This window comes from Schistocerca serialis, chromosome 3 (genome assembly GCF_023864345.2).
Source record: "Schistocerca serialis cubense isolate TAMUIC-IGC-003099 chromosome 3, iqSchSeri2.2, whole genome shotgun sequence".
Lineage (NCBI taxonomy): Eukaryota > Metazoa > Arthropoda > Insecta > Orthoptera > Acrididae > Schistocerca > Schistocerca serialis.
This window is the reverse complement of record NC_064640.1, coordinates 818872884-819017062: the sequence shown is the minus strand read 5'-3', so window position 1 is coordinate 819017062 and position 144179 is coordinate 818872884.

Here is a 144179-nt window from a genome sequence, read left to right as displayed (position 1 = left end):
AAAGAAAAACTGGAATTACTTTTTAGAAACTATATATTTTCAAATTGGGTACAAAATAACCTGATCTCCTATAAAATACTTTCCATTATAACTAATACTTTTCTCCCACTGTCGCTTCCAATGTTTGAAACATTTTTTGTAGTCATCTTTAGAAATGGCTGACAGCTCCTACCCCCTTCTTTGACTTCTTTAATGTTGTCAGATTGGTGTCTTTCATGCGCCTTTTCATGTGTGGAAATAAGAAAAAGTTGAAGAGAACCAAGTCAGGTGAGTAAGGTGCATGCTGTTTTTACCCAAAAACTGTCTAACAGAGATGGCTGTGTGTGCAGGTGCATTGTCGTGTTGGAAGAACCATTTCCTGTCTTCCACAAATCAAGTCTTTTTTGACAAACACTGTTGTGTTTAAAACTTAGAAGTAAAGGTTTAATTGATGGTCTGACCCGATGGCATAAACTATCATTGATTTGGGCAGTTGACTGATGTCCAGAAAAAGGTTTAACATCAATTGACATGTAACCAGTTTTAAATTGAGCAAACTACTTGTACGCATGAGTTTTTCCCATAGCTTCATCTTGGTAAACTGTTTTCAACATTAAAACACTTTCAGCAACATATTTACCAAGTAGAAAATAAAATTTCACATTTATATATTTAGTCCTTCAAATCCTATATGTATAGAATATATACAAGGATATTGGACATGGTTAGGTATTTACAAGATAAAATACAGTTTGTATTGTAATCCTATGGACTAGATATTGAAGAAATGTAGCACAGATTCATAAATACAACAAACATTACAGGCAACATACAAAGTAGAATATTAATAATGCATCTTTATTTTTGTTGTTTGGCATTTATATATTCTTTCAGACTGTAAAAGCAATGATCAATTAAATATGCCTTTACTTCAGCCTTAAAACTACAGAGTTTACCTATTGATTTAATATGTTTAGGTAGATTATTGAAAATCTTTATCTCAGTATGTAGTGTGCCTTTTTGGCACAATGATGTTCTCACCTGTATCACATGAAGGTCAGATTTTTGCCTTGTATTGTGTGCATGTATATCTTAATTTTTTAATTAGATATCTGGGTGTATATCGATATATTGTTTGATGAAAACTGATGTTTCGTAGATAAAAATGCGAGGAAGAGGAAGAACTGATAGTTTTTATAATATGGGACTGCACAATTTCGTATTGTTTACCCCTTCAATAATTCTTAGTATTCTCTTTTTCATCCTGAAAAGTTTAATATTTGTTGTAGTATTGCCCCAGAAGATTATGCCATATTTAATTACAGAATGCACATAGGAGTAGTATACATTTAACAGGCTGGCTTTGCTGCAACAAGTTTCTAAGATCTGTATCATGTAACAGGTTTTTCTTAGTTTTCTTTGCAAATATTCAATATGTACCTCCCATTTTGTGTTGTTCTGGAGCCAGAGTCCCAGAAATTTAGTGCTGTCAACAGTTTCAAGAACTCTGTCCATAAGTTCTATTTCTATGTTTGGGTGGTGTCTACATTTTACATTATAGAAGTTCAGTGCTACTGTCTTTTCTTTGTTTATAATTAGCTTGTTGTAGCTGAACCACTGTTCTACACTGTTCATTGTTTGGATAGCAGAGTCTTTTAGTTTTTCTTCTGTTTTACCACTAATAAGGAATCTTGTATCGTCTGCAAACTGGAGGGTAGTTTGGCAATACTTGTTGTACATAAGATCATTGACATAGATGAGAAACAGAATGGGTCCTAATATTGAACCTTGAGGGATACCATATTTCACATTTTCATATCCCGTATAGTAGTAGCTGATTTTGTTATGGTCAGTATATTGCACTTCAACCACCTGTTTGCGACCACATAGGTATGTCTTGAGCCACTCATTGGATATACCTCTAATTCCTAAATGGTCAAGCTTCTGCAGTAGGGCAGTATGGTCATTGACGTCAAAAGCTTTAGATAAATCAAGACATATGCCTGTCACATACTCACTTGCATCCAGTTTCGTATAGATTTCATTAAGAAGTTCAAATATTGCACTTTCAGTTGAATAGCCTTTCCTGTAGCCATGCTGTGAAGGAGAGAGAATTTTATTTTTATTTAGGAAATCAGACAATCTCTTATAAAAAACTTTTTCTAAAATTTTAGAAAATACAGGCAGTAGGGCTATTGGTCTATAATTTGAAAGACATTCTGGATTTCCTTCTTTGAACAGTGGTTTCAGCTTTGCTGTTTTTAAGCACGAAGGGAAGGTTCCTGATGCCAGTGAGCTGTTGCACAAATGTGTCAAGGGTTCAGCTAAGGCAAGACAGCATTTTTTAATAATTGCATCTGGTATTCCATCAATTCCACATGAGTACCCTGTTTTCAAGGTTTTTATAACTGATAAAATTTCTTCAGAATTTGTGGGTGAAAGGAACAAAGATGTAGACACATTTCTCACACTATTGCATGGTGGAGGTGATATTTTGTTGTGTTCTTCCAGTCCACTTACCAACTGTTCACTTACGTTTGCAAAATATTTGTTGAAGGTCCCTGCAATTTCTGTTGGGCAAGAAATCATTTGTCCTTCATAACATAAGTTCATATTTTTATATTCTTTAGTTTCACTTGTTGTTTGATTTTTTATAACTTCACATATAGCTTTAGATTTGTTTTTTGAATTTTCAATGTATTTGTCATTTGCCATTGTTTTAACTTTCCTTACAACATTTTTGAGGATCCTCTTGTAATTCTTCAGGTACAAATGAAATTCATGAGGCATGTTCTGTGTCTTTGCTATATCGTGTAATCTTCTTTTCTCTGCACAAGATATTCTAATACCTGTTGTAATCCATTTGTTCTTTTTGAAGTTAGGTTGACATTTTTGCTTTTTTAATGGAAATGTAGCTTCAAAGTATGACATGAAGATTTCCATGAATTTTTCAAACTTTTTGATAGTATTTTCACAAGTATACACTTCATACCAAGTTTCTTCACTTAGTCTCTGTACAAAAAGGTTTATTTGTTTGTTAGTGAATTTCCTTGCTTCTTTTACAAGTTCCTCTTTCTCAGTTGTTTCACTTGGGGTGTGCAAAGCAATAAACTGTGCATAGTGATCACTGAAGCCAGTATTAAGATTTCTAGCACAGAAATTGTGATTTACATTTGTGTTTATTAATATCTGATCAATTGTTTATTTATTTATTTATTTATTCATCCGTGGAACAATAAATATTGTATGGATGTCGTCAGATTACAACACATGAGCACACATTTACATTTACAATTAAACAGGTTTCTCATATTTTGTGTAGTTTTTATAACTAGTCATACACATCTTTATAATTACATAATATTTTGGTGATAATGTCATATGTTGCTAATAATCTACATCTATGTTAAATAGTCTTTTACAGTATAAAAACTTTTACTTACTAAAAAGGTTTTAAGCTTTTGTCTGAAAGTGAGGGGCTCATTTATTTCTTTAATTTCTTGTGGTAATTTGTTGTACAGTTTTATCCCATTGTAAAATATACTTTTTTGCGTCTTTGCCTTGTTCTTTCTATCTAGATGGATGTGGTGACAAGCTCTTGTTTCATGGTCATGTATTAGGCTGTTTGTGTTGTACATGTTAAGATTTTTCTTAATGAATATTATGTTCTGAAAGATATACTCACAAGAAACAGTTAGAATTCCTAGGTTTCTAAATAATTCTAGACAGTGGGCCCTGTTGTTGCTATTTGTTATTATCCTTATGGCTCTTTTTTGTACTTTGAACACAGTTTGTATGTTACTGGCACTTGTTCCACAAAACATGATCCCATAGCTGAGGACTGAGTGTAGATATCCGTAATATGTTATTTTAAGACAGGTATTATTGCATACCGGTGCAAGGATTCTAAGAGCATAGCATGCTGTGGATAATTTCTTTGCCAAAATGTTGACATGGTTTGTCCATTACAGTTGGCTGTCTACATTCATCCCTAAGAATTTGGTACTTGTTACACATTCTAATTCATTATTATTAACTTTTATTCTAGTGGCATTGTGTTTTTTGTTCAATTGGAACTTAATATAGTTAGTTTTCTTTACATTTAGGGTTACTTTATTTTTTTAATGACCAGGTGTTGCGCTAGTTGTTGGTGTAACTCTTGTAGGAGAGTCTATGGTGGCTTTTATGTTATATGTCATCAAGCTTTGCTGGTCTTTTGAGATTTCTTGAAAATCAATATTAAAATCTCCACATATGATCACTGGTTTGTTGAAGTTTTTTATAGTATTTAAAGCTGCTTCTAGTTGGTGACAGAAATCATTTAAGTTCCCATCAGGGCTCCAATATACACAGATGATTATTAATTTTAATGCAGAGAGTTCAACTGGGGATACTTCAAAAATTTTCTCTTCAGCTAACAGTTCAATGGGTTTTATGTTACAATAATCAATGCCACTTTTAACAAACATACATGACCCTCCATGACTGAATGTAATTCTAGAAAATGATGAAGAAAGATTGAAGTCTGCAAGTTTTGTGACTGACATTGCATCTTTAGGCAGCCAGTGTTCAGTTATACACACTACAGAAACGTTTTTAGCTCATCAGCACATAAAATTTCAACTTCACTTAATTTGTTTAGCAATGATTGGACATTTTGATGAATCAGCATGAAATTAAAGGGTTTGTTAGGCTTTGGCATATTGTTAGACTCTGGCATATTTAATTGATCACTTACCTTTACCTTGTCAATAAAAAATCATTCAGGTGTGCTGGAAGTACTGCTTTTCTTTTCCCGACTGCACCTATTCTTCTATTATCATCTGCAGCAGAATTTTCTTCTGTGTCTGGCTCCCCTGGTAGTTGTTCAGCTGCTGCTCCTAATGTTGATAATATTGCTGCTGGTGTTAGAGCTGGGTCTGCAATTGGTAGAGCTGTTACTGCATTCATTGTGCCTAAATATTGGAGGCACCTAGTTCCTTCTTTTGTTGTTGATATTGGTGAGTGAGGTCTTTCTGGCATTGTTTCCTTCGAATATTTGGGGGGCCAATCCAGGATGATTTTGCTTTTTAGTGTTTGATGCCTCTTGGTGATAATTTCTTCAATTTTTCCGACGAGCAGTTTTTTCCCCATGTTGTTAACGTGCAATCCATGTAATGTGTGGAATCTATGCCCAATATTATTAAAATTTACGAGTTCTACATTTCTGAAATGATTGCAAAGTGTTGTTCACTTAAACTTGTCATCATAAAAGTAAAACAAGAACAAAACAGTACCAGCAAAAACAATCACTGCAGATGAACACAACAAGCCAAATGACAACACAGGTAGTACTGAACTGGCAATAAGCTCCACTATACATGCCTATTGGCAGAAATACATACTACACAAGGTCCACCCACAGCAACGTTATTCTGATATTTAAGGGATCCCCTCGTATACCCATGAGTGTGAGCACTCATTTGCATGACATGATGTAAAACTCCAACTGTGCAAGAATGATAGCTGTAGTACTGTAACACAGAATTTTCTCTATCCCAATTCTTGCTAAAATTTATAAAGGAAAGCTACTTGATCACTTTTTCTCGTTGAACTCTCTTAAAATTTCACAAATTAATAGAAATATAGATTTTTTGTTGTGTAGCCCGTAATGTCTGATACCAGAAATGCCCATATCCTAACTCTCTTAATTGTTGTCATCCACCCGAATAGAATGGGATACTTACAAAATCACAGTTGGGATCTCATAAGAATCACTCTACTGATAAAGTTGATAATATATTCACTTAAAATTTTTAAACGGTAAAGCATCATCATTTGAAAATGTCTCTGAGTTATTAAAGACATTTTATTGTTCAATCACAATGTACCGTAAGAGAAATTAAGTTTTTATGGGATAGCTTGTTCAGCACATGCCAGATTTAGTTCCTATTTATGAATCAGGATGAAAAATTTTACACTAGGCTTGTGGGTAATACAAAGAGGGACATAAGTTTCCAGCATGCTAGGTTCTTGAAGGGCCAGCAACTTGTGATACCATTTCCATATGACAAACAGCTAAAGTTGTAAAATGCTCTTTTTATTACTTGATGATTACCAGTTTTAGGTTTTTATTCATAACTCATTCTCAGATCATCCATCCAAGCAGAACGAATACCACTCCACACAGCAACGAATCATGACAATTATTAGCAAAATGAAGTACAGTGCCAATGATCATGAAACATGTATCCAGTTTTCATTGTACTCCTGTGCAAACTGACTGTAATGAGTTTTTGGTGTCTTGAGTAACATTTATTCTGATTGGATGCATGATTTGAGGATGGGTTATGCATAAAAACCCAAAACTAGCCATGATCAAGTAATAGAGATATTTTGCAATTTTGGTTATTTGTTGTATTGAAATTGCAAAGAGGGACAGCATATCACCTTCATGGGGAGAAATTACACTGATTAATCCAAAGACTTCTATTATGGGCCCATTGCTCTTCATGTTCAATGTTAGTGATTAATCAGTTTGTCCCAGGATAACTCTCCACTTAGGCAAAAAGTATTCTCTACACAAAAGGAAGTAATTAGAATTAAATGTGAGGACAACACATTCAAATTTTTGAGGAATCTGTTAAGTAATAGGGAATTTTAAACACATCCTTCCAGCACATTTATTCACTCATTATATTTGTTCTCAACTCACTGTAGTTTGGAAGTAACAGAGATATTCGCCAATACAATCCTAGAATAAAAAGTGAGCTGCACTTCCCTTTGGTGAATCTAACTGTGTCACAGGAAGGAATGCAATTCTCAGCCATAAAACTCTTTGATATTCTATCCAAACATATAAAATGTCTGGCAGATAGCATAAGTGTTCTTAGATATATATTACAGTTGTTTATCCATAAAAACCCATTGTATACCACATTGATTTTCTTCTAAATGTGTAGGACTTTTTTTGTACATCATATGACATCCTGGCACCAGACATGTTCTGATTAGGAATGGCTCCAGTGACATAACATGAGGGCTCATTCAGAGTATCTTTTAGATGGGAATTGAAGAAGTATTTTGTAGTTATTTGCATGTTCTGGGAGTATATTGGTGACCATTTCCAATTATGTAGAAAGAGAAGTAGGTTTGTATAGTCGAAATATTGCTATATGCTCATCATTTACATAAGTCAATATTTACTTCAGGCTCAGTTATATGTGGTATAGGAGAAGATTCCAAGTGAAAAATGAGTTTAATGTCTATTTCAGTCATTCATTAGCTGCCAGCACATTTCATTCAAAAAGGACTCTCTGATATATTTTTAGGGCTGTGCATTTCCCTCCTTCTGTCCTAGAGTAGGCAAATTTGCTTATAATAGGTGTTGCTGGTACTTTTGATCCTACATTTATATTTAAGAATGTTGCCAATTTTTTTCCCAAAAGTGTTACTGGTTCCTCATACCAAACTTCATATGAGAGAGTAAATGTGTTGAGAGGCTGCTGTTAGTCTGCCCTATCTTCTTAAATGGTTTTATATACAAGTGAAAGTATGGAAACTGGCTAAAAATCATAGCCAGAATAGCCCATAAACCGCATCATTAATATATGAGGCGGATTTGACATTTAGCTGATGTGCCTTTATGTGTCCTGGAAGTGAGTGCTTTAACATGCTCATTTATCTGGACAGGTTACAGTGCTCTGAAATGTATTTTAAATGAGCTGTTGGAAGTTATGAAAACACTTTCTTATGTCTCACAACATAGTTTACCACTATCACTATCTGAAATCAAATTACTAACAAAATTTTAAGATTTCATTTAATTTATAGAATACTGACAATGCTTCAGACATTGTCTATTAATTCAGGATCCTTAACTATTTACAATAATGCAGTAGTTGTGCCAAATTTGTTGTCAGTAATAATTGCCACTTTAAGATTAATATCATGATAATATGTTAAAATAAAAGAAAACTGTTTTTTTCTGGTTTTCTGATACAGAATAATAAACTGCATGTGGCAAGTATATTTTATCGTCTTCATGATAAAATTCTACAGCATTGTGACACTACTGTTTGCATTTTTTTCAGATGCAGTTTTCTTCTATTTTGTGTAAAGTTTCTTCTGTTTACTGATTAATGGACAGTCTAAGTATGAACCACTATGCAACAGAGGCCAGGCAAAACAAATTATTAAATGTAATGAGAAGAAAATTTTTAATTGAGTTCAGCTGCGTAGTGTATAAATTGTCACAACTTGCTATGTGAACATTGTATATTTTTCCAACTGTAAGGGCTTCACATTGCTCACATGTTCCCACTGAACAAATCACTACTCTACTCTTTAAGTGCTGAGACTGAGGATCCATTAGTGCTTTACATGGAGTAATACGTAAAATGTCAGAGTCTCTTATTGTTAGCACTACAGCACCACAAACTATACAGCTGCTAGATCTGTTGAGCAACGAAGCCATTGGGAAAGGAAACATTGATAAAAAAAAGTATGTACATAGAGGAGTCACTAAGTGACACACAAGCACAACGGGAAAGACTGCTAAAATATTAAGCTTTCAGACTGAGTCCATCTTCTGAAATAAAAACCAGGCACACTACCACAAGATTAGCGGAAGGCACAGACTGGGGAGGATGAGGGATTGCAAGGAAAGGTTGGGGAAAGACACTTTGCTACCTGTAGGAGAGTGCAGGGATGTGGTGGGGACAGGATAGGGCTGCTAGCGTTTTGTGGCTGTGCTTTGTCAGGGGTGGGGGAGAGTGAGAGGGAAGAGTATGGCGAGAAATAGGGAAGGGGAAAAGACTGGAAGCTGCATTGGTGGATTAGGAAGCATGTGCAGTATTGGATTGGAAGCGGAGAAGTTAATTGCTAGGTTTAGGACAGGGACTACTGGAGACGGAGGCCAAGGAGTTTACGTGGAAAAGGGATATGTTTTAGGGGGAGGTTATGCTGCACAGTTCCAAAAAGCTGGAGTACGTGGAAATAATTCAAATGGTGCCAGCTGTGAAGTAGTCATTAAAGAAAAGAACATCATACTGAGTAGAACACTCAGCAGCTAAGTGATCCAGCTGCAGCTTAGCCACAGATTGGCAGGGCCATTCATGCAGACAACTTAGTAGTTTCACGCCCATGCAGATAGCCGCAGAGTGGTTGCAGCATAGTTTGTAGATGACATGGGTGCTTTTACAAGTAGTCCTTACTTTTATGATGCAGAAGATGCCTGTGACCTGATTGGAGTAGGTTGTAGTAGGAGGATTTATGGGATAGGTTTTGCATTTAGGTCTATTGCAGGGATATGATCCTTGATGCAAGTGTTTGTGACAAGGGACGGAGTAGGGATGGGCAGAAGTACTGCGTGGGGTTGGCGGGCAGCAGGGTACCACTGTGGAAGGGGTGGTGAGTACAGTAGGTAGGCCATTTCTACTTTCCAGTCATGGCTAGAGGTATTCAGAGCACTGGCAGAGAATGTGATTGACTTGCTCCAGCCCTTAGTGGTATTGAGCCTCGAGGATAGCTCTCCATTATGGCCAGACAGTGGATATTTTTTTCTTCATAATTACAGTATATTACCTGAAAAACTCAAACAAGGCACACAAATCACATTTACTTCAATAGCAATATATTTATTACCTATGTATTTCTAGTATTTAATTCTTTTAGTACCACAACTAAATCTGCTAATAAAAAAACTGCAAAAAAATCTCTTAATGAATTACCCAAAAACTAATACTACTTTAAACCCTACTACATCTACATCTACATCTATACTCCGCGAGCCACCTTACGGTGTGTGGCGGAGGGTACTTATTGTACCACTATCTGATCCCCCCTTCCCTGTTCCATTCACGAATTGTGCGTGGGAAGAACGACTGCTTGTAAGTCTCCGTATTTGCTCTAATTTCTCGGATTTTTTCCTTGTGATCATTACGCGAGATATATGTGGGCGGTAGTAATATGTTGCCCGTCTCTTCCCGGAATGTGCTCTCTCGTAATTTCGATAATAAACCTCTCCGTATTGCGTAACGCCTTTCTTGAAGTGTCCGCCACTGGAGCTTGTTCAGCATCTCCGTAACGCTCTCGCGCTGACTAAATGTCCCCATGACGAATCGCGCTGCTTTTCACTGGATCATGTCTATCTCTTCTATTAATCCAACCTGGTAAGGGTCCCATACTGATGAGCAATACTCAAGAATCGGACGAACAAGCGTTTTGTAAGCTACTTCTTTCGTCGATGAGTCACATTTTCTTAGAATTCTTCCTTTGAATCTCAACCTGGCGCCTGCTTTTCCCACTATTTGTTTTATGTGATCATTCCACTTCAGATCGCTCCGGATAGTAACTCCTAAGTATTTTACGGTCGTTATTGCTTCCAATGATTTACCACCTATGGCATAATCGTACTGGAATGGATTTCTGCCCCTATGTATGCGCATTATATTACATTTATCTACGTTTAGGGAAAGCTGCCAGCTGTCGCACCATGCATTAATCCTCTGCAGGTCCTCTTGGAGTACGTACGAGTCTTCTGATGTTGCTACTTTCTTGTAGACAACCGTGTCATCTGCAAATAGCCTCACGGAGCTACCGATGTTGTCAACTAAGTCATTTATGTATATTGTAAACAATAAAGGTCCTATCACGCTTCCCTGCGGTACTCCCGAAATTACCTCTACATCTGCAGATTTTGAACCGTTAAGAATGACATGTTGTGTTCTTTCTTCTAGGAAATCCTGAATCCAATCACAAACCTGGTCCGATATTCCGTAAGCTCGTATTTTTTTCACTAAACGTAAGTGCGGAACCGTATCAAATGCCTTCCTGAAGTCCAGGAATACGGCATCAATCTGCTCGCCAGTGTCTACAGCACTGTGAATTTCTTGGGCAAATAAGGCGAGCTGAGTTTCACATGATCTCTGTTTGCGGAATCCATGTTGGTTATGATGAAGGAGATTTGTATTATCTAAGAACGTCATAATACGAGAACACAAAACATGTTCCATTATTCTGCAACAGATTGACGTAAGCGAAATAGGCCTATAATTATTCGCATCTGATTTATGACCCTTCTTGAAAATGGGAACGACCTGCGCTTTCTTCCAGTCGCTAGGTACTTTACATTCTTCCAGCGATCTACGATAAATTGCTGATAGAAAGGGGGCAAGTTCTTTAGCATAATCACTGTAGAATCTTAAGGGTATCTCGTCTGGTCCGGATGCTTTTCCGCTACTAAGTGATAGCAGTTGTTTTTCAATTCCGATATTGTTTTTTTCAATATTTTCCATTTTGGCGTCCGTGCGATGGCTGAAGTCAGGGACTGTGTTACGATTTTCCGCAGTGAAACAGTTTTGGAACACTGAATTCAGTATTTCTGCCTTTCTTCGGTCGTCCTCTGTTTCGGTGCCATCGTGGTCAACGAGTGACTGAATAGGGGATTTAGATCCTCTTACCGATTTTACATATGACCAAAACTTTTTAGGGTTCTTGTTTAGATTGTTTGCCAATGTTTTATGTTCGAATTCGTTGAATGCTTCTCTCATTGCTCTCTTTACGCTCTTTTTCGCTTCGTTCAGCTTTTCCTTATCAGCTATGATTTGACTACTCTTAAACCTATGATGAAGCTTTCTTTGTTTCGGTAGTACCTTTCGTACATGATTGTTATACCACGGTGGATCTTTCCCCTCGCTTTGGACCTTAGTCGGTACGAACTTATCTAAGGCGTACTGAATCTGTTGTCTGTTAATTAATTTATTTTGATGTGCTTAAGTTCTAGATGGTTATTTCCCACTATGGGATCCATCCTCTTATACAGTAGATATGTGTGAGATGTTATGTAAGTGGAGAGACGACATATGGGAGATCTGTTTCTGGGCGAGGTTGAGAGATTAATTTCAGTCTGTGAAGACCTCAGTGAGATTCTTGGCATATTTGGAGAGGGACTGTATGACACAAAAATTGTGATGACCATTGGTACTGAAGCTGTATGGAAGGGACTTCTTGGTATGAAATGGATGTCAGCTGTCAGAATGGAGGTATTGTTTATCTGATGGAGACAGAAGTACTGATGTATCCTTGAGGTGAAGGTCAACATCAAGGAAGTTGGCATGTTGCATTGAGGAGGACCAGGTGAATGGACTGTACACTATACATAGTTGAATTTCTTTATACAATCCTTGGAATAATCAGACTTATCAGTCATGAAAGCTCAACAAAAATGTTCCATTCTTTAATGGAGATTTACCTGTCTTATCAAAAGACCCTCGTACTTAGTAGTTATCCGTCATATATATGACCAGAATGAAAAGGAACAGTTTACAGTGTTACTGAATCTGGTTTACGTAACACCTACTGTGATGGTGTTAGGGATGGTGACTATCATGTAGTAAGCTTTTTTCTGAAATTAGTTATTTAATTTAAATTGCTAGTTACTTTTCAGATCTATGTTTGATGTCTCCTCAGGCAATGACAGGCTGTTAATTTTGTTATTTATTTCAATCACAAATGCTCCTTCAGTTTTTAGTCTCTTGTATAAGGCAAGACTCTGAGAAATGAGAAATATGTTCTTAACTCTTGTACCTCCTACTTTCTCTTCTACTGCATGTTACAATTAATTTTAATGCTATCAAGAAGGAAATTTCATAAAGTGCTTCAAGTGTGCATTTCAGTAAGCTGTACAATCATTTGATCCAATACTCAGCTGAGTTGATAATGTCAGAAATTTCCAGAAAACCTAAGATAATCTTAGGCCAGTTTCAAAATCTGAAACTTATAACAAGGCCTTATTCAGCAATATTTGGTTCATTGTATCTCCATTTCAGCCTCGTCACTTAGTAAAAATTTATATGTCTGTATGGCATGTTTAAGTGAACAACAGCAAGGTATTGCAACACCATATTCATGTTTCTCTTGTCTTCTATGGTGGTTCTAGTTTGTAAATAGGTATTCATTTCTAGAATAGAAGGAGAAGAAACAATTTAAGTTTATATTGACACTTGATATACCTGTTGTTATGGAGTAATTGGTGAAATAGTTTTATGGCAGCATATTTCAAACGTTTCTGAGCTGTTGAAAGCTTTAACTGTCAGTAATAAAGTTATACAGTTTCTTGCAGTGATAAAGATGTCAGTTTTAATATTCATTTCAAACAGTGATGGATTACTTAAGACAGATGACATTAGTGAATATATGTTAGAAGAGATACCAACAAAATGGCAGTTTGTGATCATGTCATATTATATTCACCATTTGCATTAGAGTAATAAACACTTTTATTCTTAGGATATCACTCTGTGTGACATGAGTGCAAAAAATTAAAGATTGTTTATTAAAACACATGGCCCATGCACTTTGTTAATTTGGAAACATTTTACAATACCTGACAAAAAGTGTAAAGCACCCAGAATGGGAGAAAGAAACAAAATGAAACTTCATGGATTGATACAGTATGTGACGTTATTTCAGATATTACAATATGAGTTCAAATTGATATTGAACTTGGCAGCATCAGCTCACTAATCAATATGATCTTATATCTCTTCTGGCCTGCATGTATGACTATGTTGAGAATAGTGCATAAAACCTGTTATATCCTCTCCTGGGGAGGGCTGGAAAACAGTTGTAACTAGCCTTTGGTATCATTGATACTGGAATTGGTGTGGGGCTGATGTCCAAGCTGATCCCACACTTGTTCGTTGGGGGAGATCTGGAATCTTGCTGGCCAAAAGAGTAGCCTACCTCAACATCATGCAGACAGTTCATAGAGACATGCTCCATGTGTGAGTGATGAGTGTCCTGTGGAAAATTGGCACCACAATAATGTTGCCTGAGAAGTAACATATGAAGAGGCACTAAGTTCTTGATGAAATATTGTGACATCAGAAGTCCCTCACTGACTACCAGCTGTAACCAGAAGTCATACCTGGTGGCTCTCCAGACTGTGATGGCAGGAATAACACTGAAGTGGCTCTATAAAACATCGAAAGAATGTGACCTCTCTCCAGGTTGCCACCATACTCAGTAACAGTGATCGTTTAGGTTAGTGCAGAACCACAATTCATTGTTGAACACAATGCAATGCCATTCATCAGTACTCCAGTCTTCCTGTGCACAGCATCATTCAAAATGTAGCTGTTTGTGTTGTGATGTTTAGTGATAGCCTAAAAAGGGACAGCAATTGCCTAATCCAACTGCTACTAGTCTCTGATCAATGGTGCAGGATAACACAGGATGTTGTAGGTAGGCCCTTGTTTGTTCTTAAATGGCAGGTGCAAATGTGACAGGGTTATGAAGTGCTTCATGTACAATATGGTGATACTCCCTTGTGGTGGTTACATGTGGTTGACAGGAACCCTGATGCTGAGTATGCTTTCCCTTACACTCCCATGCAGTGCAACAATGGCCTATTGCCACATCCAAATGCCCCACAAATCTGGATACTGCTCAGCTCACTGAGCTGGCTGGATGAGAACCCACAATGAGATTACTTTCTAGCTCTATCAGGTGCTGACAATTCTGTCTCATGTAAGTGGCATCTCCAAGTCCTTCACAGGAATAACTAAACATCTGATACAGTTCACTCCCCTTATATACCCTACCAGTCCTGGTAACAACACTAAACGTGACAAAAAGTAATGCACTCTAATGGCCTTTCTGCCTGTTACAGAAAACTGCAACTCTAATCACTTATGTACCTGCCAATGGTGTCTGCGCATATGAAATTACATTTACATTTGACCATACCCTCTGAGTGCTTCACTTTTGTTTTGTCAGATTGAGTATTTGGTCCACTGCCAATTTATTCATTTCAAGCTGAATTGAGATATGTGTCACTGTGGTCACATCACTGGATTCATATTTAGTAGAAGTGCAGTTCATATGCCAGTCGTTCCAACCTAGTTTAGGTTTATCTAATTTACTTTCAGGAATTGTCAAGACGTTCCTTTCAGTGAGGCAATTGCTGATTCCTCCTTTCTTTTTGTCCTGCCTAGCATGGATATCCAGTGACTTTTATGTTGTTAGACATTAACCTATAGTGATCTTTTTTTAGTTGTTGCTGTTTATTGTTGTATTATTAGAACCCGCAAAATAAATCATCTTGCTTCGAACTGCAATGTTAGCATTCAAAACCCAGTTTATAAATTTAATTTCTGGAAACAATGTTATTGTTGTCTTACAATAAAATATTCATAATGCAATTCAAAAGCAATTCTCCGGCAAATTATTTCTACATAGTTTGTCAGGGAAGAAGTGACAGTAAACTAAACATCATTCAAATAGTTGTCTGACTGGTAATATTCACTATGATTCACAGTAAAATCAAGAAGAAAGAATATTTAAAAATGTAATGGGCCTCAAATATTGTCTATCATAATTATTTCTCTGTTTATCAGCCTCCTGGTTTGTGAAATAGACCTCGAAACCTAATGCATATTTCTATAAACTATGCTCCTTTGGCTTGAATTTGCCAAATTGATTCTTAAGGTATGCTAGTTTGAGTAAACTAGGACACCTTAATAAGTGAAAAATTTTCAAGAGTGGGTTCAAAATATTGTGAATCCCCATTCCTACTTTTGCTCACCAGGCAATAGGACCTCCTGTTTGAAAATGGAAGAGCACATATTGGATTAGCTTTTGTAACTGGATTTAAATTAAAAGGAAGTTAAAAGTTTAGAATTTGTTGGAAAATTGTTACACGTTTCCATATTTAGATGAGCTTATTTGTCAGAATTATGTAAAACGAATTTAAGAGCTAGTTATTCAGACAGAAAGAACTTCTTATGGCAAAATGTACAGATAGCAACCACCGAATAGTAATCAAGATCCAGATTGATATCACCTTTGGTGTCTACTTGTCAAGGTTCGTGAGCAAAATCATTGTTAGAACTTGAGCTTTTATACTTTCTTTTAACTTTCCTCTTAGTGTTGGCTGAATTACTCTTTCATGTTGCTCCACGTCTTGAAGCCTCATTTGAAGTGTTTGTGCCTTTAGAAGCGTAAAAGGTTTTCAGGTTTTTCTTACAAGAAGTACTAGTCAACACCATTTTCTCAGGACTCCTCAGTTTTGAGACACTGGTTGAAATTTTGGCACATCTTTTACATCCATGGGCAAGTTTATAGGATATAGTGATGGCATCAGATGTAGAATGTGACATGATTTGAGGTTGATCTTCGTCAATAGACTGAACCTGGCTGTCAGTGCAATGTGATACAAGCCTAAGTGCTAGATCAGCTGTGACTATATTTGCAAGCAGTTAAGGCCCACAATGATCTTCAGAAATAGGCTTTGGTTGGTTATCATTCAGTTCATGAATACAGTCAACTTCAGTAAATTCTGAGTCATTATAAGGACAGTTACCAGTGCCATGAGAACCATTCAGTGCATTTCTCACGATTGCTGCTCCATCGTATGCTTTGTCCATGAGTTCAGCTACTTCACACTGTGTCCCAACTCTACCCTAGTTACTGTAAATCCACGTCTCAATTTCTTGAATATAAAGTTTTAAATGGCTTCATGAAAGCAATATCTAGAGGGTGCATCCTATGCATGCTATGAGTTGTAATACAGACATGGACAAAATCTTGGAATAGCTCCAGGAGGAACTCCCGTCATTAGCTTCAAGTCCTGCTTTTTTCTGGGGTAAGCTATATTGGAGTGACATACTAGCTGGCACCTGACATGGTGTTCAGATATCCCCTCTCGGCCAATGACACTGTAAATTGCCAATTTTCCTTACACACAAATAAGTTTCACATTTTTGCTTTGGACAGTTGTGATTCCAGTTTTGTGTATGTTAAATGTTCTGGTAGGGTTGAACTTGATTTTAGCTGATCTGCTTTTAAAATACAGAAAAATGACTTCACATTGTCTTGAATAAAGCCTAAGTTTCCAGCTCTTGTCAATGATTGTGGTGTTCCTGTTGTTAACTGGGAACCATTTCTTTTCAAAAATAAGTTAATCCAATTATAATGTGCCATATTTACTGGTATATAAGAGGGGTGAGGCAGATTGTTCAAGGCAAGCTCAAACACTATCTGCTTTAACTCCTTACGCGTCAAACCAAAAATAATCTTTTCCCCTTCTGTATAGTACTAGATCACTTCTTTCTCTACTTCACATGTCATCATGTGTTTCCTTCCAAGTGTCCACCCCCGTTAGCTGAGTGGTCAGTGTGGTGGAATGCCATACCAAGGGGCCCGGATTTGATTCCCGGCTGGGGTAGGAGATTTTTCTCTACTCAGGGTCTGGGTGTTGTGTTGGCTTCATCATCATTTCATTCCCATCTCTGACGCACAAGTTGCCCAGTGCGGCATCAAATGCAATAAGTACTTACCCTCTTTGCCGAACTTCCCCAAGTGACGGACTCCTGGCCCACAATGCTGTATGCTCATTTCCATATTTCCTACCAAGTTTCTGTCTTACAACTGAGTTTCCTTTTCAGTTTGTCCTTTTGCATGTCTTACAATGTATTCTCAAATTGTTGATCTGGGTACTTCATACATCTTCAATGCTCTCATCATTCCCATTTCTTTTTTTCTGGACAGCCAGACAGAAGTAACTATGTCAATTATTGGTTACAAATTAAAACAATTGATCCTAATATCGCCTGGTGGTAATATCAGTATCCATTTGATGGATGATATTGGGAATGCAATTCATTCAACTCCAATATACACATGACAGATTTTCAAACACCTTTCCTGATTTTTAATAATATGACTGGAATCCTTATTTACTATAATTTCCAATGGTTTAAATGAAATGTAAACATGTACCTAGTAGTTTCCTTGATTTATTGCACTCAGTAAAAGTGCTGGACACAGCCTCAAACACTATAGATGCCATACTGTTTCCTCCATCACTCTTATAAAGCTTGCAACTAACATTGGCTATTGCAAAATTGCAGAAATTCAAGGTTATCACAAAACTCACAGATGACATGAGTAGCAGCTTCAAAATACAAGTAGGTGATAGTGGTGTAGGGGCAATACCATTTATCACCAGACTGTTACTGGTATCTTATTCATAATATTAATTAAACACTATTGTCAGTATTTCATGAAATGATAATATAAATTGTATGAGATAATTATTTATCCATGATATGTATGTGTTGCAGTCTGATTAAGTACTTCTAAACAGTTACAGGCTACACATTGTACAGTACTTCATCCTATACTTGAAACTTCATACTCACCCATAACACATAACATAACTTCTAATTCGACAAACATAGAAATAAAACTGCAAGAAATTTACAAAATGGCTGCAGTATATTCACATATCACTGTTCCTTATAGCACTATGTATCATTGACTGTTACATAAAAATTTGTGGAAATTACATCATCGTAAAGGATGGAAGGGCTGAAATGGACATTATGCTATAGATTATGTAAACCACCATAAATCAGCAGTTCTGGTTACATGATTATACATTCTGTTTCACTTATAGAATTCATACACTGTGAAGCCTTCACTTATTGCAGTCAAGACCTTTAAATATTGTAGTACAAATGAAAGAGGACTTTGAAATAGTCCTACTGTAGAGAATCTCCCTCCAGAGTTTGGCACATAATTGTATTCAAAACAATATCCATTCTAAGATAATAGCAAATGTTTCACTTTATTTACATAGCTTAATAATTCTATGAGTAACATAGCTTCTTGATATTATGAAAAACATTCCCCACAACACAGCTGATGTGCAAATTTTTATTTTCTTTTAAAATATATGTGGAACTGTTGATACAAATAATTGTTGATCTTTAAACAGTGGAATGTCCAGGATGGAATGTAACAATATTAGGAAAAGGATAGTCAGTACTCACCTTATAGTTGAGATGCTGAATCGCAGATAGGCACAGCAAAGAGACTGTCTGAAAGTGAGCTTTCAGCTGATTAGGCCTTCAATGGAAACAGACAGCATGCACACACAGACCCTAACCTCTGCCAGCGTCTGGCTTCAGTAGCCAGAGACTGTGGTCATGTGTGTGTGTGTGAGTTGCAATTTCATAAGTGTGTGTGTGTGTATGTTTTCTATTTCCAACAAAGGGCTAGTTGTCCGAAAGCTCACTTCCTGACAGTCTTCTTCTTGTGCCTATCTGCGACTCGGCATCTCAGCTGAATGGGGTGCAAAAAATAACCTTTTCAGTTATTAATCTTTCTTACACAGTCAGTAAAAATGAAGAGTTTACAGAAATGCATTGCCTTGATTAGGGGCAGTTATTATGTGTAGTAAGAGAAGTAACAGTTTTGATCTAATGAAACTATGTGGTTCCAGAGACCATTTCAATTCTCAAACATCTATCAAACAATGAAACTCCAGGTTGGAATATCAACAATTGTAGGAAAAGTACTGATTGCTACTTGCTGTTAAGATGACCCATTGAGTTGCAGACAGGCACAACAACACATTACAGCTTTTGGCCACAGCCTTCTTCATCAAAGTAAACACACACAACCACACTCCCACAAGCAAGCACACCATATACACACATGACCACTACCACCACCAGCACCTCACACCAGAATCACATCTATGATATTCATATACATACCGAAGTGACAAATGAAAACTTCTCCTGAGGAAAGGGTTCGAACCTGGATCTCCTCCTCACTATGCAGATGTACTAAACACTATGCCACACTAGTACAGTGGCTTTGCACAATTACTCACCCAACCCTGGCATGCCTCCCTCCTCAATCCCAGTTCTCTTTCATGCCTCAGCCCACTTAGTATTCCCCCTAAACTAGGAATGCCAAGTTAGCTGAGGAGTGAACAGGAATTTGGATCGAGGAGGGAGGCTTGCAGGTTTGTCCATGCAGTTGGGTAATCTCACTGTGCCAAGATGGTGAAGTGGTAGCATGTCTGCCTAGTGAGCAGTTGATCTGGGTTCGAATCTGCACCTTGGTAAAAATGAATTAATAAATTTTTAGAGTAAGAAAGAAAATTATAATTAGGTGACTTATTTTTCAAATGAACCAGTATGTGCAGTGTGGCCCTTAATTGTCATTTTCTTCTGTGCAGTCTGCTTACCTTGAGACAGCAGCTTTCTAGGAGGAGAGGGGGTGGGGGAAGGAAAGAGAAAGAGAGATAAGAAATGCAAAAGCATAGTATCCTATAACAACAAATTCAATGAGTAACAACTGAGATCACTCACATATATGAGGGAATGCAGACTGTATACAGAGAAGGACAGCATGTATTGGGACAGGTATTTTTGACTTACAAGAGGAAATCATAAAAAGTTCTTAAAATTAAAGTTAAAACAGTTTTGATCCCAATAGAACATTGATTAAAAGACTGCAACTGATTTCAGCCAAAAAATGACCATCTTCAGACCATATACACTGATAGGTAAGTACAATTCCAATATGGAAGGAAATATACCTTGTACTTATCTTATTGTATCTGAAGGTGATTGCTATTTGTCTGAAACTGGTTGAAATTTGTTAGAAAATGTTCAGTTATGACCAAACTGTTTTAATTTTAATTTTAAAGTGCTCCATGAAGATTACTGTTCTATTCTCCTTATAATGCTTTCTAAAATTACATAATGAAATGCTGTAAAACCTGACCTGACAGATGCCTGAAGGTAGACATCAACTATCCTATAAAAGCCCACTTCTCATGGTTCAGGCAACAGTATTAAATGAAAAATGTAGAGATATAGTTCAGGGCCTGTGTATTGTTCCTGTGGGGCTCTATAGCCCAAATGAGACTTATTACAGAGCAGACAGACACATATGTGAAAGGAATGGTAGGAGAACCTAATATGGGGCATAATGGGAGTACCCTCTAGTATGTACTTCACAGTATTTTGGTGAGTGAGATTATAGATGTAGAAATAGATCTCTTTATTTTAAAAACAATTGTTCGCCTTTAGTCTCATGCTTTCAGCTGCATAGTGTTTCAAAAAGATATTCCTGAGCCCATACCGTGAGAAGCTAACTACACTAAGGTGACAAAAGTCATGGGATACCTCCTAATATTGTGTTGGACCTCCATTTTCCCTGTTTAGTGCAGCAACTCAACACAACATTGAACTCAACAACTCGTAGGAAGTCCCCTGCAGAAATATTGAGCCTTGCTGCCTCTATAGCCATCCATATTATGATAATGTTGCCAGTGGAGGGCCTTATGCATGGTCTGCCCTCTTGATGATGTCCCATAAATATTTGATGGGATTAATGTTGAGGCATTGGAGTGGCAAAACCATTTGCTCAAATTGTCCAGAATGTTCTTCCAACCAGTTGTGAGCAACTGTGGCCCAATTACATCGTGCATTATTACCCATAAAAATTCGGCCACAAATGGCAGAAAATGGCCTCCAAATAGCCAAACATAACCATTTACAGTGAATGATCAGTTCAGCTGTCCCAGAGGACACTGTCCATTCCATGTAAACACAGCACACATAATTGTGGAGTCGCCTCCAGCTTGCACAGTGCTTCATTGAGAACTTGGATCCATGGCTTCCATGGGATCTGTGCCACACTCAAACCCTACCATCAGCTCTTACCAACTTAAACCAGGACTCATCTGACCAGGTCATAGTTTTTATATTATCAGATGTGGTCACGAGCCAAGGAGAGGCACTGCAAGGGATGTCATGCTGTTAGCAAAGGCACTCGCTTTGGTCGTCTGTTGCCATAATCCATTAGTGCCAAAATTCACTGCACTGTCCTAACAGATAAGTTTGTTGTACATGCCACAAACATTTCTGCAGTTATTTCACAGAGTGTTGCCTGTATGTTAGCACTGACAACTGTAAGCAAACACTGCTGTTCTTGATTATTAAGTGAAGGCCGTGTTACCTTCAAGAAGAGCTTTCAGTTGCTGAATTTTGTATAGTTTCATGTGTAAACATCAACACAACACACGCTAGATGGACATTGGGGGCTGAAACTATGGGGGATGTGTTCGACATCTGTCTCAAACAATTGTGGATGGCCCAGCGATTTACCTTTACACAAACAACCTGTTCCTTGGAATTGTTCATGCCATCATCTAATGCTGTGTACAGTAGGAGGATTCACACCATCCCAGTACAAAAGTCATGCTGAACCATTATTATTGAACTGCACTGCATAAAACATAGAACAGGAAACCCTTTCTGTTGTTCTGACACCATTTCTGCAAGAACTAGACAGGGTGCACCCTGCTGGTACCTAGCAGGAATCATGTAAAACTCGAGAATTTGCTCCTTTCAACAGTACATTGTTCATGCATACATCTCAAATAACATAAATCGGATGATTCTTTTTGACACATCCTGCATAATTTAAAACATCGGTAGACCATAGAATGTCTGCTTGTAGATCTGAAAAGGAAAGTTGCATTACATTGCTTCCTGGAGAAGATATATGTCTTTCAAATGACAGCAGCAAAGCACTGTGAATTATGGTACAATATGCTTATGATATTACATTTCACATCAACAGAGTCATGATAGTCAAGTATTTTATGTTAGAGGATGGTGCTTTAATTATTGAAACTAGTCATTTGTACCTTTTTAATTAATGTCAATATTGCAGTCACTACATGCCAGTGATGATACTATTTCAAAATCTCACACCTTTGACAGTGTGACAGCTTATGTTATATGGAACTATAGCCTGCACCCATCATTAACATTATTTCACTTTTTACCTTGACTTTGAACAAAACTCTGGAGACAATAGCTATACAGGCATGTAAATAATTGGAATGCTGCTCCTTTCATTTGTTACCGGTGTGTTCTCTCTCTCTCTCTCTCTCTCTCTCTCTCTCTCTCTCTCTCTCTTTCTCTCCCCCCCCCCCCCCCCCCCCACGCCCTCCCTCTCATCTATCACTCAGAGGAGCACCTTTCCCTTTCTGTCTTGCCTTCCTTACTTTCCTCCACAGTTTGCTCGCTCTGCTTGTGTGCTAACAAACCATGTCAGGTTTGATGTTGGCACCATTTACAGTCACTTAGTGAATGGGCCTCTTTATCCAGCTGGACCTCGCCCCATGAACCATAGACCTTGCCACTGGTGGGGAGCCTTGCGTGCCCCAGCGATACAGATAGCCGTACCGTAGGTGCAACCACAACGGAGGGGTATCTGTTGAGATGCTAGACAAACATATGGTTCCTGAAGAGGGGCAGCAGCCTTTTCAGTAGTTGCAGGGGCAACAGTCTGGATGACTGACTGATCTGGCCTTGTGACACTAACCAAAACGGTCTTGCTGTGCTGGTACTGCGAACGGCTGAAAGCAAGGGGAAACTACGGTCATAATTTTTTCTCGAGGACATGCAGCTTTACTGTATGGATAAATGATGATGGCATCCTCTTGGGTAAAATATTCTGGAGGTAAAATAGTCCCCCATTCGGATCTCCAGGCGGGGACTACTCAGGAGGACATCGTTATCAGGAGAAAGAAAACTGGCATTCTATGGATCGGAACGTGGAATGTCAGATCCCTTAATCGGCAGGTAGGTTAGAAAATTTAAAAAGGGAAATGGATAGATTAAAGTTGGATATAGTGGAAATTAATGAAGTTTGGTGGCAGGAGGAACAAGACTTTTGGTCAGGTGAATACAGGGTTATAAATACAAAATCAAATAGGGGTAATGCAGGAGTAGGTTTAATATTGAATAAAGGAATAGGAATGCGGGTAAGCTACTACAAACAGCACAGCGAACACATTGTTGTGGCCAAGATAGACATAAAGCCCACGCCTACGACAGTAGTACAAATCTATATGCCTACTAGCCCTGCAGATGCTGAAGAAATTGAAGAAATGTATGATGAGACAAAAGAAATTATTCAGATAGTGAAGGGAGACGAAAATTTAATAGTCATGGGTGACTGGAATTCGAGAGTAGGAAAAGGATGAGAAGGAAACGGAGTAGGTGAATATGGATTGGGGTTAAGAAATGAAAGAGGAAGCCGCCTGGTGGAATTTCGCACAGAGCACAACTTAATCATAGCTAACACTTGGTTCAAGAATCATAAAAGAAGGTTGTATACATGGAAGAAGCCTGGAGATACTGACAGGTTTCTGATAGATTATGTAATGGTAAGACAGAGATTTAGGAACCAGGTTTTAAATTGTGAGGTATTTCCAGGGGCAGATGTGGACTCTGACCACAATCTATTGGTTATAAACTGTAGATTAAAACTGAAGAAACTGCAAAAAGGTGGGAATCTAAGGAGATGGGACCTGGATAAACTGACTAAATCAGGGGTTGTACAGAGTTTCAGGGAGAGCATAAGGGAACAATTGACAAGAATGGGGGAAAGAAATACAGTAGAAGAAGAATGGGTAGCTTTGAAGGATGAAGTAGTGAAGGCAGCAGAGGATCAAGTAGGTAAAAAGACGAGGGCTAGTAGAAATCCTTGGGTGACAGAAGAAATATTGAATTTAATTGATGAAAGGAGAAAATAAAAAATGCAGTAAATCAAACAGACAAAAAGGAATACAAACGTCTCAAAAATGAGATCGACAGGAAGTGCAAAATGGCTTAGCAGGGATGGCTAGAGGACAAATGTAAGGATGTAGAAGCTTATCTCACTAGGGGTAAGATAGGTACTGCCTACAGGAAAATTAAAGAGACCTTTGGAGAAAAGAGAATCATTTGTATGAATATCAAGAGCTCAGATGGAAACCCAGTTCTAAGCAAAGAAGGGAAAGCAGAAAGGTGGAAGGAGTATATAGAGGGTCTATACAAGGGCGATGTACTTGAGGGCAATGTTATAGAAATGGAAGAGGATGTAGATGAGGATGAAATGGGAGATATCACACTGCGTGAAGAATTTGATAGAGCACTGAAAGACCTAAGTCGAAACAAGGCCCCAGGAGTAGACATCATTCCATTAGAATTACTGACAGCCTTAGGAGAGCCGGTCCTGACAAAACTCTACGATCTGGTGAGCAAAATGTATGAGACAGGCGAAATACCCTCGGACTTCAAGAAGAATATAATAATTCCAATCCCAAAGCAAGCAGGCGTTGACAGATGTGAAAATTACCGAACTATCAGTTTAATAAGTCACAGCTGCAAAATACTAATGCAAATTCTTTACAGACGAATGAAAAAACTAGTAGAAGCCAACCTAGGGGAAGATCAGTTTGGATTCCGTAGAAATATGGGAACACGTGAGGCAATACTGACCCTACGACTTATCTTAGAAGCTAGATTAAGGAAGGGCAAACCTACGTTCCTAGCATTTGTAGACTTAGAGAAAGCTTTTGACAATGTTGACTGGAATACTCTCTTTCAAATCCTGAAGGTGGCAGGTGTAAAATACAGGGAGCGAAAGGCCATTTACAATTTGTACAGAAACCAGATGGCAGTTATAAGAGTCGAGGGACATGAAAGGGAAGCAATGGTTGGAAAGGGAGTGAGACAGGGTTGTAGCCTCTCCCCGATGTTGTTCAATCTGTATATTGAGCAAGCAGTAAAAGAAACATAAGAAAAATTCGGAGTAGGTATTAAAATCGATGGAGAAGAAATAAAAACTTTGAGGTTCACTGATGACATTGTAATTCTGTCAGAGATAGCAAAGGAGTTGGAAGAGCAGTTGAACGGAATGGACAGTGTCTTGAAAGGAGGATATAAGATGAACATCAACAAAAGCAAAACAAGGATAATGGAATGTAGTCAAATTAAGTTGGGTGATGCTGAGGGAATTAGATTGGGAAATGAGACACTTAAAGTAGTAAAGAAGCTTTGCTATTTGGAAAGCAAAATAACTGATAATGGTCAAAGTAGAGGGGATATAAAATGTAGACTGGCAATGGCAAGGAAAGCGTTTTGAAGAAGAGAAATTTGTTAACATCGAGTGTAGATTTAAGTGTCAGGAAGTCGTTTCTGAAAGTATTTGTATGGAGTGTAGCCATGTATGGAAGTGAAACATGGACGATAAATAGTTTAGACAAGAAGAGAATAGAAGCTTTCGAAATATAGTGCTACAGAGGAATGCTGAAGATTAGATGGATAGATCACATAACTAATGAGGAGGTATTGAATCGAATTGGGGAGAAGAGGAGTTTGTGGCACAACTTGACTAGAAAAAGGGATCGGTTGGTAGAACATGTTCTGAGGCATCAAAGGATCACCAATTTAATATTGGAGGGCAGCGTGGAGGGTAAAAATCGTAGAGGGAGACCAAGAGATGAGTACACTAAGCAGATTCAGAAGGATGTAGGTTGCAGTATGTACTGGGAGATGAAGAAGCTTGCACAGGATAGAGTAGCATGGAGAGCTGCTTCAAACCAGTCTCAGGACTGAAGACCACACAACAACATCCAGCTGGAATGTTTTCTGCATCTGGTCAGACACCCATCCCATCTCTATAGGCTAGCAACAAAAGAGCAGCCTGTGTTAAATGTAGCTTGTTATTCGGTAGGCTTATTTGTCATTTTCATGGTGCTTGGTTGTCATTCTACTGTCTTCCCTGAAATTCACTGAGAAATTTAGAAATTAGTGTATTTAAAAATATAAATGCTTTTACCAAACTATTTGTTGTTGAGGGGGGGGTGGGGGATTTCATGATCTTATGATATTGTCTCACTTGGATCTGCAGCTACTAGACAATAGGAGAATGTTTGCCAAAGGTGTGCTACACAGACTACAAATCCATTGTTTATATACTCTTGATTACAGAGAAGGAAAATTTCTAAAGGTACAAAGCAGCAAATTTTCAAAACTCATTCTTGTGGATAGATAAAATCCGCATGGTACAGTAACACTAGATACCGATAGTAGTTTAAATTTAATGTGTGGATTGGAATTTTAAGTGCCTCTTGGATACATCCAAATTTCTAACTGGCACGTATTACAGATACTGTGTATACAATGTGTTTTTAAAAATAAAATATAGAACCACTGCTTTGTGTATGAGAAAGCTCCAATATTGTTTCAGGTACACAGGAACCTATCTGCAATTACTGGTGGACCAGTACAGACAAATCAGTTCCGTGGAAAAGAGATTCCCCTTGACATCATTTCTTTTCAATATGTGTTGAAAGCCAGTTTAAACCTATGTAACAAAAATGTATTAATTAAATAAATGAGTTTTTCATAACGACAATGTCAATTCATTGAATAATGATTATTGTATCACTGGGTGGAGTAGTAGTGTTTGCTATAATCAGAACACTCAACATTTCAAATTGTAACTCCTAAATATAATTATGTGATATATAGTTGTTCAACATGTGCTTCTGAAATTTCTCTATGGCTTCTTTGTCAGGAAGCTGATTAAGGTTTACATTGCAATCAAAATAACATTCCTTCAGCTACTCATATCTTCTTCACTTGTTGTTACCCATCATTCCCTTGTAAAATTTAAAAGAGAACTGTGTATAATATACATTTTCTTCACAGGCTCTGATAAGGAATGGTAAAAGCAAGGTGAGTTCATCATACTGTTAAGATTGCTAATTCTTTTCTATGAGAGGATATCATAATATACAATGAACAGCCCACCCTCCCCTGACACACACACACCAGGGTGCAATTTATGCTTTTACCAGAGGGGGGGAGGGGGTGTTAGTAGAATTATATTTGTTACTAGCTTGGACTATGGCATTACGCATGGTTCAACAGCTATTTATAAACAGATGTTAATGCCGAAACTCACTATTCACGCGTATGCACTATCAGAAAAGCCATCCCTTGTTATTTCTTTAAAAGTACATTATAGATAAAGCTTATTTACAAAATCATCTACATACAGGTATACAAGGGGAATTCAAAAAGTAGAGGCAAATTTGTGAAATGCTGTACTTATTCTGATGATAGAAAACTGAAACATATTAATAGTAATTATAGTAAGACTTATTAAAAACTTTCAGTGTTCGGCTCCACAAATTTAAATTATATGTAAAGTTTTACTACAGTGCGTGGGAAACAAACATCCCAGGTTGGGATGCATAAACTAAAACCAGAGGAGGGGATGGTCTGATGCAGAGGGGGGGAAATCCCCCCCAACCCCTCCCCCCTGCAAATCACAGACTGACACACACACACACACACACACACACACACACACACACACACACACACACACACACACACATACAATCAGTAATGTGTAAGAAATGCTACACCGAATTTACCAACATTAGTGAATCCTTGTAAAGCTACAAGGAACAACTGGTAACTCTGTGTATAATTAACACACATAAGTGCAGAAGAGAATTGTAATGATACTGTGTACCATATCCCACATTCCATACTGTACCCTGCAGAGTGCTGAGTGGAAAACCATGTTACCATGAACTGTGAAGGCTGGTCTTAGAATTTGCCCCTCTGCTGAATATGAGTTCAGTATTGTGTTATACTCAATGAATAATATATTAGCTCTTTTCAAATGACCATTTTTTTCAGAAATAGTGATGAATGCAGCTTTGATTACTAGAAATTCTGATGCTGTGAGACTTTCCTCATCATGCTTTGCTGTGGGTAGCTGAGGGCTCCGCAAAGTTACTTTAGTTTATAGTCTTTCAGACATTAGTAATCCTGCAAAGTGATTAATAAGATAATACAGAGCAATTTTGAGCATCTCTCTTAGTGATTGTTAATTTGATCATTATGCAAGTAATTAGTTATATTATGTCAATGTGTCTGTGTCACTATACGCTTTCCCAGTCAAAGAGAAGCCACAGTTTGTATGTGTGCTATAATGTCTTGTATATTTCTGTGGAGTAGGAGGAACTGTTTACAATTCCATACTACTCAATTAGTCACAGCATTGTCACCAGTAACGTATCCAGCTCTGTTGTGCATCTCACTGCATAATTGGTACAATTCATTATCTGCATGGCACTGTGATTCACTGTTATAACTGTGATTCACTGTTATATGTGCACTAGATGAGATGAAAATAAGCCATTCTACATTTAAAGAAGATGATCATTGTTATGAGATAAAGACAGTGATAGCATGCCAGTCGGAAACGACAGAGAAGAGAAGGCTGTGAGGAGAGGTCAGCCAATCGCATGCTGACTGACCTCCATCCAGGATGACAATGTGACAGCAGCGGCCCCTAGGTGAAGACAACATAAGCGCTGCACCCGACTGATGGCAACTACATTGACAGCAGCTTCAACATTAGCCACTTTGTTAGCCATCGCATTGTAGCCTCTTCATCAGCAAACCCTGTGTAGCTCAGTTAGAGATCAGCAGTCACTACAAGAATTCTCAGATCAAAGTTAAGTATTTGTACTTGTCTTGTTGTAAATAACACTCATTGATATGAGTTGTTTGATTGTTTGTCTACCGAACCGAGTATGCAGGATTTCTAGACACAACACTCGTAACATGTAACCCTGTCACTGTGCATGCCAGAGTAAGATTTAAATGAAGTACTCTTGCTGCTTGTCTTACAAAAGGAACACCTGGGTGAACTATACTTCTGCCCAAACTCTACTTAATCAAATTTTGTTCCCTCTGTATAATTCTCTCTGAACATATGGCCGCAGTACGAGAAGAACAGTAGGTTCCTTCGGGTTTCCAACTCAATATAGTGAATGGAAACTTACAGTATGTTCTGTTATATGCCTTTGTTGTTACTCTCAGAACATTTAAGAAGACAGTAATGTGATAACTGATACTTTTTTCCAACTATTCAGATTACAGATTAGTCATTTGGAATAAGTATGATTTCATCTAAATGCTTGAAATATTAATTCTTTTTAATGCAGAATTTTATGTGAATAGTTTGATGTGGTTATGTTCTATTGGGCATTTCTTGGAATTCTTGTAATGAATAGAGTGGAGTTCCTAACGAGAAACTGCGCAGCATTTTCTTTAACACTTGTTTTGTCATACTTTGTATTAAGAAAATGTGTTTTAGGCACTATTTCAGTTGTCATATGAACCGTGCTGTTGTTAGGTCTTGCTAATATTTTCTATGGTGTGAGTAGAGATGTACATGATCTGCCACTGTACTCTTGTATTTGAATTACTAAAATTATGTTAGGTAATTCAGGACATATGTAGTTAACACTGCCAAAATGTATAGATTGATTTCATATTAATGAACAAAATCATTCACTTTATAATATTATCAGCCCTTGTTGTTACTCTGACTCTCTTATTCTGAATTAGTAAACTATCAAATACTTTTTTGCTGGATGCCAAGAGCATGATAAAAAACAGCTCATCATCCAAGCCCTGGGAGCCAATGGAAATTGACCAGCTTCTGTAACAGTCTCTGTAATGCAGTGTCATGTGGATGCAGTACAGACAATCATGCATTCAGCAGAACTGCTCTCCCTGCTGGTTTTCTGACTTTCCAGACCTTATAGTCCTAAATTCCCATTGAGGAATTGGCATCACAAGGCAGAGTATACCCCATACCAGTTCCCCTACTGAGGAGAAATTCTTGCTAGTACAAGGAATTGAACCCGTGTCCACAACATGGCAGATATTTATACACATTGATGTGGCTAAGCCTTCATACTTGTTGAGCAGTGCTGGAAAAGGAGCTTCCTGAAATCATAACTGCCATGGTGTATCCTGCCACCAGGTGCACAGCAGTTCTGTGCTGTGAGATGACACCCCCCCCCCCCATCCCCTCCGTGCCACAAAGAAGACAGTATTAGTACAGAGAAAAGGATTAATGAAATCTGGGGGAAAGATGCTGTAGTAGAAAGCTATGTTTATAAGGAAAATGACTTCCAATACATTTAGTAAACACTTGTGAACGTTTATCAGTAGATACGTTTGGGGTTTCTGGTCTATTTTGGCTCTTTCATCACAAATTTTGAAAACCTCACCAAATTTCAGGTAAATTTCACGAAAAAGATCTAAAAATTCATTAAAAAAAAACGAATTTGACTAATGTCAGATTTTGGTAACAAAAAACGTGAAATCGGCATGAACGAATAACAATCGCCATTGTTTTAGTGCATTTTAACCATTTTTCTGAATATATTTACTCTTTTATAGTGCATTTTCATCTCTTTTTCAAGTATTTATTGTTTGTGTATGAGAAAAAAACAATTCTACATATTTTTATAAGAATAATTTAAAACGAAATTAAAGTGATGAACATTCAAAGATATATTTGAAAATATTACTGTTTGTTGAAATGCAATGAAAATGATGAAAACAAACTCGATGTAAAATGTATTAATTGTAAAATAATTAAAGATTGAAGTTGTTTTTATCAAAATGTCATCCAAAGATAAAAATTGAGGCAAATGTAAAAAATGTACAGAATAATTTGTCGGAAACAAAAATTCTGTCGATAAAAAAATCTTCTTAAACCTGACTAAAAATCTATCTTTATCTTGAACTCAGTTCATTTTCTTAACTTTAAATAAACTGCAACTATCTTCAACACAGTTAAATTTATCTTCAATTTGAACTCTCTAAATTTATCATACATTCATTTAAGTTTTAATAATTTCTTGATTCTTTTTTTGTATTTTTTTAATTTTTCTAACTTTGCCCTAATTTATACATTTTAACTTAATTTTCTGTCATAATTAATTTTCATGTACTTTATTAAACTTATTTTTCTTATAAACGGAGACAAAATTGTGACGGATGAGTATAATTAATGTTCATGATTATTGTAAAATTGTTAATTTACTAGGTACAGTAATTTCAGCAAAAAAATTTCAATTGCATTTATTATTAATTATGTTAATATGAAGTTAATTATGTCAAAACATTTGCCTGAGTTTGAACTTGAAATGATGATAATTTGTTAAGAATGATGAAAATAAACATTTGAAAGAAATATTTCCATTTTCTGCTAATTTATTAGAGAAACAAAAAATAAAGAAACAGTTAATTAACATCTAGTTAATAAAGCATTTGGAAACAGGTTATATATTATAAATTTAGAGAACAATCCAAACATGCTTGGTCCAAATTTTTTTAATGTATCAAAATGAGAAATTATGGAAACAGTGATGGAAAATTTAAAATTACATAATGGTTCGAAAGTCAATTTTGTAATTTTTGTGATTATATGATGAAATAATCAGATTCTGAAGAGACAATGGATATTAAATTGCTACACATAATTATAGAACAATGAATGAAAGAGATTTGATTAAATGTTATGAAATTGGAAAAAAGAATTTACATGATGAATGTCTGAATTTCAAATTCAAGGATCTGGTTGGAGTCTGGATCATGTTATTGAATTACAGTTAGCGATTAATAAATATATTGAATTAAGAGGTTCAACTTACATTGAATTACCAGAAAAATATAAAAAGGCTTCTGTTTATGTTCAAAATTATGATCAAAAATATTTTTTGTTGCCAATAAAACCAGTATTATATCCTGTAGATAAAAATGTAGAGGCAGTTACAAAATATAAAAATGTTGAACTCATTATTGATCATATCTCAAAACATAAATAAATGAAATTTATTTGTGATATGTGTTCTTTACATTTTAACAATAAACAAAATTTAGATATTCATATTTCAAACTGTTTAGTAAATATACCTCTAAAAGTGGAATTACCAGAGAAAAAGTCATATATAAGTTTTAAAAATTATCAATATACAATGAAAGTTTCTGATTTTGGAAGTTTACTTTTTAAAAATGGATAACTGTGAGCCTGATCTAGAAAAGTCATATACGGTCAAATATCAAAAACGTGAACCAACAAATTTCTGTTATTACATTAAACATATGAATTGATATAATATGAGTACATAGAGAGGGCCAAACTGTCATAAAAATTTATCAAATGTAAGTAAAAAGAAGTTGAATAAATTGGAAGTTCATATTCTGAAATTGAAGAAATGAAATCGTTAGCATTTCAAGAACAATCAAGACATAAAAAATTTAAAAAATATGTTCATTATGTAGAAGTCACTATTCACAATAAAGCAAAAAGTACATCCTCATCATCATTTAATTGGAAAGTACATAAAGCTGGTATCTAATAACTGTAATTAACAACAGAAACATCCATGTTTTGCACCAGCTTATTTACATAACCTCTTGGGATATGATACTGACTTGTCCATAAAGGAACTCAGTTGTGAGGAAAAAGAAGTAGATTTGATACATAACAATGAAGATAGATACATTAGTTTTGATAAAAAAAAAGAGCAAATTTGAAAATGAGGTTGTTCATATATTCAAATTTAAGGCTACTTCAACTGATATATTATCATCAAATTTAAGAAAGGATCAGGTGAAAGAAGTTACAAAACCTTTACAAAAGATCTACTAAATTTTGTAATTAAAATGGTGTTTATACTCATGACTGTATGGATAGTTCAAAAACTTTAAAGAAAGACTTCTTCCATGAAAACAAACATTCCATTATAAGTTAAATGAATGTGTTATTACTGATGAAGATTACGAATTTGCAGAATTAATTTGGGAAAAATTTAATACAAAAAATCTTGCTGAATATCATAACATATATACTAAAACTATTGTATTGTTTTTGTCTATAGTGTTTTGAAAATTTTATGGAACTTTTTATAAAACTTATGATTTAAACCCATCTTGATGTTTTACAGCGTTAGGTTTAGGTTGGAATTCGAGTTTAAAATGACAAAAGTTATATACAATTGTTAGCTGATTATGACATGATACTAATGGTTTGAAAAAGGTATCAGAGATGGTATACCTCAATACAGAAATGAGAAATAAAGCAACAAATGATACTAAAAAGATAACAATTTTTTCGTCTTCATGAATAAGTCAATATCTGGAAAATCATTGAAAATATTAGAAACAGGATGGATATAAAATTAATTACTGATGCAAAAGCGTGAAGAACTTTTAAGAAAACTGAATTTCACAGGGAGAACAATATTTTGTCATGTAACGAGAGGGAGTAAGACCGACACTCACTGCGCAAGACAGAGTAACTTACCTCATTTGGCGATTCCGGTTACTTTCAATCAGGTACTGGAAGGTTTCTTGGGGAATGGCAGCCCATTCTTCATAGAGTGCTGCACTAAGGAGAGGTGCTGATGTCGGTCAGTGAGACCTGGAAAGAAGTTGGTGCCAAAACATCCAAAAGGTGTTCTATTGGATTCAGGTGAGGCCTCTGTTTAGGCCAGGCCTCTACAGGGTTATTATTGTCATGTAACCACTCCACAGGCTGTGCATTATAAACAAATGCTCGATCATGCTGAAAGATGCAATCACCATCCTCGAATTGCTCCTCAACAGTGGGGAGCAAGAAGGTGCTTAAAACATCATTGTAGGCCTGTGCTGCAATAGTGCCATGCAAAACAAAGGCTGCAATCCCCCTCTATGAAGAACACGACCACACCATAACAGCACCACCTCCTAACTTTACTGTTGGAACTAGACACTCTGGCAGATGATGTTTGCTGGGCATTCGCCATACCCATACCCTGCCATTGGATCGCCACATTGTGTACCATGATTCATCATTCCACACAATGTTTTCCCACCGTTAAATTGTCCAATGTTTTCACTCCGTACACCAAGCTAGGTGTCGTTTGATATCTACCAGCGTGATGTGTGGCTTATGAGCAGCCACTCAACCATGAAATCCAAGTTTTCTCACCTCTGGCCTAACTGTCATAGTACTTGCAGTGGATCCGGATGCAGTTTGGAATTCCTATGTGATGGTCTGGATAGATATCTGCCTATTATACATTACAATCCTCTTCAACTATCAGCAGTCTCTGTCAGTCAAAAGACAAGGTCGGGCTGTACACTTTTGTGTTGTACATGTCCCTTCATGTTTCCACTTCGCTATCACATCAGAAACAGTGGATCTAGGAATGTTTAGGAGTGTGGAAATCTCGCGTACAGATGTATGACATAAGTGACAACTAATCACCTGACCACGTTCAAAGTCCATGAGTTCTGTGGAGCACCCCATTTTGCTGTCTCACAACATCTAATGACTACTGAGGTTGCTGATATGGAGTACCTGGCAGTAGGTGGCAGCATAATGCACCTAATATGAAAAATGGTTGTTTCTGGGGTGTCCGGATACTTTTGATCACATAGTGTACCTTGTTTCCTTGTACATCTATCACCACTGTGTTCATCAGTCACTGAAACATAGATGGAGCCGTCTTCAAGCCCATCACCATCATGTTCATAATGGTCTGATGGTGTACTGAACACAGTCTTCTCCCGGTCTTTATTGTCTATCAGTACTTGATAGTATCCTTTGGCAAGGTCTGACATGGAGAAGTACTTCACCTTTCCTATGCTGCTGAGTATCTAATCTATTCTGGGTAATGGATATACCATAAATCTTGATATATCATTTAGTGTCCTGTGACCTGCCACTACCCACAATTCTGTTTGCTGCCCACATGTGGTTTTTTTGGTAAAACGATGAGAGCAAAATTCCAAGCAATGATGCTCACCGATATTATGGCCTTGGCTAATATCCCCTCTATTATGGTTCCTTCCGCTTCTGGGATTAGTGGGATCTTGTGTGTTACCAGTGTGATGTGCATGAGCATGTCTCCTGGTAAGTGGAATACATCGTTGTAAGCGACACGTAACTCTTTTGTTGCCCCTGATTCTTCGCCATTCAAATGCATGGTGCACACATTTTCTTTTAGCAAATTCTGCTATGATTTTACTTCCTCTTTCCGTGTGGGCACGGTGTGTCAGACTTTATAACCACTCAGAGATGGAACCTTCTCTGCAAACACTTCAGGTGTGGGAAACCATACATCCTGTTCTCTGGTGTTCACTATACTTGTGATACACATCCTGTCCTTGACTGTTGCTGGTGCTTCCGGTATGTAGACCACTGGTCTAATTTCTTGTCATGGAATTTTTACCAATGAGCCTAGACGGTGTGTCACCCGGACTATAGAATATTTTCTTCCCATGCTTTGTTGACTACTAATATTTCGGGTTGATTCCGGTTACTCCAGGACCATTAGTGCTCGGTTCCTGTTTGGATAATTTCTCGTTGCTTCTGGAACACATAGTTCATTGGCAGCTCCCTGTTCTCAGCTCACACAAGACGGCAAGTGATAGTAACTTCTGTGTTTGTTCAGTTACGGGACTCACTTGCTTGCTCTTAACTAAGACTCGTGGCGCGGTGTTACCTGTTGCCAGCTGCATTGCTACTGCTTCGGGTTCTGTGTGTCTCCTGTGACTTGCCTTTCCTTTGAAAGACATTGCCATACTTTCATTACAACTCGTTTTCGTTACCGCTGAACAGTTTGGTTGTTTGGCCCCCTGGTTCTTGTTAGTTTGCACTGTAATTTGACCTATATTCACATCTTCCCTGGCTTCCCTTAATGCGATTCGTTCTCCATGTATCCACATTTTGCAGTGTGCATAATTTAGTATGATCTTGTTCTTTTTCCAGAAATTCTCGCCCCAACAGTCCGTCAAACAGTAAATCGATCTGAGCGCCTACTACTTGCAATTGAGAGATCCATTTGGCCCCTGTCTTTGTCTGGAGCCGTATAGATACTTGCCCTTCTGTTTGGATTTGTTCGTTCGGAATACTTTTTATAACTGCCATTCTGGTGTCCCATTGTACATGCTCTTCCAAGACCTTCGCCTTTATGAGATTCACATGAGCACGGCTATCAATTAATACCGTTGTTTCTGTTCCATTTACATCCCTACTTTGCAAACACACATAATCACTCTTTCCGGTGCAGTCAGTGGTTCATACTATCCCTGACACAGCATAATGAGACTGCTGCATTATGCCTGTTTTGCGTTTCTGGCTTGTTCCTTCTATGTATATTTGCCCACTTACTCTCTTCTCATTCCCAGGCAAAATGTCTGAACTGGTGACACATGAAGGATTCCACAGGCTTTGCCTTGAGGTACAGTGCAGAGTGCCCCATTACATTACACTGTGAACGTCGTGCCAGTGCAGGACAATGGGATCATGACTCATTTCACTTGAATTCTTAAACATCTATCTCTTTAACTGGCAGCCTACTGTGGTCAGGTCTTTGTGGAGCTTCTTTTACTGTATCTGCCTTATGAACAGTATGCTTCTGTCTACAGTCTCACGCTATATGTCCAGTCCTGCTGCAGTTGAGACATTTAGCAGCTACTTTTCATTCTAGCCAGGGCATGCCTACCACCTGGTGCTTCTTCTTGTCAGACAGAATAGTGCATTCTTCCAATGCCACCAAATCAGTGGCCTCCGATACAGTCAACTTCTTCCCTTGAGCCTTATTACTGTCTTTTTCTTGTCATCATAAAATCCTGGAACAAAGACTGCCTTGCCTAGTTTCCCAATTACATTGTTACTGCCTACCATTCCTCGTCCTTCAATACTCGTTGTGCTGTCTTCCTGAAATGGAATTACATTGTGTCCACGTGAGAACCCCACTGAACCACACCTTCTTCTTTCTGTTGCCGACTGTTAAACATTTGACATGCAAAGAAATCGATAGTATGTTTATTCTCATAATTCTCTAATAACACAGCCCTCACTTTGGACCAAGTGTCTGTGTGATCTCTTACTAAGAGTTTACTGCAGGCAGACCCAGTTATCTGTCCAATGATATGTTTTGAGAATACTGTCCTACCATTAGGTTCTTTTAAAATATAGGCATTATCGCAGTTGTCTATAAATTCAGATAATTGGTCCCTATCTCCATCAAATTTTCTCAGAACTAATTTAGCTGCTTCACTGTACCTTAGGTACTCCTGACCCCTCTCAGTTGCTGAAGCACTATCAAGATAATTTTCATCTGTCACTTCCCTGCCAGTTGTGCTACTGGGATAAGCAATGTCTTCCACTGTCACTAACCTTGTCGATTGCGGTTGGTGGGATGGACTCAGTGATCACGTTGCTGGCGCAATGTGTGTCCTCTGCTGTGGCTAGCCGCCTGCTCAGTCATGTGATCGTGCCGGCGTGAAGCGATACCCCGGCAGCAGCGCAGTTCAGTGCCCTCTCACAGCTGCGCTGGCATGCTGCGACACCCCTGTGGTTCAGGGATGCTCGGCGACATCGCTATCGATTCTGTGATGGAGTCTTGCGGCACTCCTGTTATACCTATTCCTCCATTCTGAATTGCCTCTATTATTGATCAATTAACTAGTCTCCACACATCTGACACCAAAATTTTTGCATCTCATCTTGTCCTGAGAGGGAGTAAGAGCAACACTCGCTGCAAAAGACAGGGGATCTTACGTCAGTTGGTGATTCCGATGAGGCACTGCTTGTGGGCCGCCATTTTTAGGCCCTACCTCAGCTGAAAAGTAGACTATTGACTAGTGCAGAGTGTGGGACTCCGTAGTAATCTGATCATTTAGCAGATGCAAGTCATTTACTCATAGACAAGTAGCTACTTTTCTTGGAAGTACCCCCTTGGCACATTCCATAACTATATAACATTACTATGTTCCAGTATCATAAGTATGTGACGTTAACATCCTGACTGCTGCGGAGAGGTGAGTGGAGTTTTACTAAGTACTTTCTTCTATGGATTATGACAACTGCTACTCCTGATACTGACCAACACAGAGGTAGTGTCCCTGATGTCTACCCAAATGCACTCCTCCTCCAGTTGGTGGGTCACCTGTTTATAAGGGGTGGTTGCACTTGACACCACTCTTCTGGAATTTTCCATGAGAGCTGTTTCATTCGTGAGCGTAATGAAGCTAACACATCATGTCTTGCTGCTAGCATGTGATATTGCCCAATGTCTTCTGTAAGTGTTCCCCTTGTGCTAGTGCCTGTGCCGTCCAAGGATCTGGCGGTTGTGCTTTCTACAAATCTCATGGTGCTCCAGGGTAAACTCCTTGTTAGCAGAACAAGCTTTGCATAGCAGCTTCAAGCATATCAGACAAATATTTCACAGGCCTCTCGTTCAGCAGCAGTTTCTAAACTGTCTCTCTGATAAAATCTGAATACTTTCCACTTATCCATTTTGCTATTCTTAGGAGTGAATATTTTACTATATACAACAATTTAATGATAATCATTTTGCAATTAACACGAATAAAACTAAAATCAAGATACTGACTATTACATTTATAATATACAAATGCAAGATTTTTATGAAGATATGAATAAAATGTTTGATAAATTTGAAACAAGTGCTTATCCAAAAGATAATATTTACATTCCTCAACTAAATAAAATGCATTAGGCAAATTGAAAGATGAATGTAATGGAAAAATAATGGAGGAATTTTGTGGCTTCAGAAAAAATGCATGCTTATAATATTGGTGCTACTGGGGAGAAAAAAATCTAGAGGAATTAAGCCTTTAGTCTAGAGATTAGAAACTAAGGTGCTATTTTGTGCTTAAGAGATTCCCATTTCGATCAATCAAAAGAAAAAGTAACAAGATTCAGGCAACCTCTTTATTATTTTTTATCTTTCTCTTTGCAAGTGAACATTTTACCCCTACTATAATAACTAAAATGTCCCCAAGCAGCCCCCTCTGAAAGAGACTGTCAGAGTTTTGCCCGCCCACCCTGTTCTGCAATGCTGGCCTCGCTTAATTAATTCTTAGGTCTAACCAGTGTTTTATTGATTTTACTTTGATTATGTTATTTATGTGTTATGACATGCCTAGTGGTTGGACAGCAGCTCTACTCTCAGTACTAGTACAGTTAATTCCAAATAAGGGCATTATTTTATTGAGTAACTCTCTCATTTGAACATTGCTACTACAAAATTGTGAACTAGTGCACTCTGCCTGTCAAAATCAGCTGGTGCTGTCAACCAGGGAGCTGCACACATGGCGGACATTGTGTAGAAGGGCGGAGACACATATCTGACACTGCAGTACCTCCGCGCCCCTCCACCGACGCACAGCGACTCACTAGCCACGCACAGCTGTCGCCGCCCGAGGCCCCCCTTTCCCCTCCTGACCGTCTATCTGTTCACCATCTGCTGATCTTTCTTCCGCCGTTAGATTACGATACACAAACTAGAACCATCTTCGCTATCAATGCGTAGCACAGAAAGGCACCACCTTTTTTTAAGCAATACCTATTTTAAACGTAACTTCTTCCATCCTTCCACCTCACTGCCTGAGTAACTTCAACCCATAAATTTATTTGCATTCCTAAGCCTCTAACATATCTCCTAATCAGGCTATACCTCCAAGGGAAGTTTAGAAACAAACGACCTCCAGCTGATGGATCGTGAAGCGGAAACACACCACAATAATGAATCACGCCGTTAAAGGGGTGCCTTCCAGTACATCAACATTTGGTTTGGTGGCGCTTTGTGGTTACAAACCTCCCCTGAAGAATAGTATCACCCTCCCACCCTCCATTTAGTCTCACATACCTTGATAACCGACTACCTACTCTTTTTCCAAATTCATAGATGGCTTCACTATTATGTGCTCCTCACAGACTATTCAACCCTTCTTTATCATTTCATTGGTCAATACTATTCCCAGCAATCACTAAATCTGCTATAATCTTACTAATTTTTATGGACTACATTTTGCAACTGGTTAGTTACAATGCAACACTCCTGGCTAGGCCAGTGTTACGCGTGCTTCACAGCTGTTCCTCTATCTAAGCACTACACGTACGCAATGCTGCAGTCTCAGCACTAACTTGAAACCTGCTTCTGTGTCCTCTGTCTGTTTCTGCCTCCAGCCAGTTTCATAATGCTACCTGTTTTCCCCAGTACAGAGTCTGATAAATTGCTTCACCACTCTGTATTCTATGCCTTTTGTATGCTTAACAGTGTTGAGTGAATTCCGACCCAATACACATTGTCAGTTGATAGCTAGTTAATAATTGGTACCAATAACTTATATTTCTCTTTTATTTTTATTCCCTTATGGTTTTATGTTGGGTTTAAACATTACATCATCATTTTACTGCGCAGGAATGGCCTTGATGTCCCATATGTTTTTACTTGCATGTATTTTTATAGTTTATGTGTTGTATAATATGTACTTGTACCTTACACCGCCAACCCCAGTATGTAAAGACCCACCACAGCCTGGATTTTATATATATTGCACTACAACAATACTCCCATAATGTAAGACTGCCCCTAAAGTCATGATACATGACTTTTTTGAGTTACGGGTTCTGAAATCCTATTATGTGTCATGTTTGTGACCAGAGCCGGACTGGTATGTTTAGAAGTGAGTAAAGCACCTGAGTTATATCAAATACCCAATAGAGATGAGTTGAATGCGCCCTTGAAGTTGAAAAGAAGTACACAACCCTCTCACTGTAGAGCGGTAAGCAAGATAGAATTTGTGGTAGGAGAGATGTGAATAAGTTTCACTCAAGTAAATGAAGAATATCAGTTAGCATCCCTCATGTGTGTTGTACATTTAAGAGTTCAGCCAGATGAATTAAGGTTTCGTTATTATTCACCCTACTTCTTACGAAGTAATTGATCGAGGAAGTGAAGTTGTTACAAGTGAGCATGAAAATCGACACTACCACCTTTTGGGTACAGTGCCCCACCATGCACTTAGGAAGTGAGAGACACCCGTTTGTTTATTCAAACACGCCCATGATGTTCCAAGATGGAAGCCCCCATTGAAATAAGTACTTGTTTGTTAATGATTAGTGCCAATGACATGATGTCATCACCCAAGAGCGGTAACATGCTATCTAGTTGAAAATAAATTGTACACTATAGTAGATTATTGACCACTATTGCAGTACTTCACACCCCTCTTTTCATAACTCACCCTGTTACTTCAGGGAACTTATGTATTTTGTAGTAATTAACCCTCTCCCCCCCCCCCCCCCCCCCCCCCCCGAGATGTAATCACCCTATGTCTTCCTTGCCCATGTTTTGCACCGGGTTCCTACCTTTGCTTTGAGTTGCTCTTTCCCACCTCGACCATTACTTTCTACCTCCCTCCTCCAGGCCCGTGTGGCTTACACATTGCAGTTAGTGCCCACAGAGTTCCCAACTGATCAGTTTATTCTTTCAGTTTTCGGTTTTGCAAACCAATCGTCTACCTATCTCTTTCACCTGTTAGTCATTGTCTCCCCCCAGAGGAAGGAGAAAGGAAGCCTTTTACATTCCAATACAAGTACTACAGTTAGAATTTTGCTGTTGTTTCCGCGTTCAGCCTCCTGCTCCTCTAGCAGCATTCGTCCTGCACCCTACCTACTTTTAGGCTATTCACCACTGAATCAATTTTATTCTGAAACCCATTACCTGAACCTGTTCCCGATTAAACTCAATTCCTTACTCTTTAATGTGAACACCTTCCCGGTTTGCTATGGGTTGGCCTCTCGGCCTAACTGGCAGTATGTCTTGTGACCTGGCATTGCAATCGCGGACGGCTGTACACGAATATATCCAGAACAAACTCTGCATTAATGCAACACACTTTTTCCCATTGGTCAAATCTCTTTTTTTCCCCAACATCCAGTACTAAAGCTTCTGATTCAGCGAATCATTTATGAAACCCCTACATACAGTGAATTCCACCTACAGATTGATTGCAGCCATTTATTAATGCAACCCCTCATTGTTGCACCCTTTCCGAGCTAGATGACAAGTAAGCACGACCATACTCCCTTCAGCACCTTATTACCCCATTGCTACTAATGTCTATCCCTATAGTTCTTTGGAATCTTCCCCAACCATTTATTCTTTTTCTGTCCATGCTTTCTGCTTTTTTGTAAGTGGTAGTTCCTTGATTGGTTAACTCAATGCACGACACTATCAGATGACTTCTGGTTGTTGACCCCCAGAGGGCAGTGAAGTTTTGTTGGTGATGGAAAAGAATTGATTTGTTTTACTCCTGTAAGTTGATTTGTGTACAGGCAATAGTTCCTGTGTGTGTGTTGTTGTAGGTGATAAATGGTCTGTTTTATGCTGCCACCCTGAGGTCAGAGCAAAACCATTAACCATGATTCACTTTACCATGCAGCAAGTTTCCAGTTGATACAAAGCTTTGGAGGCATTTAAATTGCATGTTATGCTACCAGTGAACGTTTACTCTAAGCAGAGCATGATGCAAACATGCGGACTGGCACAGCTATCAATGTGCGTTAAGCCAGTCACGTCCCCGAACTCTACCACCTCCTCCTTATTCTTCGTCTTGTCTGCTATAATTAATTCTAACTTTCATATGATTTATTCCTCATTCATTATATAAGTTTTGAGTGACAATGTACGGAGAGTGTTATATAGAGTACAACTCTGTTACGAATACTTTTGAGCAACCCAGCCCTACCGTGTGGTACTTAATGGTAGCAGTTCACTATTTAATAGCTCTCTCTGTAATATCACTTCCCTTCCTGAGGAGGTGTTTGCACACTTGTCCTAGTTCTGTATATACCCCTTTATAAATTATCTTTATTAGTTTATCACTATGAGTATCATTTAGAAAAGGACTTTTTGCGTGACTTCGGTCACCCCCTTCTGTTGTCCCTGAAGAGCAATCTCCTGGGGAATACCATGTTAAGTTGTGTAATGGGAGCAAGAGTTTTCCTTGCTGCCCCCATACCGTAGTAGTCAGTAAAAGGTAGTGGTGAGTAGAAAGGAATAGTAAATAAGTAAAATCTACCCAAAAGGAAAGGCATGGGCCTCCTTTACATATGAGTAATGAAATATGTGTGTGAAGTGCTCCACCAGTGTTAACCACTTTCAGCCTCCCACTCTTGATCTGTGCATTGACCCTTCTGCAACCCACCGCTTATACACTCCGGTGGAAGTTGCGTGCTGCTGCCTGCCGCAGTCAGTGGCCTCTGCCACTGCCACCGCCAACAGCCGATTGCTGCAAACAGCACACTACTCGCAGCTTCCCACACCACTGCTGCACAGTCCACCGTCGTCCAAATTTTGTGGGGCAAGTATTCATCACCTAATTATTGTCATTTTTTAATACAAATCTAACACAAAAACACAAATAATCAAGATGTATTGTTAAAAGTATGTAAGGCCTTCCTTTGCAGGAGCCCCTTAGTAACCGTCAATTTACCATCCCCCCATGCTTCACTCCTGTGGAGGGAAAAAGAGTGTACAGTGGGGGTCGTTACTGAATGTGTTTACTAGTATAAAAATTTGATTTTTATTTTTCACTTGATGTTTGTCTGTGCCTTCTCCCTGGCGGTAAGTTGCAGCGTCTCATTTACGTTCCCCAAAACTGGATAGTACCACCCTGAAACTCACGTGTTGAACCATCAGCAGCTAAACTCACATGTTGCTGGTGAGGTAACACTACAGAACAAGTGGGTGTGGAACCACGGCCAGCTGCCGGGAGTAGACACACCATTCACTCTCTTCTGCTGGCAGCTTCCAAACCAACCAGATGCCCTCCTCTCCTGCCCTGCAGTCTCAGTGGTTTCTCGAGGCCTGCCTGTCACAGCATTAAACTTTCATGCATGTAAAAATATTTTTTCTTTATGGGTGCCTACAGCTTTCCCCTCCTGGCCAATCCTGACGCATTAACAGTTCTTATTTTATTACTGAAGGAAGTTATTTTTTTGTTGATGATAAATTCATTGTGATGCACTGATGACTTTACATAAAATTTTACTGCACAAGTTTAATGTTATTAAACCCTGTCAACATTTGTGACACCACTGGTTAATTTCTTAGAAAAGAAGTTTTTAAAGTAGCCTATGATTATGTTACAGAACACATCATATTTTTCCTGAATGGCAAGCAGCACATATTTCCAGTCTACATTACACAAGTTTTCCTTAAATTCCTCAATTCCTTTTTCATGTATCATGGCTGACAGATAAGTGAATCACCCAGAAGGGGATGAGAAAAAGGAACCAAACTTCATGGGCTGAGAAAGTTCATGATTTTATTGCAGTGATTCCAAGAAAAATTTTTTTTTGCAGAACAAATCTGCCAGAAAGTTTCATACCAGCACACACTCCACTGCAGGGTGAAAATCTCATTCTACAAACATCCCCCAGGCTGTGGCTAAGCCATGTCTCCACAATATCCTTTCTTTCAGGAGTGCTAGTTCTGCAAGGTTCGCAGGAGACCTTCTGTAAAGTTTGGAAGGTAGGAGATAAGGTACTGGCAGAAGTAAAGCTGTGAGGGCAGGGCGTGAGTTGTGCTTGGGTAGCTCAGTCGGTAGAGCACTCGCCCGCGAAAGGCAATGGTCCCAATTTCGAGTCTCGGTCTGGCACACAGTTTTAATCTGCCACGAAGTTTTATTCCATGATGTCTTAACAGATGTTCCATCATCTTGTCCATTCTTCTTGTCAGTGTTTTCCATATATTCCTCTCCTCACTAATTTTTTGGATAACCTCCTCATTCCTTATCTTACCAGTCCACCTAATTTATAATGTTCTTCTATAACAAAACATTTCAACTGCTTTGATGCTTTTCTGTTCCAGTTTTCCCACAGTCCATGTTTCACTACCATACAACACTGTGCTCCAATTGATACTAGTAGATTTCTCTTAGCCAGGAATGTCCTTCATATAAGTGCCAGTCTGCTTTTTATGTCCTCATTGCTCAACCCATCACGGGTTATTAAATATGTTTCTGTTCTTATATAACTTACACTGTTCTTCTGCAGATAACATTGGTTCTTGTCACACTCTGAGTGTAAAACCATCTGAATCTGACACTTTGTCTACTACGATGGTCACTCCAAAAGAAAAGTGCCTGTACAACAAATGCACAGAGGAATAAGATTCAAAGAGCTAATGGTAGCATAAATAATTGTGGCCATATTTCACTAACAATATGTAGGGAGAAAATCTGCAGTGAGTGTAGTTTCTGATATCTAATGTGAGTTGTCACAAAGAAATTAAACCTACAGTGGCACAAGGGATATTAAAACAAACTATTGTAACTGACCAGGAATTATAATTATTATTAACTGCTGTGTGATTCTTCACTTTTCATGAAAAGCAACTTGTATTTATACATTATGGTTTGCATTGGGCTTAGTCGTTGTATTAAAGACTTTAAAAGGTTGATTATGAAATAGGTTCTGCTGGCTGGCACTTAATCAAACTCCATCAATTACACAATTACTCTTAGAGTCTAAATTATGAACAAGAATTATGCGAACATTTCAAGTAAGAAAGTCGATCCTACAATATATGGTTCTTGTCTAACAAATTTGTCTTTCACCCAGATAACATTATCTTAATGTGCTGCTCCAACTCTGTTTATAAGCAGACATTATGAAGTAGCTATGCTCAGCTTTGAAGGACAGAAAGAGTACTGATTATTTACTCAATCAATGGTGGTGGAGTTAAATGTTCCGCTGCATGAGATGTATAGATCCATTCTAACAAAAGTCATTACTGTACAACATAGCAAAAGTGGTATTGACACACTCGTATATGATCACTATTAATCAATAAGCACATTAATACCTGAGGGATGAAAAATAAGTGTTTGCTAGAGTAAAATTTTTATCTTATCATGGTACTGAGAGAAATCCTTAGCATAGGTCCAAGCTGTTTAGAAATTTATAGAAGTTCATTGACTGAACACTAATTTATGACATTCAGTCCTCCAGAATTAACTTCCCAACTTATTTATGTAAATAGCATTTAACTATTTAAGTATAGTATTGCAGTTTTAAGTGATGAATCTCAGAAAAGGGTGCAAATTCTGTGTAGGTACTATTTCTTCATTTTGCACTGCCATTCTGTATGTCATGTTTTCTCAAGAAGTAATGGTTTTAATTAGCTACAAGTGACCATATTAGTGAAAGATATTCTGATATGAATAATCACAATCTCCCAGATGTCTCACCAGCTGTGCATGAATATTTGCAAGTGACTTCACACAACTACTACTTACCATAGATTACATTTAATTAATTAATACTGCATTATAAGGTTAAGTTATCCTGTTTATCTTGGAAACCTATCAGAAACTGTAATTCATTAGCAACAATTCAATTATAAGTCAATCTTTACTACAGCTACAGTTATCTAATAAGGACAGTGCATATATGTCTTATTCATTCCAGCCACCTTCCTTGTCTACAGAATTGTGTAATTCTAGAGGGGCTTCAACCTTGTTTTGCAGTACTTTTTTATGCTGCATTTAAATTTCAGATCAAAGCTGTATTATACATCTATGTTGACATAGCTGGTCCATTGGAAAGATTTTCTTTAAATGTAGAAGGAAAAGCTGGAGTGTTGAATGGTTACAATAGAGCACCAGTTATCCAACTAAAACCCCCTAAAGTATTTTAGCAAAAATTTCACTTTGGTATCTTAGAACAACCTGCTGTTCTTCACATACTACTTCCATGGCATTAAAGAGAATAAATTAGAGAGGGTAAAATTTGTTTAAGTAAAATTTCAAAATTTGAGTTAGGACCTTATGGGATCAAAATGCTGAGGTCATCAGTCTCTATGTTTAAGTAAAGTTTAGGCAGGAGCGTATATGCATCTTCCACCCATAAATGAAGTGCAAAGAACATATCATGTCAACCTAATTCAGGCATGCATATTTAAGTGATTCACAGATGTGATGTAGGCAGGGTCGCCCCTTGCATAGTTTGACCACCACACTTCTGTCTATGTTTAGGGGGTCAGGTGTGGCTCCTGCCTCACCTACGAGGTTGTTAGTAAATGGAAGAGGAAAGGCACTGTATACAGTCCAGCTGCCACTAACTGCCACAGCATCCAGGGTCACCAGTTTCACCACTATATGACATGTCAGTTGTAACAGACAGTGCTGCAATCAGTGGTCACTATCTTACATCTGCATGTTCATATTCTCATGTGATACCATGCTGTATCCTTCCCCAGGTAGCTACATAGGTCTGTGCTCCACCCAGAGGAAGCCAGACGTGTCCTTGACTTTGACAGATTAAGGACTGCCTCATGTCGCCGCAACAGATCCTGTCTGCCATGAATGCTCCCTCTCTACCTGCGCATTTTGATCCACATCCACTGCTGCATTTCCATCATCCACTTACGAGACATTGCTTCACCTTGAAGGACCATGCAGAATTCCCTACACTGCTCCTTGGGATATTGTCCAGGATAGACAGTTTTCCGTCATCAAGATGAGAAGATATTCTCTCTCAGATTTTTTAGTTAGTGTGGCAAACAGTTGTATTGTAAAAGTTTGTTTCATAACTCCTCAGCAGAGCATAGGATTACTAAGTTCCAAGAATCCTCACTAAATATAGAATGACTACTTTTCTCTCATGCAGTGTCCACACAACAAAGAATCAGTCCCATGAGGAAAACTGATTGAGAATGCAGTAATATCTTCCTGCAGATGAGATACACAACAGTCAGATGCATGAATAATGAGAGTTATGTAGCTAATTGAGTAGTATAGGATTAACTCCACAAAAATATATGGAATTTTGCAGCATACAAACATACCTTTAAAGCTTACAGTCCCAATGACACAACCACATTGATAATAAAACCAATTAATAGTATGAAGACAGCCAAATTCACAACCACTAACAGAGATATTGAAAAGCGTCCAGTATTATGTGTTTTACCAATTTGCAGAATTACTAATGCCTGAAAGGAAGTAAGTAAGAATGGATCACAGTGAGACTTTCAGCTAACTGCAGCTGCAGCATCAAAACTGCTAGTAATAATCTCAGAAAACTGTCATTTGAAAACAAACTCAAAGTTACCTGTTGGATCACAGTGAATGTAAAAGTAATGTGAAAGCTATGAAACTGCCTTCTGACATAATGTCCCACACACCTCCCTTGTAAATGCTGTTTGAATGTATTAAGTTACAAAATCATGTTCTACATCTATCTCCTTGGCACACTTCTAATGCACATTCAGCCACTGCCAGTGGGAGAGGTGGTGCAATAACCAGGTTACGGGACTCATGTTTAGGAACTGGATCATAGTGCTTTATGTTTATATGGCTTTCAGTTCTATACCCTGCAAGATATTGTTTAGAGTATGGGATGTTGTGCATGATACCAACATAATTCTCTTTTATCTCTCCTGTGTATTAATTATATACACAGAATTAGTGACTATTCGTACTAACTTTACATAGATTCACTATTGTTTATGATTTCAGTGTAGCTTGCCTAATGCATAATGGACTTTTGTGTGTGCGTGTGTATTTTGGGAGGAAGGGGGGGTGTTCTTACAGTCTCAAGAATATCTCTTACCATATTCAATGGAGAATATGTACACTAAATGCAGTCCACCTTGGAAACATAAGGGGGGGGGGAGGCAACAACAGGTGAAGCTGCTAAGAATAATCCAAGGAATTATGTTTATCATACAATGTACATCTCTGTTCAGCTTACAATGTACCCTTCAGCCAGCCTCCTGTGAAGAAAGTCATAGTGAAGTTCCATAATTACCATACATGATGAATAACAACATGCTGCTTACAGCTCTCACTGAGTAACAAGTAAATTATGAGTGACTTTTATCTCTCTTTAATGTCTCTCATAACACTCATTGCTATGCTATATCTGGTAAAAAATTTCAATTTATATTTACTAAGCTGGTCATGTCAGTCGTTTCACACACAGTAATTTTAAAGTAGCATAACATTAAACGCTGAAAGTATCAGTTGAAATCATAACCATCAATCATTCCTGCATCCAGTGATATAAGAATCACAATTTGAGGAAATGGGGTTGTTCATATGATAAACTGATTTACATTCTCACCACATAACATTAAAGACTCATTCATACATTGAAAATAAAAAGTTAATAATATCAAAGATATTTATACGGCAGTTTCTTAACAGAAGTTTATTTGTATTTTATTTACTAGTGAAATTTAACTTCATACAAATATATCCCTTGTATATGAACACCTGCATATACAATGAAGCAAATACAGTGGATGGATTCTAAGAAATATGTACTATATGTATTGATTTAATATATTTTGTATATTATGTAGGCTAATTCTGTAATTTATATGAATATTTCCTGTATATATAAGCATGTAAACATGCATTGAATGCAAACACAACAACCATTTTGAAGGATATACGTGCTAGACTGAGGGATGAAAATTAATTGTAGAGTGTTCAAGAGTTAGAAGTGCAAAACATACCTTACGTTTTACTTTATATGAACACTAAATTCGTATAAGGACACATACACAAGTACTGAATGCAGATACAGTATAACAATGTAGAAGAAAAATGCATTAAATACATAATTTATTTGTTCTACATAGAATAGTTAAATGAATATCATAGTATTTCATATGAACATTTCATTTATACATAAACATGTAAATATGCACTGAATGCAAATGCAATGACCATTGTAAAGGAAATATATGCTACATTCAGCAGTGAATCTTTTGTTAACTACATCTCAAGTTTGTTTTATACGAACATTTCTATTATATATGAATATATACATAGCCACTATATTTTGCATTTTATATGAAAGTGGTGTTAGAAGTGCTAATTTGATCTATTTGTAGCATATGCATTAGTAAAAACTGCATTGCTGTACTTCATAATAACATTTTGTATATATGTAAACACATAAATAGAAACTAAATGGAATCACAGTCAACATCTCATAAGAAACATGTGCTTGATTCAGCAGCAAAATTTATTTATAATGCATCCAGCAGTTAAATGTTTAACCCATATGGTATTTAAAGAAACAACTTCCTTTGCTCGTAGTAAACTGTTGTATTCTCTTCATTAGCCTGAAGTCCCTTCTGGCTACATTAATCACCCATACAGACATTTTGTAGGACAGGTTTTCTGAAATAAGGAAGGATGTCACCACATTTTATTTTTAAAGGATATTGCAAAGAACAAAATAATAATTTTTTTTAGAAAATAACACTTACCAGGAAATAAAATTATTGATTAACATATTCAGCTCAAAACAGAAAATGGATCAGAGCATTTATCTTCTCAGTGTAGAAAATTATTTATGATGGCAGTTTGAAGAATCATTTAGTTCATTACATACTGGAATTAATACGGTCCAAACACGTAATCTGAAGAATGAGTATTGCCTCAGAAAAAATGGGAGGAGGATAAAAAATGAAACTTTATGAGTTACGAGAGCATGTGAAATTATTTTAGTGACTATGAAAATGAGTCAAATTTACAAAGAACTTTGCGGTATGAGCCCCCTTATCAGTATGATAGTTCAGCTCCTCTGACCTGGCTGCACGCACTGACTCAGTTGGGAAGGTGTCATAAAACCATTCTACCTCTTCAATGGCAAGCTGGCTCACAACTGTTCTATGTGGTCATTGATATTCTGAATACTGGCATGGGGAAAGATTAATGGCCGAGCTGGTCCCATACAGGGGTTCCTGCTGTCCATGCGAGTACCTCAGCATCACACAGACAGTACCTTGAGGCCTGTGTAATTTGCGGATAAGCATTATTCTGCCAAAGAACTGGTATTGTGATACCGTCACATGAGACGTAACACATGATCTCACAGGATATCCACGACATACCGTACTGACAGAGTTCCCTCGATCACTAACAGCTATGACCTGAAGTCATAACAATGGCTTCCCACATAATGACACCAGGAGTAACACTGTTGTGCCTCTCCAAGGCATGGAAGAATGATATCCCTCCCCACATCATTACAATATTCACCGACAATGGGAATCCAGGATAATGCAGAACCGCAATTCATCACTGAACACAATGTGACACCATTTGTTAGTAGTCTGTGCTCCCTGAACACAGTGACACTTTACACATCAGATTTTTGTGGTATTAACAGCGGCTTATGGCAAAATAATTCCGTAGTGTGGCTAGTAAAAACCTCCACACAATGGTGTGGGATGACAAAGAAAGTCACACACAGTTCATTTCCTGCTGTCAGATGGTAGGTACAGATGTGAAAGGATTATGATGCGCTTGGTGCACTATGCAGCTATCCTCTTCAGTGGTTGTTAGATATGGTCACATGAAACCTCGCTGATGAGTGTGGCTGCCCCCACATTTTCATACAGTCTAACATTGGGCCATTGTCACATTCAAATGCCCCACAAACCTTTGATGATTGCACAATTCAACTAGCTGGCCAAATGGACTTCCACAGTAAGGTCCTTTTCAAACTGTGTGAAGTACTGATAATGCTGTCTCAGATGAGTATGCAGCATCTCTGTATCCTTCACAGTGATCAATCAACTATTTAAAGTGTTCATACCCTAACAGTCATACTAACAACATTAAACATGAGAACATTAATGCACTCCAGAGGACATGAGAGTATTGCTGTGCTAATAATTTACATACCTGGTGATGGCATGAACATGTACAAAGTTACACTGACATCTGACCATGTCTTTTGAGTGCTTTACTTGTTTTGTCACCCATTTTATGGTTATGCAGACAGAGATCAAATTCAGTCATTTGTAATGTGCAGTGCAGGCAACAAGTAAAGTGATTCTGTACCTAAAATGTTATCAGAGACTATATATTACTCTCAAATACGATTTTTTTCATCATGGTCTTCACTTTGAAGACTGGTTTGATGCAGCTTCTATCTAGCACAAGTATTTTCATCTTTGCATAGCTATTGCAACCTACGTCCACTTGAATCAGTTAATTGTAGTCAAGCCTTGGTATTCTTCTATAATTTTTACCTCCTTTACTTCCCTCCATAACGAAATTGACTATTCCTTGATGCCTGATGAAGAGTTTTGTTAGCTGATGCTTTCTTTTAGTCATTACATATTTTCCCTCCTGATTTAATGACGTACACCTTCGATATTTATCTGATGTTTTTATCATCTAGTGAAAGAAACCTTGGACTGAACGCAAAACATACAGCAGATAGGAGTGATAAACTGAGACATCAGCCTCACAGTTTGCTGACCATTTCACAGTACTGTCATCACCCCTCATCCAATACGCATATTGCACGAAGAAAAATAAAACATAATAAAGTGAATAGAACCAAATTCTATTGTATTATTCACAGAAAATGTGTAAAGTGCTCAAGAATGTAACTGTATCAATAAATGTTCCTTTATTATATGCGATGCAGTATAAAATATAGATCCATACAACATTGTCTCATTTCAGGAATGTGTGTCAATTTTTACCTCTCTGCCTACATTATTCAGTGAATTACTGCATTTTCGAGAGGTAACGGACTTTTGGGTCACCCTGTGTATCTATGAACCCAACTGTTCACTGGGAGCTGGCGGCTCATACAAGCGGCTCAGACACTTAAGAACAATACTTCTGTTCATTCATGATGACACAGCAAACGGTAAGATTTAAAAGGCCGAGTAATAATGAAATGGATACACAAAAAACTTAAGAGCAATAATTTTGCGTAATTATTATACAAATCACATCGCGGATGAGGCCTAAGTCACGAGGAAAGCCGAAAAGGTAGCCAACTGAAACGTCGCTCATGTAGCTTTTCTCTTGTAATCACACAAAATGCTTGCAGCTTTCGATCTTGAGTATGAGATGCTATTCCACATAGTACGCTTCATAGCCAGATGCACTCCAGTTTATATAGTAGCTTCTTATACGTACCTCGGAAATAAACAAGCAACGTATTAATTCCTCTTTGCCTCACACAAATACTTAATTCGGAGCACTTTGTATTGAATTTTCCTCGCTATCTTGTAGTTCCTGAATAATACAAAATAGCAGTATATGGTCCCAAAAATAAGCAGCGTAGTGAACAAAGTAGCACAAAATTCTTTCACATTTCTACGAGTTTTTGGACCTCTGTGAGGCCTCCGAACTTTAGTGGTAAACGCGCGGGCGTTTTAGTTTGAATACCGAAACAACTGATAGCGGCAACCAACAGTATCAATCATTGCAATCAGAGATACGAAAATGAAAGATGTATGATCGGCGTTTTTTAATTGAATGATAGTTTGATTACAGTATTGGAACTAAGGTATATTGTATCTATCGATGTAATATGGAGCTAGTTGTTAAATGTGAAATGACGAAAAATTTACGCAGTCGTCTGTAAATGAAGACTATTTTTTGCAATTGTATTGTTGTTTGAAACAATATTGGAGCTCAGATAGCTTATAACATTCTAGTAGATTTGAAATTACTTTCGTTGTCTCCTAATCCTATGTTGCTACTATGGCTTTTTGGTACCCTGTTTTTGTGTAAGCGCTGTTTGCGCGATTAACGTCACAATATAATCAATTACGTAAATGTTACTTCTAAGTAATTTAATAACTTCGTTTTTGAGAACTTTGAAATATTTATTTTTGGTTAGAACTTAATACTGGAGTATTATTAAATCAATTAATTACAGTATAACACTACACGCTAGGCAAAAAAAATCTGCCCTGCGTTCTTTGAATTACAATACCGTTGTTTCTGGAATAGAAGGCGACGGCGAAAAAATTAACGATATAAGTTCGGTTGTACAACAACTACCGATACGTCACTCATGAAACAACGGATATTTCACGGCACTACCCAATGCTAAAGAAAGCCCTAATGTTAAAGCGTCGAATCCTATAGGTATCTTACGTTTTTTCGGATCCTGTTTGCCTCAATATTTGGATGTTCCTTGAATATGATTTCAGGATACACATACAGTACGTACATTCGTAAAGAGACATGATCTCCCACGTTTCTAGTCAATGACATGTCAGTCCAACGGACAAATTAGGGGAGAAATGGAGTCTGCTGTACATCGAGAAAGGATTCATTCTTCTTTAGATGTTAACATTTCTAGCTAAGAGCGATCGTCCTGCAACTTCAGACGTAGCAACTGCTGACAAGAAAATCAGCAGTCCGTAGTAGCCGAAACCGCCTATGATATCCGAAGACTCACTGCACCTTTGCGCTTGCCATATTTGTGGTACGACGATATAGAAGGACTCATAGAGACTGGTAATGCTATGAACCGCAATACGCATTGGTACCAACATCAGCTCTGTAGGATGCCGTGTTCAACAATGGTACGCAGTTTAGAAGAGGTCAGTGTTTCTGCTGCACCCTGTAAAATTGCTCACATACATAGCTGAATAACGAAGTCACGTCGGGCTAGTTTTACTTGCTAACAGTATTTTATTCTGAGGGTATTAATTCGACGTGACTTAAACGAGCTGAGTAACGCTGCAGTAAAGAAAGTTACATTCGTGCTATAAAACAGGGGAACTGAGAGATGTCTGAAAGACGCGTCGCAGACTCCAAATTGTGACAGGTTCCCCACTATGTGAGATACACAAAAGAAACTGAGCCAGTTACAGAATTTAATAAAGTACTTGGTGTCTATGTTGTCATACATTGAACACTGTCATAAGGGAATTCTTTTAAGATTTAATGTAAAAAACACTGGGTTATCGATTCTGCGAATGAAACCAAGCTCAGAAATTCAATAACTATATAACGATTCATGTTGGCGGTACACGGACAGGTACGTTTAAATTGTGTTGCTTCATAGATTCAGTTGTCACAGATTCGGTCTTTCACTATTTGGAATCAAACAACTACGGACGAAATATATTTTATGGTTACGACAGTAGCGACTCGTGTGTGGTACACACTATGGTGTCAACGCATTAGAAAGATTAGAGTAGTTGTGAATTCAATACACAAAGAACCCTATGTGACATCGCCAATGTAGTCGAGCATACGAAATCGGAATTAAAGCAAACAGCAAACGTTTTAGTTCTATTAGGAGGGCAACTATACCCCCTAAACATCAAGTTTTGATACCGATACGTCAAACCTACTTAACAAAATTGGCAGTCCATAGCACCGACGCAGCTATTGAAGTTCGACATTGGTTTGAACTGTTTAGTGTGTATCGGTGGACCATTCTCTGTCATACCAGCCTGAAGCGCGAAAAAAGAAATCTGTCTTTACTTTTCTAAATAAGACCTTAGTGGAGGTGGTTTGCAATTACTTCGTTCCGAACTGTAACAAATCGTGAAATGTGTATGCGTCGTTTGGATAACGATGAAGACTCCTTGGCGCATCTATTCGCTCCTGAAATGTAAAGGAAGCAATCCGCGCCGTGGCTCCAATCGATTGAATGGCTCCTGCTACCCGCTACGCGGCAGACGGCGCTAGAGTGCCGGTTTGGGTCGATCTGGGCCGAAGGTAACCGAAGTTTGTTGGCGCGCGCTAACGCGGGAGCTACGAACGATGCGCAGTAATTGACGCAAAGTGAATCGACACCAAACCGTTTATTTACGGTTCAGAAGAGAACATGTGATATGATTTCTCAGAAAACAACTCACGGCAGTCACTAGCACTCTTCGTGGAGGCGGTGCGAGTGCGTATAAGAATATTATCAACAGATCGACATACAGATTAGGAGATTTTAGTGTCGTCAAATAGCTCTTTGACCTTTAAAGATAACAGCCGAAGTCCGTTCCAACAGAAATGAAGCTTTATAATACGATCCTGACTAATAGTTTTCTCGTTTGCTCCTTACGCTTCTACAGTATCACAACTTAAGTCAGTGACTTTATTACTGCCAGCCAGTGAATTACCGGCAAAATAGATTTTTGGATCTGGACGTTCCATACAGCAATTACTGAAACAGGAATGGACAACGGATGATGAACAACAGAGATAATAGTAGGAGGAAATGGTGGATTTTCGTGTTTATTAGCCCTTTCAACGCTGAGTGCGTCATAACAGTGAGCGCATCCGTGTGCGGTTGGGAAGCTCCCAACGGCAGCGCCCGCTTGGGCACTATACGGCGCTGAGCACTGCTGCGCTTAGTCGTTATCATCGCAGGTTCTTCCGTATTTCTTCTCACCAATAAGTTCTTAAAACAAATTGTGATCTGAATATTCCTTATCGTCGATGTTCCTAATACTGGACAACATTACAACGAAACACATACCAGAAAGATTTTTCGTGTAATATAGGCATATTTCGAAATAGGCGCAAAATAGAGCCCCACGGCAAATTGTTTACAGCAGTAACGCAATTCCTTTCCTTTTTAGTTCTTGCTGCATATAAGGCATCTTACAAGTCAGTGTTGTTTACTGACGGTGCTTGGAAAGTGTCTTTCTCGAAGAAAATGGTTCAAATGGCTCTAAGCACTATGGGACTTAACATCTGAGGTCATCAGTCCCCTAGACTTACAACCACTTAAACCTAACTAACCTAAGGAAAGGCCAGGCCTTTCTCGAAGCCCCAGTAAACTTTCTTCGTCTGATCTACGACCTCCTGATGCTTTCTTTTCTTGTTGGTATGCCTCCAAAATCTCAAGAAAGCGGCCGAGTTGAAATTCGGTGACTGAAGTATGTTTCCGGCATGAATGTTGTAAATAACGCCAAATTTAGCACTCGCAGGAGTGAAAAAAGAGTTTTTCTACTATTTCAGTGTTTTGCGGGCAAATTCCGTTGAGTTAAGTAGTATGTCATATTTGTCCACTACACCCATAGACTAGTTGCAATTCAGCAACAGCACTGCTTAGGCGAGCGTTCTGATATCCTCTCGGAGACATTCGGGACAACCACAGTAAACACGCTTGGGGGAAGCCACGCTTGCTGATTACAAGGTCTGCAGTTTTTCTGGATCCGAACTGCTAAGCCTGGACAGTCCTCTAGGACAACTCAGCTGAGTTAAACAAATAACAGGTAAAATGTATTAGTATACTCGGCGCAGAACTGTTCTCGAGTCCAGCTAGCGGTTTAGACGTACTGCACAAGAGGCACGAGTTCTGCCTGTTAGAGACGAAAGGAGAAGACTAGCTGGATGGAACACGGAACTCATAGTTTAGGAATCTCCGACTGGGTAATGAAGGAAATTAATTTGTTGAAATGACATATACCTTACACATACAACATCTTATTGTAATCTCTGTAGGACAGTTCTTATGATAATTTTTTAATAATGTATATTGTAGTATCAACGAAACAGTTCCTTGTTTATTCCCCGTACTCGCCATAGTAAAGCGAAGTGTTGTTTGAAAGACGACAACAAACATTTTCCTTGCACCAGGCAAAACTAATAAAAGAAAAATTAATGCTTTCAGACACGTCACAGTAATTATTAGTTTTATTTAGAAAGAACCGAGGCAGAGTAAGCAACAGTCCTGGCAGTTGTTCTGCTTATTGTATTGTATACCGAGCATAGTTTTTACTACCGCATACTAATATGCCTTGAGGTCCCTGAAGACAGATATAAACTTGCGGAGAAGTTAATACACTCATACTTATCAGTGTCATTGTCATATATAAATCTGTCGTAGCATTAATCGATTGGACAACAGACACTGTCTTTTTTCACCTCGAAATGATTAAGTGCAATTTGTTCACATTTCTTTCACGGAACGTGACTGTCAGCGTCAGACACAGCAGATATGGCGGTAACGCCAAGCTTCGTCTTCACGTCAGCTACGAATTAATGGCACCTCATCTATACATTTACATGTAGTAAGGTTCAAATGGTTCTGAGCACTATGGGACTTAACATCTGTGGTCATCAGTCCCCTAGAACTTAGAACTACTTAAACCTAACTAACCTAAGGACATCACACACATCCATGCCCGAGGCAGGATTCGAACCTGCGACCGTAGCAGGAGCGCGGTTCCGGACTGAGCGCCTGAACCGCTAGACCACCGCGGCCGGCACATGTAGTAAGGTTCATGGTCTTGTGACTTCTATACTATCATTTTTTGATTCTGCTTAAACAGGTCGGAGAAGACCTGAAATCAGCAATGTTCATCTCAGCAGCGATTCGGAGGGCCCTGTCTCATAGATCTCCTCGGGTGACGAGCAGCTCTACATCGTTAGTATTTCTAGAAAACTCTTCTAAGCAAATGCTGTTCATGTTATTTATTCAACTTTAGGGATTTATATTGTTATGAATGTGTGTGTGTGTGTGGGGGGGGGGGGGGGGTAACGCGGCTTTGTGGACGCACTTAACAGTAAATCTTTCGGATAGGTTTCTTTTCACAGTTTTTCGAATTTCATTTTGGCGCGTATTTATTACTTCGTGTAAGTCTTTCTTCGATCTATACAGTTCACAGTTAAATTTTACGAACCATCAAGGGATTTGCACACTGCTTAACATTAAGAGTTAAACACAAAGAACATTTATTCAGTTTCATCTCCATTGTTAACACTTGTGCTAGCAAAAAAGCAACTGAGAATTATTATGGCCGTCCGTGATGGCTGCGCGCTTCTAGGCGCTACAGTGTGGAACCGCGCGACCGCTACGGTTGCAGGTTCGAATCCTGCCTCGGGCATGGATGTGTGTGATGTCCTTAGGTTAGTTCGGTTTAAGTAGGTCTAAGTTCTAGGGGACTGATGACCTCCGAACTTAAGTCCCATAGTGCTTAGAGCCATTTGAACCAATTATTATGGATATTAAGTGAGTTGTAAATATGAGCGAACAATGACTGAAGACAATTATTTCAGAGAAACTATCAACAAAAACTAAAATTCGCTTTACAAATAACCATCGCGCCGAGTCGTGTTATTTGTTTACGGATACGCTGTCAACCAGCGCCTGCCGTGACGCGGATCGCAGTCCGCTACAGCCCCAGTAGTCGCCTGACGAACTACGAATTTGGCAGTTCCTCAGCATGTGTCCAGATTTCAAACTTTCCGGTTAAGACATGGTACGCAGATGTAATTGGAAGGCTAGGCGAGAGTGGCACAGCTCGGTTCGCGAGACGTGCCGACAAGCGATTGCTCGTAGCCACGGCATTGAAGCAACGTGTAAAGAACGCCGTGCGTGTTCTGACTCTTTCTGCTATGGGACTTACCATATCTGGCACCCAGAACATGGCAACATATTGTATGCAGCACCTTGGCTGTGCAGCTCTTCTAAAATAGATGGAGTATCACAATCCCCAAGCGTTTGGTCTCTCATACCAGTTCTACAGGATAACACCCCAGTTGCCTACCCGTAATTTTTTTTGTGCCCAAAACTGCAGCTAGCGTCACTCTTATTACTGGATATTAGTTTCATTCTAATCAGTATTAATCGTAGTTTAATTAACTGGATGGTGACTATTAAAGATTACGACTCAAATGTCCAAGAAAGTTGAAGCTTAGACATGTCGATTTAATAAATGACGAAGTTCAATGAAAATCATCTTTTAACAAAACAACATGAAAGACAATACTATATATCGCACTAGAAGTACTTCCCTGACTAATACACTATATCAGATTTTAAAGTCAGCATCACTTTTAGAAACGCCAGTGATTTTGATTTTCTACCGCCTCGGTAGCAACTGCAGTCTAACGGCTCGTAATGTTATCGGCGGGTACGGATTTCGCAGGCGTGCTATTATTCTGCAGTGTTATGCCTGCCTAGGCGTACATTATCAGAGAATGAAATAAGCAATAAATAAATGCTACTGTAAGCATGTCTTGCACACAACAGCCTCAAATGCCCTAGTATCTGCAAATCCAGCATTCAAAGTCGACCGGAACCTGTTGCAAACCTGATTACCATTTTGCAGTGCCTTCACGTAAATCAAACGCAATTTGTGAGTCTTTTCAATATAAACAGCCACCGTTTAGTCTTGCCTTTTGTCTGGAATATTGACCAGTCTTCTGTTCCAGACATTCTCATTAGACTTCACACAATGTGTTGCAACACGTCCCTCAATTACGTAAGTAGAGATTTGAGTTGATCTGTGGAATACTTTTGTTTTCTAGCCTTTTTTTAAGCAGTCGTATTGAGTGAGTTTCGTTCAAATGGACGAACTGGAATGCAGAGCATTCAGAATGTCTATCTCTCTTTTTTTCTAGAGACTGCTCCTACTGAACATGAGTTACTAATACTCTCCGAAAATTGTAACCACAAAAGAAAACAATGAGGAAGTGAACGATATATTATTCGATGGCCGGCAATTAAAGATGAATGAAATTGCTGACACTATAGACCTACCAAAAGAAAGAGTGCCATATATTTTACATGAAGAAATACCAACAAGAAAAATTCGTGGAAAGAAATTAGTAGCACATTTGTTCAAATGGTTCATATGGCTCTAAGCGCTATGGGACCTAACATCTGAGGTCATCAGTCCCCTAGATTTAGAATTACTTAAACCTAACTAACCTAAGGACATCACACATATCCATGTCCGAGGCAGGATTCGAACCTGCGACCGCTGCAGCCGCGTGGTTTCGGACTGAATAGCCTAGAACCGCTCGGCCACAGCGGCCGGCAGCACATTTGTTGAATTATGGCTAAAAGTGTTCCGGCGTAACGACAGACGCCTGCACGAAGATGAAGAACGCAAGAGCAGAGAAGGCTGTGAGACGATGTCAGCCAATAGCCCGCTGACAAAGACCGCACCACGACAGGAGCGGCCTCTACAAGAAGAGAATATAAGCGCCGCCACTGCCATCCTCGGCCGGGCAATAGCAGACCCGGAGTAGGAACCGCGAGGTAGAAGACGCACGCTAGTAGAGCTGTCATCCTAACTGTTATTCTGAGACCTGTGCCTTATATTAATAGCTTGTATGGACATTGTATGTAGAGGACACTGACTGTTTGCATGTCGCAAATCGCTTGCGACATGTTCTTGTAAACCAAAGTTAAGTATTCTAAATCTACACTACTAGACATTAAAATTGCTGCACCAAGAAGAAATGCAGGTGATAAACTGGTATTCATTGGAGAAATATATCATACTGGAACTGACATTTGATTACATTTTCACGCAATTTGGGTGCATAGGTCCTGAGAAATCAGTACGCAGAACAACCACCTCTGACCGTAATAACGGCATTGGTACGCCTGGGCATTGAGTCAAACAGAGCTTGGATGGCGTGGACAGGTACAGCTGCCCATGCGGCTTCAACACGGTACCACAGTTCATCAAGAGTAGTGACTGGCGTATTGTGACGAGCCAGTTCCTCGGCCACCTTTGACCAGACGTTTTCAGTTGGTGAGAAATCTGGAGAACGTGCTGGCCAGGGCAGCAGTCGAACATTTTCTGTATCCAGAAAGGACCGTACAGGACCTGCAACATGCGATCGTGCATTATCCCGCTGAAATGTAGGGTTTCGCAGGCATCGAATGAAGAGTAGAGCCAAGGGTCGTAACACACCTGAAAAGTAACGTCCACTGTTCAAAGTGCCGTCAGTGCGAACAAGAGGTGACCGAGACGTGTAACCAATGGCAGCCCATACCATCACGCCGGGTGATACGCCAGTATGGCGATGACGAATACACGCTTCCAATGTGCGTTCACCGCGGTGTCACCAAACACGGATGCGACCATCATGATGCTGTAAACAGAACCTGGATTCATCCGAAAAAATGACGTTCTGCCATTCGTGCACCCAGGATCGTCGTTGGGTACACCATCGCAGGCGCTCCTGTCTGTGATGCAGCGTCAAGGGTAACCGCAGCCATGGTCCCTGAGCTGATAGTCCATTCTGTTGCAAACGTCGTCAAACTGTTCGTGCAGATGGTTGTTGTCTTGCAAACGTCCCCATCTGTTGACTCAAGGATCGAGACGTGGCTGCACGATCCGTTACAGCCATGCGGATAAGAGGCCTGTCATCTCGACTGCCAGTGATACAAGGCTGTTGGGTTCGAACATGGCGTTCCGTATTACCCTCCTGAACTCACCGATTCAATATTCTGCTGACGGTCACTGGATCTCGACCAACGCGAGCAGCAATGTCGCGATACGATAAACCACAATCGCGATAGGCTACAATCCGACCTTTATCAAAGTCGGAAACGTGATGGTACGCATTTCTCCTCCTTAAACGAGGCGTGACAACAACATTTCACCAAGCAACGCCGGTCATCTGCTGTTTGTGTATGAGAAATCGGTTGCAAACTTTCCTCATGTCAGCACGTTGTAGGTGTCGCCACCGGTGCCAACCTTGTGTGAATGCTCTGAAAAGCTAATCATTTGCATATCACAGCATCTTCTTCCTGTTGGTAAAATTTCGCGTCTGTAGCACGCCATCTTCGTGGTGTATCAATTTTAATGGCCAGTGGTGTACTTTATTGTAATAAAAAACATTAATGTAATTTTTTTGAATCGTTGTGTAGCTATCCGAGTAAGTAGCATCCTTTAGGCACCCTATAGGAGACTAGTGGGCAGGATCCCACAAAAAGCAAATATGAAAACTAATTTTCCAGCAATGCCTGAAGCGTTTCAAACAGAGTCCAACTGATTTTGTATACCAGTTTATTGCTATGAGTGAGTTGTAGTTCCACCAGTTCAGAATCGAAACAATAATCACAGCTATGTGTCGAAGCCTGTGATCGGGCATAAAAACGGAATTAGATATCATATGGCAGAAAAATTATGCAGAGTGGTATCTGGGATGTTTCTTGTTGATTACCTTTCAAAAGTGTTGAATAGGAGAATAGTATACTTGGTGCAGCTAGAAAAATTCTAAAGTTGTTCCCCTGAAATACTGGAGGCAGAGCAGCAAGGGTCAATAGCCAGGCGGAATACTAGCAAGAAGGGATCACCGATGGGGCAGCTGCAAAAACGGGAGCTATTTTGACAACCGGACTCTGACCACAATTTATTGGTTATGAATTAAAACTGAAGAAACTACAGACAGGTGGGAATTTAAGGAGATGGGACCTGGATAAACTGAAAGAACCAGAGGTTGTACAGAGTTTCAGGGAGAGCATAAGGGAACAATTGACAGGAATGGGGGAAAGAAATACAGTAGAAGAAGAATGGGAAGCTTTGAGGGATGAAGTAGTGAAGGCAACAGAGGATCTAGTAGGTAAAAAGACGAGGGCTAGTAGAAATCGTTGGGTAACAGAAGAAATATTGAATTTAATTGATGAAAGGAGAAAATATAAAAATGCAGTAAATGAAGCAGGCAAAAAGGAATACAAACGTCTCAAAAATGAGATCGTCAGGAAGTGCAAAATGGCTAAGCAGGGATGGCTAGAGGACAAATGTAAGGATGTAGAGGCTTATCTCACTACGGGTAAGATAGATACTGCAAACAGGAAAATTAAAGAGACCTTTGGAGATAAGAGAACCACTTGTATGAACATCAAGAGTTCAGATGGAAATCCAGTTCTAAGCAAAGAAGGGAAAGCAGAAAGGTGGAAGGAGTATATAGAGGGTCTATACAAGGGCGATGAACTTGAGGACAATATTATGGAAATGGAGGAGGATGTAGATGAAGATGAAATGCGAGATATGATACTGCGTGAAGAGTTCGACAGAGCACTGAAAGACCTGAATCGAAACAAGGCCCCCGGAGTAGACAACTTTCATTAGAACTACTGACAGCCTTGGGAGCGCCAGTCCGGACAAAACTCTACGATCTGGTGAGCAAGATGTATGAAACAGGCGGAATACCCTCAGACTTCAAGAAGAATATAATAATTCCAATCCCAAAGAAAGCAGGTGTTGACAGATGTGAAAATTACGGAACTATCAGTTTAATAAGTCACAGTTGCAAAATACTAACGCGAGTTCTTTGCAGACGAATGGAAAAACTAGTAGAAGCCGACCTTGGGGAAGATCAGTTTGGATTCCGTAGAAATGTTGGAACACGTGAGGCAATACTGACCCTACGACTTATCTTAGAAGCTAGATTAAGGAAGGGCAAACCTATGTTTCTAGTATTTGTAGACTTAGAGAAAGCTTTTGACAATGTTGACTGGAATACTCTCTCTCAAATTCTGAAGGTGGCACGGGTAAAATACAGGGAGCGAAAGGCTATTTACAATTTGTATAGAAACCAGATGGCAGTTATAAGAGTCGAGGGACATGAAAGGGAAGCAGTGGTTGGGAAGGGAGTGAGACAGGGTTGTAGTCTCTCCCCGATGTTATTCAATCTGTATATTGAGCAAGCAGTGAAGGAAACAAAAGAAAAATTCGGTGTAGGTATTAAAATCCATGGAGAAGAAATAAAAACTTTGAGGTTCGCCGATGACATTGTAATTCTGTCATAGACAGCAAAGGACTTGGAAGAGCAGTTGAACGCAGTGGATAGTGTCTTGAAAGGAGGATATAAGATGAACATCAACAAAAGCAAAACGAGGATAGTGGAATGCAGTCGAATTAAGTCGGGTGATGTTGAGGGAATTAGATTAGGAAATGAGACACTTAAAGTAGTAAAGGAGTTTTGCTATTAACTGATGATGGTCGAAGTAGAGAGGATATAAAATGTAGACTGGCAATGGCAAGGAAAGCGTTTCTGAACAAGAGAAATTTGTTAACATCGAGTACAGATTTAAGTGTCAGGAAATCATTCCTGAAAGTATTTGTATGGAGTGTAGCGATGTATGGAAGTGAAACATGGACGATAAATAGTTTGGACAAGAAGAGAATAGAAGCTTTCGAAATGTGATGCTACAGAAGAATGCTGAAGATTGGATGGGTAGATCACATAACTAATGAGGAAGTATTGAGTAGGATTGGGGAGAAGAGAAGTTTGTGGCACAAGTTGACCAGAAGAAGGGATCGGTTGGTAGGACATGTTCTGAGGCATCAAGGGATCACCAATCTAGTATTAAAGGGCAGCGTGGAGGGTAAAAATCGTAGAGGGAGACCAAGAGATGAATACACTAAGCAGATTCAGAAGGATGTAGGTTGCAGTAGGTACTGGGATATGAAGAATAGAATAGCATGGAGAGCTGCATCAAACCAGTCTCAGGACTGAAGACCGTAACAGCAATGAGCAGAGCACCTGATCTAGCAACTTAGCAAAATGACGTCATGTCGACATTTGATATCGTGACTGCATAAAGTGTCGCATGTAAGCTTACGTTGGGTACATGAGTAATTATTCACACTCCTGACACAGCAGAAAGAACATCTAAAAGCTGAAGTTGGGAAATCCTGAAGTGACCAAGAGAGCTGACCAAATAGGAAAACTAGGATGTCATTGTTGCCCCATCATAGCAGCTCATATAAGCCTTTATACAAAGGCAATGCCACTTACGTGTGGTACTTGTAGAATGGTGGGCCATGAAAGAGAGCGACGTATTGAACCTCAGTGGACCATGATAAAACGTAAATATTTTTTTTCTAGTCTCTCTGGATGTATGCTTCTATTAGTAGTACCTCATCATATGTGTCAGATGGAGGCTACACAAATGACAGAAATATATGCGCCAGAAAATGCACGAAGTATTCGAGTATTTGAAGGGACAAGTAGTTGCATTGTCAGAAAGTAATGCCACGCTAGAGAAATACAGGTAGAAACCTTAGGAGCCATTGGTAGTCAAATACAATCCATCCGTGTCATTAGAGGCATAAACCTTGTTGAATGTATCCATCCCTTCTGTAGATGCTGCAGCAGGCAGTCTAGCGATTCTCTTTTCTGGAAAAACAACGGAAGATGTGTCTGTATTTATTAATTATTTGAAGGCAATCGCTAAATTAGGTCACAGGGCAGATGAAACTTGCTCGAATATGGCTCACTTACGGTTGGGTGGTGAGGTAAAAGCATATGTCATTTACTACTAAGGATTAAATAAAGCACAGACTTTTGAACAGCTTGCTAACTACTCCGAGACGTTAACTGAAGTGATGTATACAGCACTCATGGCATGAATGTAAAATACAACACATTTATTGATAAAGTACTTACTGTATTTGAATACTGTTGTCTCCCAAAACTAACCCAGATTAGACCAAAGTCTACAAAGGAGCCACGGATTATTCAAGGAATAAAGGTATCTTGTAAAACAAACAGGAAACTGTATCTGTCAGTCAGTAACAGCTCTGATGTTGATGCTATAGCACATTACAAGACATACTGCAATACATTAAAGAGAGTAACATGGACATCAAAGCAAATACATTACAAGAAAAGGTTATCAAATGAGATAACAAAATAAAGACAAAATGGGGTATAATGAAGGAGGAGCCTGCTAGAACCAGATACGAAGAGGGGCAGACAGCACTAAGAGTAAATGATGCATTGGTAATAGATGTGTGCAGTGTTGTAAAACTTTTTAACAAGTGTTTCGTAACTGTTACTGAAAAGATGGGATTTTCAGGTTCAGTAGATGCTGACGAAACTGACTCTCACTACCCCAGTAGAAGTAATGTCTGTCATAAAACCCTTAAAATAAAATAAAAATTTCTAGGGATTATGACAAAATATCAACGAAGTCGATTGAAGGGTGCGCTCCTGAGTTTAGTAGTATATCAAACTATCTGTGTACCTAATCGTTCACCAGTGAAACATTTCCTGAATGGTTGAAATATGCTGAACTTAAGCTTGTGTTTAATGAAAGAAGGTAATGAAATACCATGAAATTTCTGTCCACTTTCACTTTTGCCAGCATTTTCAAAAATTTTAGAAAAGGATCTATACAATCGACTTCTTAACCATCTGACGACAAATAATGTATTGTCAGATTTACAGTCTGGATTTCTAAAGGATTCTGATACAGAGAAAGCTATTTGTTAAGATTATTTATTTAGAACAGACTACGAAGTGCATATGATTGACAAAAACGTGGTTCCTCATAGATAACCGTTACACACACACACAAAGTTTCAGTTTTGTGACAAAGACGAGCACCCTCCATTCCACTGTCCAAAGATTCAATTGTACACATATAAGAAAGATAGCCGGCCGGTGTGGGCGAGCGGTTCTAGGCGCTTCAGTCTGGAACCACGCGACCGCTACGGTCGCAGGTTCGAATACTACGTCGGGCATGGATGAGTGTGATGTCCTAAGATTTGTTAGGTTTAAGTAGTTCTAAGTTCTAGGGGACTGATGACCTCAGAAGTTAAGTCCCATAGTGCTCAGAGCCATTTGAACCATTTTTGATGCTGAAATGATAAGCACGAATATTATGCCGTACAAGAAACAATAATACATTAACCATTCGAATAAATATCAAGGAAATAAAAGGTGTTTTATACATAAGAATATTTTCTTATTCATTCACAAAAACTCAAATTTATCGAGCAGATTGGCTGAAGAACAGGAACCTGAAGTTTGCTCTTGAATTTATTCAAATTTCCATTTTAAGGTTCGCTCTACTTCCATGATTTCTCTTTGTCTTTCTATTAATAACATTTTTCTATTGTATTCTTCTGGTATTAAACACTTTTTTAAGGAGTGAAGAATGAACCTCGTCTGCTTTATTCACCAACTCTCGGTTCTTCACTGTAACCGCATGTTCTCTCCCTCTTTTGCTGGGCGCGTCTTCTGATAAGCTCCGACAGGAGAATGCAGGCCGAGGTTCATGACTATGGGATAAAATTCCACCATCAGCCATTTCATTGCTACCTCCAAAGCAGTTAGCATCATCGAAGTTGCTTGAAAGTATCACATTATCTTCAGATGTGTCATTGTTAACTCCAGCTATCCCCTCGAAAACTTGTGGGATCATATCAACAACCATTTGGCTTATATCGTCGATCTTCGTCTCACCTACTCTACTGCCGGTTTGAAATTATTCTCGATTACATTTAGCTTTCATTTTCTTTGCTTTCGTTTTCATGACCTACCAAATTACTTTAAGCTGCTCTTGTGATCTTTGTGTAAGAGCTTCTGCGTTGTATGCAACGTGTATTTTTTCCCAGGCATCCTTTTTCTTCCTTGTTCCAACTCTGTCCCTTATGCAAGCAGTTAATGCGTTTGGCATCCATTGACGGAGTTTGTTGCATGTCCTCCTGAGGGACATCGTGCCACGTAAATCAATGTAATTACTTTTCTACTACGGATGTAAAAGTGGTTAACATCAGTTGGAAGTACGAGGATGCGCTGAAAAATAATGCCTCTGAATTTTTTGTGTGAAAGGTCTTAAAGCCTGTTAACTAAAACGAGCGTTATTAACATTCTACTACATTATTCTTCATGTTTAGTTGTTTACTTCCCAACATAGTCACCCAACGGCGAACACATTTCTCCCAATCAGAGGCAGTTTTGTAGATACCGTCACTATAGAACGTTTGACTTTGTTGACGGAGCCACAGCCTCACCTCTGCTTGCACCAATTCATCACTCTCTACATATACATCTACATTTATACTCCGCAAGCCACCCAACGGTGAGTGGCGGAGGGCACTTTACGTGCCACTGTCATTACCTCCCTTTCCTGTTCCAGTCGCGTATGGTTCGCGGGAGGAACGACTGCCGGAAAGCCTTCGTGAGCGCTCGAATCTCTCTAATTTTACATGCGTGATCTCCTCGGGAGGTATAAGTAGGGGGAAGCAATATATTCGATACCTCATCCAGAAACGCACCCTCTCGAAACCTGGACAGCAAGCTACATCGCGATGCAGAGCGGCTCTCTTGCAGAGTCTGCCACTTGAGTTTGCTAAACATCTCTGTAACGGTATCACGCTTACCAAATAACCCTGTAACGAAACGTGCCGCTCTTCTTTGGATCTTGTCTATCTCCTTTGGCAACCCGACCTGGTACGGATCCCATACTGATGAGCAATACCCAAGTATAGGTCGAGCGAGTGTTTTGTAAGCCACCTCCTTTGTTGATGGACTACGTTTTCTAAGGGCTCTCCCAATGAACCTCAACCAGGCACCCGCCTTACCAACAATTAATTTTATGTGATCATTCCACTTCAAATCGTTCGGTACGCATACTACCAGATATTTTACACAAGTAACTGCTACCAGTGTTTGTTCCGCTATCATATAATCATACAATACTGATCCTTCTCTCTATGTATTCGCAATACATTACATTTGTCTATGTTAAGAGTCAGTTGCCACTCCATGCACCAAGTGCCTATCCGCTGCAGATCTTCCTGCTTTTCGCTGCAATTTTCTAATGCTGCAACTTCTCTGTATACCACAGCTTCATCTGCGAAAAGCCGCATGGAACTTCCGACACTATCTACTAGGTCATTTGTGTATATTGTGAAAAGCAATGGTCCCATGACACTCCCCTGTGGCACGCCAGAGGTTACTTTAAAGTCTGTAGACGTCTCTCCATTGAGAACAACATGCTGTGCTCTGTTTGCTGAAAACTCTTCAATCCAGCCACACAGCTGGTCTGATATTACGTAGGCTCTTGCTTTTTTTATCAGGTGACAGTGCGGAACTGAATCCAACGAATTCTGGACGTCAAGGAAAATGGCATCTACCTGGGAGCCTGTATCTAATATTTTCTGGGTCTCATGAACAAATAAAGCGGGTTGGGTCTCACACGATCGCTGTTTCCGGAATCCATGTTGATTCCTACAGAGTAGACTATTGGATTCCAGAAATAGCACGAATCGCGAGCAAAAAACATGTTCTAAAATTCTACAACAGATCGAAGTCAGAGATATAGGCCTATAGTTTTGTGCATCTGCTAGACGACCTTTCTCGAAAACTGGAACTACCTGTACTCTTTTCCAATCAAAGTGAGGTCCTCGAAGGTGTTCTTTAAGTTTTGGGAACAGATTAGAATCGGATGCGGCCAAGTCGGGACTGTGTGGAGGACGATCGAAGACAGTAAACGCAAGGCGTCGTATTGCTGGATATGTCGCAGCGCTCGTTTGTGTTCTAGCATTGCCATGCTGACGGAGAGGGTGCTCTATATATCAGGACGAATTCTTCGAAATCGAAACTCGATTACAGCGTGCTGTTTCTCGCACACCGACATTGTTACGCTGCACACCGCCTGTTACGCGCTATCACTCCTCTAGGGGCAAAGGGCTACAAGATGCAGTCATGAAGTATAGAGATGTAAAACGTTAGTAACGTTTGTTTTATTTAAAAAAAACTCTAAGAGTTTTCACATAAAAAATTCGGAGGCATTACTTTTCAGCACGCTCTCGTAGTATACTGTGTTAGTTGTAGTGTTAGGCAAGGGCAGATTCTTGTGAAAATCCATATATATGGCTTCTTTAACCATGCTGTATCGGCTTTCCTTCGTAGGTTTATTCTTCCTCTTATAAAACGTGGTGGCTTGTAATGTGTGAAAATTGTTTCAAGTTTTCAAATTCTTCTATTCAGACTAAGCACCTTTTTATTTTTTCTAGTTCACTGCACTTTTTAGATATGTCTCTGCGTGGTTTATAAGACGCCTTAATTTTGGGTAAACCTCTTTAAATAAAACGAGCGTTTTGCTTATATCAAGTTCCTGAGGGAGGTGTACTTCAGTTGCATCATTTAACTTATAATGACTACTTCTATTCAGAAAGGAAGCGATATACTGTTTAACCACTTGATATCCAGTGCTTGTTCCCGTTTTTTCCTCTCTTATAAATAGGGGCATTCCCGGTTGTTCGGAGAACAAAAGTGATGTGACTAAATATTGGATCTTATTTTTTAACACGCCGTGCACTGCCATAAAGGTCTTACGACAAACTCTGGCTTCTTTCACTCCCTCCCCTATTTATCCTCAAACTCTGTACTTGGAGGCTGTACTCTTAAATCTTTACTTCACAGTCACCTTTCATAGACAATCTGCGCTGTGTTGGAAGTACAGAAATAAAGCCACATAGATAAGGATGCTGCAAATTTACGGATTCCTGTAAGTTGAATTCTTTTAAAATACTTCGTCTTGTCTCTTCAGATACGTTTTCAAAACTTTGTAACGTACAAAGCAGTTTTCTCGCATCTCATGAGACATCAGTTAATCCTTCTGTTTACCTGACATAAGTGACCATTTTTTTTTCTATTCCTCGTTATGTGATGACCTCCTTCCATACTTTCACTACAGGCGCCAGTCAGTGGCTCACCTTCCATACCAGTTTTTTCACAAAATTCCCGAAACGTTAGTGCGTTAATAAGGACCTGCACACAAAGCTTAGTGTGGCAACTGAGCACAGAATATATACAATGTTTGACCACAACTCTTTGTCAGGGTTGCAACCTATATCAATACTTACTTTAAAGACCGGCACTTAATGTATGAAGCATTTTTTTCCTGTGTTTGATATGAACTGAGCTCTGTCTTTCCTTGTACAGTTTTTTTTCAAAGCTCATTGGCAGTATGACTGACCTTGGTTTTCCCACTTACTATCGTAGAAAATAGTAAAATACTGCGTCTATTCAGTTAAAATGGCCTTAGCTCTTTCATTTTATGGACCCTTCAATAATTGTAAGATGGTTTAGACAAGATACACTATGTGATCAAAAGTATCCGGACACCTGGCTGAAAGTGACTTACAAGTTCGTGGCGCCCTCCGTCGGTAATGCTGGAATTCAATATGGTGTTGGTCCACCCGTAACCTCGATGACAGCATACGTTCAGTCAGGTGCTGGAAGGTTGCTTGAGGAATGACAGCCCATTCTTCACGAAGTGCTGCACTGAGGAGGGGTATCGATGTCGGTCTGTGAGGTCTGGCACGTTGTCGACGTTCCAGAACATCCTTCTATAGGATTCATATCAGGACTCTGTGCAGGCCAGTCCATTACAGGGATGTTATTGTCATGTAACCGCTCCGCCACGGGCCGTGCATTATGAACAGGGGCTCGATCCGTGTTGAAAGATGCAATCGCCATCCCCGAATTGCTCTTCAACAGTGGGAAGCAAGAAGGTGCTTAAAGGCCCGTGCTGTGATAGTGCCAAGCAAAACAAGGAGGGGTGCAAGCCCCCTCCATGAAAAACACGATCACACCGTAACACCACCGCCTCCGTATTTTACTGTTGGCTCTACACACGCTGGCAGATGACGTTCACCAGGCATTCGCGATACCCACACCCTGCCATCGGATCGTCACATTGTGTACCGTGATTCGTCACTCAACACAACGTTTTTCCACTGTCCAGTCGTCCAATGTTTACGCTCCTTAAACCAAGCGGGGCGTCGTTTGGCATTTACTGGCGTGGTGTGTGGCTTATGAGCAGCCGCTCGACCATAAAATCCAAGTTGTCTCACCTCCCGCCTAACTGTTATAGTACTTGCAGTGGATTCTGATGCAGTTTGGAATTCCTGTGTGATGGTCTGGACAGATGTCTGCCTATTACACATTACGACCCTCTTCAACTGTCAGCGGTCTCTGTCAGACAACAGACGAGGTCAAAAAAATGGTTCTGAGCACTATGGGACTTAACATCTTTGGTCATCAGTCCCCTAGAACTTAGAACTACTTACACCTAACTAACCTAAGGACATCACACAACACCCAGCCATCACGAGGCAGAGAAAATCCCTGACCCCACCGGGAATCGAACCCGGGAACCCGGGCGCGGGAAGCCAGACGAGGTCAGCGTGTAGGCTTTTGTACTGTACGTGTCCCTTCACATTGCCACTTCACTATCACATCGGAAACAGTGGACCTAAGGATGTTTAGGAGTGTGGAAATCTTGCGTACAGACGTATGACACAAGTGACACCCAATCACCTGACCACGTTCGAAGTCCATGAGTTTCGCAGAGCGCCCTATTCTGCTCTCTCACGATGTCTAATGACTACTGAGGTCGCTGAAATGGAGTACCTGGCAGCACGATGCATCTAATATGAAAAACGTATGTTTTTGAGGGTGTCCGGATGCTTTTGATCTCATAGTGTATCTGTATGGTTTGAAAAGTGGCAATTGACTCTACATATCGGAAGTGTGAAGCCATCCACGTAAGTACTAAAAGCAATCCGCTAAAATTCTGTTACACGATAAATCACAACACTCTAAAGGCTGTATATTCAACTAAATATAGTAGTTGAGGATTACAATTACGAATGACTTACACTGGGACGATCATATATTTCATGTTGTGGAAAAAGCTAAGCAAACACTGCCACTTACTGGCAGAACACACTACGCCTGTCCAATCTCCTCTGGAGTATTGCTGTGCAGTATGGCATCCGCACCAGATAGAATTGACGAAGCAGCACATGGACAATGTTCAATGAAGGTCAATTCGTTTTGTATTATCGTGAAATAAGGAAGAAAGTTTAGTGAGTATGATACGTCATCTGGGGTGAAAATCACTAAAACAAACGCGTTTTTCGTTGCGGGAGATATTTTCACAAAATTAGTTAGGTGTTGGTTTTTCCCGCACACTGTTCGATAGTGGACAGGTAGAGGAATAGCTGGAAGGTGGTTCGGTGAATCCCATGCCAGGAGCTTAACTGTGAATTGCAGAGTAGTCACGTAGACGTAGATGAAAAACTTTATTTATGTAAAAATTAAACGGTAAAGGAGATAAAATTCCATAAATGTGGAAATTAAATGTCGCAGTACATATTGTGTATGTTATGTTGCAGTAAGTACAAAAATGTGCAAAGTTTTAATTTCAGGTTCTGAGGTTTGCATAGTTAGGTATTAACAATACACAACACCAAGGAAAATAATACATAGTTGTACCACGAGGAAACCTTAGGGAGAAAATCAAACTAACACCATCAAAAACTAGAACTGTTTTTTTTAAGAAAAAAAGAGAAACTAAATGACATCAAAAATAATATACAGCAGAACAGCAGTATCCCATGTGAAAATTATGGGGAGAAATATAGGGCAAATATAAATACCGTTTCTTCCATGTGAAGAAAGTCTAGGAGAGAAAGGAACAACTTTCCCTACATTATATTACTAGAAGACCACGAAATATTAGTGACTGCAGTATGCCCGCATTGGATCTTTCAACACGGATCGAGCCCCTGTTCATAATGCACGGCCCGTGGCGGAGCGGTTACACGACAATAACATCCCTGTAATGGACTGGCCTGCACAGAGTCCTGATATGAATCCTATAGAAGGATGTTCTGGAACGTCGACAACGTGCCAGGCCTCACCGACTTACATCGATACCCCTCCTCAGTGCAGCACTTCGTGAAGAATGGGCTGTCATTCCTCAAGCAACCTTCCAGCACCTGACTGAACGTATGCTGTCATCAAGGTTACGGGTGGACCAACACCATATTGAATTCCAGCATTACCGACGCAGGGCGCCACGAACTTGTAAGTCACTTTCAGCCAGGTGTCCGGATACTTTTGATCACATAGTGTATCTTGTCTAAACCATCTTACAATTATTGAAGGGTCCATAAAATGAAAGAGCTAAGGCCATTTTAACTGAATAGACGCAGTATTTTACTATTTTCTACGATAGTAAGTGGGAAAACCAAGGTCAGTCATACTGCCAATGAGCTTTGAAAAAAAACTGTACAAGGAAAGACAGAGCTCAGTCCATATCAAACACAGGAAAAAAATGTTTCATACATTAAGTGCCGGTCTTTAAAGTAAGTATTGATATAGGTTGCAACCCTGACAAAGAGTTGTGGTCAAACATTGTATATATTCTGTGCACAGTTGCCACACTAAGCTTTGTGTGCAGGTCCTTATTAACGCACTAACGTTTCGGGAATTTTGTGAAAAAACTGGTATGGAAGGTGAGCCACTGACTGGCGCCTGTAGTGAAAGTATGGAAGGAGGTCATCACATAACGAGGAATAGAAAAAAAAATGGTCACTTATGTCAGGTAAACAGAAGGATTAACTGATGTCTCATGAGATGCGAGAAAACTGCTTTGTACGTTACAAAGTTTTGAAAACGTATCTGAAGAAACAAGACGAAGTATTTTAAAAGAATTCAACTTACAGGAATCCGTAAATTTGCAGCATCCTTATCTATGTGGCTTTATTTCTGTACTTCCAACACAGCGCAGATTGTCTATGAAAGGTGACTGTGAAGTAAGGATTTAAGAGTACAGCCTCCAAGTACAGAGTTTGAGGATAAATAGGGGAGGGAGTGAAAGAAGCCAGAGTTTGTCGTAAGACCTTTATGGCAGTGCACGGCGTGTTAAAAAATAAGATCCAATATTTAGTCACATCACTTTTGTTCTCCGAACAACCGGGAATGCCCCTATTTATAAGAGAGGAAAAAACGGGAACAAGCACTGGATATCAAGTGGTTAAACAGTATATCGCTTCCTTTCTGAATAGAAGTAGTCATTATAAGTTAAATGATGCAACTGAAGTACACCTCCCTCAGGAACTTGATATAAGCAAAACGCTCGTTTTATTTAAAGAGGTTTACCCAAAATTAAGGCGTCTTATAAACCACGCAGAGACATATCTAAAAAGTGCAGTGAACTAGAAAAAATAAAAAGGTGCTTAGTCTGAATAGAAGAATTTGAAAACTTGAAACAATTTTCACACATTACAAGCCACCACGTTTTATAAGAGGAAGAATAAACCTACGAAGGAAAGCCGATACAGCATGGTTAAAGAAGCCATATATATGGATTTTCACAAGAATCTGCCCTTGCCTAACACTACAACTAACACAGTATACTACGAGAGCGTGCTGAAAAGTAATGCCTCCGAATTTTTTATGTGAAAACTCTTAGAGTTTTTTTTAAATAAAACAAACGTTACTAACGTTTTACATCTCTATACTTCATGACTGCATCTTGTAGCCCTTTGCCACTAGAGGAGTGATAGCGCGTAACAGGCGGTGTGCAGCGTAACAATGTCGGTGTGCGAGAAACAGCACGCTGTAATCGAGTTTCGATTTCGAAGAATTCGTCCTGATATATAGAGCACCCTCTCCGTCAGCATGGCAATGCTAGAACACAAACGAGCGCTGCGACATATCCAGCAATACGACGCCTTGCGTTTACTGTCTTCGATCGTCCTCCACACAGTCCCGACTTGGCCGCATCCGATTCTAATCTGTTCCCAAAACTTAAAGAACACCTTCGAGGACCTCACTTTGATTGGAAAAGAGTACAGGTAGTTCCAGTTTTCGAGAAAGGTCGTCTAGCAGATGCACAAAACTATAGGCCTATATCTCTGACTTCGATCTGTTGTAGAATTTTAGAACATGTTTTTTGCTCGCGATTCGTGCTATTTCTGGAATCCAATAGTCTACTCTGTAGGAATCAACATGGATTCCGGAAACAGCGATCGTGTGAGACCCAACCCGCTTTATTTGTTCATGAGACCCAGAAAATATTAGATACAGGCTCCCAGGTAGATGCCATTTTCCTTGACGTCCAGAATTCGTTGGATTCAGTTCCGCACTGTCACCTGATAAAAAAAGCAAGAGCCTACGTAATATCAGACCAGCTGTGTGGCTGGATTGAAGAGTTTTCAGCAAACAGAGCACAGCATGTTGTTCTCAATGGAGAGACGTCTACAGACTTTAAAGTAACCTCTGGCGTGCCACAGGGGAGTGTCATGGGACCATTGCTTTTCACAATATACACAAATGACCTAGTAGATAGTGTCGGAAGTTCCATGCGGCTTTTCGCAGATGAAGCTGTGGTATACAGAGAAGTTGCAGCATTAGAAAATTGCAGCGAAAAGCAGGAAGATCTGCAGCGGATAGGCACTTGGTGCATGGAGTGGCAACTGACTCTTAACATAGACAAATGTAATGTATTGCGAATACATAGAGAGAAGGATCAGTATTGTATGATTATATGATAGCGGAACAAACACTGGTAGCAGTTACTTCTGTAAAATATCTGGTAGTATGCGTACCGAACGATTTGAAGTGGAATGATCACATAAAATTAATTGTTGGTAAGGCGGGTGCCTGGTTGAGGTTCATTGGGAGAGCCCTTAGAAAACGTAGTCCATCAACAAAGGAGGTGGCTTACAAAACACTCGCTCGACCTATACTTGGGTATTGCTCATCAGTATGGGATCCGTACCAGGTCGGGTTGCCAAAGGAGATAGACAAGATCCAAAGAAGAGCGGCACGTTTCGTTACAGGGTTATTTGGTAAGCGTGATACCGTTACAGAGATGTTTAGCAAACTCAAGTGGCAGACTCTGCAAGAGAGCCGCTCTGCATCGCGATGTAGCTTGCTGTCCAGGTTTCGAGAGGGTGCGTTTCTGGATGAGGTATCGAATATATTGCTTCCCCCTACTTATACCTCCCGAGGAGATCACGCATGTAAAATTAGAGAGATTCGAGCGCTCACGAAGGCTTTCCGGCAGTCGTTCCTCCCGCGAACCATACGCGACTGGAACAGGAAAGGGAGGTAATGACAGTGGCACGTAAAGTGCCCTCCGCCACTCACCGTTGGGTGGCTTGCGGAGTATAAATGTAGATGTATATGTAGAGAGTGATGAATTGGTGCAAGCAGAGGTGAGGCTGTGGCTCCGTCAACAAAGTCAAACGTTCTATAGTGACGGTATCTACAAAACTGCCTCTGATTGGGAGAAATGTGTTCGCCGTTGGGTGACTATGTTGAGAAGTAAACAACTAAACATGAAGAATAATGTAGTAGAATGTTAATAACGCTCGTTTTAGTTAACAGGCTTTAAGACCTTTCACACAAAAAATTCAGAGGCATTATTTTTCAGCGCATCCTCGTACTTCCAACTGATGTTAACCACTTTTACATCCGTAGTAGAAAAGTAATTACATTGATTTACGTGGCACGATGTCCCTCAGGAGGACATGCAACAAACTCCGTCAATGGATGCCAAACGCATTAACTGCTTGCATAAGGGACAGAGTTGGAACAAGGAAGAAAAAGGATGCTTGGGAAAAAATACACGTTGCATACATCGCTGAAGCTCTTACACAAAGATCACAAGAGCAGCTTAAAGTAATTTGGTAGGTCATGAAAACGAAAGCAAAGAAAATGAAAGCTAAATGTAATCGAGAATAATTTCAAACCGGCAGTAGAGTAGGTGAGACGAAGATCGACGATATAAGCCAAATGGTTGTTGATATGATCCCACAAGTTTTCGAGGGGATAGCTGGAGTTAACAATGACACATCTGAAGATAATGTGATACTTTCAAGCAACTTCGATGATGCTAACTGCTTTGGAGGTAGCAATGAAATGGCTGATGGTGGAATTTTATCCCATAGTCATGAACCTCGGCCTGCATTCTCCTGTCGGAGCTTATCAGAAGACGCGCCCAGCAAAAGAGGGAGAGAACATGCGGTTACAGTGAAGAACCGAGAGTTGGTGAATAAAGCAGACGAGGTTCATTCTTCACTCCTTAAAAAAGTGTTTAATACCAGAAGAATACAATAGAAAAATGTTATTAATAGAAAGATAAAGAGAAATCATGGAAGTAGAGCGAACCTTAAAATGGAAATTTGAATAAATTCAAGAGCAAACTTCAGGTTCCTGTTCTTCAGCCAATCTGCTAGATAAATTTGAGTTTTTGTGAATGAATAAGAAAATATTCTTATGTATAAAACACCTTTTATTTCCTTGATATTTATTCAAATGGTTAATGTATTACTGTTTCTTGTACGGCATAATATTCGTGCTTATCATTTCAGCATCAAAAATGGTTCAAATGGCTCTGAGCACTATGGGACTTAACTTCTGAGGTCATCAGTCCCCTAGAACTTAGAACTACTTAAACCTAACAAATCTTAGGACATCACACTCATCCATGCCCGTTGTAGTATTCGAACCTGCGACCGTAGCGGTCGCGGGGTTCCAGACTGAAGCGCCTAGAACCGCTCGCCCACACCGGCCGGCTATCTTTCTTATATGTGTACAATTGAATCTTTGGACAGTGGAATGGAGGGTGCTCGTCTTTGTCACAAAACTGAAACTTTGTGTGTGTGTGTAACGGTTATCTATGAGGAACCACGTTTTTGTCAATCATATGCACTTCGTAGTCTGTTCTAAATAAATAATCTTAACAAATAGCTTTCTCTGTATCAGAATCCTTTAGAAATCCAGACTGTAAATCTGACAATACATTATTTGTCGTCAGATGGTTAAGAAGTCGATTGTATAGATCCTTTTCTAAAATTTTTGAAAATGCTGGCAAAAGTGAAAGTGGACAGAAATTTCATGGTATTTCATTACCTTCTTTCATTAAACACAAGCTTAAGTTCAGCATATTTCAACCATTCAGGAAATGTTTCACTGGTGAACGATTAGGTACACAGATAGTTTGATATACTACTAAACTCAGGAGCGCACCCTTCAATCGACTTCGTTGATATTTTGTCATAATCCCTAGAAATTTTTATTTTATTTTAAGGGTTTTATGACAGACATTACTTCTACTGGGGTAGTGAGAGTCAGTTTCGTCAGCATCTACTGAACCTGAAAATCCCATCTTTTCAGTAACAGTTACGAAACACTTGTTAAAAAGTTTTACAACACTGCACACATCTATTACTAATGCATCATTTACTCTTAGTGCTGTCTGCCCCTCTTCGTATCTGGTTCTAGCAGGCTCCTCCTTCATTATACCCCATTTTGTCTTTATTTTGTTATCTCATTTGATAACCTTTTCTTGTAATGTATTTGCTTTGATGTCCATGTTACTCTCTTTAATGTATTGCAGTATGTCTTGTAATGTGCTATAGCATCAACATCAGAGCTGTTACTGACTGACAGATACAGTTTCCTGTTTGTTTTACATGATACCTGTATTCCTTGAATAATCCGTGGCTCCTTTGTAGACTTTGGTCTAATCTGGGTTAGTTTTGGGAGACAACAGTATTCAAATACAGTAAGTACTTTATCAATAAATGTGTTGTATTTTACATTCATGCCATGAGTGCTGTATACATCACTTCAGTTAACGTCTCGGAGTAGTTAGCAAGCTGTTCAAAAGTCTGTGCTTTATTTAATCCTTAGTAGTAAATGACATATGCTTTTACCTCACCACCCAACCGTAAGTGAGCCATATTCGAGCAAGTTTCATCTGCCCTGTGACCTAATTTAGCGATTGCCTTCAAATAATTAATAAATACAGACACATCTTCCGTTGTTTTTCCAGAAAAGAGAATCGCTAGACTGCCTGCTGCAGCATCTACAGAAGGGATGGATACATTCAACAAGGTTTATGCCTCTAATGACACGGATGGATTGTATTTGACTACCAATGGCTCCTAAGGTTTCTACCTGTAGTTCTCTAGCGTGGCATTACTTTCTGACAATGCAACTACTTGTCCCTTCAAATACTCGAATACTTCGTGCATTGTCTGGCGCACATATTTCTGTCATTTGTGTAGCCTCCATCTGACACATATGATGAGGTACTACTAATGGAAGCATACATCCAGAGTGACTAGAAAAAAAATATTTACGTTTTATCATGGTCCACTGAGGTTCAATACGTCGCTCTCTTTCATGGCCCACCATTCTACAAGTACCACACGTAAGTGGCATTGCCTTTGTATAAAGGCTTATATGAGCTGCTATGATGGGGCAACAATGACATCCTAGTTTTCCTGTTTGGTCAGCTCTCTTGGTCACTTCAGGATTTCCCAACTTCAGCTTTTAGATGTTCTTTCTGCTGTGTCAGGAATGTGAATAATTACTCATGTACCCAACGTAAGGTGTCATGCGACACTTTATGCAGTCACGATATCAAATGTCGACATGACGTCATTTTGCTAAGTTGCTAGATCAGGTGCTCTCCTCATTGCTGTTATGGTCTTTAGTCCTGAGACTGGTTTGATGCAGCTCTCCATGCTATTTTATTCTTCATATCCTAGTACCTACTGCAACCTACATCCTTCTGAATCTGCTTAGTGTATTCATCTCTTGGTCTCCCTCTACGATTTTTACCCTCCACGCTGCCCTTTAATACTAGATTGGTGATCCCTTGATGCCTCAGAACATGTCCTAATAACCGATCCCTTCTTCTGGTCAAGTTGTGCCACAAACTTCTCTTCTCCCCAATCCTATTCAATACTTCCTCATTAGTTATGTGATCTACCCATCCAATTTTCAGCATTCTTCTGTAGCATCACATTTCGAAAGCTTCTATTCTCTTCTTGTCCAAACTATTTATCGTCCATATTTCACTTCCATACATCGCTACACTCCATACAAATACTTTCAGGAATGATTTCCTGACACTTAAATCTGTACTCGATGTTAACAAATTTCTCTTCTTCAGAAACGCTTTCCTTGCCATTGCCAGTCTACATTTTATATCGGGCTGCGGGTGTGGCTTACCTGAAGAGCAGGCCGAGCAAGGCGTCTGGCCGCGGCTGCTGCTGGCTGCGGACTCCACCCCTTCGCCGACGCTGCAGCCCTCAGTAGCCGTCTGCACCGGCCGTAACCATGGGGACAGACTCCTGTTCCACCCACGCTCACCCCACCGGCCGAGGCGAGCCATATGGGAGGTATTGATTGTTCTCGTCGTCCCTCCGACACCTCCCACCCCGTGAGACCGGGAGCATCACTGGGCTGTAACGAGCCGATAGCAGAGCAATGATAGAACAGGATCACTTTCTAGATACTTCTGCCGGTTCACGGGATAGCAGTTCCTCCCCAAGCACAACTGTTGGCACCATTCTTTGTTTAACTGGTCCGTATAACCAGGCTTTGCTAAGGTATACGACTACTTAATTTTTTTTTTTCTGGAGGTTGACACCTATTAACTGTGTTTGCTCTCGTAGGTTTCCGAAATAACACCGTAAACTATATTTTGTTTATAGAAGTCCATTTGTACGAAGTTCTTTCTGAGTATTGAAGGAGGCTACTTAGTGTGGGAGTATGTAATGTAGAGATTGCATCCAGTTATGAAGCAAAGGTCGTGGGTTTAAGCTACGCGTTGGGCACGCCCATGAGTTTTTAAGGTGTCGATACTGAATACATACTACGCTCATGTGAAATCAAACGATACAAGGATTACGGCGTACAAATTAAAAATGTCTTGTAGTCTTGCAAATAAATTTCATCATAATCTGTAACATGGTTAGGATTGAAACCTCACGTCTCGAAGCTGGCAAAATAGATGAAAACAAACGACAGCGTAAAAAAAAGAGGGAAGACGACATTAAACGATGACTTTACCCGCCCTCTCCCCTGCTCTCTCTCTCTCTCTCTCTTCTTTTTTTCGAACGTACACGGCTACATTGGTCTTGCATGTCGGTTTCTCTAAAACTAATGCATATTCAAACATTAATGGCAGCTTTATTCGACATTTTCTACCGAGACACGAACCCTCCCAGTTCTCCCCACAAATCGCTCTCAATGTTCACAGTAAATCTCTGCGGCAAATTGAAGGCGTGTTTGATTCCGAGCAGATTCGAGGCGTGCTAAGGTAGTTCATGCTGAAGAGAGGAGAGAATTTACTGAGAGTGGCACATGTCTGCTACAAACGTATAATCGGTCGTAAATATTCACGATATTTAACGCGTTACAAAAGATTTTATTTGGTCGCCCATGTGTTATCAGGAGGGGAAGAAAGGCAGACTATCGAGGACCAGTACACTCTCACAGTTGAATATGGCAATTACCCACCTCCTTAGCCAATTTCGCTGGTGCACTCCTGTGCGCTGTCTTTCGACTCGGAAATAAGCTGGTTCGAATCCTCGTGTTGGATGAAATTTTTGCTGCAGTATTTGACAGGGGGGGGGGGGGGGGAGGGTGTAAAGTTCCTGATCACCAGTCCTCGATTAAACTCCAAAGCTCTTTGCAGCATTTCATGAAGTGAGTCATCATATCGATTCTGTTTTGTTGAATATTTCGCACGCTGACACTTAAATATTATCGAATATGCGCATGAAGACACATTTTTGTAGAATATAATGCGATTGCGTTATTAAAATGTTCAGTGCTTATCTGTATCTTTTGGCCATCGGACTTCGCTTACATGTTAATTGTAGCTGCAGGCGGTGGACTCCGAAAACACCGGAGTTTGTCGCAACAAGACAATCCTCCTTATATGTTCTTCTCTTCACTTCAATAAATAAAAAAATACTTGATACTGTTGTTCAATATAATGTTATTCACGCACGCATATGATACACAGAGCTCGCAATACATCATATCTAAAATCGCACATCTTCATCGTCCTTCTACCCACGAGGGAGTGTAAAAAACAAGAAAACTGTACAAAAATTGAATCTTTTTTCATTTGTCTTCGCCTTACCGCGCATTCGTAATTAACGTCTTGGCCGACTCTCTGGTCGTTCGGTGTTTCATGTTTTTGTGTTTTAATAAATCTTAATTTTACGGCTTCCTGGGGCCTTTCATCATGTACCTACACATTTGCCCCCACACTGTACGTTGGTATAGTATGGAGACATACATTGTTTTTTTTTTTTTTTTTGTATTTACATTTGCCGATAGAGGTCGATGCCCTTTATTGTCCGCTTCCTTTTTCATTTTATGACTGGACATGTCAGCTTATCCTATGTATGTATTGTAGAATTTTATAGGAAATTAAAAGATTATATACATAATATGACAGTCCGTTGCATGTTTGAATGAAGCGCGCTAACAATAATGCTCAGTTTGCTTCATAGATCTGATGCTAACAGTTACCGCCCAATCTCACTTTTGACAGCTTTATCAAAAATTCTTGGTTGGTTGGTTGGTTTGGGGGATTAAAGGGACCAGACTGCTACAGCCATCGGTCCCAAAAATTCTTGAAAAAGTAATGTACTCAAGAGTAGCATCACAGTGTCGTCGTAAGTGCCGTCTGCTTCACATCTACTGTGCAGCAAGCTACATAAATTTAAGTATTAACTGTGTTTTTCTTACTTGTCACTTCTTTTTCCGTGTGTTTTTGCCTTTAGGAAGCTTTAATTGTCGAGTACTAGTAATAGTGTTCCATAGATTTCGTGTTTGTTTCGAATACAGTCCAGTGAGAGGTAGTGCTTACTTTCATTGTTTCCAAAAAAGTGTCTAGTAACCACAGTTTAGTCAGCTATCAGCCGCCTTTAGTGAATTAGCAGTCTATTTAAAAGTTGATTAACTCTCTACCGTAAATTGTTGATTTCTTAGGATGGATAGGATGTGTGACTGCTGTGTACGGGCGCAGGAGGAGCTGGCCACTGTTCGCGAACAGCTGAACGTGCTGATGGCCGTGGTCAGCCGTCTTCAGGCTGCTGCCTCGACATGTAGCGGCAGTGGGGAGTCTGGTGCGTCGTATGGTACACCCCAGATATTACATGCTTCACCCACGGTCCCTGCTGTCGAGACATCTTCTTGAGTACCTGGTGCTGTTGGGCCACCCTCTCCCCAAGGTCTGCCTCGTGATGGCTGAGTGTTGTGTGATGTCCTTAGGTTAGTTAGGTTTAAGTATTTCTAGGGGACTGATGACCATAGATGTTAAGTCCCATAGTGCTCAGAGCCATTTTCTCCCCAAGGGGAGTGGGGGGTGCAGCGGCGTTCGCGTCGCACGAGTCGGAGGGTCAATGTGGAGGCTGGCCGTGTGACATCGCCCGCTCTGCCTGTGAGTGGACATGTGGCCACTCCTTCAGCAAGGTCCGAGCAGGCACACGGGGGGAGGGGTTTATTAGTGATTGGGAGCTCCAACGTTATGCGGGCGATGGAGCCCCTTAGGGACATAGCGGAAAGGTCGGGGAAGAAGGACAGTGTTCACTCTGTCTGCTTGCCAGGGGGTCTCATCCGAGATGTGGAGGAGGCCCTGCTGGCGGCGATAGAGAGCACTGGGTGCACCCGATTGCAAATTGTTGCTCATGTCGGCGCCAATGACTCCTGCCGTCTGGGTTCAGAGGTCATCCTCAGTTCGTACAGGTGGTTGGCGGAATTGGTGAAGGCGGAAATCCTCGCTCGCGGGGTGGAATCTGAGCTAACTATTTGTAGTATCGTTCCCAGAACCGATCTTGGTCCTCTGGTTTGGAGCCGAGTAGAAGGCTTAAACCAGAGGCTCAGACGATTCTACGGAGATCTGGGGTGCAAATTTCTCGACCTCCGCTATCGGGTGGGGAAATGTAGGGTCCCCCTGAATAGGTGAGGCGTGCGCTACACGCAGGAAGCGGCTAAAAGGGTAGTGGAGTACGTGTGGAGTGCAAATGTGGGTTTTTTAAGTTAGAGAATTTCCTCCCTAGGCCCGACAAGACGCCTCCTGAGACGCGACAAGGTAGTAGTAGGCAAAACGCAACAGGGAATAAAAATATTAATGTGGTAATAGTAAACTGCAGGAGAGTCTATAGAAAGGTCCCAGAACTGCTCTCATTAATAAACGGTCACAACGCCCACATAGTACTAGGGACGGAAAGTTGGCTGAAACCAGATGTAAACAGTAATGAAATTCTAAACTCAGATTGGAATGGATACCGCAGAGACAGGCTGGACAGTGAAGGGGGAGGCCTGTTTATAGCGATAAAACGTGCAGTAGTATCGAAGGAAATTGACGGAGATCCGAAATGTGAAATAATTTGGGTGAAGGTCACGGTTATAGCAGGCTCAAATATGGTAATTGGATATCTCTATAGGCTCCCTGGCTCAGTAGCTATTGTGGCGAAGCCCCTGAAGCAAAATTTGGAAAATACCTCCAGTAGATTTCCCGACCATGTTATAGTTCTGAGTGGAGATTTTAATTTACCAGATATAGACTGAGAGACTCAAACGTTTATAACGGATGGGAGGGACAAAGAATCCAGTGAAATTTTTTTAATTGCATTATCTGAAAACTACCTTGAGCAGTTAAACAGAGAACCGACTCGTGGCGATAAGATATTAGACCTTCTGGTGACCAACAGCCCTGAACTATTTGAAACAGTTAACGCAGAACAGGGAATAAGCGATCATAAAGCGGTTACTGCATCGATGATTTCAGCCATAAATAGAAATATTAAAAAAGGTAGGAAGAACTTTCTGTTTAGCAAAAGTGACAAAAAGCAGATTTCAGAGTACTTGACGGCTCAACACCAAAGTCTTATCTCAATTACAGATAGTGTTGAGGATCAGTGGACAAAGTTCATAACCATCGTACAATATGCGTTAGATGAGTATGTGCCAAGCAAAATCGTAAGAGATGGAAAAGAGCCACCGTGGTACAACAGCCGAGTTAGAAAACTGCAACGGAAGCAAAGGGAACTTCACAGCAAACATAAACATAGCCAAAGCCTTGTAGACAAACAAAAACTACACGAAGCGAAATGTAGTGTGAGGAGGGCTATGCGAGAGGCGTTCAATGAATTCGAAAGTAAAGTTCTGTGTACTGACTTGGCAGAAAATAATAAGAAATTTTGGTCTTATGTCAAAGCGATAGGTGTATCAAAACAAAATATCCATACAATCTGTGACCAACATGGTACTGAAACACAGGATGACAGATTAAAGGCCGAAATACTAAATGTCTTTTCCCAACGCTGTTTCACAGAGGAAGACTGCACTGTAGTTCCTTCTCTAGATCGTCGCACAGATGACAAAATGGTAGATATCGAAATAGATGACAGAGGGATAGAAAAACAGTTAAATCGCTCAAAAGAGGAAAGGCTGCTGGACCTGATGAGATACCACTTCGATTCTTACAGCGGTGTACCGTAGGTCTCTAGAAGAGCGTAGCGTTCCAAAAGATTGTAAAAGGGCACAGGTCATCCCCGTTTTCAAGAAGGGACGTCGAACAGATGTGCAGAACTATAGACCTCTAACGTCGATCAGTTGTAGAATTTTGGAACACATATTATGTTCGAGTATAATGACTTTTCTGGAGACTAGAAATCTACTCTGTAGGAATCAGCATGGGCTTCGAAAAAGACGATCGTGTGAAACCCAGCTCGCGCTATTCGTCCACGAGACTCGGAGGGCCATAGACTTGGGTTCCCAGGTAGATGCCGTGTTTGTTGACTTCCGCAAGGCGTTCGATACAGTTCCCCACAGTCGTTTAATGAACAAAGTAAGAGCATATGGACTATGAGACCAGTTGTGTTTGGATTGAAGAGTTCCTAGATAACAGAACGCAGCATGTCATTCTCAATGGAGAGAAGTCTTCCGAAGTAAGAGTGATTTCAGGTGTGCTGCAGGGGAGTGTCGTAGGACCGTTGCTATTCACAATATACATAAATGACCTTGTGGATAACATCGGAAGTTCACTGAGGCTTTTTGCGGATGATGCTGTAGTATATCGAGAGGTTGTAACAATGGAAAATTGTACTGAAATGCCGGAGGATCTGCAACGAATTGACGCATGGTGCAGGGAATGGCAACTGAATCTCAATGTAGACAAGTGTAATGTGCTGCGAATACATAGAAAGAAAGATCCTTAATCATTTAACTACAATATAGCAGGTCAGCAACTGGAAGCAGTTAATTCAATAAATTATCTGGGAGTAGGCATGTAGGAATGATTTGAAAGTGGATTGACCATATAAAATTAATCGACGGTAAAGCAGATGCCAGACTGAGATTCATTGGAAGAAACCTAAGGAAATGCAGTCCGAAAACAAAGGAAGTAGTTTACAGTACACTTGTTCGCCCACTGCTTGAATTCTGCTCACCAGTGTGGGATCCGTACCAGATAGGGTTGATAGAAGAGAAAGAGAAGATCCAATGGAGAGCTGCACGCTACGTTACAGGATCATTTAGTAATCACGAAAGCGTTACGGATGTGATAGATAAACTCCAGTGGCAGACTCTGCAAGAGAGACGCTCAGTAGCTCGGTACGGGCTCTTGTTTAAGTTTCGAGAACATAACTTCACCGAGGAGTCGAGCAGTATATTGCTCCCTCCTATGTATATCTCGCGAAGAGACCATGAGGATAAAATCAGAGAGATTAGAGCCCACACAGAGGCATACCGACAATCTTTCTTTCCACGAACAATACGAGACTGGAATAGAAGGGAGAACCGATAGAGGTAGCCAAGGTACCCTCTGCCACACACCGTCAGGTGGCTTGCTGAGTATGGATGTAGATGTAGATGTTGATATAGATTTGTAAAATTGAAATTCTAACAAAATGGCAATTTGGTTTTCAGAAAGGCTTTTCAACAGAAAATACTATATATGCTTTGATTGATCAAACATTAAATGCATTGACTAATCGAACACTACCCATTGGGATTTTGTGATCTCTCAAAGTCTTTTCATTGTGTGAATCACGAAATTCATATAGATGAGCGTAAGTATTGTGGTATTAGTGGGACAGTACACAAATGGTTTAATTCATACTTAACTGGAAGAATGCAAAAGGTTGAAATTAACAGTACAGATAGTCTGCAAATACCACCAGAGTCCTCTAACTGGGGAGGTATCAAGAATGGTGTCCCACAGGGTTCGGTATTGGGTCCATTATTGTTCTTAATATATGTTAACAACTTGCCACTCTTTATTCATGAAGATGCAAAGCTAGTTCTTTTTGCTGATGATACAAGTATAGTAACCACACCCAACTAGCAAGAATCAGCCTATTAAATTGCCAATAATGTCTTTCAGAGAATTATTAAGTGGTTCTCTGCAAATGGACTCTCACTAAATTTTGAGAAAACACAGTTTATGCAATTCTGTACAGTAAATGGCATATACATATATATATATATATATATATATATATATATATATATATATATATATATATATATATATTGGCCACGACATATTGATAGATGATTGTTGCAGTGTCTGTGTGTTTATGGGTTGCATTTTTTCACATGACTTGTCAAGCCAATGGCAGCATGGCATAACACCATTGATAAATATAAACTATGAACAGAAGTCTGTTGCTAAGGCAGAATACTCAAAATATCTGTGTGTCTGCACTGATGAGAAATTGAACTGGAAGAAACACATCGATAATCTGCTGAAACGGTTAGGTTCAGCTACTTATGGTATTAGGGTTCTTCAAATTTTGATGATAAACACATCAGTAAATTAGCCTACTATGCCTATTTTCATTCACTGCTTTCGTATGAAATCATATTTTGGGGCAATTCGTCATTAAGGGAGAAATTATTCTTTGCACAAAAGCGTGTGATCAGAATAAAAGCTGCAGCCCATCCAAGATCACCTTGCAGGCATTTATTTAAGCAACTCGGGATATTCACAGTACCTTCGCAATTCATATATTCACTTATGAAATTCGTCATTAATAACCCATCCCAATTCAAAAATAAGAGCGAAGTGCATAGCTAGAACACTAGAAGAAAGGATGATCTTCACTATTCTGGATTAAATCTCAAGTTTGGCACAAAAAGTGGTGAATTATGCTGCCACAAAAATCTTTGGTCATTTTCCAAATAGAATTAAAAGTCTGACAGATAGCCAACGAACATTTACGAAATGTCGTATTCGTGATCTTTGGAACAAGGATTAATGTATGTATGCACGTATTCTCACTGCCGGATTTCGCGCTGGCGCACTGGCCGATTTGGCGGCTAAGAGCTAGATGCTAACGGTCAATATCACAATTACAAATTAATTACATATCACATTATTATGACACAATACAAGAATATGACACATTTATCTTTCATTTTATAGATAGGCTTTTATCAGTTATGGGAGCTCATTCCTTCCAAAGGTAGAAAAGGGAGAAAAAATTGAAAATTGAACTAAAACGTTGCACACTACTGGCCTAACTACACTTGGCGCCGTCTCCTTTGTCTGCGAGGGAAGAAGGGAAATACTCATCTACTGGTTCAAGAATTTATGAGGAAACGTTACTCGTACAATGATGGACTAGTTGCGAAGGAACTTTTGCTTCACTAAAATAATGTGTACTGACTAATCACATAAGTCGTATCATGTTGTTTCTACATGTGTTAGTGCTGTTCACTTCAATTCACGTGTAACTTAGGGTGAAACATGACGTTTTTTACGATCGAAGACTTGTCATTCTCAAATACGTTGAATTGTCAGTATTCAGGCTTCCAAGTGACAGGATAAAAATTAACTGGTTTTTGTAAAATCTCATCCTTAACTGCTTATGCGTACTCTGCAGCGAATACGAACTGATAAGTGTCATGTAGACACACTGCAACGATGCATAATCCATTTTTCATATGCCTTATGACCTTTGTATTAACATCCTTACAACTAAATTTTTTACCCGACGTGCGGCACGTTTCTTCATTTGGAACCTGCTACTCTTGACGTAATTCGCTTCTTCTGCGATGTGACGATACATTGGTCGCTGAAAGAAAAAAACTTAAAACTAATTGCATTACGTAGCTCGATGGCCACTGATACATTTGGTCATTGCATGCATCCGCAGATATTTCCATATTTTGTTTAAATTCATAGACATATTAAATATCTGTGTACAATATATATATATATATATATATATATATATATATATATATATATATATATATATATACACTCCTGGAAAATGAAATAAGAACACCGTGAATTCATTGTCCCAGGAAGGGGAAACTTTATTGACACATTCCTGGGGTCAGATACATCACATGTTCACACTGACAGAACCACAGGCACATAGACACAGGCAACAGAGCATGCACAATGTCGGCACTAGGACAGTGTATATCCACCTTTCGCAGCAATGCAGGCTGCTATTCTCCCATGGAGACGATCGTAGAGATGCTGGATGTAGTCCTGTGGAACGGCTTGCCATGCCATTTCCACCTGGCGCCTCAGTTGGACCAGCGTTCGTGCTGGACGTGCAGACCGCGTGAGACGACGCTTCATCCAGTCCCAAACATGCTCAATGGGGGACAGATCCAGAGATCTTGCTGGCCAGGGTAGTTGACTTACACCTTCTAGAGCACGTTGGGTGGCACGGGATACATGCGGACGTGCATTGTCCTGTTGGAACAGCAAGTTCCCTTGCCGGTCTAGGAATGGTAGAACAATGGGTTCGATGACGGTTTGGATGTACCGTGTACTATTCAGTGTCCCCTCGACGATCACCAGTGGTGTACCGCCAGTGTAGGAGATCGCTCCCCACACCATGATGCCGGGTGTTGGCCCTGTGTGCCTCGGTCGTATGCAGTCCTGATTGTGGCGCTCACCTGCACGGCGCCAAACATGCATACGACCATCATTGGCACCAAGGCAGAAGCGACTCTCATCGCTGAAGACGACACGTCTCCATTCGTCCCTCCATTCACGCCTGTCGCGACACCACTGGAGGCGGGCTGCACGATGTTGGGGCGTGAGCGGAAGACGGCCTAACGGTGTGCGGGACCGTAGCCCAGCTTCATGGAGACGGTTGCGAATGGTCCTCGCCGATACCCCAGGAGCAACAGTGTCCCTAATTTGCTGGGAAGTGGCGGTGCGGTCCCCTACGGCACTGCGTAGGATCCTACGGTCTTGGCGTGCATCCGTGCGTCGCTGCGGTCCGGTCCCAGGTCGACGGGCACGTGCACCTTCCGCCGACCACTGGCGACAACATCGATGTACTGTGGAGACCTCACGCCCCACGTATTGAGCAATTCGGCGGTACGTCCACCCGGCCTCCCGCATGCCCACTATACGCCCTCGCTCAAAGTCCGTCAACTGCACATACGGTTCACGTCCACGCTGTCGCGGCATGCTACCAGTGTTAAAGACTGCGATGGAGCTCCGTATGCCACGGCAAACTGGCTGACACTGACGGCGGCGGTGCACAAATGCTGCGCAGCTAGCGCCATTCGACGGCCAACACCGCGGTTCCTGGTGTGTCCCCTGTGCCGTGCGTGTGATCATTGCTTGTACAGCCCTCTCGCAGTGTCCGGAGCAAGTATGGTGGGTCTGACACACCAGAGTCAATGTGTTCTTTTTTCCATTTCCAGGAGTATATATATATATATATATATATATATATATATATATATATATATATATATATATATATATAATATTCCTTAGATAGTTGAAGTATTTGCGTAGTATTTGCGTTTACTTTGTATTTAAGTTAGGTACATACTGAATTCCTATTTTGGTTGCGCCTTCTGACAGTCTTTCGCACATGCCCACAGGTCAGTATCTCCTCTCCTGCTACTGACGTCAGCGCGAACTGTTGGGCGCCCGACCACTGAGCCATAAGGTAATATCGCTTATTTTTCGCTTCGCATAAAGTGATGTGTTACTTCTCATTGCTGTTAATTTTTATGCCTGCGTGGACAAATCGAAAGAATTATTTATGCCTATACACATTACTTTATCTTAAAATACACTCCAGGAGAAAAATTACACTTACAATTATGTACACTATGTACAATTATCTTGCGATAAAAAAAATTGTTGCCACACTTCGTCATTTTGTAAAGGCTTTTATGTCTTTGTGAGGGTGGAGACCCTTGTCTCTTCCTGTTTTCTCATAAACTAACCATTACGTCCCAGGATATGTTATTTTAGAAATTACATATGGGCCTGAATAGAAAAATTGCCACTTCTTCTTCAGTTTGCCAAATTTTGTCGATTAAGGGTGCGTACGCAAGATGACTCGTTGCCCTTCAAAATTTGTGTTTCAGTTTCTTGTTATAAATTTTCCTTTTATACTCGGCCCTGTTTTCTAGTGTAACTATGGCTCGTTTGATTTTGTCTTGTAGTGTCATTTCTGTAGTGGGTATCTTTGGTATAGGCGACTCCAACTCATTCGTATGTTTTGACTGAAACGTCAATTTATTCGTTGTGAAACCTGTTGAAGAATGCGGAAGGTTATTGACCACTTGCATGAAAGGAGTTACGTATTCTACCCATCAGGCGTGTTTGCGAGGTGTGCATGCCCTAATAGACTGGTTAAATTCTTTAAAGACTCGTTCTGCTGGGCTGGCTTCTGAGTGAAAAAGACTTACTAACACGTGCTTTACGCCCTGTGATGTCATATATTGTTTCCACTTCTGCCCAATGAAATATTAAGCATTGTCAGTTAGTAGTACCTTCTCAAACAGTCTCCCTCAGTTCTTTTTCTGATATTTGTGGCTGTTGAATTATTAACGACATACATTTTGATATGTTACGAGAAAATGGCATATAGTGCTACTACGTATCTTACTCCTCCTTTACTTCTTATATATGGACCAGCTATGTCCAGGGATACTACATCTAGAGGTTTTTTTGTGAGTATTGGGTGTAGCTCAGTATATTTTGACACACTGGACTGTTTAGACTTTCGACATATAGCACTCCTTCTTAATACCTGTAGGACTCGCCTTCTCAAATTTGGAAAATAACAAAGTGTTGCAATTTTTTCAGTACATTTGCGTACTCCATAATGCCCCATACTTCATGCGTGTATCTTATAAATAATCTTCAGGAATACACACACCACTGATCAGATTTTTCGTGTTTCCTATTGTCACGAACCCGCTCTACTGTGCAGGAAAAGTTATCTCCATAAGCGTTACGGTGTGGCTAATGGCTGTATAGTACTTTAGTGAAGCTGGCCATGATGTCTCCTTTGTTGATGCTGCTGAGTCTGCGTTGTCCATGTGGCTTCTCGTTGTCTAGGCGATGACTCCTTTGCTGCTCTGGGTCCAAGAAAAGGTGCGGGTTTTTTAATTATTACTGGACTATCGAAAAGTGACGCAGTATTCCACGGTTTCTTCGTATCAAAAACACATTTATTGCCAAAACTATATACACAACTACACTCAACCGCGGCCAACACTCAAGTGTCCGAAAACCCGTTGTAGCCCAAGATCACGGTCATAAGCTACAAAGAACATACAATTCCAATATCGATTATTGATCGCAACATCTAACTTAGTATTATCTGAAGCAAAAGCTTTTTTAACACGACTTTAGTGTATAATAAAATAAAATGACGTCTATTTGTCAGTTCCATTACAATAGCCCCCCCAAGAATTTTGTAAGTATGAAAATGCGAACAAAATTCTGACACCAGAATAATGAAACTGCCAAGAATATGGTTTTAAATAAATTAAAATTTTTAATAGGACTGTTTCCTTTGAATTATGCTAACACTGAAATTGTTATACTCAGTAAAGGAAAACATACAATTTTTAACCTTAGAGTAAATGAAATACGAAAGAAGATTCACAATTTTCGCTTAGAAGAGTGCATAATGTTGTAGCACTTCACATGAAACCATTGAAAGACTGTAACCTTTAACTGCAGGCTTGTTTTATTTTATTTTGTTGCCCACTTTTCACACTACTCACAGTCTGTCCCACATTGTCCATCTGCACATAGGTGGCTTCCGTTAAAAGGTCTGATTTCTGCTTGTCCTGCAGTGCATCTGTTTCCAAAGCTTAGCTGTTTGTATCGCTTCATCGACTATAATGCCATGTTATCTAAAAATCACATACAGAGATCACCTTTTGGTTACATAATGTTTATATGTAAGTACATGGTTAGGATACATAGTTAACCTTCTGGTAATGTTTATCTAGTGGGAGAAGTTTACAGTATCTGTCTGAGTAATGCTACACAGATATGAACTGGTCAAAAAAAAAGATTCTTTAAATACTAATAAATTCAATAAACATGTAATACAAATCCATTAACATATTGAGTGTAAAATATCTTATCACAGAGACATTACTCCAAGGATAAAAAAATTCAATTGTTTTCAAAAGTAAAGTTACAGGCAGTTTGTTACGAGGGTTCATACTCACAGTAAAAGTGCAAAGGTAGAATCACGGATGAAAGTTTTGGAATGGTATGTATTTATCAAAATTAAAAAATATTACTGCCTTTGCATTTGCAGTGGTTGAGAGAGAAATATACAGTAATTCATGTGGTTTACTGAAAATGATTGTCTCCTTGTAGAGTTGGACATTTCAAGCACTTAAGTGTGTAATAATTAGGACTCTGCCTTTAAGAGTAAAAAATTTAAAAAACTTAATTGTTGCAAGACAGATTTAGTGCTGATTAGTGGCTTGCATTTTAAATGACGTCTCAACAAGTGTGGTGTGAGAGTTACACAAACTAAAATTACACAAATTATCAAACATCAATCAAATTGCATAAACATACAGAAATATAAGAAACTAACATGGCTAGCATATTACACAGAAAATTCATTGCAAACACTTCATACAGTGAATACATATTAAACAAATAATAAACATTTTCAAGGGCACAAAACGGTATCAAAATCAGACAATTTTTATATACAAAATTTCTAGTGAAAAACTTTTGTTTGAGTCACCTTTATTATCTATGGTCATTACATTAACACACACATCATTAGCACTGTCACTTGCATTGATAATTTCATTCATCCAAATATTTTCACCCATATAACATTGTTTACCACTAAGGTATTTATCCTTCAGTTGTTCAACAATAATATGTTTAGTGTTTTGCCACCAATCAGAATATAATATTTGAGACATATTAAGAATCATTTTTCTAAAATTGCTATCATTTTTAATTGCAACACTATTTAGCCACATATTATAAAGAAATAATTCAGCTTTGTTCATTGCAAATGGTAGCCTACTTGCACAGTCAGTTTTACTGTTCAGGGAATCTTTATCAACTGCCCAGGTTCCTTCATAAGATGTTGGATTACAGAGCCTATTGGTTGTGACACTGGCATTAACACCACTTAAACTGTTAATAACATCCTTGGGTACATCTACAAAATGCATATCAGTTTCTCCCACAACACCTAATGTCTCCATTTCCTCTTTCAAGCAAACAAAATAGTTTTCACCATCATCATGTATCATTAAATCTTCATTTTCCCAAATACTACAATCATCAACCTCTCTTTCCCGAAAACTTAAAACGTTGCTTTCACACCCAAGTGTACTTAATTCTTTGCTCGTTAAATCAGTGTCAACAATTTGATCACCTGGTTCCTTCATCAGTGCATCAATTCCTAAATCATTTAAATCGTGACCCTGCTGGTCCTCTGACAAACTACAAGCTTTTACCCATTCATAAAATTCAACTAAGTCAATTATTTTCTCTGGCTCTTTATTACAACCAATGTGTTCATTCTTAACAGGTACTGTGTTAAGAGGGTAGTACACATTCATAAGGTAACTACTCATTACTTGAGACGTATTTCTTGCTGCAACGTAGTCACTGTTATTGGTCCATCTATTATCTATGCTTTTCGCCCCTACCTTGTGGACCGACAATGGAGCGCATGCTAGTTTTTTACTTCATGACTTCCCATAGCATTTTGACTCCTGGTGTCACTATGTTCACGCCAATTCCTGTTTTCAGACTCCCTGTTATTACTTCTGTTCCAATTGTTCCCAGATTGTCCTCTTGAATGGAAATTATAGTTTTCCCTTGAATGGAAATTATTATTAATATTGTGACTATTTTGTTCCCTATGATGAAAACTATGGTTGTTGGGCCTACTGTTTCCCCTCCTGTTAAAATTAGTGTTTCCCCAACTATGATCCCCACCTCTTTGTGCGTGATTGAAATAGTTTTTTGGTTTCCCCACTTTGTCTATAATCCTGTCAAGTTTGTCCACATAGTTTAAAAATTGTTCAATGTTGTCATCTGGTCCATACACTAGGTCCCATTGCACATCTGTTGGCAACCTTCTGTTTAAAGCATCTATCTGTGTGAGCTCATCAAAGAGTTTACTCAAACGTACAAGTTTCTTCAGTTGATTCTTACAAAACTGTTTCATAGTCCCCTGTGTTTCTCTATAATTTGGTCCATTCAGTAACTCGCTCTTTATCCTGGCTTGTTCAGTTTCTGACCAGAACCGTTTTAAGAACTCAATTTCAAATTCTGCATAAGACATGTCCATAGAAAAATTTTTGATTGGCCCATGACAAAGATTCCCCCTCCAAAAATTTTTTAACAAACTTAATTTTGAAATTTTCACTCATATTGGGCAAAAAATTGTCTCTACAACTCTGCAGAAAGTCAACAGGATGCAAACTACACTCATTAGAAAAGTTTATAACTGGAATATTGGATAATAAGGTACATATGTTCATAGAAAAATTTTTGCTAGCTACATCATTGCTAAATATTTCAAACTTTTGGTTTAACTCTGATACTGTACTTTTTAATTCACTCACATCTGTCTTAGTTTCCATCTCGTGGAGTTTTACTGTGTTACTGACTGTTTCCGCTTTATCATTCACAACATTTAGTTTCGAGTCTACTCTACTTTCAAGATCTACTGCCATAGCTTTTACATTTACACAAACTGTATCTATTTGACTATTAACATTAACAAAACACTTTGCATTTTTCTCTCTGTCTGTGACCAGTTCATTTTTTGCAGACTGAATTTTGTTACTCAGACTAGATTTTACTTCTCCCACTTTAGATTCTACCGCCAAAATCTTTGTTTCTGCCTTGCTAAGTTTCTTGTCTATCTTTGATATATCGTTGCGAAGTTTATTACCCCAAAGGAAGACATTATCAAATTTTTTGTTCATAACTTCCTCTAGACGCGACACTTTCTGATTTATAGCACGAAAACTGTCCGCGACCGTCTGATTCATGCTTTGCAGTTGTTCTTCATTAGCTTGTAAGCGGGCTGCAACAGTCTGATTTAAAGCTAACGATTGTTCCATCATTTGTAACGGTGATTTAATGTCCGACGTCTCACGTTCTGATGAATTAAGACTTTGATCCGCTTCTTTGACTGACTCATCTTCCGATTTTATCGGCACGTCTACGTCCCCAAAGACTAACAAATTTTCACAATCCTGCTCGGATTCAGCACCACTTTCCTCTTTCACAATGGTCATTTTCGTGAAATTTCACGCACAAAATAATAAAAGGAATAAACAGCACAACACAAATGTACTTATCTTTTCAGTCTGGGACCTCACACGTGTGGTCAGTCCACTTTACTGCTTCGTTTCGGCTCCCTTGACTTCCATGTATAGCACTTCTTCGTACCACGTGGTCATTAGACTTCTGCACAACAGATTTCGTCAATCCAGTACATATAAATGTCTTAATCCCGGCAAAGAGCCCCCAGTTGTCACGAACCCGCTCTACTGTGCAGGAAAAGTTATCTCCATAAGGACACCGTTACGGTGTGGCTGATGGCTGTATAGTACTTTAGTAGAGCTGGCCATTATGTCTCCTTTGTTGATGCTGCTGAGTCTGCGTTGTCCATGTGGCTTCTCGTTGTCTAGGCGATGACTCCTTTGCTGCTCTGGGTCCAAGAAAAGGTGCGGGTTTTTTAATTATTACTGGACTATCGAAAAATGACGCAGTATTCCACGGTTTCTTTGTATCAAAAACACATTTATTGCCAAAACTATATACACAACTACACTCATCCGCGGCCAACACTCAAGTGGCCGAAAACCCGTTGTAGACCAAAGATCACGGTCATAAGCTACAAAGAACATACAATTCCAATGTCGATTATTGATCGCAACACCTAACTTAGTATTATCTGAAGCAAAAGCTTTTTTAACACGACTTTAGTGTATAATAAAATAAAATGACGTCTATTTGTCAGTTCCATTACACTATGAAACAAAACGCCCTTGTACTCCTGATACCATTTACTTACCTTTCCACCTTCATCTTACTTAAGGTTTTGCATGACTTTACTCCATCTGCGATCTAGCTGTTGTATAATTTTCATTTGCTTGCAAAACGTATGGTCATCAGACTGTTGTGCTGCACCTTGGATTAATAACGTTATGATATCCGCAGCCTGCTCTGTTAATTTATAAAATTCCTCTAAACCTTGTGGTAACCTGGACAAGGCATTCGCGATAACATTTTGACTTCCTTTAACATAAATGATCTCAAAACTGAATTCTTGTAAATATAGACACCACCTAGCTAACCGACGGTGTAATAGTTTACATGTTAAAAGGAATGACAGTGATTGTTGGTCACAATAAACTTTCGTATTCTTGCCCCCGAAAAAAATTTTCAAACTTTTTAAATGCCCATATTACAGGAAAACTTTCCAATTCTGACACAGAGTAAGATCTTTCTGCTTCTGATAACGTGCTACTAGCAAAACGGATGACCTTGGGTACTTCCTTACCTTCTTCCTCTCGCATCTGGAATAAGCATGCCCCATGCCCCCAGCCCTTGAGATGAGGCATCTGTGCATAGACAAATATCCTTGGACATGTCACGGTAGCTAAGATTGTTTGCATTGAGTAATTCCTGCTTAATGTTATTAAAGTCCTCGTGACACTTGTCATCCCATAACCAAATCCAATTTTCTCGTAACAAGTTGAGCAATGCATCACTGTTCATCAGTTGTTGTGGTACGAACTTACGAAAAAACGAAACTAGTCTTAAAAAGGCCTTTAGTTGCTTTTTATTCCTTGAAGCTGAAGAATTGTGTATGGCATCAAGTTTCATCGGATCAGGTAATATAGCTTGTTCTGACACAACATGTCCCAGAAATTTGACTTGCTCCTTACCAAAACTAGACTTTTTAAATTGGCTGTTACTCCGTAATCTGCAAATCGTTGAAGCACCTGTTCAATGAGTCTGATACGTCCCAGCCACGTGGGTGTGGCTATTAGCATGTCGTCTACATAAACAGAGACTTTGCTAAGCACTTCTGTCCCTAAAACCTAGTCCAATGCAAGTATAAACACTCCTGCGCTAACATTCAATTCAAAAGGTAGAACACGGAATTCGTAACTTCTGCCACCACAAGCAAATGCTGTATACTTTCGACTTTCTTCGTGGAGCTTTATTTGTCAGTAGGACATATTGAGATCGAGTTTACTAAAATATTTTCTATTGTCAAACTTCAGAAGCTGTTCGTCCAAGTTGTCTGGTCTTATGCGTACTGGTACTATAATCTTGTTGATACCTCTGGCATCGTGACTTAATCTTACAGAACCATCTGGTTTGCTTACTGGTAATATTTGACTACAATAGGGGGAAAATGGAGGTTGTATAATTGCCCATTTACTTATACGATTGATCTCTTCCCTTAATTCCTCTCCTTTTGCCCATGGAATAGGATATAACGTTTCACAAAATGTTTCATGCGGGTCGACTTCAAATTTATATTCATAATCTTTGATTACTCCTGGCTTCTTACTGAAAACATTGGCATACTTAAATAGCAAGTTAGAAAGGTCTTCTCGTTGCATCTCATTTAGTACCTGTGATTCACTTAGTTTCTGCTCTACCATTTCGTAAGTAACCTCGGTGTTTGCTTCTTGTTCAGTATCAAATTTATATGTGAAATATACGGCTGGAAATGAATATTGTACCACTACATTTGACTCTAGTTTGTTTTTGTTACTTTCATTAGGTGTTCTGACTAAATCAATAGAAGAGATCTGATCCATTGCAAAAAAAGTGGCATTTACCATTACCTATGTCAATCTGCGTTTTGTATGTTCTAATCGTGACCATGCCAATAAGACAATTAACTATAAGTTTGTCGATTATAATAAAGTTGCACTTCACTGTAAAATGTTCAATTTGTAATGGAATAAGTGCCTGATGTTTAACCAATTTAGTCTTACTGCCTGTAGCAGTTTGCACCTTGAAATTTTGAACAGGAAATGTTGGGAACTTGCCTCTCTACTTCAATTCACAAAAAAATGCATTTGACATTAGGTCAGTAGTTGAACCTGTATGTAAAATTAACTGTGTGTCAGTGTTAAATATTTTCACCTTAATGATTGCTTGTATTTATTCTTCCTTGACTTTAACTACTATATCTAACTCATGCTGATACGAATCATCCTTGATGTCACTTTGTTTGTCAAACCTTAATTTTATGGCATCCTGGGGCCTTTCATCGTGTACCTACACACTCTGCATTTAATTCTGCAGCAATTTGCGGATGGGTTGCACTTATGTCACTTAGAATGATTCTCTTCAGTTATCGTTGGTCCCGTTCTTGCAGGATCTTTTTCCGGCGGCAGCGATGTCGGAGATTTGTTGTTTTACCGGATTCCTGATAATCGCGGTAGACTCGTGAAATGGTCGTACGGGAAAATCCCTACTTCATCGTTACCTCGGAGATGCTGTGTCCCATCGCTCTTGCGCCAACTGTAACACCTCGTTCAAACTCAGTTAAATCTTGATAACCTGCCGTTGTAGCAGCAGTAAGCGATCTAACAAATGCACCAGACACTTGTTGTCTTATATAGGCGTTGCCGGCTGCAGGGCCGTATTCTGCATGTTTACATATCTCTGTACTTGAATACGCATTCCTATACTAGTTTCTTTGGCACTTCATTGTGTAATCGGAGCGGTGCACATACAAATGGTGCCATTATCTGAGCATTAATTTCGGCGAAATTAAAATCTTCTGCAAGAGGAATTAAGCGATTCGCACAATTTTCCTGGTCGCCAGCTCCGATTTGTCGTTCTAAACGTTTCTTAATATACTCTAACATAGCTAAAGTAAGTCAGATGTTAGAATGGCTATACAAATGACCGCCGGTCGGGGCTAAACGAAACACTTCTGAGCTCATGTTCCTAGCTCAAACAGATATCGAGCATCAAGGCCTCCCCCCCTCCCTCCCCCAAACCGCGACTCACCGCACTATCTTCAGTCATATTTATAACAGCGCTTCCACGTTTAGCGATACACACATCCCTTAGGCTTACCTGAACTCCACAGTTACACATACGACCCACCTCTCGCATATCCACAAGGAAATGGCCCTTTGCGCACAGGTGAAGAATACGCTTTCCGACAGGCGGCTGAACCCACCTCGTGGGCTATCCCAGCGAACCATGTCATACGACATTACACTTTCACATACGGAAATTCAGTGAATAAAACTCCGCCAGACCTCAAAGAGTTTTCGTATAGTCACTAGGTATTGCGATATTGTAGCGCCTGTGTTATTCCGATTACGATGCAAAGTTCCTTTGAACTGCATGCATGCTCGCGATAAGCGGGAAATCCGGGTTCGAGACCCGGTCCGGCACGAATTTTCATTATTGTCATTCGATTCTACAGCTGATGGTTTTCAATATTCTCAATTGCGAATACATTTAATGCACTAGCTATTGAGTAGTGCCCTCTTTTATTTGATGGTTGGCAGCTATGGAAATATTAATGTCAGTGCGTCAACCCTGTTTCCTAAAGAAATATGTTAAGCATTTGCATTTTGTAGTTGCCAAGGCCTTAGTATCAAGGACAAGACACAACACATGTGAATGGAATTCGGGAACAGCGTTCACTTTCCAAACATCTAATCTTGGAAAATAGTTGTCAGGTATAGCCAAGGTCACAAAACCTATCAGAGCAAACGAATAAAAGTAAGTTAATCCTCAATAAAGGTTCTGGCCGATTTAAATAGTATATAATGGATAGATTCATTACACTTAAATCATTGAATATACTTCACATAATATTAGAAAAATTGTTGCCCTACAAATTACTCAGTTGAAGACCTGTGTACCATCTAATGGTAATTAATAACATGTTGTTTCCATAATTTTCTAGTTTTGTTCTTCTTTTTCTGCGTTTTACTACGGGATACTATGTTTTGTGATCAACACAATCTTGTACCTACTCAGACAGCGTAATGCAACAGCGCTTTCGTTGTGGACAAGAGATGAGTTGAGAAGTGGTGGAATCCGACTGCGGGTTTAAGTGTGTTCGTCCTCTGTTCTACATCGTCTGCTCATTATTTTCCGCACTTTATGTGGATGTTGAGCTGGGTTCTCTTTTCCCGACTCACATGAAAAGCAGGAAACATGCTAAGATAGGAGAACATTATATACGGCTCCAGGGGTTGTAGGAGTGTCTTGTAGATAGTATTTTGATGAGGAACACATACCTGAAAATGCACCGTCAAGATAAGCGCGGATTGACAAACAAAGTGAACGACCCAGGATTCATGGTCGGATGTCATTGTAACTACGTCAACGTACACACTGTCGGCAGGTATACAAAAGATTAGAGTTACAGTTTTCCCTGACAGAACTACTTCAAGTGTGCATAAGTGTTCTTCGTGTTTAGTGTTGTTACAGGCTTGGTAGCGCATCAAAGTGGCGTGAACAGTGTCATATTTTGGGAGGTTACTGTGGAGGTCACGGAAATGACGCGTACTCTTGTAAGAGCGTTATTATATAATACGTCGGCAACTGAAAGTGGCCTCATTGCGGGTATCGATTTGGCTGGATGGCCGAATCGCGCAATATCCAGATTTGTGAGGCATTCCGATGTGAGAGTGACCAGACTGGTGACTGCATGGGAATGTGAGGGCAAGCATCCTCGTCGTTTAGGTAAAACTTGACGAAATCTGACCACTACCAGGGAGCATCGCCGTATTGTGCACCAGGAACACAGTAACACAGTCACATTTGCTCCTGTCATTCCAGAACAAGTAAAAGATTCGCGGCAACATTCCGTGTCATACCGTGTGACTGGTCGGAGACTAGAAGCAACTAGACTAGAGAATTGCCGCACCTTGTTAAGGCTACCTCGAACACAACACAACGGTACCGTGGTGCGCGACCAGGAAGCATGGATTACGGATGACTGGCGTCGCACTGTGTCCAGCCAAGAATCGCGGTTCTGCACTACACCGGACGACCAGCATTGGCGAGTACAGTGGGACCTGGGAAGAGGTCCCAATCGTCCAATACTTTGGAGAGGAAAGGCAGTGTTATGCCTGGCGTTATGGTTTTGGGACTCATCAGGTATGACTTCAAGACATAGCTAGTAGTTATTGAGGGATATATGGCGTCACAACAGTACATCCCACATATCCCGCGTCCGCATTTATTACCTCTCATGCGACAGTATCGTGACAGATTTTTTAAATTGGACGATTCTCGTCCACATACGGTTCGTGACTGTATGAATTGCCTGAGTTGTGTTGAGGCACTCATCTGGACAACAACACCCCGAGATTTGTCCCCGACAGATCATGTGTGGACTCCGCTCGGGCACCTACTTCATCGTAGTTTCATTATCGAGGATATCAAAGACTAGTTACAACAGCTGTGGGGCAGTTTGCCTCATGGAGGATACAAAGGCTTTATGACAACCGTCGCAAACGAATCAGTGAGTTCATCCTAGCCAGAGAATGGTGCAACGTCATACTGATAGGTGGGCTCATCCTGCCGACTTATTTCGAAATTTGTCACGAGTTCGTAATCACTGCAACATCATCACGTACTTTCTCAGCCAGTGAAGTTTCATTTTGTTTCCTCCTCTCCTTCTGGGTGCTTTACTTTTTTTGTCAGGCGGTATCAAATAACTTTGAAGATCGGATCGGTTTCACATCTCCCAGTTTGCATTACCACATAAACTCAGAAAGGAGCGCCATCGTCAGTCTCAGAGCGAAGTAGCACAGTAGTTAGCACACTCGACACGCATTTGGGAGGAAGACAGTTCAAGCCCGCGTCTGGCCATCCTGATTTAAGTTTTCCGTGATTTCCCTAAATCGCTTCAGGCAAATACCGGGATGGTTTGTTTGACACGGCAGGCCCGACTTCCTTCGCTATCCTACCCTAATCCGATGGGACCGACGACCTCGCGGTTTTTTCCCCTCTCCCAAATCAACCAATCGTCGTCAGGCTGTATCGTAATTATGACAACACATATTGTTTCCCCTCCTCGAGAAATTAGCACCTCTGCAGCTGGTAGGGTTGACCGTGGTTCTCCACAGAAGCGTCGCAGTCTTGACTTTGAAGAGGAAGTATTTCGTTACGTAGAAGAGAACCCGACGGCTGGTGCTCGAAAAATTGCCGGTATCATGGACTCCTGTAGAGGACACAAATCCGAACTCACTCCTCCTCTGGGTGCGTTCCGTAAAAGTGATCCTATCTTCAAACTTACATGGGTTCCTTATCAAATTTTTATGTACTAAGTACCTCTACAATACCTAGAAGCCCGTAATAGGAGTTGTGCAATACTCTGTTCATAATTACTGGATGTATACTGAAGAATACTCAGTACTGTAGAACACTCAGTATGATGTCGTTTATTGAAACTGAAATACACTTCTCGACCAGTCACTATATACACGCAAAGAAAACAAATAACATGTAGACGACTATTCATCAAGAGTGTCGGTGAGGTCCGTTGGAGCTGGTCCTAGCTCGGCGAGGAACTGGCTGTACTGCTGCTGCGCTGGCCTTATAAAGCCAGCGGAGGTCGGCGGAACTTTCCCTGTGTCTGTGAGGCGACCTCTGCAGAAAAGGTTCGCATTAGTCTCTAGCGAGTTCTGTTTATTTTGAAGAATTGTTTTCCTCTTTTTTGCGCCTGCAAGTGCTTGTGTATGTTATATGGTAAACAGGGGTGTCGTGAGTGTAATCTGCCTGGCAGGGGCTATCTGTGGCAGACGTAACATTCCTCCCTTCCAGGGGGGGGGGGGGGGGCGGGGGGAGCCGCGCAAAAGATCGACGGCTGCTACGTCATGGAGATCTGCGGCTGTGGCTGTCTGGAGGAGGCTGTGGAGGCTGCCTCTTGGAGAATATGGTGCTGTACGTCCTGCGATGCAGGCTGACCGGCGTACTGGTTGTGATGACGGCATGTGTGGGACCAGTGGCATCGGTTCGTCTTCATCGGTGGCCATTGGCTGTTGGGGAGGCGCTGAAGAGGGGCCTGGCAGCTGGTCCGTCGGCTGCGGCTGCTGTGTTGGCGGTGGTGCTGGTGGCGGCGACTGATGCCCTGAAATGTCACCCATGAAATGATGAGATGGCATTAGTGGAGGGGTCTGTGTAGGTGGTCCGGAATGGGTTGTAGAGGTGGCGGTGGTCTGTGTCGCAGGATGCGGTGCAGGTGGCGCAGGGTAGCGAGGACGCAATTTATTTCGATGGCGACGGACTATGTGGCCATCCAAGATGACATCAAAAAGTTGGCGACGCCGGGAACTCTGGATTACGGCGGGCAGCCAACCTGCGTTAGTGCCAAAACCTCGGGTCCAGACTAAGGAGCCAGGGAAGAACCAGGACTGTCCAGGAGGGATCTGAATTCTCGGAGAGGGCAAGAGAAGATGTAGGAGAGTCCTAGGTTGGTGGCCTTGGAGTGCTTCCGCTGGGCTTTAGTCCCCTATCGGAGTAGCTTGATAGGAACTGGGGAATAGCGTCAGAGCATCTTCAAGGGAGTGGTCTTTGGTATATTTGAGCATTTGTGTCTTGAAAGTTCTGACCAGGCGTTCTGCTTCCCCATTGGATTGGGGATGGAAGGGCGGGGTAAGAAGATGGTGGATGCCATTGTCGGTGCAAAAGGAGAGGAATTCCTGGCTTCGAAATTGTGGTCCATTATCTGTGACTATGGCTTTCGGTAATCCTTTCAAGTAAAATATTTTTGCGAGGGCTGATAAGGTAACATGCATGGTGATTTCTGAACACCGAATGACGTACGGGAAATGGGAAAATGCATCCGCGAATAGGAGCCATTGGTGGCCCAGAAATGGTCCCACAAAGTCAAGGTGGATGCGTTCTCAGGGACCGTTCGGCATAGGCCAGGGAAGGTATTTTTGGGGGGGACGGGGCAATTGTTGGGCACAGACGGTACAGCGCTGCACCATCTCTGTGATGTCAGATGTGAGGCCGATCCAAAAACATGCCTTCATGCAAGGGATTTGGTGCGAACGATCCCCCAATGCCCTTGGTGAAGAATGTGGAGGATCGTCGGCTGCAGGGATCTCAGAACGATGACCCTCAGTTCTGCTGAATCTAAGCGAAGGAGGACTCCATCCACCACCAAAAGCCGGGGACGGATGGAATAGTGCAACCGGAGGTGGCATTGATCCTGAGGAGGCGGCGAGGATGGCCAACCACGCAGAACGCGGTGTCGAACGACTCGGAGGAGGGAATCAGCTGTGGTGGCTGCAGCTACTTTGACAGCTGTAACTGGGAAATGCCTTCAGGGCCTCTTGGAGGTCATCATCAATCTGAAAAACGAGGAGGTCCAACTGGTCAAAAGCAGGGTCCGGACCTTGTGGTAGACGTGACAAGGCGTCCACGTTGGCGTGCTGGGAGGTGGTATGGAAATGCATGGTGTAGCGAAATTGGGATAGGAACAACGCCCAGTGCTGGACACGTTGGGATGTTTTGGTCGGTAATCGCGCGGAAGGCGCAAATAAAGAGAGGAGCGGTTTGTGGTCAGTAATAATGTGAAAGGACTTGCCATAGAGAAAGGGACAGAACTTGGAACAGGCAAAAACCATGGCAAGTGCTTCTTTCTCGATTTGGGAATATTTGATTTCTGCTGTGGAGAGAGCTTTTGAGATGTATGCTATGGAGCGCTCTGTGCCATCTGGCAATTTGTGAGACAAGACGGCGCCCACACCATACTCAGAGGCGTCCGTAAGAAGTATCAAAGGAAGATTTGGACCATAAGGCATGAGACATGCAGCAGATTGGAGCTGCTGTTTGAGGGTATGGAAGGCGGTCTCGCAGACTGGTGTCCAACAGAATGGGACATTTTTGCGGCAGAGGTGGTACAGGGGTGCTGCCACTTGAGCTGCAGAAGGAACGAATTTCCTGTAATACCAAATATTGCCCAAGAAGAATTTCAAATGATGAAGGTCCCGGGGACTGGGCAGGTTGTTAATGGCGTCGATATAAGAGAAAGATGGAGAAATGCCATTCTTAGAAATGATGTGACCGAGATAGGAAACAGATTGTTGGAAAAATGAACATTTAGAAATATTACATTTCAGACCCGCAGTTCGGAGGCAGAGGAAGAGGAGGCGGAGGTTGGCTATGAGCTCCTCGGAGGAGGACCCTGTGACGACTATGTCGTCTAAGTAATTTATACAGCCGTGGATATCAGTGAGAAGTTGTTCAAGGTATCTTTGAAAGATTGCAGGAGCACTGGCTAAACCAAACTTGAGTCGGTTTAGTTTGAAGAGGCCAAAAGGAGTATTTGTAACAGTGTATTGTTGGGAGGAAAGATCAAGAGGAATTTGGAGATATGCTTCTGCTAGGTCGATTTTAGTAAAGTAGGAGCCCCCTGCCAATTTGCGAAAAAGATCTTCCGGTCGTGGAAGGGGATAGTCGTTAACGAGAAGCTGTGGGTTGACTGTAGACTTAAAGTCACCACAGAGGCGAAGGCGGCGGCCTGGCTTCTGCACGATGACTAAAGGCGTGGACCACAAGCTGAACCGCACCGGCTGGGGAACCCTTTCATCTTGAAGACGTTGGAGTTCTTCTTTGAGCGGCTGTTGTAGTGCCACTGGTGCCTGGCGTTCCCGGAAGTGGCGGGGCCGGGCAGTGGGACGGAGTTGGAGCGAGGCCTCAAAGTCCTTGGCGCAGCTTATGCCTGGTGAAAACAGGTCCTGGAATTCATTACAGAGTGCATCAACTTCAGAAAAAGGAACGTACTGATACTCTAGGTGACCATCGTCCACAATGGAAAATCCGAATAAGCGGAAGGCGTCCAGTCCGAATAAGTCTGCTGTGGATGAATTGTTGACAACCAGAAACGTGACTGGATGGTGAACCGATTTGTACTTGACTTGAGCCGTGAATTGTCCTAGGACAGCTATCCCTTGCTTATTGTACGCCAGTAGGCGCTTAGGGGCTGGAGGGAGGGGTGGTGAACCAATGTTGGCATATGAAGTGTAATTAATCAAGGATACTGCTGTGCCTGTGTCCACTTGCAGACGCAGAGGTTTGTCATTGATAGTGACGTCTATAAAAATTTTTGATGTCGACGAGTTGTCTACCCGGTTGACGTCCATTGGGATGATGTTGCAGCCGTCTGGATATGGCCTGGGCTGACGGTTTCTGGAGAAGGGTGTTTTTGCGCTAGAAACGGACGCTAAATGGCCTTCCCTGCCGCAGTGTATACATTGCGCTCGGCGGTCTGGGCAATCTTCTCTATCATGTGTTGAATAGCAGGTGGGGCAGGAGGGCAGGCGGAGACGATCCCCACGACGACGTTGCTGGTTTTGCTGTTGCTGCAGTGGCTTCTGGCTCCGGCCAGGATGGTGCGACCCGGCATCTTGTTGTGCAGGCGGTGTCCGACCGCGGCGGCAGTAGGAGCGCTTCGTTGAGCCCTGGATTGCTGCGACGTCTTCGATGTCCATCGTGGCGTCGTCACGGATGGCTGCTACATCTGCCCAAGATTCCAGTCGACGATCGGCGGCTGTAGAAATTTAGAACTTACAGGCTAGTTCTACGACCTGCTCGAGGGACGGGTCTTCTAACTGGAGGGCGTCGTGGCGGAAAGCGGCGTCTGCCGCTGCTTGCATCAAGTGGTCCCGCACCATGTCATCACCGTATGATTCCTAGGAAAGATGTGTGTGAAACTTACATTTCCTGCTGAGACCTTGCAGCTCGGCGGCCCACTGGCGATAGGTCTGCTCGGGTTTCTTCCGGCATTGGTAGAACTCGATGCGGGCTGCGAGGACATGATAGCGTTTGTAGCAAGCATTTAACGTCGCACAGATGGCGGTGAAAGTGAGGGAGTCGGAGTCCAGCGGCTGTAGTTTCGTGAGCAGCACATACATCTTCGATTGGGTCCATGACAAGAAAAAAGGGCGCTGCCTGTCTTCTTGGGTGACTTGATGAATCGTTCGTATGTTTCGTATGTTTCCCATTCCTCAACTTCCTCGTTTAATGCTTGGAACGGAGGTGGCTTCGCGGTACGGTAGAGGCTTCGGATTTCAGCGATCATTTGTGTCTGAGTTTCCAAAAACTGGTGCAGAAGTCCTTGAAAGAATTGTTGCCATTCCGTAGGTGATGCTGTCGTAACCATGATGTTCGTCGATTCGTTCCACTATACTCGTCGCCACTGAAGAATACTCAGTATTGCGAACACTCAGTATAATGTCGTTTATTGAAACTGAACTATACTTCTCGAACAATCACTATATACACACAAAGAAAACAAATAACATGTAAACGACCATTCATCAAGAGCGTTGGTGAGGTCCGTCGGAGCTGGTCCTAGCTCGGCGAGGAACTGGCTGTACTGCTACTATGCTGGCCTTCTAAAGCCGGCGGAGTACTCCAACTTTCTCTGCATCTGTGAGGCGACCTCTGCAGAAAAGGTTCGCATTAGTCTCTAGCATGTTCTGTTTGTTTGGAATAATTGTTTTCCTCTTGGTTGCGCCTGCAAGTGATTGTGAATGTTATATGGTAGACAGGGGTGTCGTGAGTGTAGTCTGTCTGGCAGGGGCCGTCTGTGGCAGACGTAACATATACAGAAAGATAACTTGCAAAACGTAAGTAGGATACCAGCGAGCGCTCAGGCCAAGATAACGATATTATCACATCCAGTGTCATGTTACGCATCCGGTGTCAGGTTATCCATTTGGTCTCCTTGCTTCCCCTACTCCATATCCCTCGCAAAATCACCTTGAATTGATCACGGTCACACAGGGAACTCACCCAGGCAATTGTACTATTTATATTCAAGGTGAGGACGTAAATATATAGTCGTCAGATGTCACAAAAGTGGCGGCAACCCCCTGTCCTCCTACCCTCACCTACCGCCCCTCTGGGCCAATGAGAATCATGCAACCCCTCTACATCTTCATCTTTTATAACTAGTACACTTTTTTGTAGCAGGAGTTAATAACAGTTTCGTAGTACGTAGCACCACCAGAGACCACACCTAGGCAGAAATGTAAGAGCACTCGGAATTCTTTGTTTTCAACTAGTTTACCCATTTTATTTTGTTTTCTATCACACAAGATTCACCCCTCTGTTCCCTACGTCATGATGCTCCCAGAAACACGTTCTCAACTCCATCTTTTACAACTGGTACAGCTGGGTGGGCACCACAGATTGTAGGCTCCGTTTGTTTATTCATAACAAATGACGTCACTCGAGGTCTATTTGTTAGTAACAAATTAATATTTCAAGGCACCAGCAGACGGCACACCCAGACAGTTACGTAATTTTCTCATTTTTCCAGAATTTTACCTATTACGAGAATTATGTGTGTCAACATCGTGCCACGACGTAGCGTCACCACGTCGCATCATGAGCTCCATCGTGTCGCGTCGATGTGATGATGCCCTCGGTATCTTCTACATCTACATCTATATCTACGTAATCACTCTGCTATTCAAATAAAGTGCCTGGAAGATGGTTCAATGAACCCCCTTCAAGCTGTGTCTTTACCGTTCCACTCGCGAACGGCGGGCGGGAAGAACAAGCACTTAAATTTTTCTGTACGAACGCTTATTTCTCTTATTTTATCGTGATGATCATTTCCCCCTGTGTAGGGGAATGTTTTCGCAATTGGAGGAGAAAAACAGTAATTGAAATTTCATTAGAAGATCCCGTCGCAACGAAAACTGTCTTTGTTTTAATGATTGCCACTCCAATTCATGTATCATGTCTGTGGCACTATCCCCCTATTTCGTTATAATACAAAACAAGCTGCCCTTCTTTGAACTTTTTCAACGTTATCCGTCAGTCCCACCTGATGCGGACCCCACACCGCACAGCAGTATGCCGGAATAGGGCGGACAAGCGTGGTGTAAGCAGTCTCTTCAGTAAACCTGTTGCACCTTCTAAGTGCTCTGCCAATTAATCGCAGTCTTTGGTTTGCTCTACCCACATCATTATCTATGTGATAATTCCAATTTAAGTTATATATAATTGCAGTCCCTAAGTATTTAGTTGAATTTACAGCCTTCATATTTGTGTGACTTATCGCGTAATCGAAATTTTGCGGATTTCTTTTAGTACTCATGTGAATAACTTCACATTTTTCTTTATTCAGGATCAATTTCCACTTTTCGCACCATACAGATATCGTACTTAAATCATTTTGCAATTTGTTTTGGTCATTTGATAATTTTACAAGACGGTAAATGACAGCATCATCAGCAACAATCTACTACGGCTACTCAGATTGTCTCCTATGTCGTTAATATAGATCAGAACATTAGAGGGCCTATAGCACTTCCTTGGGGAACGCCGGATATTACATCTGTTTTACTCGATGACTTTCCGTCTATTACTACGAACTGTGACCTTTCTGACAGGAAATCACGAATCCAGTCGCACAACTGAGGCGATGTTACATAGGCACGCAGTTTGGTTAGAAGACGCTTGTGAGGAACGGTATCGTAAGCCTCCTGAAAATCTGAAAATATGGAATCAATTTGACATCCCCTGCAAATAGCACTCATTACTTCATGAGTATAAAGAGCTAGTTGTGTTTCAGAAGAACGATATTTTCTGAATCCGTGTTGACTATGTGTCAATAAATAGTTTTCTTCGAGGTTCAGATGGTTCAAATGGCTCTGAGCACTATGGGACTTAACTTCCAAGGTCATCAGGCCCCTATAACTTAGAACTACTTAAACCTAACTAACCTAAGGACATCACACACATCCATGCCCGAGGCAGGATTCGAACCTGCGACCGTGGCGGTCGCACGGTTCCAGCCTGTAGCGCCTAGGCCCGCTCGGCCAACCCGACCGGCTTTCTTCGAGGTACTTCATGGTCTTCGATCACAGTATATGTTCCAAAATCCTACAGCAAATCGAAAAATTCCCATTTATGTACTATTGCTAAGCCACCACACCATTACCAGTGTGTGACGCCGTACTATCCGAAACGAACACACTGACAGAAATGGTACGTAGTGTCGATGACATCACAGAGAATTCTTTAAGCACTACCGATTCTAACCAGAGATATTGTATATGAAATGTCAGACTTCATTACTAGATTGTCTAACGTCATAGTAAAATTCTGATACCTCCAGTCAAAGATACTGAATTTTCAGCACTGTGCTACAAAATGCACCTCTAGAGAGTTGTTCAGTATCCGTAACAACTCCAACGAAAATCATGTCGTCTGCAGTGTAGCCCTCCCCTTATACCCTGAAGTGTGGGTGTGTAGACACGTACGCCATTGCTTGCGGTCACAGAGTCCGGCAACGTTGCGATGTAAGCCCACTGGTCTAGCGCCTGACATTGCTGCAGTTCCGAATGAGGGATCGCCGGGCTTCGGTAATATCGGCAAACAGGTCCAAAGCTGTAGGTGGAAATTTCATAGACTGGTGCAACACAAACCGTTCTCCCCCCGCTATTCGCTGGATAACGCGGGTCCGATATGGAACTCCTCGTACAATCGTGATCACCAGATCGCGAAATGGAGTGTCCCACAACTCCCCAGGAGTCGTAGAGAAATTTGCACAGTGTATCTGTAATCACCTCAATATGGTAGCTGGCACAAATGACACTCAGTCATTCTAGGCAGAAGATATCCCACCACAGCAAAACCTGTCGTAACTCACCGACGCCTTTGTGGATAATCGCTGCTTACAATTTAAGCACCAAGTATATCCCTCACCACCAACTTTTCTTCCTGGGCCAATCAGAACTATAATCCCGCTAATACCCCCAACCGTTCTGCTTTTAAAATTAACGTGGGTACTCCTTTTTCAGCCAGATAGAACATTCGTATTTTGATAAAATAATACCCATACTCTAGACTTAAGTCCGTAGTACAACGCTTATGCGATCTCTGCAGTAGTAGTAAACGACTCAAAAGAAGGATATTAGTGTTTAGCGTCCCGTCGACAACGAGGTGATTAGAGACGGAGCACAAGCAAGGATTAGGGAAGGATGGAGAAGGCAAGCGACTGTGCCCTTTCGAAGGAACTACCCCGGCATTTGCCTTAAGTGATTTTGGGAAACCACGGAAAACCTAAATCAGGATGGCCGGACGCAGGTTTCAACTGTCATCCTACCCATGCGAGTCCAGTGTGCTAACTAGTAAACGGCTCAAAATAAATTTTTTTTTCCGAGCTCGCATGAACGGCATGAATTTGCGTAATAGGGTTCCAAATTAATTTTGTAGACAGATAGTTATATTTTGCACACGTCAAACACAGTTAGACGATTATCTTTATTGATATCGAAAACATATGAGTAAAGAGTTCATATGACCGTGCTTTCGGTGATAACCTGTAAGTGTGGTTGTAATTACACTCTTTTTATGTGAATACTCGAAAGCCAAGGGTAGGTAGGATGCGACTTCATTCTCTGTATACATGACGGCATATTAATGGAGGTACTTCATTTTAATGATACCCTGCCCACTTTACAGCAACGAAGTAGTTGTTTATTTAAATTATAATAACGCTGGAGCTCACAAGCAGACAGATGTAGCTATCGTGACAACCCTGACGATTAAGTTTACACTCTCTCACCACACAGCGCTATAGCGCTGGGATCCTAAGCAATATCCACGCCGACGGCGCTTTAGACCATCCTTACCAAACACGCTTTCACTCACCATGAAAACACGCCATTATATATGTTTCGAAAGCACAACTGAACCAGCCGGAGAGAACTTTCAACAAAAAGAGTAAATGTATGATAAATGGGGTTAAAAATTAGCAAACGTCAAGCAGTTGTATTAGGAGCTAATCTGAGTCATGTAGATAAAACTTGTGCTACCCACGTTGCCTATAGAGACCTTTTTTATACTTTATCAGCAAACTTCTCATGATTCGCCTATAGTAGTACCAATATGCAATCAATGTGTTTCGATTCTAAAATGATACAATTATACACTGCATCTATTTTTTACGATTCCACGATTTATAGCTTGCAACTAAAATGTATTAGGTTGAAAACTGCCAGAGTATTCAGAATAAAATAATAATACCGTTCTCTCTCACACACTCACATGGAACTAATGGGAGTATGATAATTTGCCGGCCTTGTGGCCGAGTGTTTCTAGGCGCTACAGTCTGGAACCGCGCGACTGCTACGGTCGCAGGTTCGAATCCTACCTCGGGCATGGATGTGTGTGATATCCTTAGATTAGTTAGGTTTAAGTAGTTCTAAGTTCTAGGGGACTGATTACCTCAGATGTTACGTCCCATAGTGCTCAGAGCCATTTGAACCAAAGTATGGTAATTTCATCCTGTCTCTTCAGAACGCACCATCGTTCCACTAGTTACGCAAGGGTGCTATCATTAGCCCTCTTATGTTTACTCTTCGCAACTCCCCTCGACCTTTTACATCATCTGCATAATGATTTTTGTTTCCTACGTATATCTGTAACGCCATGTCTCTCCATCCCTCTGTATATATACACTGGTGTCCAAAATTAAAGCAACAAACGGAAAGTTTGCAAGCTTGCTTTTATTTCGCCACATAACAGTATAACAGGTGACAGTAAAGTAAAAAAAAAAACGCAAATAATTCAGTACGTAAACAACTGCAACATGCATAACGGTAGACAAAACTGTTCTTCCTGTTTTCCAACTTAACGTATTTGCACACACATTTAGACGACTAGTTAATGTGAGCCTGACAACGAAAGGGTATGCTGTGGATGCTGCCATCAGTCTCATGTTGAGGCAATAACGCCCATTCTTCCTGCAGAGATGCTCACAGTCTTGGTGAGTGGTCGGTGGATGCTGGCGTAATACTAGCCGTCTCCCCAGTACATCCCAGATATGCTCTGTGGGATTCAAATCGGGAGAGCGAGCAGGCCGAGCCATGCGTGCAATATCTTCCGTTTCCAAGAAAACATCAACCACCCGCCCTCTGTAAGGTCGAGCATTAGCGTCTATCAGTAGGAAGTCTGGGCCAACAGTACCTCGCGTCAACAGCAAATGAGGTCCCAAGATCACGTCACGATACCTGACAGCAGTTAAAGCTTGCCGATTCACCCGTACAATTTCATGAATAGGGGTTCGAGTGGTAAACATAATCTCTGCCAACACCATTAGGGATCCTCTTCGATATCGGTCTCTTTCCACATTGTCTGGGTCCCGAAACTGTGTTTCACGTTCCCTCAAGATGCAAAGCCATCGAGGACCAGTCCCCAGGCTAAATTGAGACATATCTGTGAGAACAACATTGGGCCATTCTTCGACCGCCCAGTTGGCGTGTTAGTTACTCCACCCTAGACGTTATCTTCTGTGAAGACGCGTCAGAGGTAGACATACAGCAGGTCTCTGACAATAAAGGCCACTCTGCCGAAGCCTTCTGCACGCCGTTTGACTCCATACAGTACCTCCAGCGCATGCTGCGAGCTCACATGCCAGTCACTATGCAGTACCAAGGCGGTACTGTCGTGCCTTTAAAGCCAAATGACGGTCCTCTCTTCTGAAGTCATACGTGGTCAGCCCTGCCCTGGTCTTCGGGATACAGTTTCGGTCTCTATAAATTGTCGGCACGTCCACGAAACAACAGAACGATTCACACATCATTTTGCGACTGTCCTGCTTCCGTTCTTTCTACGGACGTCCACCGCAGACAATCTGGTAAGCATATTCTGTGTGCCATACTGCACCGTCTGTGACTGTGTACGCAGCGATTGTGGATGTGGGACTACCCGGCAAACATCACCTCGTTTCCTAGATGGCGTTACGTCATCTTTGGCAAGATTGTCCGTTGACCAGGATGCCATCTTCCGTGGAGAACAGGATTGTACGGACATATGGTTGACATTTTGTACGTTTATATCGTGAAAAAGACACAGGACGGGGAAATAACGGTATGTTGCTTTAATTTATTCCAACTGATCTATAATGAGTTCACTTTCTCTTAACCTTGAGCACAGATCTCAGCCAATTTGGAGACAGATTGTGTAGTGGTTGTAATAGACCACTCATCCAGAGCTTTCTAGCTAAGCATCCAAGACATATCTCCAGATGCTCTGATCTTCTGCTTACGTCAGTACACAGTCACAGACGGTGTAGTATGGCACAGAGAAGATGCCTACCAGACTCTCTGCGGTGGATGGCCATAGAAAGAACGGAAGCAGGACAGTCTCAAACGAATGTGGCCCGATGGCCTAGTGTGAATCGTTCTGTTGTTTCTCGGACGCGTAAATGCAGATATCTCCTGTATGAGCATTTAATATCCAGATTATTTACCGAATTTTTGACCCTTTCTATATTTTTGACATTTATCTACTTTTCCATGTGTAAGTGTACAAATATAAATATGTTCTTATTGTTTACATGAGCAGATATGGTCCCCTCTCCCAAATCAACCAACCAAGACCAGACAGAGCTTGCTATTTTTTTTTTTGTGCCATCCACCTTCGTTACAGAGCCTCAACCCATCCAGGGTATATACTTAGTCTTCCAAAGTCCTCCAAATGGTAACTCTAAGTGCCATTACCAAAGGTAGAAAAACACACACACACACACACACACATACACACACACACACACACAAACGTTAATGTATTTCTTTTGCAGGTACTGTGTTGACGTTATTCTGCTGTATACACACAGTAATGCCAGTTTGCGTATTGGTTTCCAGCAGGAATCACCACTCCTTCCCTCCACCGACGACCAAGGCATCTAGAGAGGCAAGATGAAATTGTCATACTACCATAGTTCTGCTAGTGTGTGAGGGAACGGTAGTGTTACTTTATTCTGAACGCTGTGGCATTCTCCAAGCCAGTACATACTAGTTGCACATTATATGCTTTTGCAATCGAAAAAATAGTTGGATGCAGTGTAAACTGGTATCATTTCAGAATCGAAACACACTGATTGAGTGTTGACGTTACTATAGGCGAATCATGAGAAGTTTGCTGACAAACGACGAAACAAAGGGATTCTGTGCGCAACATGTATAGCATTAGTTTGATATATAATACATGACGTAGCTCCTAATATTACTGTCCGCAGCTCGTGGTCGTGCGGTAGCGTTCTCGCTTCCCGCGCCCGGGTTCGATTCCCGGCGGGGTCAGGGATTTTCTCTGCCTCGTGATGACTGGGTGTTGTGTGATGTCCTTAGGTTAGTTAGGTTTAAGTAGTTCTAAGTTCTAGGGGACTGATGACCATAGATGTTAAGTCCCATAGCGCTCAGAGCCATTTGAACTACTTGAACCTAATATTACTGCTTGGCGTTTGTCTATTTTTTTAAACCCATTTATCGTATGTTTAGCCTTTTCATACAGTGTTCTCTCCGGCTGTATCAACTGTGTCAGATTTACTGATTTCGAGACATATACAAAGTAGTGTCTTGGTGGAGAGCGAAAGTGTGTCGACGAAGGATAATTTGAGGCGCCGTCGGCGTCGATACTCCTTCGTGTCTCATTGCTTTAACGCTATGTTGTTGGATAGTCTGAACTTAATCGTTCGGGTCATCTCGATTGCTATATCTGACTGCTTGTGACCTTCCGTATCTACTCTGTCTCACATTTTACCGTCATGTGTTATTATAATTAAAATAAACAATTACTCTCTTGCTATGAAGTGGGTAAGGTGTCTTTAAAGTGAATTTCCTCCTCTAGTATACCGCTATGCGCACTGCAAATAAACTCGCATCCACCCTACCTTTAGCCGTGGTGTATTCTCGTAAAAGTACTGTCATCTGGAGTCTCTACTAACACGTTTTTGTTATAAGTATGGATAATCAACTAACCGGGTTTGACGTGTACAAGATATTATCTACCTGTCTATAATTTTAATTTGGAAATCGATTACGCAATCTCATGCTGGTGGTGCAAGCACGTATAAAAATGTATTCCGAGCCATTTAAGACTGCTACAGTGGTTGCGTAAATATTGGACTAAGGAGTCAACCCTCGCAGTGGCAGGGGGGTGGGGATGGTTACTTTTTGCTTACCTCTTGAAAATGTTGTAATCTAATCAGATATTTTACATTCTAAAGTTTGAAAAAATGTTTTTAAGGGTTCTGCTACCATATTCCATACATATTTTGTGGTGTCACCGCCAGACACCACACTTGCTAGGTGGTAGCCTTTAAATCGGCCGCGGTCCGTTAGTATACGTCGGACCCGCGTGTCGCCACTATCAGTGATTGCAGACCGAGCGCCGCCACACGGCAGGTCTAGAGAGACTCCCTAGCACTCGCCCAGTTATACAGCCGACTTTGCTAGCGATGGTTCACTGACTACATACGCTCTCATTTGCAGAGACGACAGTTTGGCATAGCCTTCAGCTACATCATTTGCTACGACCTAGCAAGGCGGCATATTCAGTTACTATGTCTTCTGAACAGATAATATTGTGACTCATGTACCGTCAAGAGCGACGTTCATCATTAATGGATTAAAGTTAAGCATCCAACTAATTACGTCCGCTTTCTGAATTCTAATTCCTTGTCATGTTCCAGACCTCACGTCAGTATAGTTCTACCCTCCTCACGCCAGCCTGCGTGAGCTAAAACGCGTGCATTTCGGCCTCCTCTAGTAACACGGTGTTGGCTCTTCTGCCAACACAACATATTTTATATTTTTCTGTTAAAGTTAATACAAAAATTTAATTCTCAATAGCAGATCTCAGTTTCACCAACGAATGTTGTATTGAATATTTCCTGGTTCAGGGCGTTACTTGCACATCAATTTCTCTTTAAAAAGTACGTTTAGAGTAAAAAGTTACCAAGAATGAACTAAATCTGAATTTCTTAATTCTTTTTGTGGTGATCACGATGATGGAACTGCTTATTGTTGAACTTGCACTGATATTGCTAAGAGTATTCTGAAAGGTGTTCTCAGGTGCTGGACCCTGCATTCAGATCAGTAACTCTTTGAAATAACATGTTGCCAATAAAAGTCAAGAATTAACGAATTTTGTTTTTGTTTTAATTTTATTCGGGTGAGCATAAAGTACCTCCTATCCCACTTGGTAATGCGCGTTATCAAAACATCTTCATATTGATAGGATTAAGTCTAGATTATACGTAGTATTTCATCAAAATACACGTCTTAGTTCCACTTAAAACTCTATCAAAGTCATCCATATACTACTGTCCTAGGACAGCGTTATCAGGTTGTTCTGTACGGTTGTCGGGCTTGGGAGCTGTATTTCACATTTGTATAGACACGTGAGCTGGTTCTTTAATAAGTACAGACCGATAACTATCCATATTTGGTGTGCCGAGGAGCATTATGCATGTTCCTCGTCATTGCTGGACTCCACGCTCCTATCCCACGATTCTTTGGTGTCCACGTCACAGCACACGCAATATAGTGTGAATTCAATCACATGTAGAAGATCATGTGACTGGAAGTCTCGCCATCATGACCTATACCTGATGGTTTTTCGCTACTACAGTGAATAATCATCGTTAGTAAAAAGCATTTGCTGTTGGTGGTCATATTGTCATGTTATCACGCAATTCACTGTTTGTGTACCACTTTTACGATACTAACGCAGACTGCCAGAGCAATGCATACTCAGCAACGTGTTTCCATACCCGCCATAAGTTTGGTGAGATATTTTGTGGTAAAGGATTCCATTCCTCCACGAGGGCGGTACAACTGATGGATGGTTGTTGGCGCATGTGGATGTGCTGCAAAACGAGTATTTTTCCCCAGCGCATATCACACTTGCTCGATGGGATTTAAGTTGGTCGAACGGGCAATCCAGTGCAGGATCCAATACCACATCTCGATACTATACTTAAAAGAAGCTAGGTGCTGTATGCCTATAGTTTTAACGTGGAAATCTATTTTGGAAAGGTTCAATTTCCACATGACAGTCTTCTCCTCCAGAACCAAGACTCTGAACTAGCTTTACATGCTTTCGCAGCTATAGCTCGCGGAAGCGTCGGCTTTTCAGATGTCATGGTCCCACTACACAGTGCTAAAGTCAGTATGCTGTTACCTACGATCAGTCTTCAATTCAATTGTTATTTATCGCATACGTGACATGTTTAGGATTGCCGTGGTGTGTTACGTCAAACTACGAGATTTTATAGCCTAAGACCCTTACCATGTTGGTTTAACGGATGTGGGCTATACGTACCGCAAGACAAGTTCCACAAAAGCCTATTTTACTGTCTGTCCAGTGCTTACGTATGTATGAGTCCGAACAAAATCTCTCTCTCTCACTCACACACACTCACACACACTCACACACACTCACACACACACACTCACACACACTCACACACACTCACACACACTCACACACACTCACACACACTCACACACTCTCACACACTCTCACACACTCTCACACACTCACACACACTCACACACACTCACACACACTCACACACACTCACACACAGTATAGGAGCCTCTCACAAAAAAACGGTGCTAGAGAGAGGATCGCTCTATTTTCTCTTATCTTACGTTGATTCTGAATGTCGGTCCTCAGTTGTGTTTTCGAGCATGTTGATTGACGGTATTAGTAACAAGTCCAGCATTACGTTACTGGTTTTATGGAGAATTCACCCGCTTAATACGTGATCTGGTGATCGCGAACGTACGATGAGTTGCATACCGTACTGGTATTATCCAGCGAATATAGGGGTGGAGGGGAGAGCGGTAACCGGCCGATGTGGCCGAGGGGTTCTAGCCGCTTCAGTCCGGAACCGCGCTGCTGCTACAGTAGCATGTTCGAATCCTGCCCCGAGCATGGATGTGTGTGATATCCTTAGGTTAGTTACGTTTAAGTACTTCTAAGTCTAAGGGGCTGATGATTTTACATGTTAAGTCCCATAGTGCTTAGAGCCATTTGAACCAGAACCATTTTTGGGAGAGCGATGTGTATTTGCACCAGATTTTGATATTTTCACCGACATCTTGATATGTTTGCCGTCATTAACAAGGACGGGAGATCCATAATCCAGAACTGATACAGCAGCAGTGTTAGGCACCAGACAGAAGTGCATTATATCGCAAATTTACCGACCATTGCTTGACACTGTGTCCACAAGCTTCGACGTTCGCGAATTCAAGCCGCACGTCGCAGTCTGAGGGGACGGGCTACTCTGCAGACGGTGTGATTTCCACTAGGGTTGTTACGTATTTTGCAGTGCTGTGCTACAAATACAGCAGGCCTTTCTGTGGTTGGCGACATCAGAATATTTCTATGACGTCACACAAACCTGTTATGTAGTGTGGTATCTCTTAAACACTCTTTGTTAAGAAATCGGTAGTATAGAACTCTCTATGACGTCATCGACATGACGTCTATTTCTGCCAATGTGTTCGTTTATAACACCATGACGTCACACACTAGTAATGGAGTGGTGGCTTGGCAATGAACATGAACGTGGAGAATGCTGAGAGCATCATCACATCTATGTGACACGATGGACGTCATGATGCTACGTGGTGATGGGACGTCGTGACACAATGTTGACACACACAACTCGGGTAATATGGTAAAATTGTGGAAATACGAGAATAATTATATATCTGCCTGGGTGTGTTGTCTGCTGAATTCTCAAAATAATAATTCGTTATTAACAAATATACCTCTAGTGACCGAATTTGTTATTAACAAAACACACATCCTACAACCTGTGGTACGCACTCAGGTGCCTCAGTTATAAAAGATGAAGGTGGGGAACGTGTCTCAATATCGCTAGCATCTAATTCAGGACCTTACAGCGTTGAGATTGTCTGGGAGCATCATGAGGTCAGGAACAGACGGTGCATCTTGCCTAACTGGAAAAAATACAAAAGGGGCAAAATGTGTAAAATGCGCTAAAATATGGAATTACGAGAGTACTTACATATCTGCCTGGATTTGGTCTCTGCCGGTGTGACGTAATATTGTTATTAACAAATAAACACATCCTCTTCATATGTTGTCCAGCTACAGAATAGCTCGTTTCACACAAGTGTCCCAGTTATCATTGGTCCAGAGGGAAGGCAAGGGAAGGGAATGGAAGGGAAGGGAAGGGAAGGCCAGGGTAAGGGAGGGGTGGAGAGGGGAAGGAAAGGGTGTTCCGCCGTTTTTATAACACGTGACTATTATATAATTACGTCATGACCTTGAATAAAGTTGCACAACGGCCTGAGTGATTCCCCAGGGTGACCTTGATCAATTTCTAGTGGTTCCCCAAGGGAGGAGGAGTGGGGGTATGAAGTAGACAAAGTGTGTGACCTGCCACCGGATGTGGTACATGACACTGAATGTGGTAAGATCGTTATCTCGGCTTGCACCGGGCGTGCTATCCTAACGTACCTCCCGTTTAGAGCAGAAAATACTGTTATATGTGGAACTCACAAGACTGTTTGGCTAACGTACTCTTTACCATAATGACGACGGTAGTCGTAAAAATTGCTTTCATCACTTTCCTATGAAGTTACCATTTACTAAAATATCACTGAATTAAGTTGCAGCAAAACTATTAGATTGTGTGCCTTTGATGTGAAATAGCTGCGGTATTGCTTAATTTAAAATAAAGAGCATATATTTGCTAACGTTAATTACGACGGCGTGCTGAAAAGTAATGCATTCGAATATTTCATGTGAAAAATCTTAATGCTTTTTAAATAAAACAAACGTTGTTAACATTCTGCATCTTTATTCTTCACATCTACATGTTTATTTCTCAACATAGTCACCCTGGCGACGAACACATTTCTCCCAACGAGAGACCAGTTTGTTAATACCGTCACTAAAAAAAGGTTTGACTTTGTTATCAGGGCCACAGTCACCTTTGCTTGCACCGATTCATCACTGTCAAAGTAAAGGCCTCGAAGGTGTTCTTTAAGTTTCGGAAACACATGAAAATCGGATGGGGCCAAATCGTTACTTTATGGTGGATGATCGGTGACAGTGAACCCAAAGTGTCGGTGTTGCAGATGTCGAAACGCTCGTGCGTGGTCTGGTATTATCATCCTTGAGGGAGAGGGTGCTCCGTGTGTGGACGAACTCTTCGAATTCGTACTTTCGATTACAACACGCTGTTTCTCACGCACCCACATGCACAGAGGTGACAAAAGTCATGGAGTACCTCCTAATATCGTGTCGGACATGCTTATTGCCGGCAAAGAAATCGACGTGGCATGCACTGAAGAAGACGTTAGAAGTCCCCTGCAGAAATATTGAGGCATGATGCCTTTATAGTCGCCCATGATTGCGAAAGTGTTGCCCATTCAGGATTATGTGCACCAACTGATCTCTCAATTGTGTCCCATAAATGTTAGATAGGATACATGTCAGGTGATCAGGGAGGCCAAAGCATTCACTCGGATTGTCAAGAACGTTCTCAAATAAATCGCGAACAATTGTGGCCCGGTGGCATGGCACACGGTCACCAAAAAAATTCGATCTTTGTTTGGGAATATGACGTTCGTGAATGGCTGTAAATTGTGTACAAGTAGCTGAACATCCAGAGGACCCAGTCCATCCTAGAAAAACACAGCCCACACCATTATGGGACCACCACCAGCTCTAACAGTGCCTTGTTCACAAATTGGGTTCATGGCTTTGTGGGGTCTGTGCCGCACTTGGGCTCTATCATCAGCTCATACCAACTGAAATTGGGACTGATGTGACTAGGCCACGGTTTTCCAGGCTATGGTCCAACCGATATGGTCAAGAGCCCAGGAGAGGCGCTGCTGTTAGTAAAAGCACTCGTGTTTGTTGTCTGCTGCCGCAGCCCATTACGCCAGATTTCGCCGCCTTGTCCTAACTGATAAGTTCATCACAAACCTTTTCACATCAGTCACCGGAGAACAAATGACAGCTCAGCCAGTGCACTGCCCTTTTATACCTTGTGTACCGGTGCGTGATTCTACCGCCATCTGTATATCTGCATATCAGTATCCCATTACTTCAGTCACCTGTAGGTACGTTACCACCGCCATGTTACACGCTACAATTCGGAGTCGTCTAGCGGCAGGTTACATCTTGCGTTGAGGAGCGGAAAAGTTGTCGGAGTAATACACATGACATGTAATACGTATACCGATATTGAGAACAGAATAATAAAATTCAGTGATATATTTTTCAGCATGCCCTCGTATTTTTCACAGATTTACATAGTAATCTGTAACAAACCAGCCTTTACTGGCACATCTAAAAGTGAAGTGCTTCTGTAGCTTGTAACCCGATTCCAGCTACATTTTTGTGCCGTGCAAACGTTGCGTGAAACATGTAACGAATTACCATTGACCTACCGGCGCGACGTACTGCTGTGTCGGTATGCCTGCTGGCTGTTGTCTATGCCCGACCACCCCTCTCACAAGTCCTTCTTCTCCATCAGGCCGTTCAGTATGCCCGCCGCCACCGCCATTCATCGTACGTACTCTGCTCTGACTCACTCAGTGCTCTTCAGAGCCTTGGAACTCCCTATCCGGTCCATCCCTTGATTCAACGGATACAGCAGTCCCTCCATTCTTTCGCTGATAATGGTGGTTCTGTCAGCTTTCTGTGGGTTCCCGGACATGTAGGAGTGCCTGGGAATGAGGCTGCGGATGCTGCAGCCAAGGCTGCAGTCCTCCTGCCTCGGCCAGCCTCCCACTGTGTCCCGTCATCTGACGTTCGTGGGGATGTATGTAAGAGGCTTGTGTCGTTGTGGTGGGATGCTTGGTCATCCCTCCGAGGAAACAAGCTCCGGGCAGTAAAACCGCTCCCAACTGCTTGGACAACATCCTCCCGACCATCTCGGCGCGAGGAGGTCCTTCTGACCAGGTTGCGGATTGGGCATTGCCGGTTTAGCCACCGCTACCTGCTCTCCGGTGACCCGGCCCTGCAGTGCCCTTGTGGTCAGGAATTAACAGTGCGCCATGTTTTATTGTCGTGTCCCCGTTTTAGTCAATTTCGTGTTGTCCTGTCCCTGCCATCTACTTTACCGGATGTTTTAGCTGATGACGCTCGAGCAGCTGCTCGTATTCTGCGTTTAATAACTTTAACTGGCTTGTCCAAAGACATTTAACCTTTTTACTTATTTTATCTGCATCTTTGTCAGGTCCTTCTGGTGTCCCCCCATCCCCTTGAGTTTTAACAGATTCCATGTGCTCTAACAACAGTGACTGGGCGCTAATGACCTCAGCAGTTGAGCGCCCTTAAACCCAACCAAAAAAAAAAAAAAAACCTCTAGAGCCCTCCAACCAGCTTGGAATTTTAACGATCTAACGCGCCAATTGGATAGAATTTGGCTCGATATCCCTCAGTAGGAAATCCAACAATTTCATCAGTCAGAGCCAAGTAGAATAACTAATTGTATAAGGGTCAGAGCTGGACCAACACATTATTGACTTCATCAACTTGAGATCATTCTCATGTATAAATCACCAAATTTTTCTGAAATTGTAATTGTTTGTTTTTGTGTACATGTAAAACTCATCTAGCGATTACCGGCCCATTCGGATAACTCCTTCGAGGTGCCAATTTTTTTTCTCTTGGAGTGTACAGGATGATTATAATTAAAGCTAAACTTTCAAAACGCTATAGAAATAAAACCACTGGTCTGAATGACGTCAAATTGCAGCGGAATATTTTCGGAGAATGGAGGAAACGTATGCCAGAAGAAAAAAATAGTGTGAAAATTGATCAATAGATGGCGCTGTACGTGTCAGAATATGTAAATGAAAACATCTGTCATGCGCACGAGCCATTGCACACGGTTTTTCCTCCTTTCGCTTCTGGGACGTTCGCCGTGACAGTCTCAATGCAGGGTCGCGCTCTGCTTGTAAAGTTGTATTACAAGAATGATGAGTGTGCATTCGTCGCTCTGCAGAAGTTTCGGACACTGAAGAGTTTGAAAAAGGCGTTGGTCCTATGACTGCCGTGGGTCTGGAGAAACTGATTCGAAAATTCGAAAAGACGCTTTCTTTTGGTGTGCAGCCTAGTAGAGGGAGGAAATGAATTTATTCGACGTCAGTGGAAGCAGTGGCCACAGCAATGAAGGAGGAGACGAGTGGTGATGTGCAAACGTGTAGTGCATGGAGAATTGGCTGAACATTGGACATACCCGTGAGCACGGTACATAAAATCCTATGAAACATTCTTCTTTGCTATCCATTCAAAATTTCCCATGTGCACGAGTTGCTTCCTGTTGACCTGCCAGTTAGAGAGACCTTTGCTTTAGAACTTCTTGCTCCCATGGAAGTGGACAATGATTGGCCGTCGGAGATTTTGCGGACAGACGAAGCCCACTTCCATCTGACACGATACATCAATACACTGAATTGTCGAATATGGCAACGGAAAAATTACACGCAAATCAATCAGAACCACTTCATCCTGAAAAGGTCACTGTGTGGTGCGAGTTTGCGGCACCATTTATCATAGGGCCACATTTTTTCGAAGAGACAGTTGCTTCCGGTCCTGTCACCTATACCGTCACTGGTATGCGCTATGAACGTCTTTTGCCCAACCACGTCATTCCACCTCTCCAACAGCGTGGATGTGTGGATGGGATCATGTTTGTGCAAGATGGAACACCTCTGCACATTGCAAATTCAGTTAATCAGATGCTGAAGCGCGATTTCGCAGATGCTAGAGTTATCAGCCGCCATTTCCCTACAGCCTGGGCGTCCGGATCACCTGATCTTAATCCGTGTGACTTCTGTCTGTGGGGCTGTCTGAAATATGTTGCGTTCAGAGTTCCGATTGAAAAATTAGCTGCATTGAAGGCACACATTGCGCAACGCATTCTGAACGTGACCCCGGAAACACTTCGATGATTTGTGGAACATACTGTTTCTCGATTTCAACTTGTTGCAGAAAACAGTGGACAGCATACTGAATATGTTTTGCACCAGTCACACGGAAATTAATAATCCGATTTGATTTTGATTGATGCTTTTTATGTGGTTTTTGTCTTCAGGATAGTTAAAAACCTATTTTTCCCATCCGATGTGATATGACCTTGCCGTGGTGGATGGGCTTACGTAACTAACAGTATCACACTCGTACACCCATGCACACTGATTTGTTTAACGCCAAACTAACACCTTGGGCATTGTTGTATGATTAATTTGTCATTTGTAGTCGATCACTATAAAATTATGCTTTCAGCGCCATCTATTGCTTCATTTTGTAACTATTTATTTTTCGTCTGCCATACATTTTGTGCGCCTTGCCGCAGTGGTAACACCGGTTCCCGTCATACCACCGAAGTTAAGCGCTGTCGGGCTGGGCTAGCACTTGGATGGGTGACCATCAGGTCTGCCGAGCGCTGTTGGCAAGCAGGGTGCACTCAGCACTTACGAGGCAAACTGAGGAGCTACTTGATTGAGAAGTAGCGGGTCCGGTCTCGGAAACTGACAAACGGCCGGGAGAGCGGTGTGTTGACCACATGCGCCTCCAGGTCCGCAGTGACGCCTGTGGGCTGAGGATGATACGGCGGCCAGTCGGTACCTTTGGGCCTTCATGGCCTGTTCGGGAGGAGTTAAGTTTTAGTTTTCATGCGTTTTCTCCCTCTCCGATAATATTCCGTTGCAATTTTATGTCATTGTGACCAGTGTTGTTATGTGTACAGCCGTTTGAAAGTTTAATTTTAATAATAACCACACAGTATAATTCGTTACGTATGAAAGTATTTTAGGGTGATCTTGGTACCATATAATTCCTCTAATTCACAATTATTAATTTTCACTAAGAATATGATAATCGTTAAGCAGTCTCTTTCTGTGAATTAGAAAACCACGGACGTAAAGATACGTAGACGATTAGGGCCACCCAGGCAATGGAAATCTATCAGATGTGCAGAGATCCATCAGAACTCGCCTGTAAAAGTGAACGATTTCTTGTAGTAACGTCCAGTTAGGGTTGTAAATGAAATTAATACCAATGACTACAGTATCATTTATTTCTGGAAGCGAGTTATTAAACAGGACCCGTCAGGAACGCTCTTATTGGTTTTTTAAGGCAGATGAATTTAAAGTTCAGGTCGTGGAGTAGGTATACACCGCAATGAACCTTGTTGGCAAAGTCTTGTGGTGAGAGCGTATGCACTCAGAGAATTAGTAAGAGCATCTCATGTTGATCATGGAACAAAACGACTTCGTGATTTAATCGGGAGATGAATCGGCAACCCGGAGTCAACTGCTACCTACAGGTTAGCTAAGTTCCACTATCGCTCCGCGTTTCTCGTGCCACTGAAAATATCAGAAGATATAAACTTGTAAGCTTGCATTTAAAATATATATTTTTGTTATCCAGAGAAACCTGATGATATGTAAATCTAGCGCGCATTTTATTTCAGTCATCGTGTGAAATGCGAGCTCTTGTCAGGGTTACGACTACAGTATGGTCGGCCTTTTCTGTTCATGTACATTCCCATGGTCAGCCTTGATTAATCATTGTACAAACTGACATTTCCAGACACCATGAGACGGAATCTCTTTCTTCGATTTCCAGTTGTTAAAGGAAGTAATGGGCAGTATAGTGTATCTCCATGTCATATAATACAGCCAACCCTGTTGCCCGAGGGTCTAATACTGCCACTACCATTCTCAGTGATGGGGAAGATTGCTATTAAAATGAATCATTCATTTTAAAGTAAAGTGTTTGCAGATATGGAGCTTTATGGCAGGGTGCTGAAGGGACAAGGAATTCAGAAAAGCTTAAATGTGGTTTGGAAAGTAACAAACAGGCATTGGCAGAATAACAAATTACGAGACTTTAATATAGAATATAAAATATTAACGTACTGGATCCGCATTTAGGAGCTGCGGGACACTTGGTTGATGACGGCTGCAGTTTCGTTGGGGACTTATATATATATATATATATATATATATATATATATATATATATATATATATATATATATATATATAGGCTTTAAAATTTTAGCATATTGGTACTATATTTTATGTATATGTAAAGTGTCTTATACTGGAGATTGAAGTTCTTTGCGTTATGTGACTAATGTATGTAATATACTATTTAAATTGTTTTTTACCTTAAGTAATTTTCTGATAACTTTGGCATTTTAAAATGTTTGTGTATATAAACTATTCATGTTCATGTAAATTTGACAATTGTAAGAAATGGTCACGCTTAGGACAATGTAAGAGATAGGTGTTATGTAAAAGCCAGTGTGCTTTTTTTTTAAACGAAAATGACTCTGAGGAGTGGAAAAGGTGGTAAGGACGGATTGGCGCGCTGCCTAGAGCAAGCGCGCGAAGTAAGTAATACAGTCTCTGGCAGCAGCGATTGAGGCAACACCCTTTTGGAGCAGGAGAAGCTTTGCCTGCAAATTTGCACACATATGCTTCGGATGAAGACTGCTAAAGGCTTAAGTCATAGCTGCGAGTTGTTGGGCTATTGTATGTAAAATTGAACGACGCCAAGAAGAGAAACTGAGCCCATACAGCAAGATACTTGCAGGCCATACTGTGGCTAGCGTAGCCGTCATAATTGTCCGCCACACCCAAGCGTACAGTCAACAGATAAGACTTTTTCTTTAAATTTTACCTTTGTACAGCGTGGACCAATAATTTAAACTGTGTTTAAACTTTAAAGAAACTGGTTCACCCTGTTATTTCATCCTAATCATACACCTATATAGGGTCCCTTCCTGGTGTTTGATTAATCTGGGCATCCAGTTTTTTTACAGACTTACGAATTGCGAAGTTGATATAAAGAGGTACCATTTAACTTGTTTTTGTGTTAATAATAACAAAGTTTTCTCAACTATTGCAATGTGTTATAATAAAAGTTTGCTTATGTGCAATGCAATGAGAGTGAAACCAAGTTACTAGAATCTGTTAAATGACTATACAGAGTTAGTTCAAAGAATAATAGGTTTTGAAAGTAAGTTCCAGTAAGCAAGCGGCTTCGTGAAGTGAAATGTTCTGTATAAAACGTTTGAGCTTTCTTGAAGTTATCTATTGAGATTTTTCTCTTTTAAAAAGGTAATGTATAAGGGTGTAGTCCAACATTAAGTAGAGTAATATTTATTTGAAGAAGCAACTTAAACAATAGCAAGAAAATAGGCAAAATTCATACTTCTGCTTTTCCAGTACTTCACTGCTTCATTACCTGGATAGGCTGACAACGGTTAGTACATGTTTTAAAACACTAAATGAACTTAGAACCGAGTTGTCCTAGCTTCAATATAATACTATTCATACTGTGTTACTTTCTAACCGCTGGGTAAGATCTTAGGAAAAGAATTGAATAGTCTGATTTACTTTTCTCTACACATAACACACGGTCAAATCCTGTAAAAAGAGTAACTCTGTTGATTAGCTTTTCCTATTAACAGGACTGTCCTCATATATATATATATATATATATATATATATATATATATACAGGGTGTCCCAGCTATCTTGTCCACCCAAAATATGTCTAGAACAATAACAGCTATTGGAAAACGACTTTCACCGGTATCAATGTAGGGCTGGGGCCCATGAATGTACATATTTGGAAACATTCTAAAACGAAAGCATATGTGTTTTTAACACAAACTTATGTTTTTTTAAAAGGACCTCCTATATTTTTTCTTCAGCAATCCATAGCATGACAAAGCACATACACAATGGCGTTGATTGCATCGCAATATTCCCATTACATCCCGAGATATTGAGACGCGAAGTTGACGCTTGAAACACCCGACATGCGCTGCTAGCGCACGTCCTGAGGCTAGGGCGTGAACCCCATGCTGCCCGTAATCGCGATGTGATTGACATGTGTAATCACACCTCTATACTTATCAAGAGGTCCGAAACGAATAATACGGTCTGCTGCCATCAACTCTCATAAGCACATAATGGTTTCCCTCTTGCACGTTTTACGTATCTACGTACACAATATGAACCAGTACCGATCGGTGTACACCCGTCAGGTTGTCTTGTTTATCCTGCCCTGCACATAACGCCTTAAGAGCACGACGACTTCTGAACCGTAAGTTCCCTGGTAGGTGGATTGGACGAGGTGGCCCAGTTAGGTGGCCTGCCCGATCTCCGGACCTTACACCGCTGGATTATTTTCTTTGGGGAGCAGTGAAGGATGCTGTTTACCAACATGAACCAACAACACCAGAGGACATGAAGCAACGCATTATTGATGCTTGTACAGCCATCAAAAAGGAAACAGTAGCACGAAGTAGGGCATCCTTCATCCGCAGAGTGACCCTATGTATGCAAGCCAATGGGCATCACTTTGAGCATGAGGCGTGAACGCTATGTTTAGTATGTAGTGCTGGTATAACAGTGAAAGTTTCTACAAAGGGCCATTTTACCCAGTGATGTTAAGAAACATTTGTTTGCAACAATTTGTCATTTAACGCATTAGATAAACATAACATTGATAATTATGTGATAATAAAACTAATTGGTTAAACATGTTTACATTCACCTTCTATGTCCTATCTGAACTTCTCAAATCAAAACATTTTTACCTAAACAACGGTAAAACTTTTAGTCCACTTGCTCGTTTCACTAAAACCATCAACATGAATTTTACTATTACGAGTGAATGATTAACTGTCACTTGCGCTAGATCTACAGTAAAGTAAAGTTTTAACGTTGAACGGCATTACCTTTTTAGTAACGGATTAACGACAAGCGAAGTTAACTTTGTGACTGACGTTGCGGTACACAGATATGTTACAGAACCGCATCACCCCTAGCCTATGGGATAAATACCTGCTGGAATGTACGACGTTAATCCAGGATGGCAGCAGACCGTACTATTCGTTTCGGACATCTTGATAAGTATGGAAGTGTGATTACGCATGTCAATCGCATCGCGATTACGGGCAGCATGGGGTTCACGCCTGAGCCTCAGTACGTGCGCTAGCTGCGCATGTCGGGTGTTTCAAGCGTCAACTTCGCGTCTTAATATCTCGGGATGTAATGGGAATATTGCGATGCAATCAACGCCATTGTGTATGTGCTTTGTCATGCTATGGATTGCTGAAGAAAACATATAGGAGGTCCATTTAAAAAAAACATAAGTTTGTGTTAAAAAACACATGCTTTCGTTTTAGAATGTTTCCAAATATGTACATTCATGGGCCCCAGCCCTACAATGATACCGGTGAAAGTCGTTTTCCAATAGCTGTTATTGTTCCAGAGATATTTTGGGTGGACAAGATAGCTGGGACACCCTGTATACAGGGCTATTACAAATGATTGAAGCGATTTCATAAATTCACTGTAGCTCCATTCATTGACATATGGTCACGACACACTACAGATACGTAGAAAAACTCAAAGTTTTGTTCGGCTGAAGCCGCACTTCAGGTTTCTGCCGCCAGAGCGCTAGAGAGCGCAGTGAGACAAAATGGCGACAGGAGCCGAGAAAGCGAATGTCGTGCTTGAAATGCACTCACATCAGTCAGTCATAACAGTGCAACGACACTTCAGGACGAAGTTCAACAAAGATCCACCAACTGCTAACTCCATTCGGCGATGGTATGCGCAGTTTAAAGCTTCTGGATGCCTCTGTAAGGGGAAATCAACGGGTCGACCTGCAGTGAGCGAAGAAACGGTTGAACGCGTGCGGGCAAGTTTCACGCATAGTGATGTGAGAGATTCAGTGTTTAAACCTCCTCTACCAAGAAACGTGCCAGAACTGCGAGCTCGCATCAACAATGCTTTCGAACTCATTGATGGGGACATGCTACGCCGAGTATGGGAGGAACTTGATTATCGGCTTGATGTCTGCCGAATCACTAAAGGGGCACATATCGAACATTTGTGAATGCCTAAAAAACTTTTTGAGTTTTTGTATGTGTGAGCAAAGCATTGTGAAAATATCTCAAATAATAAAGTTATTGTAGAGCTGTGAAATCGTTTCAATCATTTGTAATAACCCTGTATATACCACAGATGCTGCCTTACGAAAGGTTCATTGTCATACTGATTCAAACATTCAGTGTCTCCGAATTGTTCCTCTACTGCACACAGTACAAAATACTGTAAAATGTGCTCGTATCCTTTCGCATTTAGCGTGTTCTTAAGCGCAGTAAGAAGCCCATTCTCAAATCATGAAAAACATCACCATACCGAAAAAACCACCCCTTCTGTTCTTCACTATTAGCGCTACGCATGATGGTAGGCAAAATTCTCCATGCATTCTCTTCTTTTCCTTTGTGCAGCAGTTTTCGAAAGGTCGGCATGGTTATGGTCGCATTTGGCGTGGTTAAATTTAAGGGGTGGCCAGATGCCCTTCCTGTAGCCACTGCAAACCCCCTGGGACGGAGTTAGTGTACCCCAGCTGTCTGTGTCTAGTGGAAGCCGTGAAACAGTACGAACGTTTTCAAACGTCTGCGAGTTGTGTAACTGAGGCAGGACATGAGGCCCACCCCAGTATTCACCTAGTTGAATGTGGAAAACCGCCTAAAAACCACATCCAGGCTAGCTGGCACACTGGCCCTCGTCGTTAACCCGCCGGGCGGATTCGATCCGCGGCCGGCGCACCTATCCGAGTCCAGGAAGCAGCGCGTTAGTTCCGTAGGCTACCTTGGTGGGCTAAAGTTCTCCAAGCATTCGCCAAACCCAAATTCTTCCATCTGATTACCACAGGATATAGCGTGATTCAGCACTCCCAATTACTCACTTCCAGTCAACCACAGACAAGTAACTCTTTACTCTATCTCAACGTACGCAAAGCACTGACTGCAGAAACGTTTGGCTAATGAGGAGGTGCTAGAACATTGTGCCCCTACCTTTTTAATTCCCTACGCACAGTCATTATGCTAGCTGGACTGATGGTAGCACTTTGACAATCAGGGGTGATTCATTCCTTGGATTTCATGCGAATTTTTACGACCACCCACCGCAATGCTCCACGGACCCTATCCGTCAGCACGTATGGTCAGGCTGGTCTTAGTTTAGCTGTGGTTTTTCCTTCGCGTTTCCCCTTCATCATAACATCAGCAGCTTTAAAAAGGTTGAAATCTCCCCGACAGATTTCTTACGCAATTGACATGCAATGACTAGTCCACATTCGAAGTCATAGAGCTCTACTGGCCGACCAATTCTGCTGTTACTACACTATGCGATCAAAAGTATCCGGACACCCCCAAATAATACGTTTTTCATTTTAGATGTAGTGCGCTGCCGCCTGCTGCGAGGTACTCCATATAAGCGACCTCAGTAGTAGAAAATGAAAGTTCGTGGCGCCCTCCATCGGTAATGGTGGAATTCAATATGACGTTGGCCCACTCTTAGCCTTGATGACAGCTTCCACCCCCGCAGACACGTTCAGTCATGTACTGGAAGGTTTCTCGGGGAATCGCAGCCCATTCTTCACGGAGTGCTGCACTGTGGAGAGGTACTGATATCAGTCGGTGAGGCCTGGCATGAAGTCGGCGTTCCAAAACATCCCAAAGGTGTTCTATTGGATTCAGGTCAGGACTCTGTGCAGGGCAGTCCATTACAGGGATGTTACTGTCGTGTAACCACTTCGCCACAGGCCGTGCATTACGAACAGGTGCTCAATCATGTTGAAAAAGAAAATGGCTCTGAGCACTATGCGACTTAACTTCTGAGGTCATCAGTCGCCTAGAACTTAGAACTAATTAGACCTAACTAACCTAAGGACATCACACACATCCATGCCCGAGGCAGGATTCGAACCTGCGACCGTAGCGGTTGCTCGGCTCCAGACTGTAGCGCCTAGAACCACACGGCCACTACGGCCTGCAATGTTGAAAGATTCAATCGCTATCCCTGAATTGCTCTTCAACAGTGGTAAGCAAGAAGGTGCTTGAAACATCATTTTAGGCCCGTGCTGTTATAGCACCACACCGTAACACCACCGCCTCCAAATTTTACTGTTGGCACCACACACACTGGCAGATGACGTTACCGGGCATTCGCCATACACACAACCTGCCATCAGATCGCCACATTATGTACCGTGATTCGTCACTCCATACAACATTTTTTCACTGTTCAGTCGTCCAATGTTTACTCTCCTTACTCCAAGCGAGGCGTCGTTCGGCATTAACGGGCGTGATGTATGGCTTATGAGAAGCGGCTCGTCCATGAAATCCAAGTTTTCTCACTTCCCGCCCAACTGTCATAGTACTTGCAGCGGATCGTGATGCAGTTTGGAATTCCTGTGTGATGCTCTGGAAAGATGTCTGCCTATTACACATTACGACCCTCTCCAACTGTCGGCGGTCTCTATCAGTCAAGAGACGAGGTCGGCCTGTACGCTTTTGTGCTGTACGTGCCCCTTCACGTTTCCACGTCCCTATCACATCGGAAACAGTGGACCTAGGCTCATGCCAGATCTCCTTGCGATTTGACGCGAACTAACACAAGGACCTCGAACCACAGCGGCAAGAGAACCAATTTCTGTTTCCTCGTTAGTAACTTTCCTTGGCCCGATATATTTCCGATGCGTTAAGGATCCAGTTGTTCTCAATTTATCGTCCACATATTTAAATTTACGACGTGTGGCATGAGTACGTTGAGGATATCTTTCAGCGTATAAGTCTCTAGCTCTCACTGAATTTCGTTGGTACTCTCCGTAAATGAGAAGCAAATCGACTTGTTCTTCAAAGGAAAACATCATTCGCAGTCGCTTGATTCGACGATACCAGTCTTACCGTTCCTATTAGTGTTCTATTGCGAAACCGTCGAATGATGTTTACATGTCAGTGGCACGTTAGATTGATACTCCGCATTCGGCGAATATTTACAATATGCACGATATACGACAGAGAATTCTCAGAGCATGTGCTTTGATACGTGCCAAAGTGATTAGGAATACCACTCAATCCATGATAAGAAGATTGCAGCACTGCATTGATACCAATGTTCATCACTTCTGGCACCTTCTGTAAATGGACGTCCATGCCACTTTTTTGACCTTAGTTGACCTTCAAAGACGTCGCTGTTACACATCATTGGATTCGTCTCGATAGCCGCTGTCAGAAAAAAAACCTACCAAACTATTGCATCCCACTAAAAAACAAAGTTGACCTTCATATCTCTGACGCGACCCCACCTAGCAACAAAAAACCAACGTCATATTGTGGCACCCGTTGTCCCATGCAAAATTTGTCCCACAAACTTTTCAGCTACTATCATACTTTCGGAGTTATTCTAGGTGGCAATAGTTAGTGACTCACCGTGTATAGTGATGCAGTGCTGGTAGTCGTTACCAAGCTTCATGTTCTCTTCGTCTGACCATTAAGATATATTTATAGCTCTACATGAAATATGTGGCATAGTCTGACCAGGACAGCACATGCTTTTCTGCTAGGCACATTATACGAACAAGGATCTCTTCAGCTCTGAAACAGCAGAGCTGGAGAGGGAGCCGTTTCACGTCTGCATTTGCGGGATCACGCAAGGCAGGAAACATTAGCCACAGCAAGGTGTCCTCGGCACTGGTTGTCTCAGACCTGTTGCTGTACGCAACAGGTTAGTCAGAGATGGAGGTGGTGGGGTCGCTCACACACTTGTGTGAATCGATTTCCCGACGGTGCACTGACCTACATCAGCCAGGTGGGGTTTATCGCTCTCTCGGGGTGAATCGGGCAGCTCGATGAATGGAAAAATCCGGCAGCAGAGTCGTCATTTTTGTTTAGCAGTGGCAGTGTGGCTGGCAGCAAGAGTCTAATGAAAAGCAACATCCTGATGTGTCTTTCTTTCAGGCCCTGTAATACTACAACATGTCCTCTGTGAGATGCCCAAAATCTAATATTGTGACCCTCCATTACATAAAAATAAACGGAGACCAGAGACCAACAGAGGTGTCGCAGCGCTTAACCCCCAAGACTCATACTCCACAGGGGTACACAGGAGTAGCATCTAAACTGACACCATGCAACTAGAACCTGTAGCCCAGCTCTACAACACTACTTTTGTCACAATGGAAACAAACACTCCTAATCCTGATCGTGTCGTGAGTAAACGTCACCTCTACCAACCAATATAATTTGTTTATCAAATTTTGACCGTGATAGTGTTAAGTAATCTGTAAATGAGATGGAACTTATTACCAGAATGATATTAGTAAGTACCAACACGATTCTCTCCAGAATTGCGGAACATATAAGATTTTCAATGACCTTAAAAACAAGGTCTTAGAGTCACTAATACTCCCCATTGTGTGTATTGAACCTGGGACCTAGAAACGACGGAGAGGCTTCGTCCCGGCGTAGCCCTCAGAGGTTCACAACCCCACAACAGGACTCTCACCTCACCGCCGCCCCCCCCCCCCCCCCCGCCCCACACCGAACCCAGGGTTATTCCAGACGAGTGTAACTCCAATGTTTTCGTGGTAGAGCAATTATGGTGTACGCGTACGTGGGGACAGTGTTTGCGCAGCAATCGCCGACATAGTGTAAGTGAGGTGGAATAAGGAGAACCAGCCCACATTCGCCGAGACAGACGAAAAACCGTCTTAAAAACCATCCACAGGCTGGCCGGCACAACGGACCTCGACACTAATCCGCCAGGTGGACTCGTGCCGGGGACTGGTACGCCTTACGGCACGGGAAGCAGCGCGTTAGACCGCGCTGCTAGCCGGGCGAGCTATACTCCCCATACTTAACTATGGTGTTGCTATTCTCCAAGAACGTACGTACGAAACCGCACGCAGGCTAGAACTGGCGATGAATGCTTGTGTGAGATACATTTGTGACGTACGCCCTTTCTATCATCCCGCTCACGTCTATGAACAATTATCATGGCTGCGTGCCGATAAGTGTAGACAGTTACTATATCCGCCGTTCGCGGATAGGAAAATCTCAGTGTGAGTTATAGCGTTTTTATTTAAACTTAAGTCTTTCTTCAAAATTTACAAAACAATATTCTTGAGGTAGGACTGATCCTCCAAGCCTACCAATAACTAAATCAGAGATTCCTCCAAACATAAACTGTCTGTAGTAACCATACAACTTCACCAAACCAAGTCCCAGGCGTCTCGTGAAGAGCGGCGTGGAGTACACGCTGCCGTCACCGGAGTTCGAGGACAAGTAGAGGCCCTGCGAGGATGGCTCCGGTACGCTGGCTGCGGTGGACGATGACGCGGCGGTGGACGATGACGCGGCGGCTACGATGACACCAGTGGGCTCGCTCGGTGGGAACTGCCTCTCCAGGCTCCTGCGCCAGTCTAAATACTGCTTGGCGCATAGATATGGCTGACTCTATTTGCAGTCACGTGCCGAGCGGAAGGAAAGAGGTCTGCGGCTGTAGCGACCTCTTGCGGCGCCGTGGACGCCTCCTGGTGGTCTCTGGGAAGCGTCTGTGTTTCCGGGATGGCCCGCATCTCGTGGCCGTGCGGTAGCGTTCTCGCTTCCCACGCCCGGGTTCCCGGGTTCGATTCCCGGCGGGGTCAGGGATTTTCTCTGCCTCGTGATGGCTGGGTGTTGTGTGCTGTCCTTAGGTTAGTTAGGTTTAAGTAATTCTAAGTTCTAGGGGACTGATGACCATAGATGTTAAGTCCCATAGTGCTCAGAGCCATTTGAACCATTTTTTGTTTCCGGGATGACCGGCCAGGCTGACCCTTCCTCGGTCCGGGGCCCGCTGTACCGGTCTGCTTCGCGGGAAGCGGGAGTCGCAGGCGCTTAGTCTGGACACAGTAGTTATGTTGTATGTTTGCTCTATCGTCTTCTCGATCACTGCACTCCCCCCTATACAACTCCAACTCTTAAACTGCTACCTGAAAAAAACAGCAGAAATATTGGTTCTCAACGAATTAAAATAATCTCTGTACCATCATGTAACTCTCCCATGTTCTCTAACTCATTTTTTGTATTAGGAAGCTTTCTCCGGAAAATCTTCATCAAAATTTCAAGAAATTAAATTTCTTCCAAACTTCAAAATACAGTTATTGGCCCCTCCTTATATCACAATAGATATCTCTTCCATATACTAGCCTACAACTTACTCTCGTCAAACCTTTTCCCTCCCCGATGTCAGCAGAGTTCTTTATTTGAATTCGGTTCTTCCTAACAGTCACTCTCTCCGCCATTTCCATCTTCTCCTCTTTCTTTATCCCATCCGTTTCTATAATACTAAACATGGGATCAAATGTGCTAAACTTATCTGTATAATTTTTAAGGACCTTTAGTATTTTTATCATTATTATTACTAGTGTCAGTTATTACCTGGTCAGATGTAAGAGAAGGCCGTAAGGTTCTAATCTGGACAGGCTAAATAAATAACATATAAAGAAATAGATAAATAAATACATAAAAGAGTTCTTTAACAGAGTAGTACAATCATGAATCTGAGAATTTTGTTAGATGTTTCACAAACTCATGGAGAAGCCTTAGCGACCATTTCCTCCAGCCCTTACAACGGGAATTATTCAGCTGACATAAAAGCCAATCAAGATTCGCACAGAAGGGGATATTATGAAATCATTGACTACGATCACGTTTCGATAGCGTGCATAATAAATGAGTTGGAAAACTTAATAAGGAAATTTCTTCTAGGACATCGATTTTGCTAGGGATTCCGGACCGGCCGATGTGTTGTTGAAGCATAGGATCATCAAATAAGGTTCCAATAATTTTGATACCCACTAAAAATATAATGAGAGATAAAGTCCCAAGATTGAAGGAAAATAACCTTTTTGCTTCACATTGGCTTTGTGACCACACTGGCACGAAGTAAGACCTCTTTTCTCGGTGTGCTCGAGTGGCACCATTTCAGAATGGACAACCTAAGAGCCGGGGAGTTGCCCCCCCCCCCCCCCCGCCCCCCACCGCACGGCATAAAAAGCAGTAGAAAGGTTAGTGCGGGGTTGGAATTTGTACGAAGTGACACTTGTATAGAGTGACAGTCCTACGTAACCTGGGGTTCTTGCTGGCATAAGCGGTTTTCCACCGGAGAGAGAATGAATGAATGCCGTTCCTTGTCATTTCCCTGTGTTTCCTCGGCAATGATTTTGTGTTCGGTGTCCACTCAAACAGATTTTTACTCGTAGAATCTCTCAAGGGGAATGCCGAAATGTTTTCCTACAAGAGGCATGGCCTTTAAGATGCTCTTTTCGGTCATCATTTGCGAGTATTTTACAAATTGCAACAGACATTTTGCCCCATTTCTGTCGTTTCCAAGGGAAACTACAAGTAGGTAGTCTCATTTCGCCCCTTATTAAACTTATTTACAAGATATTCATAGAGTATGACGCGAATTAAACTACTTTTCAGTATTTATATAATTTCCAGTGCTTGTGACGTTTTCTTCTTCACTGTAATTTATGTGCACAAGTAACAAAAGTCAGAAATGATTTTAGTTTACTCATATAACTAACAATTTGAAAGTTTTTACAACACAACTTTTATTTACGTGAGTCTACATGGAAATGACTGAATAACAACGAAAAGTCACAATCACAAAGCCAGTAAGAGTTTCCTACTAGAGGCAACAAAAGATAACTTCTAAGTTTCCCACAAGAGTCCGAGGTAACACACATACACTTAATTCCAAGTCCTACTTCGATGGCGGAAACGTAGTCTTCTGTGGAGACGCCCTTGAGGTCGGTATTCGGCGTGAACTGACGTTCCGTACTGGTTCTGGCCTTTAAATAGTATTGGCCAGTCAATCAGATGTTGGTGTAGTAATACTTTCTGCTGGTCATCTCGAACTCCCTCTGCAGGAAGTAGTACGCGGAATGTCTGTTTCCAAAACAGTCGATGTTTACCATTGCTTACACCTTGGGCGTAGGCAACCTCGGTCCTGTGTGGTGTTAGATGTGTTACTGGCCCTCAGGGTCTACCTCGGCGGCGGCGTAACACCCCTAACCCCCTTGGAAGAGCTGGAGCGGAACGGGAGAAATGGTTCAAATGGCTCTGAGCACTATGGGACTTAACATCTATGGTCATCAGTCCCCTAGAACTTAGAACTATTTAAACCTAACTAACCTAAGGACATCACACAACACCCAGCCATCACGAGGCAGAGAAAATCCCTGACCCCGCCGGGAATCGAACCCGGGAAACCGGGCGTGGGAAGCGAGAACGGTACCGCACGACCACGAGATGCGGGCGGAACGGGAGACCACGGGGGAGAGAGCATCAAGGTAGCCTGGTGCCGTAGGCCGATCGGCAACTAAGTCGTCCTGAAGGAGGCGGTGGAAACCGATCGCCGGTGAGTAGAGCGCCGTCTTCCGGATGAAGCGGTTGCAAGGCGACGGTGAGCTGGGCAAGCGGGATGGGAACGTTCGCGTCGTCCAACCGGGGCGCCGCCGAAGAGGGTCCGGAAAATGGATCTCGGGGAAGATCCCGGGCTTGCCCCAGGTTCGGAGGAGGCGGCGGTGGCGCGGAGCTAGCAGCCGGCGGCTGTTGACCATTTCCTGGAAGATCCCCCACTAACTGAGGAGGAGGCAGCAACAGAGGCCTCATGGACGGGACCGGCACCGGGAGAGAGAGAGAAGACGGCGTTTGGGCCTGCAGCTGGTCGAGGAAACGGGGACGAAGTTGGTTGCGGTGTACCAAAAATCGCGCGCCCACACTGTGGAGCCGGATGAATATCTGGAATCACCGGGCCAGGCGCGAGGTGCCACCCACGGCAGGAGGAGATGGAGTATAATCCGAGGCTGGCGACCATGGAGCAGTCCGGCTGCACTCTTGTCACCCTCTGGCGTGGACCTGTAGGAACTGAGAAATAACATAAGAGCGTCTTCCGGAGAACGGTCCTCAGTGTACTTCAGCATCTGAGTTTTAAATGTACGAACAAGGCTCTCCGCCCCGCCATTGTGTTGTGGATGAAAAGGCGGGGTAAACACATGGTGGATACCATTATCGTGGCAGAATTTGGCGAACTCTTGACTGTGAAGTTGCGGACCGTTATCAGCAACCAAGGTGACGGGAATGCCTTCAATGGAAAGTATTTTTGATAGTGCCATGATAGTAGTCTCCGTGGTGATAGAGGAGCATCAGACAATGAAAGGGAAGTGGAAGCAGTCATCTGTGACGTACAACCAGTAAGCGCCAAGGAAGGGTCACCCAAAATCCAAATGGATGCGTTTCCAGTGGAGGGAAGCGACCGGCCAGGGTTGGAAGGACCGGCGTGGAGCAGGAAGGGCCTGGGTACACATCTGACAACCCCGGACCATGCGCTTCACGTCCGCCATCATGCCTACCCAGAAGACATTGCGACATGCAAGGGTTTTCACCCGGGCAATACCCCAGTGACCTTGATGTAAGGTGTTGAGAATCCAGGACTGCAGGGAATTTGGTATGATGACTCGTGGATTGGCATCATGTTCCACATGGAGGAGCACCCCGTCAGTGGCCACCAGTTGATGGCAGATGGAATCGGAGGTCAGCCTGGGCACGAGGCGGAGGAAGCGTCGGCCAGCCGTGGAGAACATAGCGGTGCACCAGTTGCAGGAGCGGTTCCGCAGCTGTCGTGGCGGCCACCCGCGCAGCTGTGACAGAGAATGCCACTAACGCCTCCTGTATGTCTTTATCGACCTGAAAAATTAGGATGTCCGATGAGTCGAATGCCGAATCCTGGCGGAGGGGAGCCACGACAAGGCATCGGCATTGACGTGCTGGGCAGTGGGTCGGAAATGGATGGTGTACCTAAAACGTGAAAGGAATAGGGCCCATCGCTGCAGACGGTGGGAAGTCTTCGTGGGTAACTGGGCTGCTGGTGAAAATAAGGCCACAAGGGGCTTATGGTCAGTGATTAAACGAAAAGACGTACCATAATGGCATGGGAGGTATTTGGTACAGGCAAACATGATGACGAGGGCCTCCTTCTCAATTTGGGAATATTTGCATTGGGCCTTTGTAAGGGATTTAGATATGTACACTACAGGGCATTCCAATCCATCTGGTAGACGGTGCAAAAGGACAGCCCCAACACCATAGTCTGAGGCATCCATAGACAAGAGAAGAGGAAGAGAGGGGGTATACGGCATGAGACACTCGCCGAGTGCAACCCCCACTTTAAGGTTTGGAAAGCTGATTCACAGGCCAGGGACCAATGAAATGGCACGGTCTTTCGGCATAGGCGAAGGAAGGGCGCTGCAACGTGAGTGACGGAGGGCATGAACTTTCGATAGTACGCGATTTTACCCAGGAAAGAACGCAACTGGTGGACGTCGCTCGGACGAGAAAGGGCCTCCATAGCGGCGACGTAGGAGGAGGTAGGAGATACACCATTTTGGGAAATGTGACCCAGATAGGAGATAGCAGGTTGAAAACAGGAGCATTTAGCAAGGTCGCATTTTAGGCCCGCAGTCTACAAGCACAGGAACAATTGTCGCAGATGACTGAGATGTTCATCCACGGTACAGCCGGTGACGACGATGTCGTCGAGGTAGTTTATACATCTGAGCACATCCCACAAGAGCTGTTCCAAGTAACGCTGAAAGATGGCTGGTGCACTACTGTTGCCATACATGAGGCGGTTCAACCAGAACAGCCAAAAATTGTGTTGATGACGGCCAAGTGAGCAGAAGGCTCATCAGAAGGTATTTGGAGGTAGGCCTCGGCGAGATCGATCTTCGAAAAAAATTGTCCTACAGCGAGGTTGGAGAACAGGTCCTCAGGACAGGGAAGGGGATAGTCTTCAACCTGTAGCTGAGGGTTTAGTGTAGCCTTGAATTTGCCACAAACTTGAAGACGCCCATCTGGTCTCTTGAGGACGACCAGGGGTGTCGCCCAGTTACTGTAACGAACCAGTGTGATGACTCCCTCCGTGGTGAGACAGTCCAGT